The 144,179-nt window shown below is 39.4% G+C and overlaps 3 protein-coding genes and 1 long non-coding RNA gene across 5 annotated transcripts; 2 read left to right on the forward strand and 2 right to left on the reverse strand.

Moving 5' to 3' along the window:
* Positions 1-4,489: 4,489 nt before the first annotated feature.
* On the reverse strand, positions 4,490-71,821 carry PPAT (phosphoribosyl pyrophosphate amidotransferase). Of its 2 annotated transcripts, none has more exons than XM_070948815.1 (11): positions 71,550-71,821; positions 23,714-23,780; positions 21,667-21,873; positions 15,729-15,841; positions 15,449-15,594; positions 14,167-14,239; positions 13,203-13,354; positions 11,794-11,921; positions 11,229-11,450; positions 10,290-10,410; positions 4,490-8,262 (listed from the first exon to the last, which is right to left on the reverse strand). In XM_070948815.1, exons 1-11 carry the CDS (start codon positions 71,675-71,677, stop codon positions 8,087-8,089), a joined length of 1,533 nt encoding a protein of 510 aa, XP_070804916.1. In that variant the 5' UTR covers positions 71,678-71,821; the 3' UTR covers positions 4,490-8,086. The 2 variants fall into 2 exon arrangements, with proteins under 2 accessions (XP_070804916.1, XP_070804917.1); XM_070948816.1 differs by lacking the exon at positions 71,550-71,821 and adding an exon at positions 49,593-49,618.
* On the forward strand, positions 44,449-57,572 carry LOC139320474 (uncharacterized). The gene is made up of 3 exons (XR_011600693.1): positions 44,449-44,533; positions 54,192-54,263; positions 57,405-57,572. It is a non-coding gene; the product is annotated as an uncharacterized lncRNA (long non-coding RNA).
* Positions 71,822-72,637: 816 nt separating the features above from the next.
* On the forward strand, positions 72,638-85,970 carry PAICS (phosphoribosylaminoimidazole carboxylase and phosphoribosylaminoimidazolesuccinocarboxamide synthase). Its single transcript, XM_070948817.1, has 9 exons — positions 72,638-72,897; positions 77,227-77,424; positions 80,080-80,258; positions 81,943-82,122; positions 82,223-82,336; positions 83,328-83,411; positions 83,504-83,687; positions 83,847-84,005; positions 85,457-85,970. Exons 1-9 carry the CDS (start codon positions 72,879-72,881, stop codon positions 85,621-85,623), a joined length of 1,284 nt encoding a protein of 427 aa, XP_070804918.1. The 5' UTR covers positions 72,638-72,878; the 3' UTR covers positions 85,624-85,970.
* Positions 85,971-88,854: 2,884 nt separating this feature from the next.
* LONRF1 (LON peptidase N-terminal domain and ring finger 1) lies at positions 88,855-107,586 on the reverse strand. The gene is made up of 12 exons (XM_070948311.1): positions 107,120-107,586; positions 102,810-102,928; positions 99,655-99,777; positions 98,976-99,128; positions 98,562-98,715; positions 98,325-98,421; positions 97,199-97,313; positions 94,472-94,593; positions 93,765-93,923; positions 93,517-93,679; positions 89,693-89,845; positions 88,855-89,251 (listed from the first exon to the last, which is right to left on the reverse strand). The coding sequence occupies exons 1-12, from the start codon at positions 107,481-107,483 to the stop codon at positions 89,093-89,095; spliced, it is 1,881 nt and encodes a 626-aa protein (XP_070804412.1). The 5' UTR covers positions 107,484-107,586; the 3' UTR covers positions 88,855-89,092.
* Positions 107,587-144,179: the final 36,593 nt, after the last annotated feature.

Here is a 144,179-nt window from a genome sequence, read left to right on the forward strand (position 1 = left end):
AACTCCCAGAATTCCTCAGCCAGCAAAGCTTGTGGACTTCAACTCCTCAGAATTCTGGGAGTTGAAGTCCACAAGTCTTCCAAGTGGCCAAGGTTGGAGACCCCGGGCTTCTAAGGCAGGATTTGCCTTGCCCGCTGCATTTTTTGTTTTTGAAGAAATTTTTTATTTATTTTTATTTTTAAACATAGATAAAATACATCTTTTTAGAGCAAGGGTTTGCTCCGGTATAAAATTAGGTACAATTGCTCACACTCCCTTCCAAATTTCATCCATTAACATCTTAAAAAGAAAAAAATAAAAAGACACAAGGAAATCCAAACCCAAATTTTATCACTCAATCTAACATCTTATTCTAAATATTTGGCATTCTACTATATCACCCTAAATCTAAGGCAGGATCGGCCTTGCCCGCTGCATTTTGGAAGAGGGTAATAATAGGGATGCAGGATGCAATTTCCGCCTGCGTTTCCTTGCATGGGATGAGAAGAGCACCTCTTTCTATTTGAAGGGCTGCCACAAAGAAGAGGTGGGGGTGGGTGGATGGATGGGTCAAATTATTTTTTTCCCAAAGCACCAGGGGGGAAAGGCGGGGGGGGGGGGGCAGGACAAGAAACAAGGGGTTGGAAACAAACCAAAGAGAGAAGCACCACCTGGAATTAAGGAGGAATTTCCTAACAGTGAGGACAATTAAGCCGTGGAACCAGCTTGCCTTCAGAAATCATGGGCGCTCCATCACTGGAGGTTTTTTTAAAAGGAGACTGGACAGCCACTTGCCTGAAATGGTATAGGGTCTCCTGCTTGAACGGGGTTGGACTAGAAGAACTCCAAGGTCCCTTCCAGCTCCTATTCCTGTTCCTGTTCCTGTTCCTGTTCCTATTCTATTCTATTCTATTCTATTCTATTCTATTCTATTCTATTCTATTCTATTCTATTCTATTCTATTCTATTCTATTCTATTCTATTATTCTATTCTATTCAGTGGTGGGTTGTTACCAGTTCTGGCGAACTGGTAGCAGCGGCGGCAGGAGGCTCCGCCCACCTGTCCGGACGCTTCTGCGCATGTGCAGAAGCGTTGCACAAGCGTGTGAGCACCCACGAGTGAATCGGTAGCAATGGGTTTTGAAACCCGCCCCTGATTCTATTATTCTATTCTTCCCTATCCCTATCCCTATCCCTATCCCTATCCCTATCCCTATCCCTATCCCTATCCCTATCCCTATCCCTATCCCTATTCTATTCCTATTCTCTCTACTCTACTCTACCCTAGCCTAGCCACTTTTTACAGAGGCATGATTGAGAGCGTTTTAACAAACTGCATCATTATTTGGTTTGGTGGCAGCAGTGCCTCTGATAGAAAGTCCATACAGAGAGTGGTAAGGACAGCCGAGAAGATTATAGGAAGCTTGCTTCCCGTTGTTCAGGATACTACTTATAAGTGCTATGTACTTAGAACTCAAAGCATCACTAGAGACCCCATACACCCACTTCACAGTCTGTTTCTGATGCTCCCCTCTGGGAGGAGGTTTCAAATTATTTCTAGCAGGACTACCAGATTCTGTAACAGTTTTGTTCCTTTATGCCATCTGGTAAACTTGCAAGATTTGTTTTTCTCTCCATGTGCATGTATACATCCAAACTAGACTGTATTGTTTCTCCGTGTCATATATGTGGGTATATGCATAATTTTGTATTTATTTATTTAGTGTTTACGTAGTGTATATTGGAGGGGGTGACCTTTTGAGAGCTGTATGGAACAAAATTTCATTTTAATGTATTTATTTTATTTATTTATTACTTCGATTTATATGCCGCCCTTCTCCAGAGACTCAGGTCGGCTTACAATGCATTAAGCAATAGCCTTTATACTTTTGTATATACCTGCTTAGTAGGGCTTTTTTGCCCCCCCCCCCCCGGCGGTGTTCTATTTTTATACAAAATCAGCTTATTGCCCCCACAAACCGGGTCCTCATTTTACCTACCTCAGAAGGATGGAAGGCTGAGTCAACCTTCAGCCTGGTGAGAATTGAACTCGCAGTAATTGCAGGCAGCTGGTAGCTAAATGCTACTTTAACAGCAGTTTAGTCCACTGCGCCACCAAGGCTCATTATTGTATGCCGATTAGTGTACTTTTAAAAGGATCTCAGGAGCGTGGCCGTGGCTGACCGGCTCCATCATTCTCTATGGAGAAGCATCTCAACAGTTCTCCCTCTTGTCTTGGCGCAGTCTGTGATTCTCTTCCTTCACTCTGGACCTAGTAAGAAACGGATTAAGGAACCCCGGGGATGTTAAATGATTTCATGGGTTAAATGACTTGTGGGCTGATCAAAAGTGAACCCGCTGGAGAGTAAAGCAGAGAGATTGCGGCATTGCAAAGTGCAATAAAGGAAACACTGATGAACCCCTTCTATTCTACACCCCAATTAAACAATTTGGCAAGTTTGGCTTATAGGAGGTCCCTTCTCACTGCAGGTCTCGTGCGTTGCTTAAGAGTGCTGGAGTAGCATTAGGAAGGCCAAGATCAAAATTTAAGACAAAAGTGCTTTTGGAAAAAATACTATCCCATCTAAGGATATTTGTATGTGCAGATAGGGGATTCTAGCACAGCTGAGAGCTTGAAGAAGGATAAAGAGTTTCTTCAATTGCTAATTTAGTGTCAAATAGAAATCCAGGATAACAAACTGATGAGTGGGATTATCAGTTTTTATGGGATACTGCTTATCTTACTGCCGACACAGCAAAGAAAACTCGAGACGAGCTGCTTTATGTTGGATGAACAATGCTGTACGAGGCCGGATGTTTCAAGCAATACCCAAAGGTATTGGATGCTTGCATACTTTCTTTGTAGATCGACTTCAGACTGCTTTTCGTATCATAATTTTTTCTTTTTCCTTCCTTCCTTCTTTCCCTCCCTCAGTTCACATAGAGAAGAGCATAGGATAGAAAAAATAAGCCAAGTCCACGAAGGAGTGTGTCAAAGCAAGATGCATTTAATTAAGGTGACCAACTTTTTTACAATGAGGACACAAATAAATTGAAGAAAAAAAAAAAGAAGTGAGTCTAATGCCTGCGTGTGTGCCGTGTCTTGTTTTGGTAAGAAGTAAGCACAGCCACCTGTGCAGAGCGCACTCTCTCAAAACAATCCTCCTGTGCGGAGCGCATGCGTTTCATAATCGCGTCTTGCCACACTGTACTGAGGCTTGACGAATCGTCATGTCAAATACAAATTCGTCACATCACACGCAACGGATCGGATCGGCATCGATCGAATACGGAGATTTACAGTCTTCAAATATCAAAAAGGAGGACATGTAGGACACTTTTCAAGAGAGGACAGAACTTACAAAAGAAGGACTGTCCTCCCTAAAGGAGGACGATTGGTCACCTTAATTTAATTAAATGTGTTATTTAATATTTCTGTCGTGGCTGTTTGCTAAGAACTGATTAATGGTTTCATGTAGTCCTCCATTTGTTTAGTGACTGTTTGAAGTTACAGCAGCAATAAAAAATGACTTTGGATGGCTTTTCACACAACAGTTGTAGCATTCCCATGGTCATGTGATCAAAATTCAGACTTTGGAAATTGGCTCATATTTATGATGGTTGCATTGTCCTGGGGTCATATAATTTTTTGCAACTTTCTGACAAAATCAATGGGGAAGCCAGATTCAATTAACAAACCATGTTAGTAACTTAACAACTGCAGTGATTAACTTAACAACTGTGGCAAGAAAGGTCATGAAATGGGGCAAAATTCACTTAACAACTGTCTTGCTACCAATAGAAAATTTGGGCTCAATTGTGGTCCTAAATTGAGGAGTAACTGTATTAGCATGTAACGCAGAAAATCTAAATTGGAGAATTAGTTTCATGTCAGACTTCTAGTTATGGAATCTCGGAAGCTTAGAAATAAATCTCTGCAGTGCTCCACAGTTTACCATATGACTTTCAATAGAAACTTTTTTGTGAGTAAAAATAAACAAAAAGCTTTGTTTTATTCTTTATTAAAACTAATCCTCAATTTCTTAAGGGGTGATGGAAGCAAGTCAGATATAAGCCCTGTAAAATTAAATAATCTCTTATTACATTAAAAGCCGATAAAAGAATAATTTTCTCAAGTATTTGGATTTCATTTTACCCTTCAAGTCACTTTACTTTTTTCTAAAAGATACGATAAACCAAACCGATCTTTAGCTGAATACTATTGGAAAGCCAAAGTAAACATGTTGCATTCTTGTTACTAATACTTATATGGTTATTTGCATGAGTTAATTTATTAATTCGGCACTTAAGCATTTCTTAAGGAACCATGGGCATTTTTCAGAAGGATAAAAATAGGTAAAACAATATTGCTAATATTATATTGCTAATACTGCTTTGGTACAATCAGTACCGAGTAGGAATCACAAATAGACTTAACGCATTCAAATACTGTAATCCATATGGCTTAAAAGTATTTGTTAAAAAACAACAACACACAGTTATACTGAGAGATTTTTAAAAATTCATTTATTTTTTTTAAAGATAACACATTTAAATGGATAGCATTTGAAGTGCACTTCCCTTGTTGTTGATGGCAGTCTTATAATTTAAAAGGTAGCAGTTATAGAATGTAAGATCTTTTGTGCTTTTGCTGCCTCTTTTCTTCATGAATACCCATATCTTTACCACTTACATAAATGTTTGAAAATCAAATAAAAGTGAAAGCAAAGCTTCCCAGCTCAAACCGTTATTGCACTAAAAACCATTCATAAGCACATTGTGGAAAAAAGTTGGTGTCTTTTTCCTCACAATCATCTCCTGTACAGACTTGGGAAAGAAATTAATTGCTAAAATACATCATGTATATTTGCATTTCATCATCATATATATATATAGCACTGCAACATCCAATAAGTTTCTCTGTGCCCTTTTCCATATAGGAACTAAGGGTTTGTTTTTTAAAAAAGAAAAATTAGATCTTCCAACCATTCTTAGCTCTTCTCATTTCTTTCCCCTGTTCGTATATTTTAAATGGTTGCATTTAAAATTGGAAAAAAAAAATTTAACAATACCTTCCTCTGCCTTGATTGGGTGTTTCATATTAAGGCATACTATTTTTATACGTAACTTCTAATAATTGCACCAATAGTTGTCTTAATGCACACCATTCCTGATTATGCATACTGACTCTCTCTAGCCAATAAAGGACCTTCTCTATATATTGAAGAAGGCAAATACTGTGGTATTAAAAATCTGCAGGGTCGTAGAAGCTGTGATATTATTACATAATATTACAGCCTTATGAAGCTGTAATATTCCAGAAGGAGCAGACAGAAACACACAGGCAGTAAAGCTTGATCCTACAATACTAAATTATACATCACATTCATCAAAAGAGGTTGACAACAGAAATGAAGTTTGTTGCATCTCCCCCACTGCTTCAGAATTAACTGACTGGAATCCCCAGAGGGAGAATGTTTTGGCATATGACCATCTCTGAATTTTTTTTAAAAAAGGTTAGCTACAAGTATTAGGTATGTTTTTTTGATAGCGTGACCTTAAGGGTTTGCCCCTAGTATTTATTTTCTATATGTAATCTCCGCAAACTAGCGTCATGTTATGATCTACCCCTAACCATTATCGCCTGTATTTTTATTTAATTTATATGGCTGTTCAGATCAGACATTGTGTTATACAATATATAAAAAAAGAAAACAGTTTAAGGCATTTATATTTAAATTGTTTTTCAATGGGAGATATTTTCAAGTCATGTTATTGGAATGGCTTTCTATTTTTTGTCTTCCTTGCCACTAAATTTTTTTAAATGTAAACTACAGAAAGCCAAAAAGGTATTTTTGCAGTTTTTTTTTCCTTCCTTAATTTTATTTATCATTTGTGAAATTGATCCACCTCCCAAAGCGAAAAACAAGAAAGTCATTTGTTAGAAAAGCAATAGAGATTGTTGGAGCCTGCCCCCCCCATATCCAATCAAATTAGAGGAAAGATGCTTTAAAGGTAAAGTGTCCCATACAGGTGGTAACAAGAGTAGCCATGTTTAAATACCAAAGCAGTAGGCAGAGATCAGGTATGTAGATTCAGGTCCATGCGCTGGATAATGTTACCCTGGCTTGGTAATGACACATCTGCAGAAGCAACGCACAGGGTATGCCAAGAACCCAACCAAGATTCACAAAAATTTGGGGAGAGGAGTTTTGAGACTTCCGATGTGTTACCCAATCATCTCAGCCACAATGAGAAAAGTTCTCTATATCCTAAATCAGCAATCTGACCTGACTGTATGACAGTCCTACAGAATAGTTGTTAAGTCTTTCGTCAATTACACAGGAAACACTTGGAGTTAGTTTTTGTGCTGACAAACATTATCCAAAATGTGTGGAAATTAATATTTGGAAATGATGGCTGTTTTATTCCCATGACTGTTCAGATGTTAGTGACTCTACAAGCAGGGTGATAAGAGGATAGCCCAACATTTGCTACTGGGCGTGGGTATCTTCTCTAGATGTGGAAATGAAATACAGAATGAACAGGAAGGGTAAACATAGTTTATGTTTTCAAGAGACTAAGCACAACAAGAAATCCTTCATGTCATTTCTCCAGCAATTAAAAAAAGAACAGTAGCCTGGTGTGAATCATATCTCTGGTAGCTGGACCTTGAGTGTCAGACTGAGTTTTCTCCTAACAAAAAAAAACTTTTGGAAAGAAACTTTATCAGTTTGGAAAGTTATAACTACCTGTCCCTTTGTTAGATTATTTAGAGGTTAGAACTTTGGAGTAGGAACAAATTTATTTTCTACTTGAAATCAGAAGTGTCATCTGAATTATATAAATGAATTGGCTTTCATTCCAAATACCACTCTCCCAACTATTGTTAAATAGAATAATAATTTGAATGAATACAATGAATTTTTAAATTTAAAATGAAAATGATTAAAACAGCAATATATATTAAATTATTATCATTAAATTGGTTCTAATTGAAATAAAGTTGTATGTTAATTTTTCAGTGAAGGCTACTGTGTTTCCCCGAAAATAAGACCCTGTTTTATATTTTTTTTGAACCCTGAAATAAGCGCTTAGCCTTATTTTCAGGGAGGTCTTATTATTTTGGGGCGCGGGTAGCAAGATGGGGTTCGTCTTGCCGTCTTACCTGATTTCCAGCTCTGTCTCCCTAACCCTAACTGGAAATGATGGGGACCAGCTGCACATGTGGTTAAATATTTTTGGGGGAGGGTTTATTTTAGTGCTCAAAAGCCCAACTGGGTTTATTATCTGGGGAGGTCTTATTTTCAGGGAAACAGGGTAGTTGCAGCAAGAGAAGTCAACATTTAAGTATTGAATCTGAAAGAAGATACTGAGGAAAATAAGCCCTTATATTTAGTGATGATCAACCGATGATTTTTTTCCTGGCACACCTCTTTAATAAGCAACTTTTATAAGGTAAATTTTCCAGACTTTAAAAAAAAAAATTAAGGCTGAAGGTATTAGTTGCTATTTGTTTAGCAGTTCCCTGAGGCTCCTTGTCTCAGCCAAGCACTATATAAAAATAATATTCAGTCTTTGGCGGCAGATTACAGCTCAAAGTTGCAGCTTTAAAAAAGTACACTCCGTCTATACAGACGAGGGATCCCATGTTGCCGGATAAAACCAGTGACAAAAATAGTGAAATTTAAAAGATCTGTTTGTTGCTTTAAGATCAAATTCACAGTTTTTAAAAAGTGATTGAACACAGCTTAAAATGTGAGATGGCTTAATGGCTCACAACCTCTCACAACGTAATTGTTAAGAAACATACATTATTGTGAGTGAAAGCCTTAGAAGATCTCCTTCAAAGTTTCTTGGCAAGATTAGTCCAACAATGGAATCAAGATATTTTTGCCAGGTCTTTTACTCATTTACACTCCCCTCCTACCATTTCCCCCATTATAGCATTATTGCATGATTGTTTTAAAATTTATTCTTTTTTTGCTCCTTTTTTACCCTCTCCAAATAAGGTTTAAGCAAATGTGAGTGGTTTGATTACTTGCTTAGCAGCAACACATTTCATCAGTTCCAAACTTTAAGCCTTTGGTGATAACATTCACAAAATTCACCACTCTAGCTCTACTGGATATACTCCAACCAGGCAAGCTGTACAATGGCCGATTTTCCCGCTTTTGAACTTGTTCGTTTTTAGGTTATTTTCATGGTCTTGTCTTGCTTTTATGCTTTCTTGAACAGACGAAACCAATCCTTCTACTGAGAGGTAAACAACGCTGTCAGCTCCTGAAGAGAAGGAAAAACGTATCATTGAAAATTGTACTATCTTACGCTGCCTAAATTGCTTAACTCGAAGATTTTCTATAGTTGGATCTTTAATAAAATATAGTGATTGGTAATTGCACCATTAGAACTACTGACTTAACATGTCGGGTAAATTTGTACAGGTACAAAACCTTCATTTACATTGTAGATTTCAATTTTTTATATATTTTTAGTATCTTTATTTTAGATACCAAAGATCTCTGCATCTTGGGTTTCTGTTAATTTAGTTACTTGATAATGCTTGTTAATCATAGTTCAATCAAAAGAATGAAAAATGTGTTAAAATGTGTTAAAATATGATATTAATGTTTTATTTTCCAATGACATTCCAACTGTAAAAAGTCCTGTTTTCAGGAAGAGAAATTCCAAATATAGAACTAGCAAGGACCTGACATTTTAATTAGATGAATCAATTAACGTTAGCTAATCTTGATTCTTCGGATTTAAAAACTTGTTGAGCATTGTTTAGACCTACCTAAGGCAAAGATTTTGGTTTTATATATATCAGCTGTCAGATTGTATTTCCAATTATATAAGGCAAAATATGCTGTTCCTTTTATTTAGATGAATGAAATATTGACCAAATATATGTTAATTCTAATCTAATCTTGCACATTATTTAATGATGTAAATCTGCAGCACATTAATACATGCTTATTTCATTAAGCAAAGGCATTAATATATGCAGAAAAATCAATGCATTAAATGGATAGTAGAAACAAATTCATGTAAACAATCCTCCTTTAACTAACTACAAACATCTCTGTCTGTGTGTGGAGATAAAACATAGAAAAACAGGGACTTCCAAACCCCTGCTCAGGAGACCCTGTACCAGAGGTGGTATTCTGCCGGTCTGCACTGCTTCGGGTGAACCAATAGTGGCGATTGCTGGTGAGCCCGCTCATCCAACCTGGCTCAAGTCGTGCTATTTAGAGGCACGTTTTCGAGGCCGGGCGCATGAACAGAAGGTGCGGGAGTAAGCAAAGCGAAGAGAATGTGCGCATGGCGAACCGGTGGTAAAGGTAAGTGAAACCCACCAGGGATGGGTTCTACTTACCTTTACTACCGGTTCGCAATGGGAGCACACGCTTTTCTGTGCATGCTCAGATCACTGGTGATAACGTCGTGGCAGGTGGGCGGAGCCTACTGCCAATTTTACTACCGGTTCTATAGAACCGGACTGAACCAGGGGCAACTCACCACTGAAACCCACTTCTGCCCTATACCATTCCGGACAAATGATGGTCCAGTGTTTCTTTAAAATCTTCAGTGATGCAGCACCCACAAATTTTGGAGGCAAACCGTTCCACTGATTGTTCTCACTATATCAGGAAATTTCTCCTTAGATCTAGGTTGGATGTTTCTTTAATGATCTTCCACCCATTACTTCTTCTCCTGCCTTCAGGTACTTTTTGGAAAAGTCGAACCCTCATATCTGTGACAGCTTCTCAAGTATTGGAAGACTGCTAGAAGAGTTCACTTTAAACTTCCATGTCCCCAGACACTGCCTCTTTTATACAAAATAAAGTATCTTTTGCACATTCCAGTACTTGAGGAAATTATGAGGAAAAAAATAAACCCCATTCCCACATAGATCCTGAATATGCAAGACTCTGTACATGCAAAGGTCTTTGGTTATATCATAGTTTTTCTCCATTCAAGAAATAACACTGTCTATTCAAAATTAAGCAACTGATTCCTATTGGGCTCGTTCTAATTCCAATAAATGAGAAGAGTATTGAAGTTCAATACGTCTGGAAAATTTAACCCATCATTTCAAAAGAGGATCATGTCAGCTTTTACATGATATAAAGAGACACAGGTGAAAGGCTAATATTCTATGAATTTCTGCAATGCTATAACCACCAACACAACCTTATTAATTATAACTGTAACAATCTCTGCTGTAATAACTCAATTTGCCTTCAAGATTAACCTGGCTACTCTTCTAAAACTTTTGCTTGAATGAAAAATAAAATATTTTTTACCTATGTACCCCGCTAGGTCTTTAAATTCAGGCCTGTTTGCAATAAGTTCTTCTTTTGTTGGAATGTTTATTCCCATGTAACATGGAAATTTTATTGGAGGTGAAGCCACACGGATGTGCACCTGTGAGAGGAAATGCTATTATGATATTGGCAGGGTTTTAATTACGTCATAATTTGCAACGGGCAACTTGAGTCAACTTCAGATGCTACCATGTTTCCCCGAAAATAAGACCCTGTCTTCAGGGGTGAAATCCAGCAGGTTATGGAGAGCCGGTAGCGGAAACTTTGAGCAGTTTGGAGAATTGGTAGCGGAAATTTTGAGTAGTTCAGAGAACCGGCAAATACCACCTCTGGCTGGCCCCTGAATGGGGTGAGAATGGAGATTTTGCAATATGCTTCCCCCAGGAGTGGGGAGGGAATGGGGATTTTGCAGTATCCTTCCCCTGGAGTGGGGAGGGAATGGGGATTTTGCGGTATCCTTCCCCTGCCACGCCCACCAAGCCACACCCACAGAACCGGTAGTAAAAGAATTTGGATTTCACCACTGCCTGTCTTATATTTTTTTGAACCCCGAAATAAGCGGTTGGCCTTATTTTCGGGGAGGTCTTATTATTTTGGGGTGCGTGGAGCAAGACGGGGATCCTCTTGCCGTCTTACCTGATTTCCAGCTCTGTCTCCCTAACCCTAACCAGAGGAAATGGCTGTGCATGCGTTTAAACATTTTCGGGGAGGGCTTATTTTCAGGGGAGGTCTTATTTTCAGGGAAACACGGTACAAGGATAAGGGTAAGAACAGAAGACACTGTTGAAGAATTGACTGGGTTTGTCTTAGTAGCAAGAAGAGTAGTAGTTAGAAGCAGAAGAGCATTGAAAGAGAAACAAGTTAGTCATGAAACATCTCTTCCCCTTCGTTTCCCTCTACTCTGATATGCACACTTACCTCCTTAGCACCAGATTCTCTCAATAGTTTAATTATTGGGGAAATAGTGTTGCCTCGCACAATCGAATCATCAATAAGGACAACTCGCTTTCCCTTGAAGTTGTCCGACAAGACTCCAAATTTTTTGGCCACTCCCAGCTGTCTTAACCTCATGTTTGGCTGGATGAAAGTTCTTCCTACATATCTGTTTTTGCAAAGCACTTCAATGTACGGTAAGCCACACTGAAAACAAGCAAAACAACAAAGATCTAGTACATTTTTGGTGCAGTGATTAAAACAATTTCCATTATCAAATTGGTTTGCAATGAACTGACTTTTTAATTCATCGCTTTGAACTGCACAAAGGAAAGGCCAAATGATCAAAATCTGTATTAGTACAATTCCCTCTTTTTCTTTGTAACACGATTTATTCATTTGGTATTCTAATTCAGAGTAAAAGTAACAGACATACAAAGTATTTTTTTTTTAATCAGTGTTTTCCTGATGTTTTGTTTTGTATCGGGCTCAAGTGGATTATAAATTATAATTTAAAAAAATAATTAAAAACGAGGGTATAAAGAGGTACCTTCTGTGCATAGCCAAGGGCTGCAGGAGTTGCAGATTCTGGGACTGTGCTAACCAAATCTGCTTCCACTGGGGCCTCAATAGCAAGCTGTTGACCACATCTCCTTCTTACAGAATATACCATTTGACCTATGTGAAGAATGAAAACGTTGGGTGTGTTTTTGTGCCGAATTGGCCATAAATCTCTCTTCTGATTTTAAAATTACACATCTAATAGAAGTGCCACTTTAATTTAGCTTTCTGAGAAGCACCTAAGTTTCAACTATGATGGTCAGGTCTCATGAAAACTTGACCTAATAAATTCAGATTCTTTTAAATTTACATAGCAATTTCCATATTATGCATCCAAGAGCCTGTAATATCAATAATACTTAAGACTTATAGACTGCTTCACAGTGCTTTTACAGCCCTCTGTAAGGGGTTTACAGGGTCAGCATATAGCCCCCAACAATCTGGGTCCTCATTTTATCCACCTCGGAAGGATGGAAAGCTGAGTCAACCTTGAGCCTGGTGAGATTCGAACTGCCAAACTGCAGGCAGCTGACAGTCAGCAGAAGTAGCCTGCAGAACTTCATTCTAACTATTGTGCCACCACGGATTTGCTGTAAGAGCCAATCCAGGAAGCCAGAACTATACAAGTAGTCCTTGAATTACAACCATTCGTTTAGTGACCATTCAAAGTTACAACGGGACTGAGAAAAGTGATTGTTTTTCACCATTGCAGCATCCCCAAGATCACATGATCAAAATTGGGACACTTGGCAACTGGTTCATATTTTATGACCGTTGCAGTGTCCCGGGATCATGTGATTACCTTTTGCAACTGTCTGACGAGCAAAGTCAACGGGGAAGCCAGATCCACTTAACAACTGTGTTACTAACTTAACAATTGCAGTGATTCACTTAACAGCTGTGGCAAAATTATGTTGAGCTTCATGGAAGAGTTTGAAATGCTGCTTCTCCAAATATTTCCCCCACCTGTGCTAAATTGAGCCTTACAAGATAAGCTGTTAACTGATCTGCCTGCTATTGCTTACTTGTTTATGTCTGTTTTTTTCTATTTCTTTCTGAAGCCACCTCCCAATTTCTATTAATTCTTCACAATACAATTTTTCACCCATCAATACTATAATCCCCACCCCTTATGAAAAGAAAGCAATGGAATTTATAAAGAACTGAAATGCCTTTCATGCTAACAATGTCCTATTGTTAAATAATCCTATCTAATTCTGCACACATAATGGAAACCTTCCTCTTGATTCTACAACAGGATCAATACTGATAAAATTTGTTTTGTAACATTTCTCTAAAGCACCCAGTAAAATGTTAAGATTTGTTTAGAATAACTTTGTAATTTTTAAAATCTAAAATAATGTATCCCAAGTCAAAGATGATTTGGGGATAGGTTACCTTCAAAGATGCTATCTGGCCTCGCAAAGTATACATATTCAAAAATGCAGAATGCTGCTGGATCTCCTTGAGGTCTCGGTACAATATCTAAAGTTTGGACATCATATCTGGATATTTTCACAATCTCTCCAGGCATGACTTCCCGATAGTATCTTGAAAATATAGTTGTACATGTTAAACACCCCAGCAGCTTTCCTTAGAAACACTGGTATTTAGTTATAAAGAAATATTGTTTTCAGATTAGAAAGACAATAACATGTTTTTTCTAAAGAGCAAGGGTATCAACAGAAATCTATATTTATTCTTTATTTTGTCAGATGTTTTTGATCATTATTCTGCACTTATTATTTATTCAATTTATACCTTCTTATCGAGAAGGCAGTTTTTTAAAAAAATTATCTTCTCAACTTCTAAAAGAACTTACTTCTTCCTTGAAAGTGAAAAATGGAACGAGTTAAAAAGAAAAAAAAATCAATTTTTCTTTGAGGATGCAAATGAAGCAGTCAATTTCAAGACCAAATAAAATATTTTCTTATTCTATATGCATAAACAAAAGCACGATGCTTAGAGCTTAATAGTTTATTCATAATTAGTTTTCACAGATGAATTATTTCATTATTTAACTTTTAAGACAGGAGCGTCAAACTGGCGGCCCGCGGGCCAGATGCGTCACACACAAGTTATGTCTACGCCTGCTCGGCGAAGGAAAAAACTGTTGGGATACGTCACGTGATATCAATGTGACGTGGTGAGTTTGACACCTGTGTTTTAGGAAGTGCCCTAATTCCAACATTGCAAAATGATTCAGTGCAATATTGACTTTCAGGTCAAATGCTTTATTGTTTTAAAACTAAATATTGTTGTACTCCAATATGGTAGAAGCAGTACCCAGTTCTTGCTTAAACAGTGAAGAAATTATTGATTTGATTTTGATTGCTTTTAAATAAATGAATGATGGACTTACTCTGCACCAATAGATAAAAAGCTACAGGATTCTGAAGATACTACCCAGCCTTCAGTTGCAGCATTATTTTTCCCTGTAATAAATTCAACAATAATTAAAGAAATGTCTTAACAATTCTAAGAACCTCATTTCTGTCCGTTTAACTTTACATACTACATTTGCTGTGGCTGCAATTGCTGTTTTCTACAATAACATTGAAGAGGGATGAAGACACCTACTTAACAGGCAATAGTCACTTGCAGGATGTAATAAGTACACTGGAATTTTTCAATACACAACAAAATGCCAGTTCACTAACAAAATACATTATTTATGCTTTGCTGTGATAGCAGTATGAAAAATTTATCTCTCTACAGCAAATATACAGTGAAAAGTGTGAAAATAACTAATGTCACATTAGTTAGTCTAGATGCCAAAGATTCTTTTCCAAAATTTAAATCTAGTTCAAATAATTCTAAAAATATTTCTGGAAATCGATTGATGTATTTAAATTAAAATTTACATTGATACATTTGAACATGTTCTTATTCTCTGTCATGATTACCAAAAATAGTTAAGTTTCAAATATTATAGATGTCACAGACTAATCATAAACATACCCACTGCATGTTTTACTTTACAGTTTAATTTAATATAGCACATAAGTGCACGTTCACTGGAGAATAGGTCAGAAACTTAAAGATAGGTGATCTTCCCTTAACAATGTGCAGCAATTACATTTTCAAGGTGAAAGGTAAGTGGTTCACTGATTTAAAAAAAAAAGAATTTGAGAAAGGTAACAGTATTTTTTAAATAACGTACTTTCAACCGTAGTTCTCAAAGGAGTGTATTCAGGGGTGGGCTTCAGATCCTTTAGCAACAGGTTGGCTGCCCTGTTGCTGGGTGGGCGTGGCCATGGTGGGTGTGGCCTAGTCAGCCGCTTGCACCACGGCGGGTGTGTGTGTCTTTTTTGCCCTCCCTAGGCTCCAGAGGCTTTCGAGCCTCTGGGAGGGCGAAAACAGCTTCCCCCGGGATCCGGAGCCCCTCCAGAGGCTAGAAACAGGCCTGTTTCCAGACTTCCAGAACCTCCGGTAGGCCCGGCTTTTGTCCTCTCAGACCCTCCATGCGGCCCCTGCACTTACCTGGAATGATGAACGGGCCGTGTGGAGACTCCTGGGTGGGGCGGAGTGGGCGCGGCCAGCCAGGGGTGGCGTTTGGGGGTTCATTGAACCCCGGTGATCCTTGGCTAGAGGATCAGCCAAACCCTGCCGAACTCCCAGGAGCTCACATAGGGAAATCATACCTTTTCCATTGATATCACCTACTGGAACAAGGCGGCCAATACAGAGAGGACGGTTCCCATAGGGATCACGAACTGCATAAATAATGTCTTTATGCATCATCAGAAGTGAATATGAAGTGGGTGTTTCATTCATCAAATTTTTAATCCTGAAATAGAAAAGCTAGTTTAATACACTTCTTATTACAAGAATTCCAACAAGGGGGGTGGGGACGTTGGCCTTGCATAAATGAAGATCTCTTTTATTGATTTTAATTCTTTTCTCATGAGGCAAAAGATTTACCTTGCCACCCAGTCTGGTGTATCATCTTGCTCTAAAGGAGGGGTGAATGCCAACAATTGAGTGATCAGTTCGCTATCAGAACTGGTAGACAGTCCCACTCCATGACGCATTAGCTGCATAACAAAAGACAAAGGATTATTATAGATCAGTGACGGCTAACCCTTTGCTCTTCCAGTGCCAAAAGCACGTGTGTGTGGTGGCATCCATAATGCAATGTGTGCCCCTCGCACATGTGCACACGACCGCCCCACCCCACCGCGCATGCGCACATGACCCCCCCATGCCTACTTGGCCTCCTGCACCATGGTGGTGGTGGGTGTTTTCGGTCCCCCAGGCTCCGGAGACTTTCCTTGAGCCTTTGGGAAAAAATGGCCTCCCCCGGGTTCTGGATGCCCTCCGGAGGCCAGAAACGGGCCTGTTTCCGGACTTCCGGAGGGCCCGTTTTTCTCCCTTCTCAGGCTCTGCGCGGGTCCTGCACTTACCTGGCATCCAAAATGGGCAGTGTGGAGCCTCCTGGGCCCAAATATGGGCTGTGGGGAGGGGTGCATTGCTCCCTCCCACACTCTGCCCCCCGCGGATGTGCACGCGAACCCCGGCATGTGCACGCATCTCCCACATGTGCCTCGTTCCTTGCGCATCCTGAAAATCAGCTGGCCGGCAGGAGGCATGCGTGCGTATGCGCAGTGGAGCTGAGCTGAGCTGGACAATGGCTCGCATGCCCGCAGAAAAGGCTCTGCATGCCAGCTGTGGCACATGTGCCATAGGTTCGCCATCACGGTTATAGATAATTATAGTGCGTGCTCTCTCTCCCCCCCCTCCGTGGGTGTGTGTGTGGGTGAAGTTGGCAGAGTGCCAATGGGGACAGCTAAATGAATACAGTTGACCATGCAATTAATTTAGCACTCTGTGCGGATGGTAAATTTTTTATTCAGCATGCAAAAACGATGCAAAAGTTGACGTTATGGTTACATTGATTGTTACCAATATAACAGATTAACCACATAGCATAGCACTGTGTTAAGTCATATACTGCATTCTAACGCGCACTGAAACATTTCTTTCTATGCATAATAATAAATATGCTTTGATCAAAGATACAGAGATTAAATTAGGAAGCAGCTGCCTTTTCCAGTCGTAACTAAGATCCCCCCCCCCAAAAAAAAAAAAACTTAAAACATTTTGACTGTGAAGCCTGCATTACTGGGGAAACAACACAGAGGGTTTTGGCAACTTTAACAAAAGAAAGGAGACTTCCATTTTTCAGAGAATGGGTAAGCAGCCTGAGCTGCCCAGATATACTCAGCACGTCAGCTGTCTCACTAGAGGCATCGGCGTATTGGATCACTGCTACGTCACCTTAAAAGGTGCTTGCCGCTCTCTCCCAAGAGCAGGTGTCTTTCTGATCATTTGTATGATCCATCTCCTTCCTCCCTACAGGCAGAAACTTAAAACTGCAAAGCCTATGGCCAAAAACAGCGAAGTCTTGCATTGAGGAATCAAAGTTAGAGCTTCAGGCTTCCTTTAAGTACGCAAACTGAAGTTGTTTTTGAAGCTGTTTCAGAGGGCTCGGATAAATTCACGGATACTGTGACATACGACTTGCTTCTGTGAGGACATGTGTGCGCCTACCAAGAGCTTGCGTATACATACATACATACATACATACATATACACACACACACACACACACACACACACACACACACACACACACACACACATATATATATATATTCTTACTTCTTCGTAGGGTTTATGTGTGTCTTTCCTCTAGCCAGGTTTTCCCTACGTAACCAAGGTTTTTCTGCAGCCCCAGCTCAGAAGAAGAGTGGATGTGATTCTACTGAGCTGGGGCTGCAGAAAAACCTTGGTTACATAGGGAAAACCTGGCTAGAGGAAAACACACACACACACACACACACACACACACACACACACACACACACACAATAACAAGCCTTGGTTCACAGCTACGTTTAAGCAGCTACGTTGTGCCAAAAAGGAGGCCTACACAGGAAAGGAAGACAGGATTTTTTACAATCAGGCCAGGAACGTAGCAAAGTGGCAAAGCAGAGTGGCAAAGAGAATCTACTCCGAAAAGGGGAATGGGAAAACTCGCCACAGCCGACTCGCTGCAAGACAACCCGTTGCGGGACAATTTAACAATTCTATTTAATTATTTAAAATAAGTAAAAACGATTTTAATTTTTGCCGTTCACAATGCATTCTGTCCCTCCTTTAATGATTCTGTTCCACCCTTCCTTTGAGATTAGTGTAACTCTTGTCCTGCAGTGAGTTGTCCCATGGCAAAATGGCCGTGGCAAGTTGTCCTGCAGTGAGTTGTCCGTGGCAAGTTGTCATAGACCCTCCAAAAAAATTGAGAAACCAGTTCTCAGCTATTGAACCAGCAACTGTGAGGAGAAACCTGAAGAATATCATTGTAAGGGACCTTCCTTCCTTTACTGAGGAGAATTGGCAACTGGCAGATGACCTGAATGCATTCCACTGTAGGTTTGAGAAGATGTCAGTGTAATCTATCGCTATCTTCCCCATCTCAGATACGTATAACAAAGAGATACATACAACAGCCGCCAAATTTAGGGGGTGTGCATAAGCGCACCAGCGTTGTCTACCGTCCCTGTCCTACTGTCCCCATTTATATGTAATCATTCTATGTGTTTATGGCTATGTTTTGCCTATTTATATCCTTTTATTTGTGCCAATTTTTTTAATGTGTCCATGTCTATGTCTATACTGTTACTTGTTTCCTTGTACTTGTTGACAAATAAATCAATCAATAAATCAATAAATCTCCTACACCTATCTCATGACCAGGCCCAGGTGGAATAACTCCTTGCTTGAAAGCTCATGCTGAACAACAGGCCCCATATTCACCCACATCATTAATAAGTCACTGGAGATGTGTCATGTCCCTTCTTGCTTCAAATGCCCTATTATCATCTCGGTTCCTAAGAAACCCTCCATCAGTAAGCTAAATGACGACAGACTGGTTGCTCTGACATTTGTAGTTATAAAGACCTTTGAGAGGTTAGTGCTAACTCCAAATCCCTTGGACTGCAAGGCGATCAAATCGGTCAATCCTAGAGATCATCAACCCTGACTGCTCTTTAGAAGGCCAGATCCTGAAGATGAAACTCAAATACTTTGGCCACCTAATGAGAAGGAAGGACTCGCTGGAGAAGAGCCTAATGCTGGGAATGATGGAGGGCAAAAGAAGAAGGGGACGGCAGAGTCAAAATGTTTTAAGTGGGGGGGGCATCTTAGTTACGACTGGAAAAGGCTGTTACTACTGCTACTGCTGTTCTGTTCTATCCTAATGCAATTGACCGAAATAAACCAGTGTGCTTGAATGGAACAAGGGGAAAAAAAAAACTTGGATCAAAAGATAGAACCAAATAGATTTTGTATTCCACATTTCTCATTCACAGAATGTCTACAAAAAAACCCTTGTGAGTCTGTAAGGGTAGGATTTCTCATTTTAAATTTAATATCACTGTCTTACTTAGTATAGTGCAGCAGTTGAAGGCATCGGACTAAGACAGAGATAATCAGGTTTGAAAGTCTCTTTAGGTATGGGAATCAATTTGGTTATTTTGGGTTAGGCAGTTTCCCCCAGCCCTAGACTGGGAAGTTGAAAAACATCTATCTACCAACTAGCACTGGATCAGCATAGTAAATAATGATATCTAGCCTTCAACGTATTGATTTATTTTTAATACGTTAACCCAATTCAGAACAAACCAATGAAGAAATCTTCACACTGCAGTGGATTGATTCAGGTTGTTGGTAATTATATACTAATTATAGAAGAATAGCCACAGTTGATTAATAGTCACCACTTTTGTGTGCAAATTCTCTCATTTCTACCAATGGGATGTTAAATGTACCTCTTCTCAGTCATATTCAGAAGCTGCACAGAGTAAATTTCCAGAAGTAATTTACTTCTTTGGCAATTTGTTTCATTCACAACTACAGATATGGTAGTGAACTGAACTGCACTCAAAACAATCAATTATCAGATTTACGTTGTGTGTGGTAGAGAATGAATTAAAGGTGAACATGATGCTGATTGGCACTCTTCTCTTCTCACCAGACTTCCTGCTTGTGAGAGAACAAGAGGCCAGAGAATAAGCAGACCATATCTATAGGCCTTAAACCTATGGGGCTGTTAACCATCACCTAGGCCTGTGGTCGGCAAATCACGGCTTGCGAGCCACATGCGGCTCTTTGGCCCCTTGAGTGTGGTTCTTCCACACTCGTGATGCCCTGGCCGGCTGTGGCTGAGCCGGGAGCGGGCGCACGCACAGGGAGACCCTCCTCAAGCGAGCGCCGAAGCTCAGGAAAGGTGCGCGCAGGGTGGGCAGCGGCTTGCTTAAGGAGGGTCTCCCCACGTGTGCGCATGCTCCCGGCTCAGCCACAGCCGGCCAGGGCATCACGAGAGTGGGAGGAGGAGGAGAGTGCAGGAGAGAAGCTACCCTGTACCTACCTTCGCGCCACATTTGCACGTAAGGCAGCCTTTGCTTCCTGCCGCTTCAGGCTGGAGTTCGCACCCTCCGCACTCAGCCGAAGAGCTGCTGGGGGTGGGGGATGAAACAGCAAGGCGATGGCCAGAGCATTAGTGCAGGAAAGAAGCCCCATCCTGTTAAGACCCTCCTAATTGAGCAGCTGCTCATCCCGCGGGTGCCTTTGCTGTGCTTTGGTGCTCGTTTGGGGAGGGTCTCCCCGCCCATACACACGCTCCTGGCTCAGCCACAGCCGTCCAGGACATCACAAAAGGAGGGGGAGGAGGAGGACGGTCACCCGAAGGGAGGGGGAGAGACAGCGACATAGAGACACATACAGAGTGATACATAGAGAGGGGTTAGAGAGGGGAAGAAAGGGAGAGATACAGAGGGAGAGAGACATGGGGGAAGAGAGGGGGACATAGGAAGAGGGGGAGAGAGACAGAATGGTTTTGTGGCTGGGTAGGCATGGCTGGGGGGGGTTCATGTGACTGGGTGAGTGAGTGACATCGAGTTGGCCACGCCCACCCAGGTTTTGTGGCTCCGGTGTGTTTTTTTTCTATGGGAAACGGGTCCAAGTAGCTCTTTGAGTGTTTAAGTTTGCCGATCCCTGACCTAGGCAGATGTGGTACGCCTAAAGAGCACGCATTTCAGGCATCCATATGGAAGAGTCTTCTGAGGGAGAATGACTGAATGTTGAATGCATGAGTGATTATAAACTGATTTAGAGGGGACAGGATGGAAAAGATTTCAGAATAACAGAAGCCCTATAGTATTTCAGACAAACTCTCTTCTTAAAAATGTCCAGTGATGAAGCATTCACAACTTCTGGAGGTAAGTTGTTCCACTGATCAATTGTTCTGTCAGGAAATTTCTCCTTAGTTCTAGGTTGCTTCTCTCCTTGATTAGTTTCCACCCACTGCTTCTTGTCTCGCTTTCAGGTGCTTTGGAGAATAAGAAGACTCACTCTTTTTTGTGGCAACCACTTAAATATTGGAACACTGCTACCATGTCACCCCTAGTCCTTCTTTTCATTAAACTAGACATACTCAATTCCAGCAGACATTCTTTATATCTTTTAGCCTCCAGGCCCCTTTATTGCTCTTCTCTGCACTCTTTCTAGAGTCTCAGTATCTTTTTTTTACATTGTGGTGGCCAAAGTTGCATGCAGTATTCCAAGATGAGCTTCATACAAGCTCAGATTGCTGCTGTGCATTAGGGCTGGGTTTAGGATTTAGGTTTCCTTCCATCTGACCTCAATTGCTACAACCTATACATACAGTCTAATGAATTTGGACCGTACTCTTAAAATGATCTTTGCATCCTATTATTACTAAATGGATATAAACCTTCTCTATTATGAGTGAATTTACTATCCTTTTCCGCTTTCTCATCTTAGGAAAACAGATCCCTACCTTTCTTCTCAGCCGCATTGCATTTGTTAGCTCTCCGTTGTGGGCAACTGCAATCTTCCCATGCAAAGTTTCCACCACGAATGGTTGACAATTATCAAGGACAGACACCCCAGAGGTAGAGTATCTTGTATGGCCGATTCCAAGATTTGAAACGTAGAGCTTCTTCAGGCTATCTTCGCTGAACACGTGATTGACAAGACCCATTCCCTGCGAAGAAAAAGGAAATGGGATGGATGAACTAAAACAGAGTTTCCAGGATTGCTTACAGAGGAAAGCAGTGTAAAACTAATGAGCTAATTCAGAAGCTCTACTTATTTGACATTTATTTACAAAACTTATAAGACTGCCTGTCTCATACAATGAGTCTAGACCAGAGATCTCCAACCTTGGCAACTTTAAGACTTGTGGACTTCAGCTCCCATAATTCCTCAGCCAGCTGAGGTGAGGAATTCTGGGAGTTGAAGTCCACAAGTCTTAAAAGTTGCCAAGGTTGGAGACCCCTGGTCTAGACAACTCAAACAATCCAAAAAACCATGGTTAAAAACAAAAGTGCCATTCCTCCTCCTCCTAGATCAAATATCTGCCCAGCTCAACCCCCATCCTAGCCCAATGGCTGGATGAAAAGGCAGGTCTTTGTAGCTCTATGGAAGAATAAAAAGGTAGGAATCCCTCAGATCTAAGGTGGGACAAAGTTCTAAAGAGCTTGCCTCCCAAGACCTATCAGATGGCAACATTTAAGGAAGGACACCTTGAGCCCACCAACCCTATCTAGCTTAGTATGATGGGAAGATACCCTGGGGGAGACTGCCTGCAAGTAACCTAGAGCAGGGGTCAGCAATCTGCGGCTCTGGAGCCGCATGTGGCTCTTTCATCCCTCTGCTGCAGCTCCCTGTCGCCAGTCCGCTCCACAATTGATAGGGCTTTCGGTTAGGACAGGTAGAGGAAAAAGGATGTCACACTAGGAGGAGACTCTATGGTGTGGGAACCGGACTTCCGGTTGGCTCCAGAATTAAACAGGGGGCTTCCGGTTAGGACCTTTGTGGCTCTTTGAGTGTTTAAGGTTGCCGACCCCCGACCTAGACCTTTGCCATTTGGTGTTTTAACCAGCACCTTGAATTGCACTGGGAAAGCAACTGGAAGTCAATGTAGCCCACACAGCACTGGTTTACTCAAGTGAACCAGAAGGCAAGCAATCCATGACACTGTATTCTGAAGCTATTCAGTTGTAGGTTCCAGATGGTTTCAAGGGCAGCCCCATGGCGCGTAATCCACCAGGGAGGTGATTAAGACATCCCTTAACTAAATCCATTAAATCAATTTACAACACACGCAAATACTACATTATCCTTTTCTAAATATTTTTTCACCTTCCTCTTGTGACAAAGTTACATTCATTACTTTATAATGCTCTTTATAAGATTTTGATGGTTAGATTTATGAGTGTTATAAATTACAAGTTTGAGTGCCAAAATCCTGCACAGACGACCGTCTTCTTTACGTCATTCATACATATGTACATACATACATACACACACACACAGTATGTTACAGAAGTGAGTACACCCCCTCACATTTTATAAATATTTAAGTATATCTTTTCATGTGACAACACTGAAGAAATAACAATGTAAAGTAGTGAGTATACAGCTTGTATAACAGTGTAAATGTGCTGTCCCCTCAAAATAACGCAAGAGAGAGAAAGAGAGAGAGAGAGAGAGAGAGAGAGAGAGAGAGAGAGAGAGAGAGAGAGAGAGACGGGGGGAAGAGAGAGAGAGAGACGGAGACGGAGAGGGAGACGGGACAGAGAGGGAGAGGGAGATATGGAGAGGGAAATATCTTGAGTTCTTCCAGCATTCATATTTAAAGAGAGAGAACAAATTAGAGTAATCTCCACATCTTCTTCTTTTACCCCAAGGCTGGGCACAGCTCCTTCTAGAGAAAATCTATTTATGAGGCAGCTAAAGTTAACACCAGTTTAATGGCTCATCAACATAATCTAAATCATCTTCTCCTCCCTTCCCTCCTCAGGAATGCCAGATAATATTACCTTGTGCACTTTGAAAGAATGGGCTGATTCTCCATCACTTGTCACAATCCCCGCACTCTCTTGGCCTCTACGAGAAAAGGAAGAGTAGGTAAGGAATCTGTATTTCTGAGACTGGATCTTTATGTCACCCAAAAGGTGCCATTCATGGTTGAGGGATTTTTACAGGTGTTGTGAAGACCCCAAGATCTGCAAAACGTTTTCTAAACTGTAAGAAAATAATTCTTCCTCCTAAAGCAAAAACCACACGCAGAAGAAGAACAATAAATAAAAACAATTGTGGGTATGGGAAACATTCTGTAAAAAGAGACGGTTGATTGAAATTTTAAAGAAAAGTTCTCACACTGCAATATTTAATTGGGGAGATCATTTTTCCTGGTAAGTTCTAACGCTGAATTGTGAAAATGGTGTTCAATGATCTGAAAAGCGGATCCTGTACCTGCAATAATAACCTAGGAAGAAAAAGAAGTTCTAATGCTGAATATATGATCTCGGTCCACACAAACCCTTTAACTTTGATTCTGCAGACCTCATAGTTATTAGACAAGGATAGGTTTTCATGAGAAGAAAATATATTCCAGAATCCCAAGATCTGAACATACTAGAGTCATAACTAAAAACGAAAGCATTTTCTCATGGGAAGGATTCTTATAATTAATTCCAAAACCTTATTAATTCCAAAACCATCTGGACATGTAACTTCCCAAACCCAAACTTCTAATTACCTTTTTGCCGCTTATCCCCCACCCCATTTTTTAAAAAAATCCTTAAAAATTGTATTTCAAACTACTTTTATTAAGGTTTGAAAGAAACTCAACCATCTTTTTAAAATTTGTTGCTCCAAAGATTCCTAAAACCTAAAAAGTTAACACGCATTTTCTGAAAGTGATTTGAAAAGAAAGTATGTGTACCCAAGTTTATTTTATTTTGACTGTGGTTTGTGCAAAAAGAATATTCCCTTGGGTCCCAAAGCTCTAATTCTGGAGACTGCTGTCTTGCTGTATTCTCATGAGGAGCAACCGTCTGGAGCACTTCTGGGCAATCTCAAGTCTTTTTGTTGTCCAGAGAGCAATTAAAAAAGAGGTGATTTATTTACTGACTCTTCATTCCAGCATGGTTGTTGGCTCTGCTTTTAGTAGAGTCAGTCTTCAGTTGTCATTTTCCACCACCACCACCAGAAATCGCTTTCTCTACTATATTAGAGGTATGGCTTGCAATAGTACATAAGAGTGCTTACAGCACCATTTCCCAGTTTGATGCCTTCCATATCAAACTGGACCACAATTCCCAGAATTCCATTAAGCATTGCCGTAGTTCCCATTATATTTGAAGAACCTCAGGTTCGCTGGGATGCCAGGCTCAAAGCATCCCATCAAAAAACCTAGATTAAAGAATCTTTAGTGGGGGAAGAGGGAAAATAAAGGCATTCCCTTTCCCCTTTTCCTTCTTAGAATCCTTCTGTAATATGAACCTGTTGGCTAGTTATTTAGCTGCCATGGCAACATCTTCCAAGTATTATGGAATACCAAAGGTCCTTTGTCGGCAAGTATGGCATTACTCAGGGGGACCTCAATTAGCACCTGAGTTAGTTGCAGAACCCAGATTTGAGGGGAGGGGAGACACTTAAAAAGAAACATTTATATAGAAGAAATATATCTACACAATATATGTGATTCTTTCCAAAATATCTTCCAAATTCAAATAATGTTTTATTTGAGTATATAAAACAGAAAATGCAAATTTAATTGAAATAATTTGCCAACCAACTGAATTAGTATTGCAGTGTTTCATCTCATTTTCTATTAAGATGAATCTTGCATTTGTAAAGGATGTCATGGATTTGCTCTAGACAATACAAAAAGAATATAGACGTGTTTTCCACACAATCTTGAACTTAATTTCCTTGGTTTGCTTTTAGCATATTATACTTGATTCACTCAGAAGACTACTGAACTGGAACTATTACTGAACATCACTGAATTTGCTCAGAATTCAAATTACAGTGACTCCATTAGTTAAGAGTCACAAAAGGCTCTGCGAATGCAAATCAAGCATTTAGGAAAAGGATAAGTATGTGTATGTGTGAAATTATGATTTACAGTTTTGAGAGGGATTCTAAACCATGTGAACAAACAAGTATTTTACAAAACCGAAGGCATTATTTGCTAGCGAATCTGAAGAGAATCAAGATGCAAATGTTTTCATTCCAAACAAAATCATAACCTATAGTAGTGTATGTGTGAGAGTGTGTGTGTGTGTGTGTGTGTTTGTGTATAGAATAGAATAGAATAGAATAGAATAGAATAGAATAGAATAGAATAGAATAGAATAGAATAGAATAGAATTCTTTATTGGCCAAGTGTGATTGGACACACAAGGAATTTGTCGTTGGTGCATATGCTCCCAGTGTACATAAAGAAAAATAAAATGCATCCATCAAGAATCATAAGATACAATACTTGGTGATAGTCATAGGTTACTAATAAGCAATCAAATGATACTAGGAAACAAACAGAACAATATAAATCGTAAAAATACAAGCAATATGGTTATAGTCATGAGTGGGAGGAGATAGGTAATCATAAGATACAACACTTAGGTTACTAATAAGCAATCAAATCATACTAGGAAACAAACAGAACGATATAAATCTGACACATAAGTCAGATTTATATGCTGACATAGACGTTGGACAACAGCTCCCATCATCCTCAGCTACCAGCTAGGCTTGTGATCCAATGCCTCTGGAGGGGGCCAGATGGAGGGAAGCTTATTTACAGCTCTCATGTACATTAAGAGCAGAGATTATATTTAAAGCCCATTGCATAACAAAGGTTACAGAATGCATTCCATCTCTGGAATTGTGCTTCATTTTTATTTTTATTTTTTTTGCAAAGCAGAAAACAGCTTATTTGGGGGGTGCCAATGATTAACAGACTTTGCAATCATTTCTGCCCGAGCTGCTTTATTTTCCTGCCTCTTAAGACGGAACCTGCTTATTTGGCAGTTTCTCAAGTTACTCCCCTCAGGCAGCTTGAGCCAGTAAAACTGGATCCTTTCATCTCTGTGGAGCTTACTGACAATCAGCCGTCTGGTTTCCTAGGAAACGCAATCTTGGCTAGAAATAGTGAATCATTTCCAGGTCACTTTCAACATGGAGAGTGGAGCAGGAAGGCATTGGACTGAGGAGGAGGTTAAAGCCTTGCTAAGCGTCTGGTCAGAAAAAAATATCAGAAAGCAACTCCATGGGACCTTACGGAATAAAGGGATATTTATTTACATTGCAAAAAGGCTTCAGGAGTTGGGGATCTGCAGAGACTGGAAACAGTGTCGGGCAAAGTATAAAAACCTGAAATATGAATATAGGACAGTTAAATATGCCCACAACTCAGGAGATGCTACCAAGACTATGAAGTTCTTTCATGAGCTGGATGCCATATTGCAACATAAACCTGTCACCCAGTTAACAGAGGAGGAGAACGGCAGGTGTTCATCCAATGACATCATAAATGCCACCAAGGAGAACAATGAAGGTAAAAAAACAACCACCCCAAACTCTTCTTTTCTCTCTCTCTCTCTCTCTCTCTTTTATTGTTGCTATCTAAAATACATACAAGGCTTGTAAAACTCAGACCCATGCAAGGCACTGCAGATTGACATAGTTGGTAGAACAAACCGGCTTAATGCGCTCCCTTATCTGTTGGGGAAGGGAGGGGGTGGAAGAGGAGGAGGAGGAGGGTGTCCGCTGCTGAATGTTTCTATAAATACATAAACTTAAGTTAAACCAGCTGCTGGAGCTAGCTAGTTTCCTAAGCCGAATTCCTCTAGAGAAAAACAAAATCAAAACAAAGAAAAAAGAAGAAGAAAAAAAAGACTAAGGGCCTGCAAACTTCTGCTGGTTTTATTGCTGCTTTATCTGTGTAACATTTTGTGCTGTTTTATAGTTGTGTTGCTAGGTTTGAAGAAAAAATGCTGGGCCACAAGCAATATATATAAATTTCTGTAACTCCCAGTGATATGTTTATGCCCTGCTAGAATTTAAGCAAAAGGACCAAAAAATGTAAATCACCTGCTAAGCAGTGATGGAAACATGTTGTTCCTTTTGAAATTTTGTTTTTCCAAGAGATTTATCTCTGGGCTATACGTTATAAACATTTAAAACACATTGAAGTTCTTTTAAATGGTGAATCAACTGCTGAGATGGCAACCTTCTAAAAACTATATTCACAGGAGTTTTTGCATATTTGTAGGTGATGTATTTTGCTTGCCTGCCGGAAATCGGAAAATATATTATTTGAGAAAGCAAAAAAACAACAACAACAAAACCCATATACAAAATCAAGCCACTTGACGAAAGTATTTCTTGATAATAAATAAGAGCATGTGTAAATTATTATTCCATGAAGCTTTCAAGTATCAATTTATAATCACAGGAAGAATTTTTTCTTTAAAACATAATCAGGGAAGTAATTGAAAATGTTTCATTTTCTTTAGAGAACTCTCGGTTAAATATCCGATTGTAACAAGAAGAAAGAAAAAAGTCTGCAGAAACCTTGCAATGCATATTAATTTGTTTAAAATTAATAACATAAGCCACTGGATTTTTTTTTTTAAAAAATAACCATCTTTAAATAAGGCAAAACAATGCAGCAAAAGAGAGGAAAAACCCAAAAGTTGAATCCTCTGTCTAGATAAACGGTCTAGCTGTTTGGTCCAGGTTTTGAGGATGAGGATGATTTTCTGGTTCTGTTTTCACAGTTTATCAATTCCAATTTACATATACAAATTATATTTATTCATTTATTTAGGGATCTACAAAGAAAAGCTAAACCTTTCCCCTTTCTATAAGGACTTTATGCATGTGGATCATATCTATAGATGTTTGCTGGAAAAATAGCAATGTACCAAGAATACTACACACCTATTATTCTTAAAAATCTCTAAAAGATATTAATTATGTTACAGCAGCCTAGAGGGAATTTTTCCCTAATCCAAATCAAAGAGTTGAATCTAATTGCTTGCAACTAAGTGAAGGAAAGCATTTTTCCCTCCCACACCCCTTCCCTAAAGTACTGTCTAGTGGTACATAAAGGAGTGAAGGACTCTGTTTGAGGAAGTAGACTGCTAGACAGAAGGAAAGGTGGCATTTGCAAAAATCAGTACTGTAATGGCACTTTCAGATGATCTCCAGAAATGGTTCCTCCCTCGTTGTTAATAACTCTGTGGTAAAAATGACCCACACTTTCATGAGGTAAAGGAGCAGATGGAAGCTATCCATCGCCCACACTTTGGAACAACTTCCATGGAGTAATTGAACCCAATCTTCCATAAACTATTAAGAATGCCGAGTCCTTTCTTACACCCTTCAGATGGATGAACTGGAGCCATCAGACTGATTATATGATGATGATGATTTCTCTGTCTTTATATTCTAAAACCTAGAGAGGTTTTATTGTACTGTTATTTCTATTGATGTAGAAGACGTACAAGCTTTGTAACATTGATAGAATAGTAATCATATCAAATCAATCCCATCCATGAATCAGTCATGTGTTTTGAAAATAGAAAGCCTCATGAAATGTGGTGCTTCCTAAGCAGTCCAGGGCTGCTGAGTAAAATGAATTCTGTGCAAATGCTTATGCAATTAATTTACTAGCTATTGTTTCACAGATTATTATCAGCCCATGGGGAGAGTGTTAGTGCTCAAATTGATTAGCCTTGTTTAACCAGTCTGGCCAGACACAATTCCTTTCAAGATGCAAGCTACAGGCCCTGTTTAGGTTCTCCATATCTCATAAAATGTTGGTTTACAGAATAAATAAAAACTATTACGGTTTATCATGAAACTAGCTATTATGCAGCCATGGGGTTAACTATTTAGCCAAAGTGTTTCTTGATTGGGGAAAAACTCAACAACTGTAGAGAAGAATCAGAATTCTCCTTGCTTTGCTCCTTCCTTTGGATAGTGAAATGGGCAGCAAATAAATTTAATGAAAAAATAATATGGTATTTGTAAATAAAAAAGAATTGTAGTTTGGATTTGGATTCAGAGAATATTCAGAGCTCCAAGTTTGGAGTTGATAAGAGTCTTAAATGGTTGTGGTAGAGTTCTTAGATGGAAAAATATCAATATTGGTGATGGAAGCACTCAGGTTTCCAGTTTTCTTCTGTCTATACATTTGTAAATAAATGGAATTGAATAGGAACCCAAAAGGTATGGCAGTAGCACTGCTGGGACATCCTGTAATTCAGAGAAGTCAGATCTGCTTAGAATAACCAGTTTATAGTTTAAATCAAGGATGAGAAATATTTTTTTGGCTATGCAGCATGTGGGAACCATCACCCCAAAGTAATTGGATGATGTCATAAAAGCTAGGCTTTACTTCATCACATTTCTGTTTAATTAAAAGCTGAAATAATAGGATTTCTCCTCAGACATGAATTGAATGATTTCTCACCTTGTAACATATAACAAATATAACGTTATTACAAGTCCGATCTGAAGAAAGAGCTAGTGGGTATATCTATTCTAATGACAGTTCCTTGGATATAATCCTTACCTGAGGCTAACTTTAAGCAATTTTAAAATGTTTATAGACTGGGAACTAAATGCTGTAGTTCCAAATCACTTCAATTAAAAGCTGGACCTATTCAAGCAATTAATTTAAAACTTAATTTGTTTATAGTGCAGAAGGATAGTTAAGTAAGGAGATGCTATCTTTTATTTAGAGCAACTTGTCTGGCAATGTCTCTCTAACAGTCTGTTGTATGAGTAGAGTTTTGTTCATGCTTCCATCTTATTTTCGCACTGTACGCACAAATGTACATAAATAATGTACTTCTCTTTTATTTTCAATTCTGAGTGGCTTAAACATGATTTATTCTGGCTGAGTTTATCGAATGTACTCCTTGACATTATGAGAGACATTTTATGGCTACGTTCAATTTCGTGACTTTATCAAGCCTTTTGCATTCCCAAGATGGATATGTACTAGCATAGATTCATGTGTTTTGCAATATAATACTCTATATCCTCCCTACCTACACATATTTTCTTCTTTATAATTCCAGGTGAAGTCTCAGTTACATTGGAAGAAGAAGAAGAAGAAGAGGAGGTTTCTACCAATCCATTGCTTTTTATCTCCCATTGCAGACCTATTGAACTAGGTAATGAAAGGCAGCGTATGAGAGGGATGAAATGGATTGTTTTCCTTTTTACTATTTTAGTGGCATGTATTCTTAGGTTGGAGGTTGTTGGAAGGAGCAAGTAGAGGACTCAAACACCCCCCCCCATATGACAGATTTGAGTGCATGGTTGTGCATACCATTTGTCATAACCTTCTCCACAAATAAACTTGTATAGGTCATATCAGGGGTGAAATGCTCCCGGTTCGGATCGGATTGCCCGATCCAGTAGCAATGATGGCGGGTGGTTCGGAGAACCGGTAGCAAAAATCCCTGCCCCCCCATGCCCAGCTGAAAAAATGCTTTTAAAAGTAAAAAAAAAAAAGGCTCTGATGATCGCGCGGCTCAGCTGGGATCGTCAGAGCCTTTTAAAAGGGTTGTAGAAGAGGTTGTAGAAAAAATGCTTTTAAAAGTTAAAGAAAAAGAAAGTTAAAAAAAAAAAAAGAAAGTTGGCCACGTCCACCCAGTCACATTACCCCACCACCACCAAGCCACGCCTACAGAACCAGCAGTAACAAATTTTACATTTCACCACTGGGTCACATGCATACTGCAAAGGTTTGTTAGGAAATATAAAATGCAAGATTATTAGCACCTATTTCTTAATTATTGCCTTCAGAGAAAATACATTGGAAAATGTTTTGTGCGTCCCTGCCCAACTGAGAAGCCCAAGTTTAGAGACAACAGAGCAAAATCCAATCAAGTTCAATCCTTAAAATTGCTTACACTTAATGGACAGGATCTTGCCGAATTAAAGCTATCAACTTCTGACCTGCTGAACATAGTCTGAGAGGTTAGGTGTGTGGCTATCCTGAACCTCTTCTCCCTCCCCCCATCCTGGAACGTCCAGTCTCTTAATCTGGGCCTCTCTCTTGGAAAACTGTGTTGCAAAACTGTCCCCCACTGCTTCTCCAGTTGCGTGTTCCATCACACCAACATGTGGCTGAATATACCAATAGAGGAGAATATTTGTAGCTCAGGATTGAAATGAGAGATCTTTGGTGCTCTCTAAACTTGTTTTCTTGCAGAGATTTCATTACCCAAACTAGGCAACATGATCAGTGCTAGTAAGGAGTGTGGTTTGCTTTCAGTTTATATTCTAGTGCCGTGATGGCGAACCTATGGCACACGTACCCGAGATGGCACGTAGAGCCATCTTCCCAGGCACGCGGGCTGTCGCCCAATTCACCTGCAGCTGTGCATGCGCGCATGCACCAGCTAGTGTTCGGGTCTCCGGTGCGCATGCATGCAATCCAGGGGACCCAGCTGGTCTTTGCAGTTCTCCTGTGCATGTGCACATGCTTCTGCATGCATGTGAGAGTACTTGCGTGCAGCGCGTGCATGGCGTTCTAGCACATGCATTCCACGAAACCCACGTTCATATGGTGTGACTGCAGCGCATGGGGGAGCCACGCTAAGTCTGTGCGCATGCGCAGATGGTGCGACTGTGTGTACAACGCATGGGAGCCGCGTGAAAGCCGTCCGCATGTGCAGATGGTACGGTAGTGTGCACAGTGCAAGGGGAGGAGCCGCGCATTAACATGGATGGCACTCACATGCACAAAGCGCATACCTGTTTGGCACTCGGTGAGTAAAAGGTTCGCCACACTGTTCTACTGGTTTGCCCCGTCAGTATTAGTGGGGCTGGTCTTAAAAGATATGGTTGGGCTGTTTACTGTTGGCTTCTTTGGCAGCTTCGATTGGGGTATTGTTTACTCCAATATTGATTGTTGGCCTGATATTAATTTTGGAGTTAATCTATGCTGATCTTGGTCCTGATTGCTGGTGGAATGGTGATTGGGTCTTTTTGTTCCTTTTTGGGCTGGGTGATACTCTCTTTTGCATAGTCTATAGAGGTGGATGAATAAAAGCTGATATAACACTGTGGTAATCAAAAATGGAGGAATCAAGAAACTTAAGTTGAGACAATTCAGGCACTTGAGGCTATGAAAACTGATGTCACTGGCTAAGATATTGATTGGCTTAAGTGTGCATGGTACCGGTATAACTAGCAGCCCTTGTTAATACTTCAGATTTATAGGGGAAAAACATGTATAATACAGAAGTAGAATTACTTTGTTGTCCTGAGATGGGTAACAACATTACAGATTTAAGGAGGTCACTCAGGGAGATGTGAGACTTGCTCTCTGCCCCGAGACACCGGCCTGGCCCGGCCTGGCCGACACTGCTGCTGTTGCCACCTCCATACCCTACCCGCTGCTCTTGCAGCACCTTGTGTAGCGGTTAAATTTAGCGTGCTTCAGAATGGGGGAAACAGCATCCCCTCCTCCTCCTGGAGCCCATTACGATGCAGAGCATTGGCAGCAGCCGGGTCAGGCCAATGTCTCAGGGCGGAGAGCAAGTTGCACGTCTCCCTGAGCGACTGAGGTACGCACAGCACCAACAAGGGCCAGGAGAAGCATCTGCAAAAGGAGGCAAGTACAGGGGCACTTTGCTCCCGCTCTGGAATATAGAGCGAGTCTCCATCCCCTGCCATCCCCCTTACCTTCTCAGGCCAGGCGAGGAGTGATTGGGAGGGGGGGCAAGGCCAGCCTGTGGTGGATTCAGCCAACAGGGAGCCACAGCAGGGGGATGAAAGAGCCGCACGCTCTAGAGCCACGGGCTGCCGACACCCATCCCATCCCATTCCAGTTTAGAAATAAGAGTCGCTCAATATACCTCTAGTTGACATTCACAAAAGAACTGCTTATATGCAAGTGTGAGTCTACTCATATGAGAAGTAAAATACTGAAGTGGGGAGACGCAGCAAAATTAATTTTTGAAAAATGCTGAAGTTGGTTAGCTCCTAGCAAATTTCCCTATCAACAAGGACAAAGTAGGATGAGTTAACAGTTCTGAGACTCTACACAAGAAAATAAGGCCCACATGCAAGATTTTAATTTTAATAACAAAAGTCAGTTGTTAATGCATTTTTGGAACCAACTCGAGCAAAAAGCTGATTCCAAAAGAATCAGATTCCATCTAAGGCAAAGTGAGTATAATTTCTCTATTTAAAGATCATTGTACCTGTAACATGTGAAGTGGATATGTCTATATATCACCTATGAAATTATGGACAGCCCATTCATAACAGTAATTTCAAGAAAATGTTTCAGAGTGTCACAATTATGATTTCAGTGATTTTAGCAGCGTTGAAATGCTACCGGTTCGCACCGGTTCAGGCAAACCGGTAGTGATAAAAACTACCGATTCAGGTGAACCGGTAGTAAAAAAAAGCTATTGGTTCTTCCAAACCGGTATTTCTGACGATTAGCTGTGCCGTGCAATTTAAAATCGCTAGAAAGCAGGAAATCCTACTTTCTAGTGAATCTAAATAGCGCGGCACAGTTGTTTCCCCCCAACTCTATTCTACTTACCTTCCCAAGCCTCTTTTTTCCGTGCGAAGTGCGGGCAGCGAACCGGTGGCAAACAGGGGAGGATTTCACCACTGGATTTTAGACACTAATTAATTATACATTTTAATGGTATTACAATAAATAATGGCCCAGAAAAGCCATTGCAATGACATCACAAAAGGGAGCAAGTTCCCCCCCTCCTTTTTGGATAGAGAGTTTTTTCCCCCTTTCATTCAATAGTGTCTGATTTTTCAGAGACTGCCAGAAGAAATCCCTGCAGTTTTTGGGCGAGGTTTTTCAAAAGTGGTTTTGTATTGTATCCTTTCTTGGGCTGAAAGTGACATGGTCACCCAGCTGGTTTTGTGCCCAAGCTGGGACTAGAACTTATGGTCTCCCAATTTTTAGTAGGGGTGCCTTAACCACTACAGCAAGCTTGTTTCCTGTTGGGTTTTAGGTTGATTTAAAAAAAAAAATAGAATCCCCAAACTTAAGAGAGACTGAACACAACTATTTTGGTTGCTGTTATAATTTTAAATTTCCAGAAAAAAATGCCCAGCCAAACTTTTGCCATTTTCCATTGAATTGTGCTGTATGGCTTTGGAGAAAAGCAAATAAAGGCTGAGAGGCTTAAAACAGTGTTTTCTGTGGATTGGCCAGTCTAATATACAATTCTGACCCATGAATCATCCAGAAGAATTAATGCAATAGTGATAATTGGATCTCAATATTATGGATTCTCTTTCAGATTTCTCCCCTCCCTCCCCCCAAATTGTTGCCTGACATAATAACTTTCCAAGAGAACCAGGGGTGCTATTCAGCAGATTCTGACAGGTTCTGGAAAACTGGTAGCGGAAATTTTGAGCAGTTCAGAGAACCGGCAAATACCACCTCTGGCTGGCCCCAGAGTGGGGTGGGAATGGAGATTTTGCAATATCCTTCCCCCAGGAGTGGGGATTTTGCAGTATCCTTCCCCTGGAGTGGGGTGGGAATGGAGATTTTGCAGTATCCTTCCCCTGCCATGCCCACCAAGCCACGGCCACAGAATCAGTAGTAAAAAAAAAAATTGAATTCCACCACTGAAGAGAACGTATAAAAGCAATTTTATATTTTACTGGTACTATCCAGCTTGAATTAATTTCGATATTTTCCTAGATGTTCCTGGAGAAGAAAAATAGTTAACCACACATTCTCTCTCTTACTATCTCTACCTGATCCTGACCCCCACCCTACCCAATGCAGGTAATACATATCTGTGTCTTTCTCCTATCCTACCTGATGCAGGTAATCCAGCCACAGTATTAGATGCTTCCAAAAATCTCCCCTTCATTCCTTCTGTAGCAAACGAAGGAGGAAAGCATTGGACTGTTAATGAAGTAAGAGCTCTAATACGAATCTGGTCAGAGAAGAGCATTCAGCAACAACTGGAAGGAACAGTCAGAAACAAAAGGATATTTGAACACGTTGCTGCTAGACTACAAAAATTTGGAATTGACCGGGACTGGAAGCAATGCAGAACGAAATATAAAAATCTAAAGCATGAATACAAGAGTGTTAAAGATGCCCAGCACTCGGGCAACACAAGCAAAACTATGAAGTTTTTCAGAGAATTGGATGCTATTTTGGGACACAATGCAGATAAACCAAGCAGATGCCATAATGGCTATGGCGAGAAACCAACAGAATGGATAAAGACCACAATAGAAAAAAAATTAAGAGGTAAAATTTTTGTTACCTTTTAAAGTCAATTTTGCAGCAAAATTCGCATATAAAGATTTTCAGTAAAATGTTACAAACTCTGCTTAATTCGAACTATCAAAAGGGGAGAAAGAAAACTAGAAAAATAATTCATGTAGAAAGATTGATATGGGATCCGGTTGGTCAGGCGCTTTAATTAAGATGACATTCAGTGAATAAAGTCAAGTGTTTGAAAGGGTTGAAAATAATAGCTGCCATAAAATACCGTGAGGTAGTGAGGAAATCAGGGATATCTGTGGGTGTTTAAAAACAAACCAAACCAAAATGGAAGCCACAGCTTTATGATCAAAGATCGTCCCTTACTATGATGCAAGGTAAAAGGGGTAGGGCTCTGAAAGCGCAGCTACAACTCCTTGTATTTAGGAGTAATTAGGAGCTGTGGTGACACAGTAGTTAGAATGCAGTATTGCAGACTGTCTGCAGCCTGGAGTTCGATCCCGACTGGCTCAAGGTTGACTCATCCTTCCGAGGTCAGTAAAATGAGGACACACATCATTGGGGATCAATATATTGATTCTGCTTAGAGAGGTCTGTAAAGCACTACGAAGCAGTCTAAGTGCTATTGCTACCCTGTTTCCCCAAAAATAAGATCCAACCGGAAAATAAGTCCTAGCATGATTTTTCAGGATGCTTGTAATAAAAGCCCTACCCCCAAAATAAGCCCCAGTTAAGATTGTCAGCCAGATGGATGCATTTAGTACCATATTTTCCCCAAAATAAGACCTAACCAGAAAATAAGCCCTAGTGAGTCTTTTGGAGCAAAAAATAATATAAGACCCGGTCTTATTTTTGGGGAAACATGGTATTATTCAGCATTTCCTAACTGGATGCCCTGCAGACCATATCATCTCTAGCCAGCACAGCTGCTGATTTGCTGCCCAAGGATGATATGAGCTGTCCACACTGCTAGGAAGACACTTACATAGGATTCTAAAAAGGCTAAGCTATCTCTATTACATTGCCACTTAAGATTTGCAAAGATATTCGCTGTAGTAAATGCAATCCACAGAATATTATGGACTTCTGGGTCATATGATTAATGTATTATGTTTGTTCCCTGTCTGGAATTGTTTAAACGGCAAAATACAATTTAAGGCTGATGGACTGAGTTTGGCTTCGCTGGTTAAGGACTGAGCATCATTTACAGGAAACAGAATTTTACAGCTGTAAGACTGTAATCCGTAACATTTTATGCAGAATTGCTTTGAATTACAGGTGAAGAGGACTTTATTCGTAACACATCCGGAGACGTTAATACAAGGAAAATGCCAAATGCAGGTGACTATGAGAAAATTGGTGGTAAATTTTTTGACTAAACTATTAAAATTCCAAACACTACAATATGATTCCAGCATTTACATAATGTTGCTTTTTGTTCTTTTAGTGATACGCAGCACAGCAGAGAGAGATAACTCTGGGCACTTGGGAAAACCAAATTCCACACTCAGGAGGGAGCATATAAAAGAAGAAATTATTGATTCAGGTAAATTTCATTTTATCCTTTTGTACATTATTATGTGTATAAGGCCTCATGCAAAAATCCAAACAAAAGCATATAGCTTTCCAGTAAAAGGGTATTTTTCTGGAAAACTGGATTTGATGTTGAACTGCTATTATTACTATTATTATTATTATTATCATCATCATCATCTTTATTCATTAAATATGAAACTCAGTCGACTGAACATTCAAAAATGCATCACAAATACCATTGACTGGTGCTAATGGTTGATACGGATTGCTACCAGCGTCCTAGGTATCAACCAAGTACCTTCTTAAGATGTATGATGTTCCAAGTAGCACAGTTTTTTGCAGTTCCGCTGGTGTTATTGCAGGAAGCTGCAATTTGCTGATGTATGTTATAAAATTCTTCGACATGGTACCAAGTGCCCCGATGACAATGAGTATCACTATTACATGTTATTATGGAATAATTTTTTAACATTAAACTGCAATCTTCTTCCCTGAAATGTAAACCCATTATTCAGTGTATTAAGATTATACTGTTTTCCCGAAAATAAGACCTAACCAGAAAACAAGCCATAATGCGTCTTTTGGAGCAAAAATTAATATCAGACCCAGTCTTATTTTGGGGGAAACATGGCAGAAAACGGGTCCTCCTCTTCTGTGACATTCTTTCAAGTACCTAAGAATTCATATTATGTTCAGCGTCTGTTCTGATTAAGACTATGAGGCAAACAATAAAATGAGAAAATCAGGAGCTTTAATGAATGCATTAACTAGGAAATATACAACTTAAATGTGAAGAGAGTCCAAAGTCATAGTTTCAGTAAATCCAATAACCCAAGAATTTAGGGGTGAGAAACTGTCCAGATGAATTATTATTACCCAAAAGTCTGTTAATTTATCTTAAATGTAATTCTAACTCCTGCTACTTTTCTGCTAACGAAACTTAAAACCACATTTACGTTTTCTTTAGCTGCATCTCACTGCTGGATGATAATTCAGTTTATAATCAGGCAGGACCTAATCTTGGGGCATCCAGGTACATATTAGAGGAAGATGAGAAACAGACAGAGTATAGTACTTTCAAACCAGCAGCAGTTCCTTGCAACAAGCATGTCATTTACTCCATACTTTGAAATCAAGATCAATTATCCTTGTAGCATTTCCCAGTCTACTAAGGATGTAAAAGCAAGGCAAGGTTAGCCCAGCAAATTCCACCTTTAACAATTACACTCTGGGCTCTAATGATTGTATTGCATTGTTTAATGATCTGCCCCAGAATCTTTTCAAGAATTGATGCTAAAGTGCTTAGTGTAGTTCTCTGGATCTTTATTACTTTTTGAAATTGGGGGCAACACTAGCTCTCCATTATCCACCTAGCAATTCACCAGTTCTCAAGGATTTATTAAAGGTAATGAACTGTGTTTCAGACAGATTATCATCAAATTGTTTTCAATATCATAGGATGCAACATCATCCAAAGCTAGAGACGTATATTCAGCTTATAGTAAATAGATTTTTCCGAACATATCCATCAGTCTCAACCTTCCACTTGGCTTCATTTTGTTCTTCACAACCATCTTGTGCCATGATGGCAAACCTATGGCACGCATGCCACAGGTGGCACGCAAAGACATATTGGTGGGCACGCGAGTGTTTCCCTAGCTCAGCTCCGGCACACGCATCTGATTTTCAGGCCTTCCGGGCCCCCTGGAAATTGGCAAATGGGCCATTTCTGGCCTCTAGAGGCTTTCTTGGAGCCTGGGGTGGGCGAAAAACAGGCTTACTGGGCCCACCGTGTGCCAAAAGCAGGGGGAGTCATGCACACATGCGTGGGGCGCATTGAATTATGGGGCACATGCACACACGACCCCCCCATGCTCCTCCGCTTTTGGCACGCAATGGCAAAAAGGTTAGCCATCTCTGACCTAGTGGAACAGATATCCACACACCAGAAAAGGCTGAGCCAAAACAGACACAGATCATCCTCGACTTACCACATTTTGGCTGCTGTTCGAAGTTATGACGCTGAAAAAAAAGTAAATTACAAACGATCCTGGCACTTATGATCACTTCAGCATTACCATGGTCATGTAATCAAAATTTGGGTGCTTGGCAACTGGTATTTACAATGACATCCCAGGTCATGTGTGACCTTCTCAGCTGGCCTCTAACATGGAAAGTCAATGGGGAAGCCAGATTCCTTAATGACTATGTGATTCACTTAAGAACTACAGTGATTTGTTTAACAACCATGGCAAAAAGGTTGTAAAATTCTGGTCCCAATTGTGCTCTTAAGTTGAGGACTAACCTGTTTGAGGTAATTCTGCCTTCCCTCCATTACCAATGAGAATTTTGCCATCTTTATTGTGTAATCAGTATAATAATTTTTTTCTGAGGAAACTTCAGTTCGTTGTAATCTTTGACGCCTTTTCTACATCTCTAGGTTCTCTCTGTGTACTTGTTTAATTTGATAAATAAAGTACAAGTCTTTCACAACAAATAATCATAGTGGTAATGGATAAAGACCTTGACAAATGATATCAAGTGACAAATGTTTGCGAAAAGTCTTCTCTGTCTGTGACAGAAACTCATTTTACAATTTTGCTGAGGTCTGGTGTTAAAAAAACTGGCAGTGCAGCATTTTGTGCATGAAGTGATAATCAACAGTTTTACAACAATCATTCATTGAACCTGTCTCCAATTTTAGTGCCTGGTTTATTCTGCTCAACATGGAGATGCATCTATTTTATTATGTAATAAATAAAATATCATAAAGTGAAGCCACCTTCACTCCCAAAACCTAAATAAGAGAGGAAGGAGGGAGATGTTGGAATATAGGTAATGCTCACATTAGCCTAATACAGATAGTCCTTGACTTTTGACCGGTTGCCTAATAACCAAAATTTCAACAGACCATGAAAATGCGACGTATGACCTGGATTTCAAGTTTGTTGATTTCAGGACTGTTTACAGCACCTTGTGCTCATGTCACCGTAATTTATGTTTTTGCTGGAAATGCTTCCTAAAGAATAGATTTGCTTAATAATTGTGAAGCTCATTTAATGTAAAAAAGATAGTAAAATTAGGTGCGGTTGCTTGCTTTGTGACCATCATAACTTACGACCAAAATTGTGGTCTCAACTATGGCCATATGTCGAGGACTACTTATATTCCTTTTTCCACTTTGATATGATGAATTCTAGACATTACTAAGTCATTACTAAGACATTAATTCATATATGAATCCATTGGTTACAACAGGGCTATCAAACTTCCGGCCCGTGGGCAGGGTGCGTCACGTGCTGGACACGCCCATGCCCGGTTTAGCGAAGGGGGAAAAAGTCCTGATATGTCACATGATGCCGCCATGTGTTTGACACCCCTGGGTTAAGAGGCTTTCTCACTCTATTGAAAACCAAAGTAATATTTCAAAATTAAGAAAATCCTGTATCAGTGATGGCAAACCTTTTAGCCACTGAGTGCCTGAAGTGTGTGTGCGTGCCCAAACTGCAAGCCCCACGCATGCGTCCGCGCCCACTCACGGCAGGGGCCCGAAATAGAGCTCTGGCAATGGCACACGTGCCCACAGAGAGAGCGCTGCGTGCCACCTCTGGCATGCATGTCAAAGGTTCGCCACCACTGTCCTATATGAACATCAACTCCTAACATCTGCCGTATGCTACCACCACATGCTATTACCATAGCTTGGCCAGTAGAGGGCGCCAAATTATTACAGAGAATTTTCTAGAAACTTATTCCTCCAACACTCATGAAGCATGAGCTTCATAGTTTGTTCTGTCTGAATGGTCATTTAATTGATAACAGCAAACAGGGGCTAAAATTTCAAAAGCTGAAAAAGCATGTACAGTACACAATCAGTATTACTTTCCTAAGATAAGAAAATAACCTAAGGGATGCCTTTTAAACAGATATGAAAATCAGCATGAATAAAAATCAATAAACCAATATTGAATGTTGACTGGAATGTTACCATTAGATTTTCTTGCTTAATATTTGCCAATTATCCAACAGCTTAGAACGCAGTTGCAGTCAGATAACAAAGTCACTGACCCCCCAGGATAAACTTGGACTTTCACTCTTTGGTTGGATCTGTATTGGATTCTTCTGTAATTGATTGTATTATCAATCACAAGGATCCACATCGCCAAACAGCAAGAAACCAATTATATTAAAGGTCAGACCTCCTCCCCACTTTGTTGGGATAAAACTCAGTAGTGTGCAAAGTAAAATGAATAATTACATTATTTTGTAGAAAAAAGGGAGACTCTTCACTTCCTTGACTTCAGTTCTTAAGAGAATTCTTAATGCCATCATAATGACAAAAAAACAAAACAAAACCCAAATGTGGTTATGGGAGATAAGAGGAACAATGCATTCACTGTTCTTTATGTTAATGCCTGCAAACTTGCTTGAGTTAGTAACCTCAAAATAAATGTCAGGATACGAATCCGTAAACCAATCCTATTGTGTGGGCACATTTTAATATGCATACGAATATCGCACAATGCAGGTTGCCCTCAACTTACAACCATTTGCTGGTGGTTCAAAATAACAGCCTCAGAAAGGATGTTTTATGGTTGGTAAAGGTAAAGGTTCCCCTTGCACATATGTGCTAGTTGTTCCCGACTCTAGGGGGCGGTGCTCATCTTCATTTCAAAGCCGAAGAGCCAGCGCTGTCCGAAGACATCTCTGTGGTCATGTGGCCAGCATGACTAAACACTAAAGGTGCACGGAGTGCTGTTACCTTCCCACCAAAGGTGGTCCCTATTTTTTTACTTGCATTTTTTATGTGCTTTTGAATTGCTAGGTTGGCAGAAGCTGGGACAAGTAATGGAAGCTCACCCCATTACTAGGGATTCGAACCGCTGAACTGCCAACCTTTCGATCGACAAGCTCAGCATCTTAGCCACTGAGCCACTGTGTCCCGCAAGCCACCATGTATAGTTTGTAAAGTACTTTCAAATGTTGCACATGTGCTCCCTACCCAAGTGATGTGATCTGGGTGCTCGGCAACCTGTTTGCATTTAGGATTGTTGCTGAGCTCCCTGAGGATCGGGAGATCACCATTTGCAATCTTCTCTGCTGGCAAACCCAGAAAGTCAATGGCAAAATGGGCAGGGAAAGTTGCAAGCTGCTTACCGCCTGCTGGGAGGAGTCCCTCTCGTGTCTGGGTGAAAGAGCTGCCTGCTGAAGGAGTTCAGCTCCCCACAGGCTGCTCCCTCCCCTGGGGGTTGTTGGGTGAGGGGCAGACCCTGGCCACCCAGGCATGGCTGGTGTCCACATGCCAATGGGCCATATAGCCTGCACTGAGCTTCCCCTGCCTTCGCTCTACTTAATGTCCTGTAAAATTGCTTAACAACCACAACTGGCAATGCTGGGATTGAGGTCGCTGAGCAAAGCAGTCATGTAGATGTGGATGTCTCATTTAAGAGACACTTCACTCAATGACCGAGATTCAAGTCCCAACTGTGGTTCTAAGTCAAGGACTACCCGTTTCAGAAAGCAACATTTTCCACATCCTCTGATAAAATTTCTTCAGCCAATACACCAGACTGTTAAATCTAATTATGCATATTTCCTACATATTTAAAGGACAGAAATGGAATGTGGGAAACAAGCAAGACTTTATGTGCTTTTTAGCAATATGGGATTCATAATTGTGGCAGCATCTAAGTGATCTTGAACTTAAAAAAAAACCTAAAGACAGTCAATCTGGCTAGCACAGGAATGGGTAACTATCAAGGATATAGACTGGAAAGGATAAAAAAATCTCAGAAGAAAACAACGACAGACCATTTCTATATTATTGCCAAGATGATCAGGTGCATATGTAAATGTTGTTAGCAGGAATCTTATAACCTCAGAAATGTTTTTACCTTATTAATCATGTGACACACCATGCTTACCCGCAGTAGCAATAGCACTTAAGACTTATATACCGCTTCATAGTGCTTTTACAGCCCTCTCTAAGCGGTTTACAGAGTCGGCCTATTGCCCCCAACAATCTGGGCCCTCATTTTACCGACCTCGGAAGGATGGAAGGCTGAGTCAACCTTGAGCCTGGTGGGATCTGAACTGCCAAACTGCAGGCAGCCAGTGATCAGAATTAGCCTGCAGTACTGCACTCTAACCACTGCGCCACCACAATGTCTACAAAAAAGTAAAATAGGCATTAAGAAGTCACACCTGAACCATTTAGTTTTGATGCACAAATAATTGTTATCTTGCAGTCTAAAATAACAAATGGTTAGGAGAGTTTTATTTGTAAAACATAAGTTGCATGGATAACAGTAGGGTTAATCCTGTAGAAAGAAATCTTGGAAGTCTCAAACCTCCTAACTATGCTTCCCATTTCGGTATAGCATCTTTGTAGTTAATGCTGCCTATTATTCTTCACTACAGAATATAACATTCAGCATATAAATATAAAGAACTAATTCCCACAACACTGTCAAACTATCTAGTAAGGTTGCATTACTATTATTCTTCTCATCTTTCCTATTACCTATCTCCTTATCTTCTTATGACTATAGCTTTGTTGCTTGTATCTTATGATTTATAATTTTATTTAGTATGCTAGTATGATTTATGTTGATTGCTTATTAATATCCTATAACTATCACTAAGTGTTGTATTCTATGATTTAGGATTAATGTATTTTTATGAGGACTATAAACATGATTTATCACTTTGTTGTTTGTATGCACATGAGAATTTATGCCCCAGAGACAAATTCCTTGTGTGTCCAATCACACTTGGCCAATAAAGCTATTCAATTCCATTCCATTCTATTCGTTCATAATAAAAATCTTTGAATACAATTGTTTAGAACAATATCAGGAAACTACTAGAGAATATTTTAGCTCCAAACTAACTTTTTAAATTGAAATATGTGTATTAAACATGAAATTCAGTCATATGTCAATTATGTTTTCTAAAAAAATACTTTAAATTTTTACAGTAATTCAGGAAGACAACAATTCCATCAATATGATTCCAGAGTTCTCACACATAAAGCAAGAACCAATTGATATAGGTAAGTCAATCAATGAGGGTACGTGTATATAACAATTTTTTAAAAGAAAATATTTTAAAAAATATTCTTTGTTTACCTCTATGTCTGTTCTTTCGTTAAAATCTTGGAATAGTCAAAATTAATTTCAAACAAAAGCTATGGAAATTTAATTGTAGCCTAGAGACACATATCTTAATTGACAATATATGAGCTTCATAAATTTAAAGCTTTGGGGGAGGATAAGCTTTTTAAGACATAGCACTAGTGACAGGTATATATTGCACAAAAAATTATGGTTGAGATTATTATCTAAACTGATAAGAGAATTCAGAGATTCCTCTAAATTTCAATACCAATATTTCAAGATGTTATCCTTTGTGGCAACTGCAGTCATGATAACAGATAATTTGAAAAGCCATTTTCCACACTGGCCATATCTGACGCTTTTATCTTCATTTTAAACACTCTTGTTTGGTGTAAGCTTCACCCAGATAAAGCATGGGTGAAATATAAGCAGAGAATTATGTGCTAATTCATTGCAAACAATATGGGTTTTCATTACCTGTGGTTAAAGTCTCTTTTGCTTTTTAAACCTGTGGTCTGGAGAAAGCTGAAAGAACACGAAAGGCTGTATTTTCTCCTGGAGAATAGCATTATTTTTTCCCCCTTAATTTTATCGGCCAAATTCAGAAAGAATGGCAAATCAATGCAATCTAGAAAAGTCTGTTAGTTTTAAATTCCATTTGATCCTGGCATCACATTCCTTTATTCTAATCCATCCCTTGTTTTGCTCGATCTGCACATTGAGCCTAGTGAGGAATCTCCTCTAAAGGCCATTGAGAAAGGGGTTTAGCTTAGAACAGGTTTTTCCAAACTTGGCAAGTATAAGACTTGTGGACTTCAACTCCCAGAATTCTTCAGCTAACCATGTTGGCTGGGGAATTCTGGGAGTTGAAGTCCAGAGGTCTTATACTTGCCAAGTTTGGAGACTCCTATCTTAGAGGGAAGGAAATGCAAAAAGGACCCTATTTCCAGACTCGGGGCTTCATGTAATGGTTTGTAGGCAGTGGTGGTATTCAGCTGGCCTGGTGCTATGCCGTCCTATTTAGCCATGTTTTCTAAGGCGCACGCATGCATGGAAGGCTGCACACATGCATGGAAGGCCACACGCATGTGCAGAAGGCGCGCACACACGCTCACATTTTCAGTTTATGGCGAAACGGTTGTAAAATTATGTTAAACCCACCTCTGTTTGTATGATCTTTTCATCACAATGGTTTTAGACACCAGTATTAACCTACACAGTATTTCAGCAGCCCTGTTGATTAAAAATCCTTGAGTGAATTAATGTCCTTTACCTTAGTCCTCCACATGTACAAAATGAGAGTCACAATCACTTGTCATGGGGGATTGATGAGATTTATTTATTTTTTAGCTAATGAAGCTCTTTGATGTAACAGAGACTGAATGCACTAAGCTTAACCATTTTCCATACTTGCACAGTTCTCTCTCTCTCTCCCTTCCTTCCTTTCTTTGGTGGAAAAAACCGTGGAAGCTTCTGATTCCAAAGTGTATATGAAACAAGTCATAAGACACATTAATCAGCTTTACAAGTGCTGAATAACAGCAAATGATGGTTAATCAAAAGCAAACGCTTCTAAACTTGGGAAGCATGGAAGAAAAGGGAAGAATGGAAGCATGGAAGAAAAGCCTTTTCATGTCTCCATACACCAAGCAATTATCATTGCAGAAAAATCATAATCTCAGCACTTATGAACGGGTCCACTTTTTAGGGACAAGAATCTAAGCACTCCAAATAATTCATATTAAGTATGACAAAAAGCTCTATAAAGAGTAGGTAGATTTGCTTCCGTAGATGGAATACAGAGCAGAGAGTCCGTGAAAGATCAAAGATATGGGTATTCGTTAATATGATTTATTGGGTTAGGGATTTTCTGTTTCCACTGTGAGTTGTATTGTGTTGGGGGGGGTGCACTGAGGGAGCTCCACCAATCTTTTTGGACGTATGTTGTGCAGTGACAATAAAGGTTATTATTATTATCACCATCAGATCACATGGATGGAATGAAATATTCTGATACAAGATACCACGAATAGTAAAGTATCACGTTAATGTTGCAATTGAATCTCTTTCTGTAAAATGGCGGTATTATTCGTGGAATATAAAATTTATCTGAAAACTGACTAATTGCATAAAAAAGCAATTTAACACATTCCGTTTGCTTGAAAAGAGCTTAAGAAGCATTTCAGGAAAAAAGGGAACAAGAAAGTGGAAAAATTACTGAAATACCAACAATTTTAGGCCAAGCCTATTATATCTTCCTTATTAGAGCAATGCTGGATAAAGCCCATGGATCTGAAAAGTTATCTTACATGAATAGCTTTTATCCTTCAAAAAAAAGGTTGAATTGGGAAGTTCCTCTTTGTCTAATACAGGTAGTCCTCAAATTACGACCACAACTGAGCCCAACATTTATGTTGTTAAGTGAGACATTTATTGAGTTTTGTCCCATTTGACAAGCTTTCTGGCCACAGTTGTTAAGTGAACAATTTAGCAGTTGTTCAGTTAGCAATGCAGCTGTTAAGTGAATCTGGCTTCCCCATTGATTTTGCTCATCAGGTCTCAAAAGGACATGATCCCCAGACACTGCACTCATCATAAATATGAGTCACTTGCCAAGCATATGAAATTTATTTATTTATTTATTTATTTATTTATTTATTTATTTATTTATTTATTTATTTATTTATTTATTTATTTATTATATTTCTATACTGCCTTTCTCCTGTAGGACTCAAGGCGGTGTACAGTCAAGAAAAATATAGATACACAAACATCATAAAATTGCTAATTAAAATTATTATTATAACATAGTTTGGCCCAATTAAATAGAACCTAAAATTAGATAACATTTTAAAAACATTCACATGTTCATATGTTTAGCCCCGCCTGTTGGAACATCAGGGTCTTGAGGGCACGGCGGAAAGCACGGAGATCAGGGATATTTCATATCTCAGGGGGCAGTTCATTCCAAAGGGTTGGAGCTCTCACAGAAAAGGCCCTCCCCCTGGGAGTCACCAGTCGGCATAATTTGACTGACGGTACCCTGAGTAGTCCCTCCCTGTGAGAACGAACTGGTCGGTGGGAGGCTATTGGTGGCAAAAGACTGTCTCGTAGGTACCCAGGTCCTAAGCCATGGAGCGCTTTAAAGGTGATAACTAACACCTTGAATTTTAATCATGTGACCATGGGGACTATGGCTGCAATGGTTGAAAGTGTGAAAAATGGTCATAAGTTGGCTTTTTTCAGTGCTGTTGTAACTTTGAATGGTCACTATGTGAATTGTTGTTAAGTTGAGGACTACCTGTATAATAATGTCGCTGAGTCAGAGTCAAAATTCTGGCATAAAAGCTTATGTCACAGCATTGCTGATATCGAAAGAACTGTAACCCAAAGTAGGGTGAAAGCACTTGAGAACTCTTATCTCAAATTTCATCATGGAAAAAGAATAGGATCGAGCATGTAGCAAAAATTTAATACGCATTACACAAGAATGAGAAATGCCAGGGACTGGACTATTCCTCTTCTGACGCGAGTCCACTGCGCCCTTTGGAACATTTAAGTTGCATCATTGGCAAGGGATGAAGGAGGTCAGGAGGAGATCACATCAGAACTTTAGTTTGATTTTTTTACTTATTACTGTTTCCCCTTTAAAAATAAAATAAAATAAAATATCTGGAAGTAAAATGCTGACCCAAGAGGGGTTCGCAAAGCACTTTCTACCTATAGCAGTGATGGCTAACCATTTTTTCTTCGGGTGCCAAAAACGAATGCACATACGCAATATTGCACGCGTGCGTGCCCGCACCCATAATGAAATGCCCCCATGTATGCCCTGCCCCAGCACAGGCGTGCACGACCCCCCCGCATGTGTGCGCCCCCCCACGATCCGTTTTGGGCCTAGCAAGCCTCCCTGAACTCTCCGGAGGCCGGAAACATTTCCAGACTTCTGGTAGGCCCATTTTTTACCCTCCACAGGCTCCGGAGGCTTTCTTAGAGCCTCCAGGAGGGCGAAAATGGCCTCCCCCAGCCCTCCCGAGGCAGGAAACAGCCTGTTTCCGGACTTCCGGTACTTCCTGTGGCACACATGCCATAGATTCGCCATCACAGACCTACAGCATACTGTATGCTAGTTTTAAACTCCATTAATCTTCAAGCCTGGATAGATAAACAGCTCACCTGAATTCACAAACCCAATTGACTGGTTTATGCATTAATGCACCTGAATCTGATTCGGTGTGGCCCTGGAGTCTGCAGAGATGTATCAGTTGGCCTGCTGGAGTCTTTTCCTGTTCACTGGCTAGACCCTGTTTAACACCTAAGCCTCCACCCACCTCTTTGTAGTCAATGATAGTTAGCTGGATGAACGAGAAACATTGATCTGTTGATCTGAAAAATAGTACACTGAATGGCACAAGTGATAATTTAAGCAGCCATATGGCTAACCATTCAAGAAAAATGACAACAACGTAATCCCCTGCTGATGTCTACTTAGGTAATCATGTCTTCACACCGCATACTGTCTGACATCTCAACGAAATGTTTATTCCAAAATTCTGAAAGCTCTAATATGTGCGTGCTACAATTCTTCACAAGCTGCGGCTTGGGAAGGGGAAATTATGTATTTAGTGGTCCACAACAGCTGAAAGTGACATCTAGAATTAAAGGTGGATAACAAAAGACTCTTTTATTGGAAGTTCACTGCCCAGCATTCGTAGCCATACTGGCAGTGAGTGGTTTAGCAATCTTTGGAGAGTCCTAGGTTAGCCCTCCCCTCTCTCTCTAGACCAGGGGTGTCAAAAGTTGCAGCCCGTGGGCCAGATGCGTCATGCACTGGTCACGCCCACCCTGTTTTAGCAAAGGGGGGAAAGTTGCGATATGTCATGTGACAACGGGACGCTGCGAGATTTACACCCCTGCTCTAGGCAGAAGGAAGCATTGGCCACATAGAATGATATCCTAAACTGATCCTCCTATCCAGGGGTGGATTGTACTTACCTTTACTCCCGGTTCACAACTGGGCCGCTTGCCTTTCTACGCATGCGCAGAAGCTTCCTGATGACGTCGGGGTTGGTGGGCAGCTTCCCGCCGGTTATACTACCGGTTCTTGCGAACCGGTCTGAACCGGGGGCAACCCACCACTGCTCCTATCTATACCATGACTACATCAAGCACTGACACAACCACCAGGCTTCGTATTATTCAAGGAGATCTGATGTGTTATAAAAGAACAATATTAAGTGGTGTATCCCAGGTCAAAAACATCTGAAATCAATTATGCAATGTGGAAGGCTGTTTACATAAGTGTTGTGCAACTTGGAATAGTTTGTTCCAGCTGTAATGTTTGCAATTTGGCAACATTTGGAAATTTTGCATGGAAAAGGAATGATAGCAAGGAAAGTTAAGCCACTGTCAAGAAAGAACAAGAGAACTGTGTCTTCCAAAGACAAGTGATATTTTTTTCCCATGGGCATTTTCTACTCTGAGGCTCAGACGCACATTGCCCTTGAGTTTTCAACTACAGTATCAATATAGTCTGGGGGGGGAGGGGGAAGCCAAATCAAGTATCAGCCTTCAAGCCTCTACATGATCTATTTGAAACTGCAGGCTTCAGCCTAGTTGCTAGATACTAGAGAACCTGCCAAGATAAATTTACTGTTGCTAAGACATTTCCACTTGTTGGCACAACTCCCATTTCTTCTACAGCCAACTTGCATTCCTTGCCTTCCATCGCCAACAATGGAATTTACTTCCACAAGATCAGTTTCTAAAATATACTAACTGCTTATAATTCTCATTACAACCTTCGTTTTATTGACAATTCCATGGACCTCAGTATCCTGTTCTGTGGATGATTTTGGAGAAAAGAATTAAATGTACAATATCAAATAAATAAAAAACCAGAATTGTTTATTTGAAAAAAAAGGGGAGGTATTGGATAGCATATATAAAAACAGGTAAATTATTTCCAGGTGCTGACCGCTTGCAAATTTACTAAATTTGCAAGTATAACACTATAATAAACACTCCCCACCAGCTGAAATAAATAAGTTTTGTTGGATGCCCTTGACAATGACTCTCAAGTTGTATTTAAGAATTGTAGTTAGTGTGAGATAAACATCAACAGCAGATCTGGGGACATAACATTAGAAAGTGTCTGCCTTTCCTGCATATCATGTTGCCAGTTGCGGAAACAGGATGTTAACTGATTTTTCTTTTGTCTGATCTGGCTCTATAAAATAGTGTTTCCACTTACTCCACATATTTACAATCTGCAGATAGTTCTCAACTTACAACCGCAATAGAAACCAGAATATCGAATGAAAGCCATTTCAGTTGCAAATCAAGACACCAAATGACCAGATGAGATTATATGTCCATATTTATGATCACCTCTCAGTGAGTTACAGCAGTGGTTAAGCAAATCACGTGGCTATTAAATGAATCCAGCATATCCAATAGGCTGTTTTTTTGCTGGAAACCGGCAAAATAGTCAAATTGTAGTCATGTGACTATAAGACACTGCAAGTGGTTGCAAATGCAAGCTGGTTACCAAGATCCCAGAATGCAATCATGTGATTGGGGAGACAATAGCTGTAACTTTATGGAAGGGTTGTAAGTAGCTTTTTTGAAATCTGTGGTAACTTTAAATGGCCTTTAAATTACCGATCAATTTGCCCCAGTTGTTATTCTCCAGTTGCTATTTTCTTCTTTTTGTGTCCAAAATCCTTTCAAAATTAGAAAAAAGTTATAAAAATAAAGTATTATGCAATCCGTCTGAATTCAGCTGTAGACAAAAAAATGAGTTTGCTTTGATTTCCCCAAATGTAGTTTTTTTCTCCCCCTTCAGCTATTTTTGACTAGTAGCAGTTTCAAACAAAAGGCTTCCAACGCCTTATTTAAAAGCCATTTGAACAGCAGCACAAGTTTTCACCAATTTAATTGGCCAGAAGTGTCAAATTGAAAAGCAATTTTTATCCGTACCAACTTATACATTTCATTCCTCAAATGAAACTTCAGCCATTCTGTCCTTTTAAAAAAATAAACAGCAGCCTCAGTATATTTCAATTATAAAACAGAAGAACAGGGTTTGTGTGTGTGTAGAGACAGAGAAAGAGAGAGGGCTGTTTAACTATTTCCATTAAACCACCTTTTCCAGTTACAATCCTTCCTACAGGGTTTCATATGGAAAATATAAACCTGTCCCTGGTTAAAACAATTGAAGGCCACTGATTTAAGACAACGTTTTACACATGGACAGGCCCTGAAAGTGCAGAGGAAGGATTTGAAACTTCAATAGGTCCCAAGTCTCTTGATGTCAGTATGTGATCTGGGAACCTGCAAATGTGGAGCCCTGGCCTTAATGTAAGAACATGGTTAGGCAGTTCAGTGGTCCACAATAGCAATGGCAATAGCACTTAGATTTATATATCGCTTTACAGCCCTATCTAAGCGGTTTACAGAGTCAGCATATTGTCCCCAACAATTTGGGTCCTCATTTTACCCACCTTGGAAGGATGGAGGCAACCTTAAGCCTGGTGAGATTTGAACTGCCAAATTGCAGTCAGCAGAAGTAGCCTGCACTCTAACCACTGTGGCTCAAGCCACTATGGGTCCCCTAGACCAGTGTCCCCCCCCCATTTGGTTCCATGGAGGGTGGTTTTTCCACGGACAGGGGAACATGGTTTTGTATGCTGCCTGGATCTTGCACATGCTCAGATGGGGCTTCACTCGCTTGCGCAGCCCGTGCCGGACCGTGGCCTGGGGGTTGGGGACCCCTGCCCTAGACAACCCATCCCTCCAACCCAGGGGTGGGCAACTATGGCCATTTTATGTCCTGTGGACTTCAACTCCCAGAATTCCTGAGCTCAGGAATTCTGGGAGTTGAAGTCCATAAATCGTAAGGGGCCATTGTTGCCCACTTCTGCTCCAACCTCTCTGAATGTTAATACAAAACTATTCTACTGCCTTTTCAGAAGCAGCGTACTTTACCAAACTGCTTTCTAATTAGCAATTAGTAAGTGAACTTGTGGAACATTTACTCATTTAGAATGCCTGAAGAGACAAGAAAATCAGAACTGCAAATCTTCCTATACTTAACTAAGCAGACCTCCAAGTATATATCACAGGAACACAACATATAAATGACTTTGGATGCATCCTGGATTAGAAACTATAACAACAGGAGGAATAAATGAAAATATGTTAAACCATAAAATGGAATAGTTTTCACAATGTGGAACCTTTCAGCTGTGTTGGATCTGCAAACCCCAGAATTCCCAGTCAGCAGAACTAAAAGAAGATACCAAGTTCAGGAAAACAGTAAACAACTATTTTGTATTTATTACAAAATAATAAACCTCACTAACTATTGGGAGGGAAGTTAATTTTGCTTTCCAGAGAAGGAATAGTAAAGAAGATTCCTCTAGTGTTATGGACTATAGCCATGATAGCGGACCTATGGCACACATGCCCAAAGTGGCTCGTGGAGCCATGTCACCTGGCAAGAGTGGCGGCGCCTGTTCCTTTTCCGGGTTTATGGCATGCATGCGCACACAACAATCAGCTGGCCTTTGTGCTTGTCTTCCATTTTCTGGCGTGAGCATGTGCGCATGCGTGGCAGTAACCTGAAGACTTGCCGGCAGTAAAGAAGAAGAAACCTGAAGAAAGCACGAGTACATTCTCCGGCACGCGCACGCCCCTGGGCAACTCCTATTCCTGGTCTCGGCCCAGACGAACCCACGCACACGAAGTGCTTCCTTTTCAGCACTCAGTGCCGAAAAGGTTCACCATCAATGGACTATAGTCATACTATCAGTCTTTTTTTTAATAATATACCAGTATTCAGAGTGAGGCTTGCTGTTTCTCCCAATTTAAGGTTATAACTTTATTTGGCGACGTTGTGACATTTTAGGCAGTGGTGGAATTCAATTTTTTTTTACTACCGGTTCTGTGGGCGTGGCAGGGGAAGGATACTGCAAAATCCCCATTCCCTCCCGACTCCTGGGGGAAGGATACTGCAAAATCCCCATTCCCACCCCACTCTGGGGCCAGCCAGAGGTGGTATTTGCCGGTTCTCCGAACTGCTCAAAATTTTCGCTACTGCTTCTACAGAACCTGTCAGAACCTGCTGAATAGCACCCCTGATTTTAGGTATGAAAATGTTGTGAGGATGCAATAATTCATGTAAGCTGCCCAATGCAATCAAGCCTTTTAAGAATTTACTATTTACCAATGCTATAAAAATTGGAGAAAAGGGTATAGGTATAAGCATAACTAAAGCTTAGTATAACATATACTTGCTTGGATCTTCTATTTTGGTCAATTGTTGAAACAGGCAGAACAATCTTATAACAGGCAGACTCTTCTCAACTCTCTCAGGATAAATATTAATTTATTAGGGTTATTATTACCACCAAATTACAAAGGCCCAAGGCAGTTGAAGTCTGCATGCCAAGAAACACCTCATAAGAAGGTGCAGCATTAAAGAACATAGCAATGGGAGGAGCAGTTTTCTATATTGCTTTAATAAATTTAATTAGAGATAAATATATAAGACATACAACATCATAATGAACAACTGGGTTATTTTGACAGATGATGATTCAGTCAGCACAATCTCAGAGGATACATCTGGATTCTCAGTGTATAAACAGGCACCTGGGACAGGTAAGCTTTTTCTTTGCTTCTGGTCAACAATGGGAGAAGATATAGAAAAATATTTGATGAACTCTGGCTCTAGATGGAGCTGCCTAAATCTCTGCAGCAGGAGATTTAATATTTGATGGTCCTCTGAGACTTAGAGCTCCTGCTTGAATGGCAAATGAAAGCCACAGCTAGGAGGTAATAGGGATTCATGCTCTTATTACATCATATTCTAACTGTGACACGTGACATGTTCTACAGCAGTGATGGCAAACATTTTTGGCACCGAGTGCCCAAACCGGAACGCATGTGCGCGCTCTGGAGAACGGGAAACCCGAAGACCAACTGGTGCACGCATGCCTGTTTTTTGGCCATTTTCAGGCTGTTTTGGGGCCATTTTCAGGCTGTTTTTTGGCCATTTTCAGGGCCATTTTCCAGGCTCAAAAATGGCCCCAAAATGGCCTGAAAACGGCCCAAAAAAACAGCCTGAAAAATGGCCTGACTTTGGCCACTTTCTGGCGCTCTGGTGCCCACGAAAATCAGCTGACCCACGTGCATGTGTGCGCTGAAAACCAGAACAGCAGCTGGCGACGGCGCGCGTGTCCAGAGAGAGGGCTCTGTGTGCCACCTCTGGCACACGTTTCATAGGTCCACCATCACGGTTCTACAGTATACGGACCTGTCTTTTGAAGATGACTTGGAAACCACCATTGGTACATGTCAATGGAGATTCTCAGTCATCCAAGTCATGGTTCTCCCAAAGGTGCTTTTTCACGAGGCAACTGGACTTTCTGGTTTTTCTTTGAAGACGTTTCACTTCTTATCCAAGCGTTGTGGTCCACCAGCAACCTGCGGAGCTGGCAGCGGAGTCAGACAGTGATGAGGCTGAGGAAGAACATGGGCCAGTCCTGGAGGCTGGGGAAGGCCCAGATGAGGGCTCTGCGTCAGAGGCAGAGATGGGGCCAGGGCCATCGGGGAGTGATGTGTGGACTCCAGAGCCTCCAGAGACTGATAGGAGTGAGGCAGAGGAACAGGAGGAGCCTGTTCCTAATGCATGCATGAGAAGAGCTGCCAGAAGGCAAGAGCAGCTCAAGCAAAGAGGACAACTCGGGAGTAGAGCCAAGAGATGGTTGGTCCCTCCCATAAGGCTTAAAACAGACCAGCAATGGCGTTTGGGCTTTGCCGGAAAACAACGTTGGTAGCTTCGTCTTCTTCGTCTTGTATTTATTTTTGTATCTGTGACTTCTGAACGTTTGCCAAGAAAGGCCTTTGGCAGTTTGCCTAATTGGACCAAGGTTTGAGATAGGACTGAGGAATTTGTGTTGGGAGGAATTTGCTTTAATTTAGTTGAACGACGCTGGGAATGAAGTAATTCTCAGTTGTTTGAATGAAGTTTGTTTTTTCACTGACTGATTTTCCTACTACTTACTTGGGCCTGGGTCACAACATCTTGGATGAAAAATGAAACGTCTTCAAAGAAAAACCAGAAAGTCTAGTACCTCGTGAAAAAGCACCCTTGGGACATCATTGGTGCAAAATGAAGTTGTCATGAATTGAACACTATTGTCATTCTCTACTTGCTGCAAATGTAGGGTTTCAACAGGGAAAGGGTTAGGGATTTCCAGATATCAGAAGCACGCAGACAAAGTAGCCATCTTTCTCTGTAGCAGTCCCTGTTTTGGGAAACTTTTACCTTCAGGCTTTCCACAGAGCCATCAAACCTGTTTCAACAAGCCTTTGATGAACAAGGATTCACTCCTCTTACCTTCCAAATTTATTTTATTTTATTTATAAAATTTATAATAGCTATAAAATTGCAATTTTTCTTACATGAATATCAGATGAGACCAGAGATATTGACTTTTTCCATCTGCCTTAGGTTTGGTTAGTTGAGGCTTTTTAGTAAGAGTGTGTAGTAGATTGGGTTAATAACCTTAGTTATGATATTTTTCGGAGTATAAGACGCACCTTTTTCCCCCCTAAAAGGGGGTGAAAATTTAGGTGCGTCTTATACACTGAATGTAGCCCTGCCCACCCACTGGCCCCCACCCTTTGGCCTCTGCCTCCCAGCAATTTACTTCCTTGCAGCAAGCAGCAAGAAGAAACAGCCCATTTCAGCTTCAGCACAGCCTAATTAGCATAAATTGATTGTCCCTTTGGTCAGCCTCCCGACTCTCAGCTGTTTCAGGCTGCAGGGATTGCCTAAGGCTGTGTGGGCCTCTGCTGTTTGCTGCAAGGAGGTAAATTGCTGGGAGCAGATTTTTTTTTTTTCTTGTATTAATCAAACTATGCTGAAAATGAAAATGAAAGTAAAGCAGGCTATTTGCTGTTTGCTGCAACGAGGCAAAATTGCTGGGAGGCAGAGACAGATTTCTTTTTCTTGTTTTCCTCACCAAAAAAGGTAGGTGCGTCTTATAGTCCGGAGCATCTTATATTCCGAAAAATACGGTATATCAGTGCCACCTATAGCACCTTCTGCAGCAGTCACTTTCAGCACATTTTATTTACTGCATTTATACAATTTGGAAACTGGTCCTACTGAAAGGTCTACAAAACGAACTTCAATAATACTGTATCAATGCAAAGACCCTAACAGCACAATAAAAATTATCCATGAACATCAAATGATCTGTTGACAAAAAAAATTCCACCTTAAATGAGTCTCCCAAGGCTTTTCAAAAAAGCCAAATTTTAATCAGTTTTCAGAAGACCATGCAAGCCACAAATACAATGCTATCCTATGCAAAGCACAATCTCCAATTTAGATGCTTTCTCATAAGCTACCAAGTAGGAGGCATATGAAGTATGCTGGCCTACAGTCAGGACAGTGTGATGCATTAACATGACTTGAAATGTTTCCAAATCTATCACCAAAATATTACTAAATGAAAGTGTATCTAGTCTAATGTAAGTTATTAAACCCTGTAGTAGTTTTAAGAAGTTACAACTAAGAGCTACATACAGAACCATATGCAAATTTTGGAGACTGTTTCTGAAGTGGCACACAGCCCTAATTTCTTTATATAATGTTCCATTTTTTTTGTTCAGATCTTTTCCTAATTAAATACCCACTGAATCTTTTTATCTAATAGTTTTGAGGAGGGATGCAATAATCTGCTTTTATTTTGTGACACACTTTCAGTTCTTTTAATTTTGAATCTTCAGACAATCAGATGACCTTGGATGAAGCCCAAAATCACTTTAGAGTTATTACAGTCAATGACACAGGAGCAGGAAAGCATTGGTGTGACAATGAAGTCAGAGCTCTAATAAATATATGGTCAGATGAGGAAATACAACAAATGCTTGAAGGAGCAACGAGAAATAAAGAAATATTTGAGGAGATTGCCAGAAGGCTAATGAAAGTTGGAATAGACAGAGACTGGAAACAGTGTCGTACAAAATACAAGAACTTAAAATATGAGTATCGAGCGGTGCAGAAAGAAAACAATCAGCTTGGTAGCCCAAGCAGGAAGATGAGATTTTACGATGAAATTGACTGCATTTTGAGGAACCAGCCCTCAGGTATGTTTACATGCAGGGACAGAACCAATTTGATATTAAATACGAATAACATCACAGAAGCAAGAATAGTTTAAATATTAGAGGAAATGCCTTATCAAAGCTATGGTTATATCAGGATGGTAACAAGTTTCATCTAAGCCTTGGAATTCAGAGTTAATAATCCGTAGCCCAAAAGAAAATCAGAGGAAGGGTGTTGCACATGGAACAAGCAACTTATTTATGTGTTAGTAATCTGGAGTAGGTCACAAGATTATATTTCCTCCTGCTCTCTACCTCCTCTCTGCTGTGCATGACTCCCCATTAGACCCCACCCTTGTCCTAACAGAGACCTACAGATCAACATGGCTGATAAACTCCTAACTACAATTAACTTGATTGCAGTTGAAAATTAAGTTTGGATTTGATGTTATAAATAAGCCTACATAAAGTCTTGGCTCGCAGATTACTTTTTGTTCTTGTTGCCAGGCAGTTAAGACACATAACATCTATTCTTATGTAAAAGAGGCCCCATCTATGGAAGGCAGCTGGTTAAACCCTTGAGATTATCTTCTATTTATCAGATAATAACAGAGTTGGAAGGTATCTTGGAGATCTTCTAGTTCAACGCCCTGTACAAGCAGGAGACCCTATAGTATATCGTGTTTCCCTGAAAATAAGACCCTGACTTATATTTTTCTGAACCCCGAAATAAGCGCTTGGCCTTATTTTCGGGGAGGTTTTATTATTTTGGGGCGCATGGAGCAAGATGGGGCTCCTCTTGCCGTCTTTAAATATTTTCGGGGAGGGCTTATTTTAGCACATGCGCTCAAAAGCCCGATTGGGCTTATTACCAGGGGATGTCTTATTTTCGGGGAAACAGGGTACCATTCCAGACAAGTGGCTGTCCAGTCTCTTCCTAAAAGCCTCCAGTGATGGAGTGCCCATAACTTCTGAAGACAAGCCATTCCACTGGTTAATTGTTCTTACTGTTGGAAATTTCACCTTAGTTCTAGGTTGCTTCTCTCCTTGATTAGTTTCCACCCATTGCTTCTTGTCCTGCCCTCAGGTGCTTTAGAGAATAGGTTGATCCCCTCTTCTTTGTGGCAGCTCTTCAAATATTGGACCACTGCAGTCAGGTTACCTAGTCTGTCTTTTCACTAGACAAACCTAATTCCTGCAACCGTTCTTCGTGTGTTTTAGCCTCCAGCCCCCTAATCGTCTTTTTTGCTCTTTTCTGCACTATTCCCAGAGTATCTATATCTTTTTTTATAATATAGTGACTAAAACTGGATTCCGTATTCTAAGTGTCGTCTTATTAAGGCTTTATAAAGTGGTACTAATATTTCACATGATCTTGATTCTATCACTTTGTTAATGCAACCTAGAATTGCATTGGCTTTGTTGATTGCTGCCACACACTGCTAGCTCATATTTAAGTGACTGTCCACCAGGACTCCAAAATCCCTCTCTGTTACTGCTATTGAGCCAGGTTTCACCTAATCTATACCTGTACATTTGACTTTTCTTGCCTAATATAAAACTTTACTTTTTTCTACACTGAATTTCATTTTGTTAGATAGGGCCTATCTGGATCTTGAGCGTATCTTCTGGAATATTGGCTATTCCTGCCAGTTTAGTGTCTTTTGCAAATTTGATTTGAATTCCCCTTCAATTCCCTCATCTTTTTTTTTTTAATTTGATTTATATGCCGCCCTTCTCCGGAGTATCAGGGCGGCTTACAATGTGCTCAGCAATAGCCTTCATCCTTTTGTATATTTATACAAAGTCAGCTTATTGCCCCCACAAACTGGGTCCTTAATTTACCTACCTTAGAAAGGATGGAAGGCTGAGTCAACCTTGAGCCTTGGCGAGATTCGAACCTGCAGTAATTGCAGGCAGCTGGTCTTAATAACCAGCTTAATAACAGGGTGCCTTAGACCACTCTGCTACCAAGGCTCTTCTAAATTGTTTATGAAGATGTTGAAGAGTACTGGGTCTAAAACAAAACCTTGGGGTATCCCACAGCTTAGTTCCCTCCATGCAGATGTAATTCCATTAAGGACTACACTTTGAGTGCAGTTTGTCAGCCAGTTACAAATCCATCTGATGGTGATGCTGTGTATCCCACCTTCTTTTTTAGCTTACCAAGAAGTTGTGTCCACTTTGTCAAATGCTCTGCTGAAATCCAAGTATATATTGTGTCCACTGCATTTCACTAATCCACTAATTGTGACACTTTGTCAAAGAATGAAATAAGATTCGTTTGGCAGGATCTGATCCATGCCACTTTTTCATGAGCACTGTCTAGAATTGCCACGGATTGCACGCTGTCATCTTTTTGAGGGATGCAACATGCCCTTCGCAAGTTCCCTACACATTGTAAGGACATTGAGGTTTTTTTTTTCATGCCAAATGAAATTCCATATATGCCTCTTGAGCATATAATTCTAATTTTCAATTGCTCGGAGAAGCTGCTTAGAGAAACTCATGGAAACCCAATCACAGACTGAGAGGTTAAAAGATGAGAGCATTAATTCACCACTGAAATAGTGTTTACCACACATTGATGAATGAATATTGGGGTGGTGGTGGTGGTATTTTATTAGCAGGATCATTTGGAAAGGTATCCAGGCAGTGATGGGTTTCCAATATTCTTACCACCAGTTCGCTGTGCGTGTGCATCATTCGCGCATGTGCATTCCGCGAATGCACCCAGCCTCAAAAATGTCCCTAAATAGGACAGCATAGAGCCGGGGTGGGTGGGTGAGTGGGCCGACCCGCGATCTCCACTACCGGTTCACCTGAACTGGTACGAACCGGCTGAATACCATCTGTGTATCCAGGATATATTACATAAACTTTCATTGAAAGAAGAAAAGATTTAACCAATGGTATCTAAGTCTCTGCATGCAGCTCTGTATCTATATTGATGACCAGCAATTATTACTGAAGAAATTTAGAGAAATGTAAAACAAACAAACAAACAAAATGTAGCTGTGTTTCTGCTTATTTTAGTTCCAGAAGTGTAAATTAAGTCAGTTACCATATTTTTTGGAGTATGACATACTTTTTTCCCTCCTAAAAGAGGCTGAAAATTTGGGTGCGTCTTATACTCCGAATGTAACCCCGCCCACCCACCAGCCCCCACCCTTCGGCCTCCGTGGATCCTCTTCCTGGCTGCAGATATTGCCACCAACAATGGCTTGCATTTTCAGCTTCCAAATGCTGGGGATCGCCAAAGCACATCACTGCCGGTCGTCACCCGAATGTGATGGGTTTGGAGGCTGAAAATGCGATGCGCAGTGCCCAAAATGACTACCCGAAACAGCTGCTGCCTTTTCTTACCTCTTCTGCGCTTTGCCTGCTTTAGTCACTGGAGCTCCCTCTGACAATCAGCTGTACTTTTGAAGCTGTTTTTCAGCCCCAACACGAGCAAAGCGGTCTTCCGTGCTTTGCCTGCTTTTCTAATTGCTGCTCCCTCCGACAATCAGCTGTGCTTTAGAAGCACAGCCTCAACCTCAAAACCGACGAGTGAACTAATGTGCTGAAGCTGACGCCCCAACAAGCCCCAACCTCAAAACCAGCGAGCAAACTAATGTGCTGGGACTAGCCAGATGAACACCTGGTAAGCAGAATTTTCCTCCCCAAAAACTAAGGTGCATCTTATACTCCAAAAAATATGGTAAATTAACCTATGAACAAATTTATCCATCTTGCACCCCAATTTTTAATAGCACATTGCCAATAACTATTTACTGTCTTTTTTAAAGAGATGCTTACCGAAGTTATCACAGACCCAATACCACTGAGGGTCAAGAGGAAATTCTCTGAAGAAGGTAACGATTTTTCACCGTATCACTGAGTAGATGTACACGAGATATAAGATAATAACAAATTGCTGAGGCAATCCATTCATTTGTATTGTATTTGTTGTTTTGGAATTTATGGGAACTGAAAAGAGCCTCTGCATTCTGTGTGTGAAGGTTCCATGAAAGCTACTGTGAAGAGATAAGCAACCCAATGTGCATTTCAAAATACAAGTAATCCTTGACTTATGACCACAATTGAGAACAGAATTTCTGTTGCCAAGCAAGGTGGTCGTTAAGTGAGTTGTTCTTGATTTTATGACCTTTTTGGCCATGGTTGTTAAGTAAATTCCTGTGGTTGTTAAATGAATCTTGCAGACATTAAGTAAATTGGCATCTATCATTGACTTTGGAAGCTGTCTGAGAAGGTCATAAATGACAATCACGTGAGTCTTAGACGCTGTAACCATTGTTAACTACATACCGGTTGCCAAGTGTCCAAATTTTGACCTTGTGACCCTGGGGATGCTGCTGTGGCAGTCCTTAAGAGGACCATGTTTAAGTCATTTTTTTTTCAGTGGTGTTACAACTTTCACCATCGCTAAATGAATGGTTGTTAGCTCAAGGACTACCTGGAAGAAACTGTTGTGTGTTTACTTGCCCAAACTGCATAAAATAACACTAACGTCCACTACTTCTCTACAGAGATTATGGAGGCAGAACTCATGCAATTATATTTGGATGGATTCATGAGTATAAACAAGCATTTTTTTCAGGGATTATTCCTGGTTCACTAGCAGGGATCTGACTTAGTACCAGTAGGCAGGTCTTCCTTTCCTCCAGGAGGGAGGGAGGGAGGGAGGGAAGGAAGGAAGGAAGGAAGGAAGGAAGGAAGGAAGGAAGGAAGGAAGGAAAAAAGACTACTCCAGGGTACAATATCTCTTTGGGAATTCCACTAGTATCCGCCAGACACCTTGTATCTTTTTTAATGGATATTGTAATGAAAAAAAAACCCACTGGAATCCATGCAGCCTTTAGCAGTCTATATTTTTTTTAAAAAAAATATCTGAACCCAATAGTATTACCCTATAATCCAGTGAGCCTCCCTATTCAGTTAAAAGACATACACATAAATTGCAAGGAGAAACTTTAGCAGTTTGCCTTCTCCTGACTTGGTGCTTTCATCATGACAATTTACAATATGTTCCCAAAATTTTGAATGTGCTCCAGCTCTCTGTTGTTCAGAGAGATCACTTTTTGTTTGCAGAGATATAAAAATTTTCTTTAGGGCAAAAATTCCAAAGATTGGATAAATGCTCCAAGCAAATCAGTGCAGTCTGTATGGATGGATGGGTGGGTAGGTAGGTAGGTAGATAGAAAGAAAGAAGATACATAGCTAGATAGCAGGAGATGGAGACCGACAGACAGATAACAGAAGATGATAGATGATATATAGATAAATAATAGACATTAGAATAAATCAGTGTATTAATTTATTGACAAAGCTAAATAAATAATCTCTGAAACTACTTTTCTCCCACAGAACCGTTACCTATTCAATTTAAGAAAAGCATGTCAGAAAATACAACAGTGCAATCACAAATATGTGTACCTGAGGGCTTGGAGTCTGTTATCAAAAACCGAACAACATTTTTAGAGAGATTTTACAAGCAGGAAGAGATGCAGGATGTCAGAAGGAAACCACTGGACACTGCCCTTCCCCCTCTGCAACAGGTTTGTTTAATATTTTTACTTTATTAAAGATGTTGGGCAAAGAGGGCAAATAAATGAATTGCTGAAATGTCCAATAGAATAGAGTTAAGTTCAACTTTCAGTAACTTCAAAGACCTGCTATGAAACAGATAGTAAAATGTGCCCCAAGATATAAATATGTAATCTTATACTTACAGGGAAATAAAAACCCACTGACTCAAGGTGGCTTATGTGTTAAGTGGAAATATAATCAGACAAAGAAATGACGTATAAAAATATCCATTGCTCATTTAATTCTCCTAGAAATAGAACTGTTTTAGTCTGCTAAGCAAAAGAAACTAGCAAATAACTCAGTCACAGAGTCTATATGAATCAGGGACCACAAGACATGTGGTCTAATAAAAGAAGATGCTATGATAGCCCAGCCATTATTTTAGGAAAAAAAAACATAGGACTGAATTATGTAAGCTATTTTTCACTGGAGAAAATTTTTATTGTTTTCAAATCTGAAAATGTCCTCTCCTCTCAATTTTGCAGCAAGTTTTCATTTTAAAAGTTGTTTTTTAACTACAAAGCTATTTAACTACATTTTATTTGTTCTAAATGCTTTTTAAAAATGGATTTCATGAGTCCCTCTCCCAATGTTGTGCTTTAGTATTATTGGTTACAAAACAACATACTATTTTTTAAGAACAATGGATGTTGCTAATAAGAATTAGAGACATTTATCCAAGCAATTTAAGTACTGAATTGACAATGAATCTGCCGCTTTTTTTCCTCCTCAAATAAATTGTTTATTTAAAACAGGGGTGCCAAAAATGTGACATGGGACATCCCTTCAGATACTTAAAGTAGTCCTTGGTGCTCTCTGAGCTTCCTTGTTTTCTTGTGCACGTTTCATTACCCTAACTAGCACTGATGATTTACTTACTGGTAGTTAGGGTAATAAAATGTCTGCAAGAAAGCAGGGAAGATAGGAGTCTATGAGCTATGGTTAGCTCATGTTAGTATATGTTTGTTGAATGCTATACCCTGTATTTTGCTTTGGGAAGTTGGGGGGGGGGAGGGTTGGGGAGGGAGAGGGAAGGGGAAAATATTTGTAAAATTCTTTAAAACATTTTAATAAAAAAAAAATGTCTGCAAGAAAACAAGCAAGCTCAGAGAACATCAAGGATCCTGCGCCGAGGTGGCGCAGTGGTTAGGGTGCAGTGCTGCAGCTACTTCAGCTGACTGCTAGTTCAGCAGATCAGCGGGTCAAATCTCACCGGCTCTAGGTTGACTCAGCCTTCCATTTTTCCGAGGTGGGTAAAATGAGGACCCAGATTGTTGGGGGCAATATGCTATTTAGTATACTGTCTTTGGTGTAAGCCGCCCAGTCTTCGGAGAGTGGGCAGCATAGAAATATGAAAAATAAATAAATAAATAAATAAATTTCCACCTTGAGCTATAAATCTTTTTCTTTTTTTCTTTTTCTTTCTTTCTTTCTTTCTTTTTTCTTTCTTTCTTTCTTTTTTCTTTCTTTCCTTCCTTCCTTCCTTCCTTCTCTTTTCTTTCTTTTTCCTTCCTTCCTTCCTTCCTTCCTTCCTTCCTTCCTTCCTTCCTTCCTTCCTTCCTTTTCTTACTTATTTATTTGTCCAATTTATATGCTGCCCTTCTCCGTAGACTCAGGGCGGCTTACAATGCATTAGAGCAATAGTCTGCATACTTTTAGTATATACCTGCTTATTAGGGCTTGCGCCCCCCCCAATGGTGTTGTTCTATACAAAGCTGCCTTATTGCCCCCACAATCCGGGTCCTCAATTTACCTACCTCAAAAGGATGGAAGGCTGAGTCAACCTTGAGCCTGGTGAGATTTGAACTCGCACTAATTGCAGAGAGCTGGCAGCTAAGTGCTAGCACTTAACAGCACTTAGTCTGCTGCACCACGGAGGCTCTTAAAAGTACTCATTTTACCTGTTAACCTAGTTAACACACCCAGTTGGTTGGGATTGGGGGCTAGCTAAGCGTGGTTTTCTTCTTGGAAATGTCTCACAGCCAAACTAGGTAACATCACCAGTTTACCATATGTTTGGTAATGAAATACTTTCCAGGAAAAAAAAAAACACCCTCAGCAAACACCAAGATCTAACATTTCAAACCCTGAGCTATGCATGTTCTCCAGTGGTGGGTTGCTACCAGTTTGCGAACCGGTAGCAGTGGTGGCAGAAGGCTATGCCCACCTGCCCAGACGTCATCAAATAGGAAAGGTAAATGAAACCCACCACCAGGGTGGATTTGATTTAAATCAAGTTGATTTAAATCACAATTTAAATCATGATTTAAATCACTAGTAAAAAGGCTTGATGTTGACTCACCGATAGTCCCAGTGTTGCAGAATATACAGCCTCATGCTACATAACTGAGCTCCATTTCATGCTGAATAAACTAAATTATTTATGTATCTTAAACAGAAAACTATCTTACGATAGATTTTTACCCCAAAAGTTTTTTATTAAAATAAATTCGATAAAAAAATCTGATTTTTTTTTAAAAATCCGATTTAAATAAAAAAAATCCTATTTAAATCAAAAAAATCTGATTTTTTTTGATTTTTTTAAAAAAATCATTGATTTTTATCCACCCTGCCCACCACTGATGTTCTCCATTACTGACACCCCACTCAAAACAGGAAAAGACATGCATTAAGTTTGTTAAAAGAAGCATGATGTTGCTTATCAAATATGCTTTAAAACCTGAGGTTACTTTCGTTTAACATTATTTTCTGTGTACTCCATTTAAGCTTAATCTTCTCCTGCTGCATAAATTGAACTGCTAAGCGGTTAACTTAATGACAGGTATTCCAGATTTGACTTCCTATTCCAGATAAGAAGTCCTTATTCTATTAGTCTTGTAGAGGCTACTTCTGGTTAATTGATAAGCAGATCTTCATTGAGCAAACAAGAGACTTTGATCACCATAAGCAGCTTCAATTCATTAGATCAGTGGCCCCCAACCTTTTGGGCACCAGGGACCGGTTCTGTGGAGAGGATTTTCCGTGAACCAGAGGGCGCATGTTTTCGTGTGCTGCCTGCATTCTGTGGATGGGGCTTTGCTTCTTTGCGTGGCCCTGTTTCTGGCATGCCATGGACCGGTGCCGGTCCATGGACTGGGGGCTGGGGACTCGTAGGGTAGGGTAGGGTAGGGTAGGGTAGGGTAGGGTAGAGTAGAGATGGATACAGTTTACATTCTAAGTACCGTATCCTTAGCCTTTATTTGGTATTATAAAGAAACAAAACAATCTTATTCATTTTCCATTCCAAGGGAAACCAACTACTTATTTTGAAATAATGCTGATCCCAGTAGAAAATTAGGCCTACCAAAATCTTGCACTACTGTCCCAACAGATCCTTTACACAATGGACTTTTCTTAGTCACAATTTTCAGGGCTACAGTAGACTTAATAAGCTAAACAAATGCAAATCAGGCTTGGAAATTATCTTCCATTTCAAGACATTCACAAAGGTCAGATAGGATTACTTTAAATCAGTATTTTAAAATGTTAATGTTACTATTTTTTTTTCTTGTGGAGGTATAATAAACCATGTTGCAAATATTTTTTTTTTGAACGAACAAGTTGGGGAACAAATCTCTGTAAGTAACATTAACATTAAGAGCCTTGATAGTACAAGGGTTTAGTGCACCCTGTTATTAACACAGCTGCCTGCAATTTCTGCTGGTTCGAATCTCTCCAAGGCTCAAGGTTGACTCAGCCTTCCATCCTTTCTAAGGTAGGTGAAATGAGGACCCAGTTTGTGGGGGCAATAAGCTGACTTTGTATAAAAATATACAAAAGAATGAAGGCTATTGCTTAAAGCATTGTAAGCCGCCCTGAGTCTCCGGAGAAGGGCGGCATATAAATCAAATTAAAAAAAAAAAAAAAAAAAAAAAGTGAACAGAGGGAAAAAATGATTTTTCAAACAGACTAGATACATTTTGTAAAAACATGAGAAATCTTTTGAGAAGATGTTACTTTGTTATTTTTCAACAATGTGAGGAAAGTAAAAACATTTGAAGCCATAGCACTAAGGCCATGATTAAAAAAGTATGAACTTTCCCTTTTTTTCTTGTAAAAAAATATGTCCCGTTCCAAAGAAATCTTAACCATGCTGACTAACTGCTAAACTATTCTGATTGGGAAAATGTAAAATTACATTCAGAACCTCCCACAATCTGTGACCATCCTATTCTTGCCAAAATGCAGTATTTCTCAAAATGAAGTATCTTCTAGAAAAAGATTAACAAACCTAAAACTTGTTCCAAATGTTACAGAACAGTTTGGGTCAAGGACTTCCATGACGTTTTTTCATATATTGATTAACGCAGACTAATTGCCCGAACAAGATTAATAATAATATGGTCTTGCTTATACTTTATTGAGAATTCCAGTTTTAAAACTATTCAAGAGTAATTTGAATAACTATTCAGAGTAGTCCAGAATACCTAAGTGCATTAGAAGAGGAAAGATTCATGTGAAAGAAATCTCATGATTGTTAATTCAGCCTATAAAAGTTAGAAAAAGGGAAAAAAGTATAGTTCTCAAGAAATTAGTCTCATGACATAGATTTTAAATATATTTAGGGCATAATTTACATAGGGCACACATTTTATTTTTTTAGCATCATTCACATTGATGGGAGATTTTGAGGGTTAAAGCACCACATAAGTTAGAGCCATTTTAAATTACCTGAAAAGTACGCTTCAGATTGGGGTGGGCTGCTGGGGGTTCGGTAGGGTTTGGGTAATCTTCTAGTCAAGGATCACCGGGGTTCAAAGAACCCCCAAATGCCACCCCTGTCTGGCCACGCCAACCCCGCCCCTCCCAGGAGTCTCCACGCAGCCCACTCATCATTCCAAGTAAGTGCAGGGGCTGCACGGTCTGGGAGGGCAAAAAATGGGCCTACCGGAGCTTCCGGAAGTTCGGAAACAAGCCTGTTTCCGGCCTCCGGATCCCCGGGGAAGCTGTTTTCGCCCTCCTGGAAGCCTGAGAAAAGCCTCCAGAGCCTGGGGAGGGCAAAAAACGCTCCCCCGCCATGGTGCAGGCGGCTGACTAGACCACACCCACCCAGCAATGGGACAGCGAACCCGTTGCTAAAAGATCTGAAGCCCACCCCTGCTTCAGATAGAAAATTCCATATACATACACAGGAAGGAATTATTTTATGTATCTATGCAAAATATTCCCTAAGCTTTATCTCCAAATGAATCATATGAAATACTCCCAAATTCTGCTAATAGGCACAATATATATATAGTTAAAATAGTTCTGTGTTTATCTGTATCTCTGTCTGTCTGTCTGTCTATCTATTTTAGTGTTATTATCCTTCTCTTATAACATGCTATAATTCATGTCAATACGCTGTCAAAACTTAGAAATACTAAACATAGGCTTCATTTGTGCCTTGGCTTTTTTTGCCATATAATTTTATAAAGGTAGTTTTTGCTTAACAATGATAATTGGGACTGTAATTTCCATTGCTAAATGATGTGATCATAAAGTTCAATGTCATGTGACATATCCCTTAATAATGGTAGTTCCAGCAGTCCCCGGTTGCCGTCATTAAGTGAATCATCATGGGTTGTTAGTGAGGACCTCATTTGGTTGAGATTTCCAACTTCTTGCCAGCTGTTGCTGTTGCTATGTGACTGCAGGGAAGCTGCAAGGGCCAGGATTTCAGTCATAAATACCACTCATTTCATGCTAACGTAGGTTTAAATGTCTACTGAATCAGTGGTCATTAACCAAAAACTACCTGTAATGCCTCCATCAACTTTTACCAATCCTCTGTGTTCCATGTGTTGGGACAATGACTTTTCCAGCTGAATTTTTTTTGGGGGGGGGGCATATATCTTTAATTTAGATTAACAACCAAGTTTTATTGATATATTACATCCTGGTGTATTTTCCCACCTGCATTGTTACAAGAGGCGAAAGTGTTCAGAATTTATATAGTTCTATGTTCAAACTGACTCATCAGGGTGTTTCAAGAGTGATGAGAAAGAAGCCAGAATCATTGTTAAAATTACCTTACTTTCCTCAACCATAACTAAATATTACCTACTATGAATTTAGCTCTGTGTGTAGTAAGTCTTTACAGTTAGTTGAAAATGGAAAGTTAAAAACAGGAAACCAGTTGCTCTGCTGTCTGTGCCTGCATAGAGCTAAACGAACAATTTTAATGTTAACCCACCAATTTATGTATCATATGTACTATGAGCAGGGATAGCTACTCTGTATATAACCTGACAAGTTGATACTTTAAAGTGTTACTATCAAAGCAGGAGCAGAACTTTAAGAGTAAGTTAACATCGGGGATGGGAGGAAGAAAGTTTCCTGAGATGGAAAATCAGGTCTGTCACTAAGGTGATATGATTTCTTTAGAGTTGCAAATGTAGGGGTGTGATTGAAGAGTGAATGTTTTGTTACTGCAATGTAATATTATTATTTTTTTACCAAGAAGGTGACTGTTATGTCTTAAGTATCTCTGTCTGTGCAGTCTAGGGAGTTTTTAAAATATTTATTTAGCGTATGGCAAATACATGGACTTATAGTAGTTCAAATGTTAATGTCCAGTCCATTCAGCCATTAAAGGACAGGATGCTCTATGTTGAAAAAAAATCAGACATTGGGCCGGTGTAAGCTCTTGATGGACATTGGACACAATGTGGTGGATATTTTGTCAAGGAGCACCACAGTCATTGAGGGGTAGAGACAAGATCTCACTTAAACAATAAGTAAATCCTGGAGACATGTGCCACATAGTCCTTTGCATCATTATTCAAGAACCCAACTTAGCATGGCTACTTCCCAAGAAATAGCAATAGCACTTAGACTTATATATCTCTTCACCATGCTTTGCAGCCCTCTCTAAGCAGTTTACAGAGTCAGCCTATTGCCCCCAACAATCTGGGCCCTCATTTTACCCACCTCGGAAGGATAGAAGGCCGAGTCAACCTTCAACCTGGTGAGATTCAAACTGCCAAATTTGCAGGCGGACTGCAGTCAGCAGAAGTTAGCCTGCAGTACTGCATTCTAACCACTGGATGGGCACAAACTTAGAGAAAGCACATCCTTAGAGCACCTCCTGTTAAAAGGGTTGAGAATTGTGGTTTCTATTTGGCTCAGCAGCCCCAATCCTCTAAGTGAGGAGGAAGAGGTAACCAGAGAGCAAACTGATGCAAGATGAATCTAGAAATGTATCACTCCACGAAGAAACGCATACAGTCGAAGTTTTAGCAGGCAAGAGAAACAAGGATAAAGAGATGTAGACCAGCCTGATGATGCTCTCTACCTATGTTGGATTAAAATTATCAACATCCCCAGCCAGCAGTGTCAAGAAATTTGAAAAAGGCATTGGATTAGATAGATAAAGCCAATATAAAATAAAGCACAGATATGAAGTAAATAAGATGTGTTTGCAAACAAGGAACTTTCTACTGAGAGGATGGGCAAGTGAGGGTGAGGTTGTATCTTGTTGAAGGTTTCTGGGTAGAGTAGGCAAAACAAACATATTGCAGCAGGAAAGGATTATGGGCAGAGTCTGGAAGGGGTGGCTCTGTTGCCAAACAAACCCATGCAGTGCCTTTACCCAAATTTTGTTTTTACACTTTGCTACAGCTAAATGCAAGAGCAAAGCAGTTTACCAAGGCTGATTTGTGTCCAATACTCTACAGCGGGACTCTTCAGATAGCTAGACCCATAGCCAAGCCAAGGGAAGAGGACCATGGTGTTACTGGGCCATCCCAATTCAGGCACCGAGATACAGAGTTTCAAGCAAGTTTGAGGCTCTCCAAGAAGTAAACTTTGTAAACTTTGAACAGGATGACCTCTGGAAGTTTGAGGAAGGGTTAAGGATGTTTTGTAACAATCGGAGTTGCCCTTTAATCTTACCTACACGGCATGCTCATTTTTTATTTTTTTATTTTTTTTTTTGGAATCAGGGACAGAACTGCAGGAGCCAAACAGGAAGACCTCAGGGTGCCAATTCTACACAAGGATCTTATGCATGCGCAGAGTGCAAATATGTATATGGAGGGGAGGGGGGGATTTTACATGCATCCTAAGCACGTGCCTTAGTTGTTATCGGAGCAAGACCGCACCGAACCAACGCCGGCTTCACACTCGTAAATCCCACCGCATTCCTCCCAGTTTACTCCCCCTTCGCAAGGCCGGAGGGGCTCAGGGCCTTCCCGTCCAAGACGCCCTTCCCCTCGGGGGGGGAATCCCCCACCCCACTCCCCGGATTCCTACCTGTGCTGCAACCCCACCAGCCCCAGCGTGATCACATGGGGCACATCCAGCTCGGTGGGCCACAAGCCGGCGGCGAGGCAGCCGAAGACGCCGCATTCTTCCCCGATGCCCAGCTCCTCGAATTCCATGCTTCGCGAGGCCAACACGTGTGTGCGTGTGTGTATGTGTGTGTGCGCGCGCGCGCGGATGCTACCCGCAGAGCTGCTCCCGGTTGCTTGTACGCTTGAGGAGCCGCCGCCGCCTGAGTTTGTGGGAAAGGAGGAGGAGGAGGAGGAGGAGGCGGGCGGTTGCAACGCCAGCGCCCCTGATTCCCACCCGCTTTATTTACATACATACATACACACTCACTCACATGGGGAGGGGGGCGGGCGGCCCGGTTGTTTTCTGGGCGAAGGAAGCGCCGCCTGCGGGGGAGTCGCGCTCCCCGAGTCGGGGGTGGCGGAGGCGGGGTAGAAAGGGACGCAACAAGCGCCCTTCTGCCGACCGCTTTCTTTGCAACCTTTGGACGAAACTTCTAACTTGCAACTGAACTTTTCTCCTCCCTCATTCTTTTCATGTGCTCTCACCCGCGTATTAAAATTTGGTGTGTCGTTGTTGTTTTAAACTCTTTGCACTTTGGGGTCGGGTCTCGTGGGGGTGGATGGATAACAGTTCTGGGCTGAGGGCGGCCCTCTTTTTGAGGGAAGCGAAAAGTGGGGAGGGGGCTGAGCCTTTGGCGCCAAACAGCCTCGGGCCTGGGACGCAGAGGGAGCGAAAAATCCTGGGGAACGGCGCGAAGTTGAGGGAGCAACTTCGCTTCCCACGTTCCTGTGAACAGCGCTGCCCAGAGAGTGGAGTGGGTGGGGGGGGGGTTTGGTTAGGCGGAGGGGCGGAGGTGGAAGCGCCTCGCAGATTGGAAGGCCGAGGTAGCCGAACCACCTTCCTCCCTCTTCCTTTCCCGCCGCACTCTCCCCCCCCTCCCCTCCCCAGGTCGTTGGGAGGAAGAATGCGCCCGGGGTGGTGCGCTTTGGGGCGCCACCCTAGCGCGCCAGCCGCGGCCATTGGTGGGCTCGGCGGTTTATAATCTCCACCCTCCGCTTCGCCGGCCCCTTCCGCCGCTGCCCCTTCTTCTTCTTACGCGGCCCCGCCGCCAGTTCTTCGGCACCCCCGAGAGTGTTCTGCGTCTGTCTCCCCTCCACCATCCTCCCTCCTTCTTCTCGGAAAGCGCGCGGGGTTTTCCTGGCAGGTGGCGTCGCGCTGCGCTTTCTCCTCTTCACCTGTGTTGGGCTTTTTCTACTTTTTCTTTTTTTTTTCTTTTAGGCGTCCAGGACCTCCGCTCCCTTCGCTGCCATGCCTCCGATACATTCAGGTGAGTGGCTTCGGCTTCGGCTCCGCGGGAAAGGAGAAGCACCGCTGGCCGCTGTGCGCGCCAGGTGGGGCGCCTGAGGGAGCCGCCGCCGCCGCTTCTTCTTCTCCTCCTCCTCCTTCTCCGCCCTTGGAGAGTTTCGCCTTTGGAAGGCTGCCGGAGTTCGAAAGAAGTAACTCTTCTTTTTGTGTGTGTGTGTTTGTGTGGAAAAAGTGAACTCTGGAGGTTCCCCGTCCTGAGAATGGCGGACAGAGATTGCGTTGCACGCAACCATCTGCCTTCTTGTATGTGGAGTCCTAGATAAAGAGGCGCGGGTCAATAATAATAATAATAATTATAATTATAATATATATTATAATATATATTATATATATATATATATAATATTATTATATATAATATAATATTATTATTAATAATAATATTATATATAATATAATATTATTATTATTATTATTATTAATATTAATAATAATAATAATAATAATAATAATAATAATAATAATAATAATAATAATAATTAGGATTCCCTTCCTGCCCGTGGTGCAGAGATCTACCTTTATCTCTGCCAGGAAGGGGTAGAAGGGAATCCTTTTTTTAAAAAAAAAAATTTTGACCTGCATCTCTTATCTAGGACTCCATGAATGGTTCCAATGGGATAACCCTCCAGGTGGCCTCAGCAACTCTTTAAAACAGAGGTCTTCAAACTTGGCAGGTTTTAAGACTTGTGGACTTTAACTCCCAGAATTCTCCAGCCAGCTATGCTGGCTGGAGAGTTCTGGGAGTTGAAGTCCACAAGTCTTAAAGCTGGCTGGAGAATTCTAGGCATTGAAGTCCACAAGTCTTAAAGCTGCCAAGTTTGAAGACCTCTGCTCTAAAAGGATGCAAATGACCAGCTGAGTGCAGGGTACAAGAACATGGGGAAGTTAAGGGCTTGTTATCTCCTTTGGAAGGAGATATAAATCCTTCCATTCCCCACCATTCAGTCAGGGCTGAAGAAGCTTCTTGGATGAGACTGGAATGACCAAGAAAGAAAGAAAGGCAGGCCAGTTGCCTCCTGAAAAAAGCACCTTTGGGACTTCCAATATGATTGCATTGCAATGTGGGAGCTTCATTCAAGTGGGAACTTTATCACTTGAGACTTTCAAGAGAAGATTGGACTGCCATTTGTCAGAAATGGTGTAGGGGCTCCTGTTGGGGGTGGGGGTTGGACTAGATGACCTATAAGGTCCCTTCCAACTCTGTTATCTGTGTGCAATGCAGTCTCTGTCTGCCATTCTCAGGTTGGGATCCGTAGGCCTACGCTGCCTGGAGACGCTGGCAGTTACGGTCTCCTAATTTGGGAGTTTAAGCCATTCTGAAAATTTGGCTGTTGAACACAAAAGACATTTGTATTTTGCTTCAGCTGTTTACTTTCCTGTGTTTGGTCTCAGCTAGAAGGGGATATGAATTAAGCCATCCAAATATTTGAGATGGGAAAGATGTGCTGAATTCCTGATTTGGGTTCTGGATTGAATGTATTATGCAGATTGGAGGGAAACTGCCGTGTGCAGGTAGTCCTCGATTTACAACCATTCATTGAGTGACCAGAGTTACAACAGAACTGGAAAGTGACTTATGGCCATTTTTCACACTTATGACCGTTGCAGGATCCCCGCGGTCACGTGATTTACATTGGGATGCTTGACAACTGGTTCATATTTATGACGTTTGCAGTGTCCTGGTGTCACGTGATTGGGTTACTAATTTAACAACTGCAGTGATTCGCTTAACAGATGTGGAAAGAAAAGTCATAAAGTGGGGCAAAACTCACTTTACAATTTTTTCCCTTAGCAACATAAATTCTGGGCTCAACTGTGGATGTAAGTCGAGGACTACCTGTATTTTATATTCACTCAAGAGGTGATTGGTGCTTCTGCCTCTACTGTTCATTAGCTATCTAATTTGTTATACCATATTCAGGACCCAATAGGCAAAGTTTTTGTTGGACTTTTCCTTTGAAATTCTGAAAATTTTACAGCCTGATAGTCTCCCATTAGCAGTATAATTCGGATCACCTGCAATATATATGCGGGATCTATCAGAACAACCGAATTTGGTTCTCTTATGCATATTCTCCCAGTATCAGACTTCGTATGTATCACTTTAAGATTTGGATGGACAGCTTCTCAGAAGACTGGAGAAATCTTTGTGAAGATTTCCAACATCTACATTAAAGCAATATCTTAGTCAATTCAAAGTTCACAATATTTTGCAAATCTTTGAGATGTCTAGGTAATATTGTTAAGTAAGCTGCTAAAAAAAGATAAATGGAGTTAGGGAGGAAAGGTTGGATTGACAACATATCAGAAATCTGTCCAGAGATTTAAAATGTAATAAGGAAGGAAATGATGTTCAAGTTAGGTTTTTTTCCTTCGTACTCATAACTAGTTTTTTACATAAAATCTAGTTATTGCTCATAACTATCACAATCTTTAGTAAAACACATAGATATCTCTAAACCTGTTTATATTTGTTTTCCTAAAATTATCACTGGAAGATTCCATTATATATATAATTGCTATCGTTGCTTTTTAAACTTTTATTTTTACAGGAAACACTTAGTGGTTGCAGAAATGAGTGATCTATTAAGTATTCTAGATGTACTATCTGGATATAAATCCTCATATATAAAAAAATATATTTTTTTTTAATGAACCCATTGTTACCTAGCTCTATATGACTAAGGATAATTCTGTAGAAATCCTAAAGGGGACAATGAATGTAAACTTGCAATCAACTTTCACCAAAGCATCAATAATAAGTTCGCATTACAGAGTGGTGTTTTATTTATGAATTACTCTTTTCATCATTTTATGGGCAGTAATAATTTTATGTCTTTATTTTGGAAGGAAGAGTTTTGTTAAGTGTGGCTACTCAAGAAACTAGTTAAATTCAAGTTATCATGCAAAATATTACCCACTTCATCTTGAAATGTTTATATTGTTGCCCTCTTGGGCCTGTCTATTACAAATTATTTGTGCATTTAGAGCTCTATCTTACTGCTGTCTTGCTAGCAAATAATAGTCATTAAAGGAATAACATTTGAGTCAAGAGAAAAGGGCGAGGCAAAGATGCTTAAGTTCCCTACTACGCCATTCTCACTCCTTTACTCACAACTGGCAAATTTAGTGCTCCTTAGCATAGGGGGTTATTCTAAGACTCTGAGGGCTTTTTGTGATCCCCAGAACTATAGATGATTATGGCTCCTGAAAATTAGTAGCAGTTGCCCAGGACTTTGGGGTGATATTAAAAACTATAGTGTAAGCTCTAAACTAGATTTAACTCAGTTTAAGAACAAAACTGAGTTAAGCTTAAGCAAAGCTTAAGAACTCCCTTTTTTCAAGAACAGCTCTGTATAAACCCTGAAATGCGAAGAGAGGCCCCACATCAATAAAAGCTTATGGCAGTTCAACATCTTAAGACATGTGAGGTTGAATGTCTTCTTGCCTTAAATCAATCAAGGGTGGCCCCCTAAAATGCCCTTGCAAGAAGAGTACAACTTACAGTGATTACAGCCATGTTTGCTTGGTTCAAAGGAAAAAGAGTTGAGATTTCATGTTGAAGGAAAGAGATAACTGGTATACAGAAGTCACAGTTCAATGGGTGAAGTGCCCTTGTGTAAATAGAAGAAATTTAGCAGATATTCTCATTTTGCCCCGAACCAGGGCAAAAAGTTAAAGATTAATATAGACTTATTTTTCTTCATAAGTGTATGTGGAGAATTAACACAGCTTGGAAAGTGAACAGACAGCACAAGAAAAGTATAGAAGGGTTGCTCTGCATGGCTATCTGGATTATTTAGTAAATTGCATTCAGCAATCCATTTGTTACCATAGGAACTAAAAAGACTTCAACTCTTGTTTCCTTCTCAGCAGGCTTCTTTTAGTGCGCAATGGTTCTCTTTCTCTCTTTTCCCCCCTCTTATCAGTTAAAAGCAACACCAAAACAAGCTTACAACACTCACAGCTCATGCTAAGACATAGTGTGTCTTTTTTTGGGGGGGGAAATGGCTAAGTTTGACACAAGAACACATTCTGAGAATAAAGACATGACCAAACGAAACAAGGCATTTGGTGAACAAAATGAATGACTAGTGGTCTTTGATATTCAAACAAAGTGTTAAATTGCAGACAGAAGAATGCTCCCCAAATTTAAGATGCCCTAAATAAAGTAGAAATTTCTTAGTAAACATGCACAAGTTTGTTCTGTAAACTTTTTAAAATTCAGTGCCTTGTTTTCATTTATGTTCATGATGTAAAAATATCTCCCTTCCCCCAATTATTTCTCCAGAACTTAAACTGGGCAAAAAAGTAAATGAGGGAAAAACAAAAGAAGTTTACGAATTGCCAAATTACCCAGGATGTGTCCTGCTGCAATCAAAAGACCAAATAACTGCTGGAAATGCAGCTAGAAAGAACATCATGGAAGGGAAAGCTGCAATCTCAAATACAACAACATCTTGTGTGTTCCAATTGCTTCAAGAATCTGGTAGGTGGTGGAAAAATTAACCCTCGTGCAGGAGAGTAACCCTGTATATAAAGCAATAATGTCCTCATTATATGGAAACTTTTTGCTATAGGAAACTTGCATGGTATTTTTTCTTGGTTTTATTATAATTAAGAGATCTTGTGACTATATACTGAAGGAGCATAGAACTTTCAAGAACACAACAGTAATACTCTTTTCACATTAAAAAAAATACAAGTTAGTTTCTCCATAGATGAGTCATATTAAATATTTGTCCATTATATCATTAAGTAACATTGACAGCCATTGGAAGAAGATATTGGAGAGTTAAGCAGCGGAATTTAACATATACTTCCAAATGGATTGGTGAGGAAAACATGTTTTAAGTGCTTATTATTGGCTGTTTTAAACTTAAATTGGGTTTTCCAAATTTATAGCCCTAGTCAGGTAATAACATTTTGATGTAACACAAATTGGAAGGATCAGAGTATTTAGTAAAAGTGGAGATAATAATTCCTGGCTTGCTACTGCGTAGAGAAGACAATAGAGCATAACATATTCTATCAATTCAATTATTCCATCACTGCATGAACACAATCTCTGTTCAAGGGGATTTTTTTCTACTATCTACTGTAACAGCTGTTGGAAGGGCACTGAATCTGGCTAAAGAAGAGGCATTTTTGAATTTTGGGATCGTTACATGGCTGGTTGTAGAAGATGTTAGAGGTTTTTTCTGGGTAAGGCCGAGAAGTTGACTTGCAGCTCTAAATCACTGGCCCCTTTTTGAGATCACTTAGAGGACATTCATAGCCCATCAAGCCCATAATTCCTGAAAACAAGACCTGGTTATGTTCTATGTAAAAACTTTGAAAAAGTGTATTAGTACCACCTAATACTATTACATATGCATTTTCCTGACACTGCATCTATTTATTCATTTATTTATATCCCACCTTTGTTATTCTTACAAATAACTCAAGGTGGCAAACATCCAACATACCCTCCTACTCCTATTTTCCCCACAACAAAACTTTGTGAGGCAAATTGGACTGAGAGACAGAGAGACTGGCTTAAGGTCAACCAGCTGGTTTTCATGGCTAATCGAGGACTTGAATTCATGGTCTTTTGCTATGATTTCTTACGATCTATGCTGTGATTTTTTCCCCCTCCTATTTACTTTGCACAAGCTTTAATAACTTGGTTTAAAACCCTTAAGGGTGAGTTGTTAGAATTTTTACCTCTTCAGCCATGAAAGTTAACATTTGCTTGAAATTATAATCCTTGCATTGTGTGTCAAAAATTGCATATCAAAGTCTTGCAGGCTACTGATTACCAAAAACAGATTTGCATCAGTTTATTACGTTGTACTTCCAAACCTTGCCTCACATTAGTATGTTATGAAGAAATGTTCCTTTGAGTAAATTGAAGGATTAAAAATTAACACGATGGAATCCTTTCTTGTGTTCCAACTTTTTCCCCCATTGCAACATTTTATATTCTGTGGTAAACCTCTAGATTACTAGTGCCTTTCTGCCTCATTAACAAATAAAAGTGCAATTAGCACAAAAAGTGAAAAAAATATCTATGGCCACTGATTTTGGGTATCCATTCATGTCTATTCATTCATCTCTTTTTGTATGACTAATATAGTTTTGGTAATAGGACTGCATTTCCTTAAAAAAGTGAAGTTTCCTTTCAGGCATGCTTTCTGCTGATTTCATGAAGCTATTAAAATTGTTTCATTGCATCAGAATGGATGTTACTTGTTTTTAACTTTGTAGTCTAATCTGTACTCCTGTGGTTCTTTGAAGTTCTCTCACAGTCAAATGCCAACCAGACCTGACTCTGCTTAGTTTTGGAGCTTTGACAAGATCATAAAGATACTGCACGATTGGTAGTGAATGAGCAAATAATAGATTTCCCCACAGCATGAAATCAAATACTAACACATAAATAATAATAATATTTTTTTTAAAAAATAGATTAAAAAACCAGCAATTATCATATGGAGGAGGCAAATTGAAAAATATAATAGGCTGGATCATTTAAGACATAGAAAAAGTGAGATTTTTTCCCAGCTGGACATCTAGAAATTGTCAACACTGTTCTTGGCAAGTTGATTAACATTAGTGTTTATAATAATTGATTAAAATCATGTGGCTGAGGACTGACTTAAACCTTTTTAAAATCCAAGACTAGCTGTGCTATTAGATTGGAAAAACACTTTTTCCTTTCTTAAACCCACCTAAAGTTAGAAAAGTTCCTCTTTATAGTTTTAAGTTCAGGAAATCATGCCATTAGATCTTTATGGAAGTTTTTAAAATTAAATTATGCTCTACTATGTCTCTAAATCCAAGCTGATATATTTTTAAAAAGTTTTAGTCACCTTGCCACTCTTGGTTTATAAAATCTTCCCAGCCTGATCTAATAAAAGCAATTCCTATTATGTAAGTTTGAAATTAATAGATTGCTTAGATATAGGTGAAATATCCTGTTTAGGATTTTCATAAAAAGCAGTAAGTTTTTCTGATCTGGATGAAGATCCCAGATCTCTGTTTTCTGTTTTTGCCCTAAAATGGCTCACTCCTTGTTTCTGTTTTAGAATGTAGGTTGCATATTTTACTTATTAGCAATTGAGATACAGAAGTCTGTTTTGATTATAATTTTTTATTACAGGCATCAAAACTGCTTTTGTGAGAAAATGCAGCGAAACCGCATTTATGGCTGCTCACTGCGAAATGATTCCGATTGAATGGGTTTGTAGGAGAATCGCCACTGGTTCCTTTCTGAAGAGAAATCCTGGTGTTGAAGAGGGCTACAAATTTTATCCACCTAAAATTGAGATGTTTTATAAGGTAGGTTACATGAAATGGAGTTGACAGTTTTGCATAATTTAACAATTATCACCTCCTTGAAAGCTTGAACCTCAAGCTAATTATGTGCTTCAGTTAAACATCCTAATCCAAGCCTTCCAAAATCAATTCCTCTCCCCCCAAATACTGTCACTCAGTACTGATAGAATTTTGCAGTATGTACATGATCCAGTGGTGGGATTCAAATAATTTTAACAACTGGTTCTCTGCCCTAATAATTGGCTGGGTGGGTGTGGCCATGGTGGGCATGGCCAGGGTGTGTGACAGGCAGCACTCGGCCTCCTTGCACCCCCCTAGAAGCAAAAACAGGCCACTGGGAGGGCGCACCGCCCCCCTCCGTGCCCGGTTTTGGGCCTAGGAGGCCTCCCTGAAGCCTCCTGGGCACAAAAACAGGCTGCTGGGATGGTGCACTGTCCCCCGTCCCCCGTAAGTGGCTCCCAGGGCCTAGGACTTACCTGGGAGCCAAAATGGGGCGCGTGGGGACTCCTGGAAGGGGAGGGGTGGGGCCAGCCAGCAATTTTAACTACCGGTTCACCCGACCCGGCTGAATCCCACCACTGATGTGATCCTTAAAAGCAGTTTTGATTCTTAGACACTATTATATATTTTAAAAAACTATTTTTAATTGTTAAAAAAATCCTTTGTATTCATGCCCAAGATGATAATCATAGATATCATGTCAATTAGAAAAGTCTGTGTTTGGGTACAAGTAGTCCTCAACTTACAAACTATTCATTGAGCAACTGTTTGAAGTTACAACACCACTGAAAAAAAGGACTTGTAACTTGTGCTTATGACAGCATCCCCAAACCTGAGAGCTTGGCAATTGGCATGGAGTTACTATGGTTGCAATGTCCCAGAGTCATGTGAAGTCCATTTGCAAACTTCCTAGTCAGATTCTGACCAGCAAAGTCAAGGAGGAAAAAAACTGTGGCAAAAAAACCGGTAATATTGGGTGTAATTCACTTAACCGCCTTGTTTAGCAACAAAAATTCTGGTCCTAGTTGTGATCGTAAGTTGAGAACTGCCTGTAATAACTTCAAAAATGTTTGTTTGTGTTGAATGAAAACTCAAGATAGGCAACTTATTTTTCAGTCTGAGAGCATTTTCTCTTTAGACCTCTGGCAGGAATGACCTCTTTCTAGTCTGGCCATCTGCACTATCTGTCAGAGGAGGCCACAAGAGAGCAAGTAGCATCACACATCATCATATCATTCTGCAAACAATTCTCAGATTACATCATTTGAAACAGCGGCCTCTTGTACCCAAACCTTTTGGGCCCCAGGGACTGGTTCTGTGGAGAAATATTTTTCCGTGGGCCAGAGGGTTTTGCATACTGCCTGCATCACATGGACGGGGCTTTGCTTATTTCCATGGCCTGGTTCTGGCAATGCTGCAACCCGGTGACAGTCCACGGACAGGAGGTTGGGTCCCCCTGATTTTAAAGAAGTTATGCATAGCATTATAGTGGTGTCTACTGGTTATATAAAGCAGGAAAGAAGAGTTATCAGAAAGGCCCATCCACCCAAAACGATTACTTACAGAACTACCCTCAACTAAATGTGCAGTAAAAACTGTTGCTTGCTTCTGTGTGGAATGGAGAAGTTGAACTTTATCGCTAATGAAGATATCAATTATTCCAGCAAAATCTCACTTTTCATCACAGGATGATGCAGCAAATGATCCACAGTGGTCTGAAGAGCAAATTATTGAAGTTAAGTTTAAGCTTGCTGGCCTTGAAATTGGACAAACAGAAGTAGACATCATGGCTCAGTCCACCCGAGCTATTTTTGAAATACTTGAAAAAGCATGGCAGCCCCAGAATTGTACGCTGGTGGATTTGAAAGTACGTACATTTGTATTTTAGATCTTGGCTTTTAAAATAACGGATGAAGTTATTAAATTCAACTAAACTTTCCTTTCTTGTGTCATGTTTCCATTTTTAGGTTGAGTTTGGTGTTAATGTAGCCACGAAAGAAATTGTCCTTGCTGATGTCATTGATAATGATTCTTGGAGGCTGTGGCCATCTGGAGATAGAAAACAACAAAAGGACAAACAGGTAATTCTGTTTTCAGTGCACATTCTGAAAATAAGCCAATATTGCAATTTTACAAGGTGTATGTATCTGTACTGTGTGAAACCTGCTTCTGTTCTCCTTAGATTCTGGGTTTGTTTCTTCATGTGAAACAAGATGGGAAAGAAAATGGGGGAAAGCCAAATTCTACAGTTAAAATTGGAAAATTATTAAGTTATCTTTCCTTCTGCTGTTTGTCTTGTGATAGACATTTCAAGTATCCAAAAATAAAATCCCTAATTACATTTCAATTAAAATAGTGAAAGATATATAGAAAACATTATGCATGTTAACTTAGACTTTTCTATTTAATTATAGTTCTGGCAATGATAATGCACATTTTTAGATAATGGCTATTAATACCTATATATTCTAACTGTAAGAGGAAATGGGTGAATGCAAAATTCATATTCCAAAAATAGTTTACTTCATAATGAGCTATGAAAAGCCTCCTTCAGATATGCTGTTGAGTCTGGGGCTACTATGTGATGTAAACACATATTGATATTATATATTAAACATTACTTACAGCATAGTGAAGCATGATTTTATTAACCCTATAAGCATAAATTACTCTATCTGACTTGATATAGGAGATAAGCATATGGCCTTGCCTCTGAGTGATAGGTAAAACTTTGGAAGTTTCAAGAAACGAATTGGAAAGACATCAACAATTTATAAATCACTTTATTGGTTCTTACATTGGACTTCTGGGTTAAAGCCAGATTATAAATGTATGTATGGACTTGTCATTAATTATAGTATTGGTAGTTTACTTAGGTATGAGGTAGGTCAGGGATGTCAAATTGGTGGCCCGTAGGCCAAATGTGTCACGCGCAGGCCACACCCACCACAGCTCCGTGAAGGGAGAAACATCATGTGACGGCAACGTGACATGGCGAGTTTGACACCGGTGAGGTAAGTGAATCTTTTGCATTTTATATGTAATCTTTTGTTCTTTTGTGTGTGCTTTTAGTCTTACCGTGACCTCAAAGAAGTGACACCTGAAGCACTGCAAGTGGTGAAAAGAAACTTTGAATGGGTGGCTGAAAGAGTGGAGGTACTGAAATCATCTATGAGATACGGGTATGGATAATCCATATCATTGTTTTCCGTACTTCTAAATTGTCTTTTGATCTTCTTTTCTATTAGCTGTTATTGAAACCACAAACGACACAAGGCAGAGTAGTTGTCCTCATGGGTTCCACTTCTGATCTTAGTCACTGTGAAAAAATTAAAAAGGCATGTGGCAATTATGGTGTGCCTTGTGAATTACGAGTGACCTCTGCTCACAAAGGACCAGATGAAACACTGAGGATCAAAGCTGAATATGAAGGTACTTAACTCAAATTTGTCTAAATTGTCTATTTTAGTGAACTATTGTTTAAATTCAATCTCAAAATAATTCCCGTTTTAAAAAATGAAAATGAATATAGAATCTGGTTTAGGTGAGCATGTTTCTATCACATTGATAGGTTTTTGTTTGTGTTTTCAGGGGATGGGATTCCCACAGTGTTCGTTGCAGTGGCTGGGAGAAGCAATGGCTTGGGACCCGTGTTATCCGGAAACACTGCTTATCCAGTTGTCAATTGTCCTCCTCTCTCAGCTGATTGGGGTGCCCAGGATATATGGTCATCCCTGAGAATGCCTACTGGTAAGATTTATCATTTAACACTTTGAACCAATTATTTTTTGGGAGATAGTACATACTTGAAAATAAAGACATAATCTTACTACCGTGTTTCCCCGAAAATAAGCCCTGACTTATATTTTTTTGAACCCTGAAATAAGTGCTTGGCCTTATTGCCATGCGCTCAAAAGCTGATTGGGCTTATTATCAGGGGATGTCTTATTTGGAGAGAAACAGGGCATCAGCTGTAGTTCTGTTCAAAATAATGATAGTTAGAATAAATGAATGCCTTGATTCTAAATTTACTATTTCTATATACATATAGAAATAAACACACAGAGGTGTTTATGGTCAAAGGCAGTATTTCATAAGATTTGCAGTAGTGAGACACATACACCCCTTGTGAATAAAATGATTTCATTGCAGTTAAGGTTCTGTAAGACATGAATACACCCATTTACTGTATCTATTTAACCTCCTTCATACTTTCCTGGGTTATGCTTACCTTTGTCAGCATTATGGCTAGACTGGTTATTTTTAGCTTTTCTCTCATCACCCAACAAAGATGTTTGCATTAAAGATAAAAGATAGAAATGGTGATAACTCACCAACACCTACAGGTAGGATTCAGCTTACAACTACGGTTGAAACCAGACCTTACATCGCTGAGTGATGTGGTCATTCAGTGAGCCATGCCTGATTCTATCTTTTTTGCCCTGGTTGTTAAGCAAATCAGTAAGCAATTCCAGCTTCCCCCATTACACCTTGGATTGTTGGGAGCCTTCCTGTGATCACATGATCCTGGGATGCTGCAAACATAAATTCATGCCAGTTGGCAAGTCCTGAATGTTGATCATTTGACTACAGGCGCGCTGCAATGGGTTGTGATTGTGAGGACAGTCATAAGTTCAGTTTTTGTCATTTTGAATGGTCATTAAATAAATGGTTGTAAGTTGGGGACTACCTGTGTACTCTCAGACTGTCTGAAATGTTGAATCTCCCAGTTACCACACGATGGCAAGCAGGGGACTCCACGGGCTTAGTTATTTCTCGGCACTTGGTCCACTGAGGGGGATGCACAGATAAAGAAGTGTTTTGAGCACACTTGCTTGTGCAAGTTTCATGCAGCATGGGGCGGGTGGGGGGTGGGTGTTGCTGCCAAACTTTATCTGGGGTTTGTTCACACTTAGCTCGCACAACCCTGGTGCAGACTTGTCCAAAGAAGGAACATGCTCTGTTAAACCCTGTAAACATTAACTTTCAAAAAAGTTGTGCTTCTTCTGTAACTTGAACAAGTGTCAGTTCTGAAGAGAATTTTGGTATCTTGTCTTCCACATTCATCTGAAATGTTCTGTATGAATTGCTAAATATTCTGTATTACGTATCGGTTTTTCTTGGCTCACTAAAGATTATCTAGTGGTAATACTATTACAATCACACATTTTAAAAATTAAAATTGTCTTGCTTTTTAACAGGTCTTGGATGTTCCACAATTCTTTCACCTGAAGCTGCTGCCCAATTTGCTGCTCAGATTTTTGGGTTGAATGACCACTGTGTATGGGCCAAACTACGATCCAACATTCTGAATACATGGATCTCCCTAAAACAGGCTGACAAAAAGATGAGAGAATATACTTTATAGATGAATTCTTAAACCACCGTTTCATTTCACCTTCCAGAATTGGATGGCATATCATTCCTAGTATAAGTATTAATGGGAAACTGTTCCTAATCTATTTTATGATAAAGAGTGTACAGGTGCCCTCTTGTGTTCTAAGATATTGTAGACAACTAATCTTGTATTTTCTAGCACAGTGTAACTTGAAAGCAGAGTTATGTGCATTGAGGTAGAATATATCTTACTGACCCCATCATGACTGGTTATTAAAGAGAAATATTACCTGTGTTGACTTGTAACCCTGTACAGAATATGCCCATATGGTGATTCTCCTGAAATTTATATTAAAGCTTATCAGTGCCATTAATAAATGGACCAGTTTGTTTTTGTTCTAGAATGTGGCCCACCATGAAATCAAATATAGGACAAGTTATTCAAGATGTTAAAATATTTTTTTGTGTGGAATGTTCTTATAATTAGGAACGTTCTATAATTAACTTTAAATACTTTTTAAATGCTTTTTCTATAATTAACTTTAAATACTTTTTAAATGCTTTTTCTATAATTAACTTTAAATACAAAGCTGATAATATATAAAGCTAATTAACAGTTGCCCTTCAGGTAGCTTTGAGCAGGTCACCTTACCATTGCAGACCGTACAACTTACCTGGCACTCCAGTCAGCTGTTTGATGGCTAGTGGTGATGACAATGAACTTGGCAACTGTGAAGATTCGAGTTCGAAAAATGCCAGCATGCCACATAAGGCTACTTGGTGAACCGTACACAGCCTGGGGTCAATACCTTGTGCAGAACTGTTTTACCATGACCAGCATGTTGACAATGTATTTATCAATTACAAACTGAATACCATGTTATCACTTAAAAACAAATTGAGTTGAAAGTAAGACACACTAAAGGCAGCATTGAATTTTAAGGTTAATTTCAAGACCAGTATACTGAAACATGTACCTATTTGGTTTCTAACACAGCCACCTACCCTCATGCAGAGGCAATATCTATAGGGCTTCTGTCATCCGTTATTTTACTTTAGCTTTTCTAAGATTCACTTGTATCGCTATGTAAGATCGGAGTATTGAAATGAACATTGAAGGCTTTCCAGTCTAGTTGTCTGCGTGGTGCAGGTATTACACTATTCCAGGCAAATGGCTGCCTTGCTTGAAAAAGCCTGACTAGGTGGCTCAGTGGCTAAGACACTGAGCTTGCCGATCAGAAAGGTTGGCAGTTAGACTCCCTAGTACAGGTCTCCTGCATGAGCGGGGTTGGACTAGATGACCTCCAAGGTCCCTTCCAACTCTGTTACTGTTTAAAACATCTGGTGATGAAGCACCCATGACTTTCCAAGAGGCATGACTTCATTTTGCATAATAGCACACAGGAAAACTACTGAATGCTTGGCTTATAGCACTACTCATCATTTTTAGGTAGTTATATGCAGATTACCGTTTGGCCAAACTGAAGTTAGGCATATGACTTTTAAATTTCATTAAGCTTTACCTTATAATGGGAAGATGTATCTTCAAGAGAATACAAAACTTAGTGCAGTATTAGATATTTTATAGCCACATAGATATTTTATTCTTAGTAGAATTATATGCTGTTCCACCCATCAACTACACATTAAAAATGAGCATCTGTCAATTATTCATAAAAAAGCATTCCTTGTAAAGTTTCGATACAACAGTTGAGCCGCTGGGCTAAGACAGGGAAGATACTGCGATGTCAAGCCAGCCAAGCAACCTTACAATGTTGCTGTTCCATGTGTAAAAATGAAACTCCTGGTCAAAAAGTGGGAGATGTAGATATTGAGATGTATGTATCTATATAACTTGCCTCTTTTTCATTAGATTTCATCCAGTAATTTATTCTAAAACCATTCATTTTGATGGCATTTGTGGTGCTATTAGTGCGTTTAATGTTCAGTTTTAATAATTCCTAATCTGAAAGAGTTTCCAAAATACATAATTTAGTGTTAGTCAGAAAGTTATTTGAACAGAGCCAAACTAAACTGTTTTGTCACTGACATCAAAATAATTCAATGCCATGCTGACATAATTGAAAATCCCCAAAATATTTAGAATTCTGATCACAGTTAAAAATATAAATTTTAACTTTATTGAAAATTAAATATTAGCAAAAGCAAGATTTTTAACCATAACTTTATAAAATGAATCACAATTGAGACAGACATTTGAGAAACTACAAAATGAACCTATTGGCAAGCAGACTGCCATCTTGTGTGTTGCAGTACAATTTGATATGAATAAGGCATGGGAATCTGCATTTTCAAACTTCTGTGTTCCAGAAATTATTTTAAAAAGCATACTTCAGTAGTTCCCAAACATGAACATCTTACATTTAAGAGTACAGTGACACAGCAACAATTTTTTAAAAATTTGTGATTATTTTTCAGAATGCAGACGTACGTAGATTTGATGTGTGTAAATTTAAAAATGATCTTTGTTACTGCGAACCTAGGGTTTTAAGAGAAGACATATTCCAGAAAATATTGGATACACTAGATTTTTCCATCCAATGTTGGAGAAAAAGATCCAAACTGAGGAAGAAATCTGACTCTGAAAATGTCCTCCTGGTACCACCAACCTTAGTTCTTTCTAGCATTAGAAAATATTAAAACGGGGGTTAAGACAGCTCCCTTGACTGTCTCTCATATGCTCCAACTATGGAGGCTTCATCAGACATGAAACAGATGTAGATAAATTATTTCTTACAGAAGTGAGGTCAAGAGAGGTGACCTAGTTCCTCCTCTCAATGGGAGTCCATGAAACCTGTTAAAAGTTTCATCATCAGGGCCCAACAGTTGCTATGTCAGCTTTTTTTGTTATATACTGAATAGATCATTTAATCTTTTAATTAATTCCAAATAACATACACTAGTAGTCATCTATGTCTAATTTTAGTCACACCATACATATAACCCAGTCACAGTGGCAACAGCTTCTTGGAAGTATTTTTCAACTGTTCTTTAACATGGCTCCAAATTCATGTAATAATTTCACAAGAAAATTGTGCCAAATTTACAATTAAATACTTAAAACAATTTGTAGAACTCTGCTCTACAAATAGACAATACATTTAAATAATTGTGCAAATAGCAACAAGATGCTGCTGTAGCTGAGGCAACTTCTGATTTGCAAGATTTTGAGTTCATCTTTAATACTGTAAACTTGAACTGACAAATTTTGAATCTTGCACTTTCCACCATAGTAGTCAGTGGAAATTTTTGACAATAGTATGATACATTCCATTTGTATATAGTGCAAATAAATATTTTACTGCTAGATTAATTGTGTACATGCAATATTAATGGCATCCTTCTAATTGAACAACTATTGATATAGGAAAAATTTTCCTAATAGTTCTCAAATCAGGACTAATAGTGCAAATTCTGCAAGAAAAAAAAAATCAGCTGAAGTTACAGCCATACTGTTATATTAAGGTCCAGGTAATTAATTATTTGGACTGGTCTCTGGAAAAATAGGTCAATATAGCTTGAATTTTTATCAAACGTTCTCTCAAAGACCTCATAGAAAGCACTGAAAGCTGATATTTAGGATCCACAGGAAGAACAGCTAGAAGCCACCAACACCATGCAGGTCCATCAGCTGTTTCCTAAAAAAGAAACCAAATTAAAAGGAAAAAAACAATGTTAAAACTTAGAACATTTAGGACAAAAATAATATAATGATGTGGTTATGTAATTGAGTTTAAAATGAAAATATTTCCTAAATTTAAAAATACAGTCCTCTCGACTATTATTTTTCATAAAATGCAGAAGTAAACTACTTAGCACACTTAAAAAACAAATCTGTTTAAAATGCTAGGTTAAATGTAGTCAGCAAAATTCCAGATCTAATTTTTTAAAAATTAATTAGAATTAATCCAGACTGGATTTTTCCCCGTGCTTTTTCAGTTATGCAGCCTCTCTTTGCACTTCCTCTTTTTGTCTCACCTTCCCTAAATCTGTTAATTTAGTTATTGTATTACTCTCTTTACTAGAAAAACAAGTGAAGGTCACACTGACAATTGTCTAATACTATAGTCGCTAAGTACCTGCAAGTTTTCTTCCTTCTCTGGCATTGGACCAAAGTACTGAAGTATTTGGCTATGAAATTTATTTCTTAAGCTTTGAAACCAGCTACAAGCCTGGTTGTAAACAATATTATGGAGCTCTTGGAGTTTTCTCATCTCACCTTCATCTTTAACCTGCACATCAAGAAAGTATAGTGTAATCACTACATTAAAATTTAGCCATGAAACTGTATACAAATTACACAGCTAACATGGTATATAAAAAATAAAGAGAGTTCAATCTTTACAAATGGAAAGGGAGAGGGGAAATGAATTACAAGGCAGCTCACTTCAAAATATCAGCAAGTAGGATCACAAAGCAAGTTGGTATGGTCAATCATTCAAAGCTTTGAGAACTGAGAATGAGCTACTGGCTTAAGCAGTATTTTCCAACTATTCCTTTCTCAACTGGTTTCTGGATGCCTTTCCTGAATTCACTTAGCAACCTAGTCATTACTGGGCCATGGCTAACTCCTTATCCAGGTGTCAGTTTGATAAGACTTTAAATTCAGTGGAGCAGCTGAGATTCAATGTTTCCTCTGAACTAGGGTTACATTAAGAAAACATGTGAAAACTCACAATGTACAAGGAAATAAATGGGAAGGCATGAAAATGCCATAAAAAGAGATGTCTCCTCAACAAAGGAACTCTGCAGTGAATAATATGTACAACAGGTTTCCAAACACCTTTAGGGCAAACATACTTTAGAAATTTTGAAAACATGGCAGCTTCACTTATAAATTGATTCATGAGGATATAGCATGTGATAAAATGCATTTTACCAGAAAAAAAATTCCAAAATTGTTTGCCAATATCTCCATATAATTCTTAAAGCACCATCTACCACTTCTGCATACATCTGACTTTTTTTACACGCAGGTAAATAAGTTTCATGGCAAAACATCAGCCAGTAAAACTGGCCATTATTTTTATTTTCTAACAGTAGTGATGTGTCTGTGATGACTGGAAACAAAGAACCATCAAAATACCTCTCTCAGTTGGATTCCTGAGGTAAGTTGTACAGAGGAATCTAACTCTCCCATTAAAAGTAAGAACTGAAAGATTTGGGTGGAAGAACGTATCAAAATGACTCTCTTTTTATATCCATATATATCAGTCAGAATGTCTATTTTATGTAATAGTAACAGCTAATAATATAAGACCAATCTGGACCAGTTATTATTACTACAAAGAACTAGTTCAGCTAGAAGGTTGTTCTTTATATTGAACAAGTTACTTGACTCCCTAGTAACAAATGAGGAATATTGTCCAAAAATTAAGTTGAACCTTGAACAAATTTGTTTTTGAAGCATATTCAAAAAACAAAGCCTGATTATCCCCTACACAATAATCCGGTAAAGAGATTTCTAAAGTGAAAAAAGTGGTATTCAAGTTGAAACTTTGTCTCATCAACATAAAGTTTTATCCTTTAAATACAGAGAAATGCTAACCTCAAACTCCCCCCCCCCAAAAAATTAAATAGTTATTGAATTTTGAAGCACTATATCATTGGAAAAGGTTAAGTCCTAACCATTCATTTAGCTATGATGGTGCTGAACAAATGATCCTTTTGACTTGTTTTCAAAATCCTGGCTCTCCCAGCATCCCTGAAACCATGATCACAGCACTTGGGACCCAACTCACAATGTTGCAGTGAACTAGTTTCGCATTATTGTGATATCCAATGTTCTCTGTTGGCTTCCCACAAGCAGTCTATGAAGAAGCAGTCACAATCATGTGACATCCTTGCTTAAAACCCCAAGTGATCCTTGTTCAATGATGGCAACCAGGATTGTTGCAATTGTGGTAAAAAGTGTGGTTATGTGATATTACTATTTATGACATTTCTTAGTGATAGAAATTCCAGTTCCAATTGCCATCATACCTCAAGGACTGCACCTGTGTTTGTTTGTATAGCCTACATTAAGTTGTGTTACTAAAATTATCAATACAGATAGTCCTTGACGACCAAAGATACAATAGCACTGGAAAAAGTGGCTTATGACCATTTTTCACTTACAACTGTAGCAGCGCATGATCACATGATCAAAATTAAGATGCTTGGCAACTGGTGTATATTTATGACAGTTGCAGGGTCCCGGAGTCATGTGATCACCTTTTCTGACCTGACAAGCAAAGTCAATGGGGAAGTCAGATTCACTTAACAACCATTACTAACGTAACAACTGCAGTGATTCTCTTAACAACTGTAGCAAGACAGGCCATTAAATGGGACAAAACTCACTTAACAACTTAGCTTAGCAACAGAGATGTTGGGCTCAATTGTAGTCATGAGTTGAGGACTACCTGTATAGTTTCAAACTGGGAAAAGATCTGATTGTTGTAGCCAAGAAGGATCTTATAATTCCCTATAAAATCTATTTCCATGATTTCTTAAGGAACATCCAAATAATCTACTTGGTCCCAACAAAAATGAAGCAGCATTTTGAGAAATAAGAGCATGTCAGGCTGCTGCTTTAGTTTGCAGCGTGCTAATTCTCTTTATTACTTTTTTAAATGAAAAGAACCCTGGATTGTAAGGCCTTTCGCACAAGTTATTCATGGTTGAGTCACCTCCTGCTTGGACTATTGCAATGTGCATTAGATCAGGGGTCCCCAACCCCCAACCCCTGGGCCATGGACCAGTACTGATAGGAACCGGGCCGCACAGCTGGAGTTGAGCAGTGGGTGGGTGAGCGAGGGAGCAAGCAAAACTGAAATCTTCCCCACCCCATGCCAAAAAGTTTGGGGACTGCTCTTAAAGGTCATTCATAAGCTACTTGGCCAAAAAGTAGCTAATGAGTTAGTTGGGAAGTTCCTATGTTTGTTCATGGCACATCTCAGCTTTGTGAGCTGTCCTGGCTAGTGGTGGGTTTTCTGGTGTGATTGGTCCCTTTTGCCTGTTTACCTACATGTCTACCTTTCTGCTCTCATTGCCTATACTGTAAGACTTAGAGGTTGGTGCCCTTCAGCTCTATTTGATCTCCATAGCCAACCATGTCAATGAGTAACTCTGGGTGATGTACACCCTAAAGCATAAATACCAAAACAACTGACACCAGGTGTACAAGCATTGTCATCCAGTGACATCTAGGAGACATGTTTTCTCTGCAGCTGCACCTATCTATTCCCCCTGGGCTCCATATGGCTCCACCCTGCTGTAAAAACATGGCTCTTTTAGCAGGTTGATAACCCTGCTCAAGATATGCTCCGGGACAATGCTGTTCACTTTCATGGTTTTGACTAAGCTGGTTTATTCTTTCCTCAATTTTCTTTAGCTGAAATGTAGCTTTTAATTCAAAAATATATGTAGGCAACAAAATAAAGTATGGCCTTTAGATTCCAAAAATATTCAACAAATCTCACTATCAAAAATTATTATATCCTAAAAAAGGATACTATCTTGTTACTGGTTAATGAATTAATCAAGAAGCACATAATTACTATATTACATATTTGTTACTATTTTGATAACTGTATTTGAGCATAATTGGTTTCCTTTGCAATATGTTCTATATTTATGCATTTTATATTTATTTAAATACATGTTTCTGAGATGTCTGTATCTTTCACAAATCCTCATAGGGATCCATGGCCCAAAACATTTAAGAACTTCTGCCCTCTATAAACAAAAAATTAAATCAATAACTTACTAACATAGGATCTAAATGGAATTCTATATACTATCATTCACTGAAAGAATCCCTCCCTTCCTCCTGTAAAATTAAGGGAACGCTGCACATTGAACTAGGGCTGCAATAGTCAAGGTGTCTTCTTGTAGAGGCAAAAATAGATGTTTTATGTACCTTTATATCTTCTAAATCCTCAATGTCTGCAGTGCAATAACCATCCTTCATCCCTCTTCGAATAACTCGGAATCTCTTTAATCCAATTGTGTCGACAACCGATCGCCCATCTGGCAGATAGTCAAGATTTCTAATGTACAACATGCAGCCAAAATCTGCAAATCTACAAGAAAGGGATACTGTTGTCAACGGCCAGCTTAAAAATAGTTTTATACATTTTGGTTTTGTGATTGTGAATATAAACCTACCCATTTTGGGGGTCATGTACACACATCCCAAATTGTTTTGTTCCAGTTTCTACACTTCTTCGAATCATCAGTCTATATCTTGGCTCAAACACATGGAGGGGGCAAGGCACAGTTGGGTAGGCCAAAGTACAAACAAAGATAGGGACGTTCCTGGTCAAGCTTAAAACAGAACGCAGAAAAGAAAATGTTAAAATTAGAATTCTACCGTGCAGGAAGATTTAACTCAAGATATCTCATTCCTTGCTAATATCCTTTCCCCCAACATTATCTTATATCCTTGTGCATTCTCTTCAAAGTGAATGGACCACTAGTCCAAAGCACACTCTGCCAAATTGTGGCTTCGAATGGACTATCATTCAACTTGTAAAATTATAGATAGCACTATTTTTCCTTATATTAAATACGTAGTGATTATTTTCTCCATAGTCTGCTGCCTATTAATTCTTATATAATCATAAACCCTGTCAGTAACTTAACGAAAGCCTTACAATTAACATATTATTAACAAAGAATGTTAAAAATCTTATTCCACTTAACTCCATAAATGGATGTTTTCATTACTAAAATTTTTCAGTTTGGATTTGTAGTAAAAATTTACATATTATTCTGTATGATTACTAACCATGACTATTTATTCTTTGTTCTAAATGTCTGTTAACAAGCTTCATTGCACACAAAAGCATGTACACTCACACACATACACATACCTTGAGAGTTCAGCTATTTCTTCGTCATTAATTCTTTTTCTCTCAGATAATTCAGTAGGCAAATACTTCAATATTAGTTCTTCTAGCAACTGTGTAGTGCTGTATTCCCCACGTGCCAAAAACTAAATGAAAAATAAATTGTTAAGCCATTATAATTTCTTAAATAAAAACTGCAGGTTTTTTTCATATCATTTATTTTTCCTATCTTTCCAACTACCTATTCCTTTTAGTATCTTATGATTATCACTTTGTTGTGGTATCTTATGATTTATGTTGATTACTTTTATTTAGTATCCTATGACTATCACAGAGTATCCTTGTGTCCAATCACACTTGGCCAATAAAGAATTCTAATTCAGTTTCAAAGAATTAAGCAGAAAACAGCTGACCATACTGACCTTCATCTCTTGCTCTTTTTATACATTCAGAGAAATATATCATGTTAAATGAGAGTGTGAATGGATTTTTCACTGTGGGTGTGGGTATCTCCTAAGCATAAGTGTCCTTTCAACCAACACGGGTTTGCAAACAAGAAACTCATGGTCCAACACTTCCTTGCCCTGTTTTTAGAAATCCACAGAAATATCTGCTAGCATCTACTCTTTCACTTGCCAAAATTCTGGTACCCAAGGCTTGCATATATATGCAGCTCTTGGATGTAAGGGAAGAATAGCAGCAGTGATGGTCCATAACAAATGTGAAATGCTGTGTCAGAAACAGAATGGTACTGGCAGTCTGCATTCTGCCATCTCATCTCCATCTATCACCCCTTCTGACACAAATTAGCTGTGACTTGTGATCAGCTGCACTGGCTCCCGGTGGTCCTCCGGGTGCGATCCAAGGTGTTGACCTTTAGAGCGCTCCATGGTTTAGGGCCTGGATATTTACGAGACCGCCTTCTGCCACCAAGAGCCTCCCACCAACCAGTACGCTCCCACAGAGGGGCTCCTCCGGGTGCCGTCGGCCAAACAATGTCGACTGGCGGCCCCCGGGGGAGAGCTTTCTCTGTGGGAGCACTTGCCATCTGGAACGAGCTCCCCCCGGAGATATGGACGATTCCGGACTTACATACTTTCCATCGGGCCCCCAAACTTTTTTATTTCATCAAGCCGGGCTGGCCTAATCTCTCCATTGTGTAATTTTAATTTGAATTTTTAAATGGGGGATTTTAACTGTCGGGCCAAATTGTGTAATATATTTTTAAATTGTTTTTAAATTTTGTATTTGATGTTTTTTACTTCTGGCTGTTCACCGCCCTGAGTCCTTCGCGAGAAGGGCGGTATATAAATTTAAATATTAAATTAAATTAGATTTCTTTATGGATATGCATCCAAGTCCTGCAGCTGACCACTAATTTCTCTAATTCTTAGATTATCTGATTGTTCCAAGGCACTTGCTTCCACTTGTATGTTCCAAGGCACTTGCTTCCACTATACATATGTGACTGCATAGTAATATATAGTGCTCAAGCAAGGCCTGGATTAAGCAACAACACTGGCATTAGCTGGAAATAGAATATAATTTCTTTTAATGAAATGTCCTCATGCTGAGAAACTCTGTTCACTCTTGCTATTAATTCCCCAATTTTATGAAAAAGATGTAAAGGCGGTTCATAACTAAAAATCAATGATATTTTAGTATGTATTGTATTTTATTTTAATATGTAATGATAGTATTTAATATGCAGTACTCATTTTTACTTATTTAAAATAGTAAATGTGATAACATTCTTACATGTTAAAAGTGATTTTGGAGATTCTTAAAATACTATGAGATCTTGATAAAACTTGTCAGGAAAAAAGACATGTTTTATATTAATCTACAGTCTTTCTTACATTTTTAATAGGAAGATGTTGCAAATGGAAGCCATTTCTATTCACAGAATAAATGGTTATTACAATTCCACCAGTGTTTTTCAGCTTTTAATTAAAAATTTGCTTTATGATACTGTTTCCCCGAAAATAAGACCCAACTGAAAAATAAGTCCTAGCATGATTTTTCAGGATGCTCGTAATATAAGCCCTATCCCCCAAATAAGTCCCAGTTAAGATTGTCAGCCAGATAGATGCTTTTAGTACCGTATTTTCCCCAAAATAAGACCTAACCAAAAAATAAACCCTAGCGTGTCTTTCGGAGCAAAAATTAATATTAAGACTCGGTCTTATTTTCAGGGAAACACAGTATTGAAAATAAAATATCTTGTCCAGAAGACAAGACCCTATAGTGGATAAAAAATTGACTGCTATATATGCTTGAAGAAAGGTTCCTTCTTGGTTAGCACTCATGTAATTTGGAGGATCACCCAATGAAGAATATAGATTTAAGTATGTTTCACGTATGTTGACTTGGAGACTTTTCACCTCTCAGCATATGTTAAAAGAGGGCAGAACTGAGACAAAAAAGGGAACAATTTTTATTTGGGAAAAAAATAATTTGTATCCACACATCTTCATCTCTGACTTGTTTGTAGTCTTGTTACCTTTGGAACTGCAGAACAGAGTAAATAAATAATATGAAGCAAAGGTGAAGAAGGTTGTAGCCCTGTTATCTGAGATACTCTGAAGATCCATATTCTTCCTCCGATAGCTCACATTTTCCTTCAATAACGTGATAATGATAAAAATAAGCCCTAGTGCATCTTTTGGAACAAAAATTAATATAAGACCTGGTCTTATTTTCGGGGAAACACGGTAGATGCATCTTATAAATGTTCATAAAAAGCATTACCTCTTTTAAGTTTTCTTTACAGAGGGGACACTCTGGAGCATGGTCCAAACAGCGTTGTAAACATTTCTTGCAGAATGTATGGCCACAAGGTGTTGTCACAGGATGAAGGAAAAGCCTAAAAAAATGTTGCAAATTTTAGTGAATTATCATTAAGATGCAAATACAAATGAAGGATGCACACAAAAACTGTTACTAAAGATAATTCTCCACTTATGACTAGAATTGCTCCTGCTGTTAAGCAAGACATTTTTTTACGACCTTAATTGCCACAGTTAAGTGAATCATTACAGTTGTTAAGTCAGCCACACGGTGTTAAGTGAATCTGGATTCTTCATTGACTTTGCTTGTCAGAATATCACAAAAGGTGATCACATTAATCCAGGATATCACAACCAATGTGAGTCAATTGCCAAGCATCTGAATTTTAATCATGTGACCATTGAGATGCTGCAACAGTTGTAAGTGTGAAAACTGGTCATAAGACATTTTTTTCAGTGCCGTTGTAACTGTGAACAGTCACTAAATGAAGTATTGTAAGTCGAGGACTATCTGTATTTATTAGCAAGTTAGAGACAGGGAACATTTCAACTAGCAATTTTATTTTATTTTACTTTATTTGTGTCTTTGAATCAATCAGTGCTGATTCCTGGAGACTGTCTGTACAAGTCCCTCCAGTTTTCTTGTTAAGAATTCAGAAGTTATTGCCATTGCCCAATTTCAATTTAGCCTGATGCCTTAACCGCTATCCCAAACTGGTTCTCCAGCAAAGAAAGCCAGAAATCAGAAACTTTTATAGATGTATTAAGCCAATTTTCTTTCATTTCAAGCCGAAAATAGGTGGATAGTATGCTAATATTATTTATGAGTGTCATTCTGAGGACTTCTAATACTGCTAATAATTGCTAAGCAAACATTTTAAAGAAATCTAGCCAACTAAATATGGTTAGAACTTACTTCTGAAACTTCACCTTATTTTGCAATCTTATTAAGGGATTTTGAACAAATCATGAGAACATTTTCATAAAGAAATGATTTTAGTAGCTTCTGTGCACTGAGTTTAATATTAACACTTCCTACTATATACCATGATAAAAAGACCATAAATGTTGAATTCAGACTGTATTACCTCAAACACAATGAGCACTCAAAATCTGTTACATCAACCAAATTTTCTGGAACTATTCCACAGGTGATTGAAAAGGTAGCATTCCCTTTTGGAGTTTCTAAACAAATTAAAACATGAAATAGTGCATAACTCATAAAACAATACATGTGACTAAATATTTATTTTCTTGTATCCGTCTTCACAAATAGTAGCAAATAGTTTGTTCGGAAAAAGGCAACTTCCTCTCAAAATAAGTACCTTTCTCTTGGCCAGAAAGCAATGGTTCAGAAGATACTCTTTTTAATACATCGTCTTTGGCATCTTTTTCTACTGAATCAAGAGAATTTGCAGACTGGGCATGTTGCAAACTTCCTCCAACAGTGTCTAGTGTAACTTGTGGCTCTTCTAAGACCTATATGAAGAAACAAAAATTAACCTTATCTCTTTGATATTTGATAATGAAATGGCAACTAATATTCCATTACCAGATTCAGTTTTCAGTATTCTATCTTTATTTCTTGAACATATGTACTGACCATTTCAATTAACTAACATATTGAACTTTAGTTAAGCAGCATTAAAATATTTTCAAGACACAAACATACATGGAACACAAATCTAAAACCAGTTCCAGTGATCTTCATAATTATTTTGCATGAGAATATTACTTACTGACACTGGGGTGAGCTGAAAACAATCATATGAGTCTTCCATTTCAAATGCAGAGCTGTGTTTAAGTTGTTTACTTCGAATATATGAAATATTTAAAGCAGATTCTTTCAATGTCTCACTAATGTTTTCTGGTGACAGCAAATTACGCAATATCTATAAAATTGACATTAAGGAATAAAATATGACTACTACATTTAGTAAATAACACAAATAGATTTCTTCAATATTGTCCCAGTATTTAGACATTAAATAGTTCATAATTCTCCCACTGAATCTGAAAGAAGTCTGAGTAACCAACAATTATTTATCTTAATGTTACTCCATTGTGTAATGCTACTCCGCACATACTTTTAGTTACAATTTTCTGATGACATTTTGTTTGAATATTAGTTATCTATAACATTAATTCAAATGAAAGCAGTAGTTGCATAACAGTATATAACAGAGAATATAATTTCCAGATTTTGTCAGAGGGTTTTGATGACATACAGATTTTTGGTAGCCTAAATACATTTCTTGGACTCTTACAAAAATTTTCCCCTAAAACCATTCCCCATCTCAACAGCATGAAAATCTCTGTTTTATTATTATTTTCAGTCATGATCTGCCTCCTTTCCAAACTAATTTCTTAAAAAAAAATAACTGACCATAAAAGATATTTATAAGAATATGTAAGTACCTTTTTTGCTTCTACTTTTGCTAAAACAAATCCTTCATCAAGGGATAGGCATTGAAGAAAGACCTTTAAGGCGTCTTCTACTGAACCAGCATTATTAAGTATTGTTGCTCTTCTGAAATATACCTGCAAGATAATTTTATGTATTAATATAAGACACATTTATTGTGATTGAATTTGCTATACAAACCTAATCCTAAGCATGTTTTTTTCTGAAGCTACTAATACTTCCTGTTACTAGGTTTAAGTTTGTTTTTAAAAACATTTGCTAGATTCGCTGATGCTAAAACTAGAACTAAAATAAACCATACAGACATGAAGCTAATGGGAAACAATAATATACTTCATTACTTATAGAGGAAATATTTTGCTCCAATTTTAAAATATATAATTACATCTGCTTTATTTTATTAAGCATTTAAGAAAAGGTAAGAAGGAAAAATAAAGCATAAAGTGGATAAAGAGTGAATATACAAGAATAGTATTAAATTTTAAATATTTATTAGTTGATTAGTTTTTAATAACAGATTACACTGTTTTAAAAATTACAAATCACTGTAAGAATCCAAGTAACAGAAGTATCAATAGCAATAATTAATGCATATAAATTTAAAAATGAGATTAAGTATTAGTGTTTTCTATCCAAGTAACTGAAGACTTCATATTACGAAAAACCAAAATTTCAGATGTGATACAAGCTGTACATAAAGTTATAATACCAAAATGGTTTCCAATTTGGGATTAAATTCTGTATCAGATTTATATTTGAAATACAAAGTTATTGTGGATATTATAGTGCATACTCCCAGGGCTTAATTAGCAATTTTTCTGCAGAAATAACTGGGTTCCAACAAGAAACTTACAGTATCCTTACAATATTTACAATATATAAAGCTAATTTGGTATATTTTGTTTGCATATCAGGTTTAGTTATACCGTATTTATTTTAAAAAATATTATGTTGGGAAATTGAACTTCTTAAATTTGTTTCATTCTATTAAAAATAATTCCCAAAATTGTTGAGCTTTACTTCATTGCCAGCAGCTACAACAAAACAGTGCAACATAGCCATTATTTTCCAACAATTTTTGAAAATGAACTCTCCATTTTAGCAATTAGTACCAGAGATAAAACATCTTAGGTGCTGTCTAAGTATAACATTCAGTATAAATTTATTTTTTTTCTTCCACTGAAATTTCCATTGCTGTATATCAATTGCTATATTGAAATTCTGTATCCATTTAATCATGCAGTCTTTAACATATTTTGTTTCTGCTGTTGGTTTCATCCACAATTTATAAAGAAAACCCAGCAAATGATATGAATTTTGTCTTATGAAACTTATCATTAAATGCTGACCACATGGAATAATACTTTTCAGTACATCAACTAACAGTCATTTCAGAAACAGGAACTGAATAAATACAGTAGGTCTAAGGTTGTATATTTGGACTTATATATATTTCTTTTCAGTACAGAACAGTAAAACAAGTTTACTCTGTGATAGATAAAACTCTAGTTCTTCATATAGTGATATGTATAAATTTTGGATATATAATTTAAAAGTATATTCACATTAGATATAAAAATTCATGACCACATGTAACTGCCCTTTGTATGGCATTTCAGGCAGATGTCTCTGACGCATGAACTAAAATTCCTGTTTCTGCCATGAATTGAGCATATATAGCCTATAAACCAAAGAGAGGAACAGAATGTTTGCAAGTTTCCTGTCAAAGCATGACCTTTTGAACCTTCCTATATAATATACAAGTCATAATGCTTCTTTCATTGCTTTAGTAACTATCAGGGAGGTTAAGGAAACATCAGTCACAAATTACACAGCATTTTTCACCTTTGCAAATCTTTATATTCTTAATAATGCAAACTAAGCTACAGAATACAGTACTTGTAGTTTACACATTTAAACATCCTTTACTTCAGAATCTTCCAGAATCTTCTCTTGCACATTGACTTGACATTATATGTAGGTAGTTCTCAACTTATAACCATTCTTTTAGAAACTGTTCTAAGTTACAATGGTATTGAAAAAAAATGACTTAAGACCAGTCGTCACACTTAATGACTACCACAGCATCCCCATGGCCACATGATCAAAATTTGAGTGTTTGGTAACTGGCATGTGTTTACCATGGTTGCTGCACCCCAGGGTCATGGTGATTGCCAGCTGGCTTCTAACAAGGGAAGTCAATGCAAACAACCATATGATTCACTTAACTGCAGTGATTTGCTTAATAACTGTGGCAAAAAAGTCATAAAACTGGGTACGACTCACTTAACCACCTTGCTTAGCAACCAAAATTCTGGTTCCAATTGTGGTAAGTCAAGGACTACCTGTAATATGTCCAGACACTGGCCATTTCTTTTGTAGAATTAAGGATGAAGAACCATTGAGCCCAATTTCAGATACTTCAAGTTTAGGTCAAACATCCTTACAATTGCTTCCAGAACAAGAGGATTCTCTAATCTATGGGTTGGATATAGTCAAAAGGTTTTTTCTTACAGGGGAGCCTTCGCTGATCCTGTGTCTTTTCCCATTGCTGATTTGGTTTATTTGATTATCTGATTATATTTTTTGATTATCTACCCTGTAAAAGATTTGTGTCATTGCCATAATTCTGTAGGACCCAGAAAATGTTGCCAAGAGTATGGGTTTCAAACTGTTTGAGGCTGCAGGGACCTGTATATTAAACATACAAAAATCCTGGAGCCCTTGATGAAGAAGTTGAGGTAATTCCATGAGAGACTATAGGTTTTTAAAAATGATTTAAATACAGCCATTTTTATCACTAGAACTTTGATCAGAGGCTCTGGGATTCTTTTTTCCCTTTAACCTGCAGATCCGCGCAGCCTGAAAAAGCTTGAAACCCATATTGGGAAATGTTTTCTGCATCTTACAGAATGGCAGCAATGATACAGATATTTTCCAAGAAATATGCATTATACTTACTTTAAAAACAATTTTAAAAATCCCAAAACAAAACAAAACAAAACAAAACAAAACAAAACAAAACAAAACAAAACCAGAAGTACTTTTGGGCATAATTTATTATTTCTTATGTTGGCCTCTTAGATACATTATGGAAAAATACAGAACCCTATGCTAAGTAAGTAACTTCATTTGGGTTTATACTTACCTCAGGCCAATTTGGCATTTTAGCCGTAACAGCATTCAGTTCATCTAGTGCAGATTTATATTCTTGAAGACTAGCATAAGATTCAGCTCTGTAAATTCGTAACATTAAATCACCGGGATCTAAAAGAAATACACACATATTTAGAACACAGTTTACCGAACCCAATTGTAAAACTCTGTAATTTAAACAGCATATGTAATATAAACATAGAGAGCTAGTATGATCTAGTGATTCAGACAGTGAGTTCTAATCCCGCTTTAGGCTTAAAAGCCGGCTGAGTGACTTTAGGCCAATCACTCTCTCTCAGCCCATGATGTCAAGGCTTGGGTGACAATCCCTATCACACCCACTGGATCAACATTTGACTGATCTGAAAAGCAGCCTTGCACCTGTGAGGAAAAATAAGAAAAAAGTAATATAAACCTACAGAACAGATATTCAGATGGTAAAATAATCATGCAGGAAAAGGCCTCTATGATTGAAGAAGTAGATAGTAATTTTCATAAGATCATATGTAAATATATTTCTTAATGAATTAAAAAGCAGAGAGGGCATAATTCAATGCTTCCTGTTTTTTTTTTTCAGCAGTACATTTTGTAACTGATTGTTCCATAAAACTGTTACTTACAAATACAAAAAAAGAACAGCCAAAATCAATGCAACTTTTGATTAAAAGTTTACTAATCTTCATTTTAAAGGCGATTTGCTTATGGCAGGGATGTAAGTTAGGAAAGAACCATGCTATAATTGTATCGCCAATGTCATGGGAAGTTGTGACATTGTAAAGAAACAAAAGCACATAATTTTAAAAGAACCCTGAAGTGCTAATTGTAAGAAGCACAAGAGTTCTTTTTCTTTTTAAAAAAAATAGCAACTTAAATACATTTGCAAAGAATTTTTTTTAAAAACTCCTTTGTTCATTTCTCCAAACTGAACCTAGGCATAATCAATTACATTACCAGATTACATATTTTTGTCTTTCTTTTCTAATGTGTGAGTAATGATGAGGGGAAAATGAAATTACATTAATATTCAAACATTTTTCTAATAAGGTCACATCAAAATCTGCACTCAATGATTCTATATGAAGAAAGCAATGCAAAGGCAGCACAATTGCCGTCTTGGTGATACAACTTTAGTCAATAACTTGGAGCAATTTTTAAAACTGTCATAAGGCTTTATTACTCACACTTGGAATCTTATTGTGTTAATGCACAATAAGAAAAAGCATTTAGAATAGAGCTGAAGTCCTTTATAACTGACCTCTTAAGACTTGGTGTTTACAACTTCTGTTGATAAAGTCCGATGCTAGATTATGTAAACAAGGAGCATTTTTAAATTATTATATTCTATTGTATTAAACTTTTACAAATTAACTTATAGTATGCTTTTGCATTAGTTTACTGCTACTCTGCTCCATGCATATTAAGTCAGACTGCAGACTTTTACTGCAGTTATTTCTACATCTCTAGATCTACATCTCTAGATTATCTACTAATAACTGTACCTCAGACACTCAGAATCATCCTTTATAAGACATATAAATGCCCTGAATTGAGTGTTTTTAATGCCTTGGAATTCATATATATATTAACTGAGTTCCTTGACAAAACGATCAAGTGCAAAAGATCCCTCCGCAATATGAAGGAATCTAGTTTCAAATTTCAAGTTGAAACTATGCTAACCTGATTAAATTGTTTCTTTTCCTGCATGTTTTAATTTTAGAAAATTGCAATATGAAGCTCACAGAATCTTAAGTACAAAATAAAAACTGAAGAATGTTCATAAAGAATAAGTATGTTTTACACATGTGCACTTAGTCTGTAGTATGAAAAACTATCAGAAAAACAGACAAATTTAGTGTCATGATGGCTACCGGTCTGTATACATAAGGAAATAAAGCAATATAAATATAATTAAGTACCCTTAATATTTTTCACATTGCACTCTAAGTACTTACCATTTAAGAATGCACTAAATTGCTAACTGAATTACACTAATCTCTTGACCTTGGTGTATTCAAATCTTTGCCCAGCAATGTGTTGATGAAAGCCCTATCTGTCTATTTATGATATCACCAATATTATACAATATTTCCCCTTCCACACCCACATTTCCTTATGTAATCAGCACCAGCAGGTGAATTATCTAAACGCTGGAGGGAGGCTGCATATAATCTTCCTTTTCCTAAAATTACTAGGTCACGAGTGATTCATAATCCTCCAAACAGGTATATGAAAAGATTTTCAAGACACTTCCTAAAACATTTTAAATTGTCCATATAAAGATTTCCTTATTTTACAGTGCATACATTCTGGATGGCTTTTGAAATATGATGGCTGTTTCTAGACAATTACAGCACAAAGTAACCTGGCTCTTAGTTGCTACATAATAATGAACATTCTGAAGAAATGTATCTAAGTAAACTTTGCAGCCCATCTGTCCCTGTAAGGAAATAGGAGTGCCAACTTCTGTATCTTCTACAGAATTGTATACAGCCAAGTATAAAACAAATAGCTTTGCTGTGATATTGCTGACACAGCAAGCCGTTTTAGGACAACTACCCTTTCACATCTCACCGTAAATTATTTTATGATTAGCCTTTTTATCTTTGCATATACATTAAGAAAAAACCCGGTGTGTTTTATGCTTCCTGTCTAAAATCGCTATTTCATACAGCAGCCAGCAAAAATACAGGTAGTCCTCAGTTTACGACCATAATTGGCCCAGACTTGATGTTGCTAAGTGAGAAATTTGTTAAATGAGCTTTGCTCCATTTTTACAACTTTTCTTGTCACATTTGTTACGCGAGTCACTGCAGTTGTTAAATTAGTAACCCAGTTGTTAAGCGAATCTGGCTTTCCCCATTGACTTAGCTTGTCAAAAGGTCAAGAAAGACGATCCGCACAACGCGGAGGATGCTGCAACTGTCATAAATATGAACCGGCCGCTAGGCATCCGAATATGAATCACACGGAGATGCTGTTAACAGTTGTAAGTGTGAGAAATGGTCATAAGACACTTCTTCTAACTCTGAACGTTCACTCAAATGAACCGTTGTAAGTTGAGGACTACCTGCACTGGTATCCAAACCTCCTCGAATGGATTTATTGATTGATTGGTTGGTTTGATTTATATGCCGCCCTTCTCCAGAGACTCAGGGCGGCTTACAATGTGTTAAGCAATAGCCTTCATACTTTTCTATATACCTATTTAGTAGGGTTTTCGGGGGCCCCCTAAGCGGTGTTTTTTTTAATACAAAGCCAGTTTATTGCCACCACAATCCGGGTTCTCATTTTACCTACCTTGAAAGGATGGAAGGCTGAGTCAACCTTGAGCCTGGTGAGATTTGAACTTGCAGTAATTGCAGGCAGCTGGTGCTACTTAACAGCACTTTAGTCTGCTGCGCCACCAAGGCTCTTTTTAGATTGAAATTGAATTGATTTATAGATACTTTCACTGAAAAATTAGCTCGGACTTTCCAGCGCAAAAAAAGAAGCAAAAAGAAGGCATTTCATTATTATTACACAACATTAATCCGATGAACATTGCTTCGAGAAGCTCCCGACAACCCGGGGACCCTGCAACCGTCATAAATATGAACCGGTCGTCAGGCATCCGAATATAAATCACGCTACCACACAGATGCTGTTAACCGCCCTAAGTGTGAAAAATGGTCATAAAACACTTCTTGATTCTTGATGAACCTATCTTTTCTTTTATGTACACCGAGAGCATATGCACCAAAGACAAATTCCTTGTGTGTCCAATCCCACTCGGCCAATAAAAAATTCTATCCTATTGTAACTTTGACCGGTCACTCAAATGAACCGTTGTAGGTCGAGGACTACCTGCGCTGGTATCCGAGCCTCCTCGAATGGATTGAAATTGGGATTTATTGGTAGATAACTTTCACTGGAAAAACTTAGCTCGGGCTTTCCACCGCAAAAAAAACACACACACACACACACTAGAAAGGCATTTTCATTATTACACAACATTAATCCGATGAACCAATCTTTGAACTTCGAGAAGCTCCCGACAAGCCGGAGATCTGCAAAGTCCCCGGGGTCACGAAAGCATCCGAGGCTTTGCAAAAGCTCTTTAAATCCGCCCCCGGGGATCCCGGATCCTGTAACCTTCCTCCTCGGGCTCTTTTTCACGATCCACTAAACCCGGGATCGCAAAAACACTCCCCACCCCCCACCCCACTTCACAGCCACAGGATCTGACTCGCAATAGGGGTTATGTGTATGGGAGGGGGGGTTAATATAAAGTTGACGGAGGTGGGGGCTCTCTTATGTCCTTACCCTTTCGGAGCGCCTGGTCGGCGGCTTCCCGAGCCTCACGGGGCCGCCCCTGCCGGAGCAATTCGGCCAGCCGTCGCCACGTCCGAGCCCTGGCGCATTCCTCCGGGAACCACTTCTCCGCCAAGTGAGCCAGGACCACGGCGACCGTGGTGCCCCCCAGCGGGTCCCCGCAGTGCCGGCAACGGGCGTGAAGCCTCTCCCGGAGGCAGCGGCGGCAGTAGGTGTGCCCGCACGGCGCCGTCACCGGCTCGCCCAGGAAGCTGAAGCAACCCCAGCAACGGAAGAGCTCCGAGGGGATTTCCCGCTCGCCGCCAGCCGGGTCGAGAGCTGTCCCGGCGGACACCGCTACCGGCGAGGACGCCATGGCTTCCCTCTTGGGTTTCTTTCCGCCGGGAGGGGAGAGGCTACCTCAGCAGCCACCGCTCGCCGAGCTCTCTGGCCCGGGAATGGGACGGCCGTTGAGCTGGGGGCGTGTCTCTCTCTCTCTCTCTCTCTCTCTCTTTCGGCGCGCGCGCGAGCGCTTCCGGCAGTTCGTTCGTTATTAGCCGTTAGGCGCGCGCGCGCCCCCTCATAGTCTTCTCTTCCCCGCCCCTTCCTCTTTTCCTCCTCCTTTCCCCCCCCCACTTTTTTTTTTTATTTTAAAGCAAGCCGCCGTCTCTCTCTCTCTCTGTTCTCCGCATAATTGGGTACGCCTCCCTGCCCCGCCCTTCTCTTAAGCCAGCGCGAGACGAAACCCTCTCCACCCTCGCGTTTTTTTAAAAAAATAACCAACCAACCAACCAACCAACGGCGCGTCATCTGATTTTCCACGCAGGCTGGCTTTTCGATTGGCTCGCGGAGGGAAGGGGCGGGGGAGGGAGCGCGCGACCGGAGGAAAGGTGGGCGGGGGGAGGGGCAATTATAAAAGGCGGGCCACGTGCGTTGTCTTTTTCAGGACTTCGGCGGTTGGGGAGTAGGAGGGGGAGGGGCTAGGGGCGTGGGCGGAGCTTGCTTTCTGGATAGTTTTAACTCACTATTTCTTTTCTGCGATGAGAACGTTTTGGAGTTTTTTTTTTTCCTGTTTCTTCCGAGGGATGGTAGCTTCGCCATCAACTTTGGAAGCTTAATTTTTTTTAAAAAATTTTTTACCACAACCTTGCAGGGGAAAGCTCTCCGATGGGAGCTGTGCTAGAAAAAAGTGGCAGGTGCATTATAGTCTGGTTAACTTTCAAGGGAGAAGTCTGTAGAGATTCAGTAACAGAGTTGGAAGGGACCTTGGAGGTCATCTAGTCCAACCCCCTGCTAACACAGGAGACCTGTACTAGGGATTCGAACTGCCGACCTTTCTTTTTTTTATTTTTTTTTATTTTTTAAACATAACAAAACATAAAAACAACCATCATTCAATACGATCACAGAAAGTGTGTCCATCGGTTAAGATTCTTTTGTGCTTAATCCCAAATCCAAGATGACAAATCATTTAATATCTCTTTATTTGACAATTTTATATATCTCTTTATATTATTATTCTCATTTAGCAATTATTTAACAAAGGCTTATCTCCCGTAAGAAAACACTTAATATATTTTATCATTACCTTAATTTCATATTTCATACTTCATCTCCATGCTTTATTATTTAGCCATTGATAAAACAAATCCCATATCAACCAGTATTGTTTGTCTTCTTGTTCTCTAATTTCAAATGTCAATTTACTCATTTCAGCACATTCCATAATTTTCTGAATAACTTCATCTCAGTAGGTATTTTCTCTTTTTTCCAATTTTTAGCAAATACAATTCTAGAAAGAACTGCCGACCTTTCTGATGGACAAGCTCAGTGTCTTAGTCACTGAGCCACCTAGTCAGATAATTAGTAATTACCTAGTCAGGTAATTAAGTAAGGATGATTCTCAGTCATCCAGGTCATGGTTGTCCCAAAGGTGCTGTTTTTAAGGAGGCAACTGGACTTTCTTGTTTTTTCTTTTGAAGAGGTTTCACTTTTCATCCAAGAAGCTTCTTCAGCTTTGACAGGATCATGGGGAATGGAAGGATTTATATTTCCTTTCAAAGGAGAAAGGAGATAATAAGCCCTTCGCGATGTTCTTGTAGCCTGCTTATCCTAGACAACCGCCAACTCTGGCATAGACATTATGTTTCAGCATAGCAAATTACAATATTTTTTCTCATTACTGCGTCTTCTTTTCTCTTGGAAATGAAGCAACTGTGTGTTTAATAATCTAATTTAAGTGGTTTATCAGTTGCATCAGAACAGAATAACAGAGTTGGAAGGGACCTTGTAGGTCATCTAGTCCAACCCCCTGCTCAAGCAGGAGACCCTACACCATTTCTGACAGAGGTTAGCCCAGTCTCTTCTTGAAAGCTTCCAGTGATGAAGCTTCCATAACGTTGATTGTTCTCACTGTCAGAAAATTTCTCATTTTCAGGTTGGATCTCTCCTTGTTCAGTTTCCATCCATTATTCCTTGTCTGGCCTTCAGATGCTTTGGAAAATAGGTTGACCCCCTCTTTGTGACAGCCCCTCCAGGGGTGGATTCTACTTGCCTTTACTACTGGTTCATAACAGGGCCGCGCACACACGCACGCTCTTCTGTGCATGCGCAGAAGCATTTTGATGACATCAGAGTGGGTGGGCGGAGCCTCCCTCCGGTTTTATTACCGGTTCTATAGAACCGGTCCGAACTGAGCCCCTCAAATATTGGAACACTCCTATTATATCTCACCTGGTCTTTCTCTTCACTAGATTAGCCATACCTAGTTCATCATAATTTTTAGCCTTCAGTCCCCTAATCATTTTGGTTGCTCTTCTCTGCACTCTTTTTAGAGTCTCAACATCTTTTTTTATAATGTAGGGCCATACTCCCTGCTTTTATTTATACAACCACTTTTAGTAGTGATTGTAAGTATTTGAGGGGTAAGAATTGGGGTAGTTCATACATCGTTTTCCCTTAATTTCTCCCCCCCCCATTATTGTTATTCTCAGGTGGCTTCCATCCATCCATCCATCCATTCATCTTCTATCTATCTATCTATCTAAATGGCTGTGTGTGTGTGTGTGTGTGTGTGTGTGTGTGTGTGTGTGTATGTATGTATGTATGTTCCAGCATAACTCTGGAACGCCTTGAGCAATTTCAACCAAACTTGGTATACAGATGACTTACTCTCTGGAAAGAAATACTGTGAGGGTAAGACACCCCAACACCCCTCGGGGTATGTGTTCTGTTAAGATACAGCCTGTTGTGCCTTAAAATGGCTTCTACTGTACTGCCTTAAAATGGCCTTACTGTGCAGCACAGTGGAGTTGCCATGGTAACGGCTTCACAGTACGCCACAAGGGGGGTCCCTCTGGTAAGGGGGAAAATCCAACATTAGAAATTACGTTCGGTCCAGACATTTTCAACAAGGCTTTGATTATTCTTGGGGACAAATGTATGGCCACAATCAATAAAACATTACTGCCACTCAGCCTGCCTGCACCACTACGAGACTGACATTATGTACTTCATGTAGATTACATAGGAGAAAAGAATTACAACATTGAACAGCTTAGTGCATATTGTATATCACAGACAAGAAGCCACTTCTAAATCAAGATCAGAAAAAAACATACCAAATTATCATGGATCAGCTAGCAAAACAACAAGGTGGTATCGTTTTACTTGACACTTCTTGGGGCACAGGGAAAACATTTTTAATTAATTTAATTCTTGCCGAAATCAGGGCTCAGGGTGAAGTTGCTCTTCCTGTCTAATACAGGATTGAGATGAATAAATACTCGGGCAATGCCGGGTTATCAGCTAGTTTTAAAATAAGCAAACACAAAATGTATTTATCACATTTATGATCTGGAATCTGCAATCTTACTGTCAGCCTAGTTGGAAACCTGTTACCAGGTTGGTAAATCTGGCATTTTAGGGAGCTGTGGCTGGGCTGCTATTCAGATAGTCTTGACTTAAGGCCACAATGGAGCCTCAAATTTTGGTTGCTAAATGAGAAGGTTGTTAAGTGAATTTGCCCCGTGTTATTACTTTTCTTGCCACAGTTGTTTAGTGAATCACTATAACTTAACTATCACTGTTAAGTTAGTAAAATGGTTGTGAAGTGAATCTGACTTCCCCATTGACTTTGCTTGTCAGAAAGTCGCAAAAGGAGATTACATGACCCCGGGATACTGCAACCGTCATAAATATGAGTCAGTTGTTAAGCGTCTGAATTTTGATCATGTGACCATGGGGATACTACCGTGTTTCCCTGAAAATAAGACCCTGTCTTATATTTTTTTGAACCCTGAAATAAGCGCTTGGCCTTCTTGCCATGCACTCAAAAGCCCGATTGGTCTTATTATCAGGGAATATCTTATTTGGGGGGAAACGGGCTACCACAGTTGAAAAACGGTCATAAGTCACTTTTTCCAGTGTTGTAACTTTGAACAGTCACTACTGAATTGTTGTAAGTCGAGGGCTCTCTGTACTGGTATCTCTTCCATAATGCATAGCAAAATATTCGTGTCTGGGGCATCCTGGAGGACTGTTAAACTTTTCTAAACAGTAGAGTAATGAGTCATTTTTGTATCTCTATGAACTCAGCTGCAATGGGAACAGGTAACCTATAATTTGCATGTTTTCCGTTGACATGGATCAGTGGTACTGCATACTGGAGGGAAAAAATCTAAGCTGGGTTGAAACGAATGTCTGACTTTTAGTTAGCCCAATTTTGCTTTCCAAGGAGAGAGATGGCTTCCGTCATTTGAGTTTGATCCTAGAAGAATTGTCACTGCATCTTGTTCTAGAATACCTGCTGTCCTTACATATTGCCATTTAAAGCAATAGCCCTGTATCAGGGGTGAAATCCAGCAGGTTCTGGAGAACCGGTAGCGGAAATTTTGAATAGTTCGGAGAACCGGCAAATACCACCTCTGACTGGCCCCAAAGTGGGGTGGGAATGGAGATTTTGCAGTATCCTTCCCCCAGGAGTGGGGAGGAAATGGGGATTTTGCAGTATCCTTCCCCTGCCATGCCCACCAAGCCACACCACGCCCACCAAGCCATGCCCACAGAACCAGTAGTAAAAAAAAATTGGATTTCACCATTGCCCTGTATGGAATCTCCTAAACACCTATCTGCATAGCAAAAGTGGTCAGTCAGCAGATAGGTGAATGCTCTGTGAAACTTGAGTTTCTGACTACATTACAATTCTTCCGGAGAAGGTCTGGTCACAAGGGTATTTTTGGAGACCTACCAGGACCTGATGCTTGCACTGTGAACAGCTCCCTTTCATAAGAGCTAGTTCTTATAAAAACCGTTTCAATTAATAAGGGTTAGAAGTCCCCACCCACCGTATTCACTTCCCATTCCTTTCCTTTAATTGTGTAAGCTTGAGAACTAGCATTTCCTTACCCTAACTGACCTGTAGACTAGATGAGAGGTGGTTCATGTAAACAGCAAAATATAAATACTTCAAATAAAACGAAACTGTTCAGAAGCTGTAACTGCTTTAAAGTAGCCTCAGTTCTAGAAATCATGGCCAGCTAGATATGCAAGTAGTTTCTTTGTGTTGAAGCCTTAAATGTTTGAAGGGAAACTCGGTTTATAAACTGAGTTTAATCCCAAACACTGAATTTTCAGATTTACAGAACAAAATAACATTTGGGGGATATAGTCATATCCAAAACAATTTGTACAAATTGATTTTTATTTTTTTTAATTTTATTTTGTCAAGCATGTATTTTATGACAGATACAAGTGTAAACATAATTATAAATACATGAAAAGGATACAAATAAAAGAAAATATTAGGACGGTAGGCACACTGGTGTGTTTTTGCACGCCCCTTACAGACCTCTTAGGAATGGGGTGAGGTCAACAGTAGACAGTCTAAGGTTAAAGTTTTGGGGATTTGGGGAAGAAACCACAGAGTCAGGTAGTGCATTCCAGACGTTGACAACTCTGTTACTGAAATCATATTTTCTGCAGTCTAGTTTGGATCGGTTTACCATGAGTTTGTACCTATTGTGTGCTCTTGTATTGTTTTGGTTGAAGCTGAAGTATTCATATTCATTTTATTAGTTTTACATGAGCAAAAAGGAAGGTCTTAAAATCCTGTTTGGATTTGAGCCCATCCGCTATCCCCACTCAAGAATCAACTCCAGGCAAAAGGAATTCAAGGTATTAGGTCTTCTCTTCTACTCTTTTGGGGAATCTATTTTGGGAATGGGAGGCAAGAGATGATGTGCCTTCATCCCTGGTGGTTGGTAAAAGAAACAACAGTTATGGCAATTCAACATTGCACTTAAAAATGACTAATATCAGAAATCACATCAGACAAATTACAAAAACCATTTTCTTCTGGATAAATATTTTAGACTGCAGACCATACATGCAATCTGGCCTAGGGCTGTACGTATCTGTATACATACAGTAGAGCTTTTATCATTTCTCATTCCCAGTGAGCCTGTTCCCAATTTCTGGCATCTGTTGCTAACAATGGAGAAACAGTAATGGAGAATTTTTGAAAGGAGCAAGGATTCCCAGTGATCTTATTATAATTAGCAGAAAGGCTGAACTGTCTGGAAGTTAGAAAGTGGTTGGGACTTCTGGAATTTGTTGTTGTTAGTTGCGAAGTCATGTCCGACCCATCGCGACCCCATGGACAACATTCCTCCAGGCCTTCCTGTCCTCTACCATCCTCCGGAGTCCATTTAAGCTCACGCCGACTGCTTCAGTGACTCCATCCAGCCACATCGTTCTCTGTCGCCCCTTTCTTCTTTTGCCCTCAATCTTTCCCAGCATTAGGCTCTTCTCCAGTGAGTCCTTCCTTCTCATTAGGTGGCCAAAGTATTTGAGTTTTATCTTCAGGATCTGGCCTTCTAAAGAGCAGTCAGGGTTGATCATCTTGCAGTCCAAGGGACTCGCAGGAGTCTTCTCCAGCACCTTAGTTCAAAGTCTTCAATTCTTTGGCGTTCAGACTTTCTTATGGTCTTCATTGAGCTACTGGAATTGATGCACAATACTGGAACAGTTTCAGTAAACTCGGAGCTGGCTCTTTCTTGAAAAAGTACGTCCACTTATCAAGGGATGAATTGCCCTGCAGATGAACATAAACTTCTTCTAAGGCAGTAATCCATGAAGGGGACTTCTGGAATGGAAAGAAGTTATTTATTATAGAACATAGCTTAGTTCAGTCTGTTGCATCACAAATACAGTAAATACAGTGAGATATACGATGGATGGATGGATAGCCAAAAAGTGGCAGAAATGTATTTTTCCGAAGAAAATATCTATGCTACTACAGTATAAAATATTAACTATTGCTTCTCATGTGAAAACTATACTTTACATAACTTCTATGAGATAAATGTATATGACTAATATTTAGCTTCTATAGTATACTGTATAGGGAAAAAAATTCTTTAACATATTTGTCAGCCTGAAAACCACCCAATACCTAATTCAGCTAATAGCCCCGTGATGGCGAACCTATGGCACGTGTGCCACAGGTGGCACGCGGAGCCATATCTGTGGGCACGCAAGCGTTGCCCTAGCTTAGCTCCAGCGCACACGTGCACACCGGCCACCTGATTTTCGGGCCTTCTGGGCCCACCGGAAGTTGGGAAATGGGCTATTTCTGGCCTCCGGAGAGCCTCTAGAGGTGGAGAAGGCCGTTTTCACCTTCCTCAGACTCCAGGAAAGCCTCTGGAGCCTGGGGAGGGTGAAAAACGGGCCTACTGTGCCCACCATGCCATCGTGTGCCAAAAGCGTGGGAGCGTGGGGAGGTTGCATGTGGGGGAAGGGCGCATTGAATTTTAGGTGTGGGCATGTGTGCACACGAACCCCCGCGTTCCCCCCGCTTTTGGCACGCAATGGCAAAATGGTTAGCCATCACTGTAATAGCCTAACTATTCCTGCTAATCATTATTAAGATCCCTACTTTCTATCTAATCCAGTACTGTAAGGAAAACACCTTCTTTAAGAGCCACTTAAAGATAATCGGATTTGTTAGAAAGATTTATCGCACACAGACTCTCTCTCACTCTCCTATTGACCAGGACATCTGTCTTCTGACAAACTTATTAAGTAAATGAAAAATGAGAGAAGCAAAACATCTTCTTCCTCAAGGAAAAAAACACAATCCAGTTGTCTTTTGAAGAAGCACCTTTGAGACAACTATGACCTGGATGACTGAGAATCCCACAGACGTTTCCCAAGAAACCTTTATTTTTAAGAATATGGTGATAATAAAGACTTGATGACATAGTACTTTTTTGGATTTGACCATATGACAAGTCATATAATCTACAGACTACAGGGATAGTCGACTTGAGGGGGCCGGATTGATGCTGATTTCTGGAATCAAGAAATAAATAATGTAAATATAGGCTGTTATTTATTGATGGATGAGGGGGAAAAAAGGAAAGAAGCAATTTACAAAATCACAACACATGAAAATTTGAATCACTGCTGTTGGGAAAACTTTAAAAATATCCCAAGACACTCAAAATGTTGGACGGTATTTGATTTTAAGACAGTGCTGCTGCACAGCAAATGAAGAACAAAAAGGAAGACATCTTTTCACCTTTTACTAGATTTCTGGTAAGCCATGGGAGCAATTTTTGCACTCCCAAGCCAGGTGAGATTTTGCATTCTCAGCACCATCAGTTTTTTCTGCCAATTCCCCAACTCCATAATTATTTGAGAAAGTAGTGTAACTTTTTCTGATTGGTTTCTTCCTCATCTTTCTATTCTCTTGTTTGTACTTCAGTCCTTTTCTTATATCCATTCTCCCTCTTCAGCTTCCTCCATGTTGCTAAAAAATCTTTGACCAGAGCTCCTTTTCATATTTTAAGGTTATGCTTCTGTACCCAAAGTTGACCTATTCCGGATAGTCGTTAAACATTGTTTTGCTATCTGCTCAACCGCTGCTGCAATTGTAATTTGTTCTTTGATCTGTAGCCATTTACTTTCTAAACCAGCTAGCTTGCCTGTAGGTATGTCATACCTTCCTGGGCATTATAAGTGTAATCTCAAAGTTTTGTAATTTTATACTGATATTAGATCATGTATACAGTGGTGTAAATCCAAAAATACAAGAGACAGCTTTAAAAATGCAGCAGCTATTGGAATCTGAATCCAATAACCAGAAGGAAGTAGTATGAGGAAGCAGAGAGATTCTTAATTACCTTAATTTAGAAGGATACAGATCTACCTTAGTTCAGATTGGGTCGTGTTTCCCCCCCCCCCAAATATATAGTGTTATACCCAATCAAATGAAATCGTCACTTTATGGTTTTAGTATATGATGTCCTTGTTGGAATCCTTGTTCCACCACAATTGGATGGCATCCACTTGGAGAAGACTGGCTTGTATAGGCAGAAAGATATCTCGTAATAACCATTTCTTGAATTGAAGTGCATTATATATGTCCAATAATTGAATAGAACTAGAAATGGTCTTTCTTGACATAATTTGTCATTGTGAAGGCATTTCATTGTTCTCTTGAAGTACCTACTTTCTATTTGGATATAGCTTCTTAAAATACACCATAAATATTAATTAAGAAAAATATTTATAAAGTTATTAGGTTCAGCTTTGAAATGTTCAGCTTCACCGGATGAAATTTTTTTGTTAACTGTTAATATTAGTTTTGCAAATACGTCTGTTGAATCCAGCCTCATGCCTAGTTTCCAAACTTTCTTTCTTTTCTTTAAATTCCACTGGCTATTAAACTTCTTAAGATGTTTTCCTAACCAACCATCCACTTCCTGCTTTCACTGTCATCAGTAACATTCTGTTTTTTAACACTGTTTATTCCCTGTCCTCATAATACAGTCATAGGGCAGTCGTTAGCAGCTTAAATGTTTTTTAGCAGCTCAATCATATGTATGTTTACTAGCTGCATACCCGTGCTTCGCTACTTATGACCATTTTTCACACTTATGACCATTGTAGCACTCCCATGGTCTTGACAGACTCTCATTGTCATCATCACCCACAAAGTATATCTGGAGAAATGAAGGCTGCTGCTGTGGCCCCGCCATAATACTCCCTATCCTGTGGTAGACCTGCCCCTGCACTTTGAATGTTGGCATAAAATTTCCCTCCTTCACCTCTCTGGCTCCAAAAGATGTCATTTTGTAGTTCCGCGTAGCAGAAAGACAGTCTTTTCCCTTTAACTGGTGTTACAGTAGAAGGAACAGATTCGTCTGAACTGAGAAGGTCAGTGTAAGAAGTGAGTTGGGGCTGGGACACTATGCAGGAGAAATTTGGTTCGCAATCTGTTGGCTCAGTGATGGTCGGTGATTGAAACACATAAGGAAATATCTCTCCCGCCGCCCTGAGTCTGGAAGCAGTTCCATAGGTGGAAGGCATAGACATTTTGGTAAGGTAGCAACGTTTAGTACTGTAAGGAGCCCCAGACCACTCCTAAGTGAAGGAGTGGAACATCTGCAAGTTTGACCTGAGGTAATGGAATGTGAGGCAACAGGCAGTTGGAACATAGTTCTTTTCAGGTGGGGAGGGGCAGTAGAACGTCTAACTCCTTAGCATCGAGCATGTTAATATACTGTATATGAATATACTGTATATGAAATACTAATGATCTGATGGTCATTTCAAAAAATCCTTTCTTAGCGAGCACCTAGAAACCAAGAGGAGCATACATGCCAAATTTCAAGTTTGTAGGCTTTACCGTTCTGGAGATTTCGTGATGAGTGAGTGGACTTCGCTTTTATATATATAGATTAGGAAGTAAACCTATTGAGTTTAAGTTTGGAATTAGAATTTTACAGTGCTTATATTCTGCACTGAGAGCAGACCTAATTTATTTAATGATCCTTTTTCCTAATATATATTTTATGATGATAGCTTGACAGTGTGGTTCTGTATGGCTCTATTTGGAAATATCTCTTGAGTTCACTGAGATTAAATGGACAGATTAATTCATTTAGTGGGTTTCTAACTATTTTTTTCCTGGAAAAAATTGTACTTGTATTCTACAAAACATAACAATCATATGCAGGAATTTGAGATAGCAATTTACCATCATTATTATTTCCAAGAATGGCACTAGAACCTAAATAAAAGTTTATTTGAAAAGTAAAAAGTATATAATTATGAAGAGTAACCTAAAAAAGGACAAAATTGGGAATAGAGATGGCTGGGTCTATCCACTGGAAGGAGTGATGTAGAAGTATGACATATAGCACTGTCATTTTGCACGAATATCCATAATATGTACTCAGGATTTGGTATTCAGTTATTTTAATTTGTCATTCTCATGTATTAACTCATATATCATTTTTATGAATTATGATCCTTGTGTTCTACCTTCAGATAAGGAATAAAAGATTACCAAGCCTTTTGTTGAGTGGGCTATTGAGTTAGTTTCCATAGTGTCTAGAGCAGGAAAGTCAAACTCGATTTCATTGAGGGCCGCATCAGGGTTGTTTTGACCTCATGGGGGGACATGGTGGGTGTGGCCAGAGTGGGCGTGGCCAGCTTGACATCACTCGTGTCAGGGGGCACCTGTGGTTGTCTGAGTGCTCTGCCAATGAAAATGGACTCCTGAGCTCCGTTTTCGGCTGGGATGGCCTCCTGTAACCCTCTGCCAGCAAAAACGGAACTCAGTTTTCACTGACAGAGGTAGCACAGGCTGGTCCTTCACTGTTTTGAGGGTGGCCCCGCAGGCCAGATCTAAGCACCCCGTGGGAAAAATCAGGCCCACAGGCCTTGAGTTTGACACCCCTGGTCTAGGGCATCAGTACTTTTCATTCAAGGGAGAAAAACTATCCATTAAAATATAGTCCAAAATTTGGAGTTTCCTCATAAATTCTCATTTTCCAAATTACTAACCTCAAAGAACAAAATATGGTACATGGATTTAAACGGCATAGTATTTATAGCTCTTGTGTTTGATTGCCATAAACCATGTGAGAATCACATGGACAAAAAAGCAAGGTGTTAATAATAACAACAGCATTTCCAATTAGCAGACAGTTGCGTAACTCAAATAAATATTCTGTCTTTTGAACTTTCAGAGTTTAAAAAACTTGGTTGGTGGATGTTGGACTTTAGTCAAAAGACAGAAAAATGATTATTTGGTTTACAATGGGGGATTTCTGCTGAGGGCATTACAATACTTTTCAAAGTAAACTTTTATAAAAGGTTGCAGTTGAGTTGGGTCAGAATTGTAAATATAAAGCGATGCCTAAAACTGTTCAGAATGACAGTGCTAAATAGTCTTCCAGTAGGCATTGAGGTATAAGTCAAGGATATCTTTTTGGGCTCCATCACTATGCCTTTTACATGAATGCTAGCATCACTCATTTCATAAACAAATGCCCATTTCATAAACAAATGTTGATTTGTGTTTTGACTAAATATTTGTTAGCTCCAAGAGAACCGGGATTTAATTCTTGCCAGACTACCTGCCCTGTTCCCACTTTCCAGCTTGTTCAAATATACAGCCTTATATCTAGCTTACATAGTCCATTATTTATACATCAGCCTTTATCAGCTTTGTGGCTTCTGAATGTAATAGACTCAACAGTGTTTCACTTCAGCCATCCAGACTAATTAAGGGAAATGCTGCCTGCAAATGAGTTAAATCCAATTTTACCCGCAGGCATAAGGCGTGGGGTAAGGTGGAGTAGAATAGCAATGCTAACTATTTTCTGATTTATTTCTTCTGCATTTAATAACTAGTGTTCTCCTACTTGGCTCTTCTAGATGTCAAATCATTTCCAGTCATCGTGATCTCTCAAAAGTTGAAATTAGTCCAAACATTTTTTTTTTAATTTGATTTATATGCCGCCCTTCTCCGGAGACTCAGGGAGGCTTACAATGTGCTAAGCAATAGCCTTCATCCTTTTGTATATTTATATAAAGTCAGCTTATTGCCCCCACAACTGGGTCCTCAATTTACCTACCTTAGAAAGGATGGAAGGCTGAGTCAACCTTGAGCCTGGTGAGATTCGAACATGCAGTAATTGCAGGCAGCTGGTCTTAATAACAGGGTGCTTTAGACCACTGTACTACCAAGGCTCCTTTGAAGATTAGTGCTGTAGGCTGTGAGATGGCTCAATTGTGAGATGGCATTAGTTAAAGGTAGAGATACAAAATGAATGGGGTTTTTATTTGAAAGTATTACAAAATATAGACTTCTGTACAAAGAACATTTTTGTTTTTATTGCTAAGTTCTTATAATTTGAAGCTCTTTTGCTCAATTTAGTTTGAAATATCTATTGCCTATTTTAACTTGTGATCTATTCTGTCAGACAAAACCAGTGTTTACTTACTGGTTGTATAATCTACTATTTTGTATTCTACCATTTCAGATTTGTATATTCTTTGCTTTCTGTTCCTTTTATTTTGCTTTAATTCTCTTGAATGAGGCCTTTGGAATTTAGGATCTATCCCTGATTTTCCTTTGCCCAATTTTCCACACTACTTTCATGGCTTGGTTGGTGGATGTTGTAGTAGGATTGCTGAACTTCTAGCCAGCATCCAGATCAGGGGTGGGTTCTAAATTTTTTTACTACCGGTTCTGTGGGCGTGGCTTATTTTGTGGGCATGGCTTGATGGTCATGTGACAATTCTTTAGGATTTAGCAGAGGTAGTGGTCTACCAGGCTTTTAACTGCTTGCAGAGCTGTACCGGTCTACTCATTTATTTTTGCAGGCACTGGTCTACCCATTTATTTTTGCAGGCACTGGTCTACTCATGTATTTTTGCAGGCACCGGTCTAGTCATGTATTTTTGCAGGCACCGGTCTACTCATTTGTTTTTGGAGACACCGGTCTACCACCAAACTGCTTTTTACCACTGATCAGCTGTAGGGCGGCCCTTTGAAGCCCCGCGGCAAGAGTTTAAACAGTTTTTTTTCCTTATAGCCCATCAGCTGGGACTCAGGAGGCAGCAATAGATTGGGGGTGGGGCCAAATAAAAGGTAAGAATAACGTGGGGGGTGGGGAGGGCGGGGGGGCAGAACCGGTTTGGTGACATCAGATCGTCACCACTAGCGGCTCGGCGGAACCGGGAGGAACCCACCACTGATCCAGGTCCTCACTTCTTTATGGGTTCGTTGAGCTGCTATGCAATTATCTGACTTGTTCTGTCTTGGTCCAAGTTGCTGGAATCTAGGCTTCTATTTGCCAGCACTGTCAAACTTTGCCAGCCCCTGGGCTACTCAGAAAAGTTTGGCTGATATCTTCTGGGTTGTAGCTAATCTTGTCTTTCTTTCCGTTCTGCAAAGGTCCTGCTCTCCTATCTCTTCATGCCTTCTTTCATTGATCTTTGTTCTTCCGCCTCTTTAAAAGAAAGTGAGAAAGGAATGAAGGAACTCATTTGCTCTCTATCCTTCCTTTAGCAGTTGAGTTAAGACTACATTGGAAAAATTGCTTTCAAGACTAATTTTCTCTTCCTATCAGAGGCAATAAATTTAAAAAAGGAGTTGAAAGAATCAACCAGATGTAAATGTTACAAATAAAATATTTCAAGAGTGATTGTGATGCCCTTTTTCTTAAAAAAAAATCTGTCCTTTAGGAATATATTGTATTTATGCTGATTGTATACTGTTGATGTAACAGTAACATAAATTACTGCAATTACTGCAGGTTCGAATCTTGCCAAGGCTCAAGGTTGACTCAGCCTTCCATCCTTTCTAAGGTAGGTGAAATGAGGACCCAGTTTGTGGGGGCAATAAGATGACTTTGTATAAATATACAAAAGTATGAAGGCTATTGCTTAACGCATTGTAAGCCGCCCTGAGTCTCCGGAGAAGGGCGGCATATAAATCAAATTAAAAAAAAAAAAATTGCACAACTGTTGCAACTGCCTCAAGGCCTGTTTGAGTAGCTGTTGTCAAAGTGTCCCATGAAAGCTAAAAACAAATGAAAAATTAAAAGTGGTCATATCTTTTTCTTTGACAAACCTAAGAGTTATAAAACTTGAAAAAAATAATTTAATTAAAAAATAATAATTTCTATAGTTGCCCACCTCAACCCAGTGACTTTGGGTGTGGCATTACAATTTATAAATACCTTATAATTGAATGTTATATAATAAAGATAGAAGAAACTGTATAATTGGCTTTCCTATAGGTAAACTCAAAATGGTGGCTATTACATTATAATTTGAAGGGAAAAAAAATTAGGAGATGATGGTGTACCATAGACATTTAACATCTGATAAATTGTCAAAGATGAACAAGGGTATGTCAAATATATGTAGGAAATGTAAACAATCTGAAGACACTTTTTATGACCTCTGGTGGCCATGTAAGAAAGCTAAGACTTATTGGAATCAGATATGTATTTAAGAATTCAGAGAATTTTAAAATTGGAATGTACAACTGAAGCCAGAGCCTTTTTTTTTTTTTTTGGTTTGATGGACAGGTTGAATAAAAACCACGGGACATTGTTGTTATATATGACAACAGCAGCAAGGCTTCTCCATACTCAGAGATGGAAGAACTTCCATATATCCACAACGGAAGGATGGATGGTAAAATTAATGGAGTTGGTAGAAATGGCGAAATTGACTGCTTTGATTAAAAAAGAGACTGTCTAGCTTTGTTTTTAATCTGAAAACCACTCTTGGATATATTTTTTTACTTGAAACTGAAAGAAATGAAATTTTAACCTTGGGTTTTGATGACTTGTTTATGATGATAGAAGTATTGTTATGCCTGTTATGGTTTCTTTGCATTCAAAGAATTATTGATTTTTAGGCGTTTATCTGTACTGAAGAAAGTCTGAAGGTTTTTTCTATAGCTTTTTTCTCCTGTTTATTTGCACTCTCCAATTTTGCCTTTTCCGTATCCTGCCCTCATTCTTTTTAATTTGTTTTTTTATATTTTATATTTTTCTGACATTTAATAAAGTTTTGGAAAAATGATGGCTATTACACAAGACCCCAAAGTAAAATAAATTAAATTCATCAGATCAATCTGATGGGATCCTTCCATAAAACGATGCAGCATAAATTTGCAGTCTAATCCTAAAGATTTTTATTTAGAAGTAAGCCTTAGTTTAGATCATTAGATATAAACCTTAGGACTCAGGATTGCATCCAATTCTTTTGAGAGGAGCCATAATAGCACATTTGTAGAAAGAAAAATGTATCTATAGAAGGTACCAGCCTTGGCATCTCCTGTTAATAGCACCTAGAACATACTCCCTATTTGAGATATTAACGATATAATACCGGTTTAAATAGAGGAAAGTCCTCATTAAATTAGTTTCTTTTGGCAAGCATATTGGAAAGTGTTATGCTTGCAATAGCTTAACAATATGGGAAGAATGAAAGTCATAAGACATTTGAGTTCAATTTGGCAATTCCAGTAGAAAAAAATAGCATCTCTTGTATAATACTTATGTAATAGAGCAGAGACCTAAGACCTGGTTTATTGTTGCTGCTTCCAGCCCCATACAAAATGTTAGATGTTATATTATCACTCTCAGACTCAGTCGGCAGCTCTGGGCACTTCTCATCCTGTAATGGATTTAGAGATATCCCACTGAGGGTTTGCAAAGAGGGCGCTTAAAAAACAAAAAACCCAGAGAACAGAGAAATGAGAAAAAAGCTACAAGGATGTAATTTAGTTGGTGCATATATTAACCATTTGGCACAGTAGTAAAATCCAATTTTTTTTTACTACCAGTTCTGTGGGCATGGCTTGGTGGGTGTGGTGTGGCTTGGTGGGCGTGGCTTGGTGGGCATGGCTTGGTGGGCATGGTAGGGGAAAAATCTCCATTCCCACCCCATTCCAGGGGAAGGATACTGCAAAATCCCCATTTCCTCCCCACTCCTGGGAGAAGGATATTGCAAAATCTCCATTTCCACCCCACTTTGGGGCCAGCCTGAGGTGGTATTTGCAAGTTCTCTGAACTACTCAAAATTTCCACTACTGGTTCTCCAGAACCTGTCAGAACCTGCTGGATTTCACCCCTGATTTGGCATCCAAAGGCTTTATCTCAATTTATGAATTCAACATTCAACATTTCCCCAGGGTTTATTATTGAAATTGTTTGCTATCGCAAAGCGAAAACTGCAACCTATTATTTTCCTAGATGCAAGACCAGTGCAAAACTAGGCCAAGGGATCCAGTATAAATATTTATTTTTCCTGCCAAAACTTTTGCAGCCATCCATCTCATTTAAAGTAATAAGTGCTACAGAAGTGGGTGAAGAAAAATCCTTGTTTTGAGCCTCCACAAATACTTTGTATTTTGCAAAGCGGTCTATTTTTGCTGCTTGTAACACGGAGACTGTAAATGCTGTCTCACTGCAACAGGACAAACCAGACAATTTAATTTTGACAGCCTCATTCACACAATTTGGAAGACTAGTGTGGAGTTGGGAAGGGGGGAAAGAGGGGGGGGAACTGTCATCTCTAGTACCCAGTTTCCCCTGAAAATAAGACCCAACCGGAAAATAAGTCCTAGCATGATTTTTCAGGATGCTCGTAATATAAGCCCTACTCCCAAAATAAGCCCCAGTTAATATTGTCAGCCAGATAGATGCTTTTAGTACCATATTTTCCCCAAAATAAGACCTAAACAGAAAATAAGCCCTAGTGCATCTTTCGGAGCAAAAATTAATATAAGACCCGGTCTTATTTTCAGAGAAACACAGTACTGAAAATAAAATAACTTGTCCAGAAGACTGTGGATAAAAAATTGACTGCTATATGTGCTTGAAGAAAGGTTCCCTCTCGGTTAGCACTCATGTAGTTTGAAGGATCACCCAATGAAGAATATAGATTTGAGTATGTTTTATGTATGTTGACTTGGAGACTTTTCATCTCTCAGCATTTGTTAAAGGAAGGCAGAACTGAGACACATTTGTATTTGTATTTGTATTTATTGAATTTGTATACCGCCCTACTCCCGAAGGACTCAGGGCGGTGAACAGCCATAAAAATAAAACATGGAAATACAAAATTTAAAATAGAGATAAAACAAATTAAATAAATTTGGCTGAACCATATTTAAAACCCCAATAATTTAAAACCAAATTTAAAATTCCCATTTAAAAGCGGAGAAGTTTAGGTCAGACACAAAGGGAAAAATTTGTATTTGGAAAAAAAAATAATTTGTGTCCACACATCTTCATCTCCAACTTGTTTGTAGGCTCGTTACCTTTGGAACTGCAGAACAGAGTAAATAAATAATATGAAGCAAAGGTGAAGAAAGTTGTAGCCCTGTTATCTGAGATACTCTGAAGATCCATATTCTTCCTCCGATAGCTCACATTTTCCTTCAATAACGCGATAATGACATCATAATAGAAGTACACTAAATGTGAGTAAACTGGTATATATCTTCCTACAAGTACACACTTGTAAACGTAGTGTAGTGAGAGCTCCTTTTTGAAGATATTTTCTTTATTCGTTTCTAAAAATTGAGGCTGTCCAAGTAAAAAACAAAATTGCTTGGAGGGAGCAGAAAAACCCCCCTCACATCAGCCCAATTCACCCCATAAGACTGTTGTTGTGGGAAAAATAGGAGCAGAAAGATATGTTGGGCATGTTTGCCACCTGGAGTTATTTGTAAAAATAATAAAAGATGGAATACGAACAAATGAATAGGATAAAAAAAATAAAAATATCCTTATCCCCCAAGTTAAAGGGGTCCAACCAGACACTCTATAACTCAAGACCTCGGAGAAGAGCCAGGTTTTAAAGGCTTGTTTAAAAGGCCAGTAGCTGTTTTGAATTATGTTCTGGAGAAGGAAATGAAACATTATTTTAAGTGCATCCTGTAACTAATAACTGTGTATTTGTTACAGAAACATGTTGTACAATAGTTTTGGATATTCATTGTGCTCCCTTGTCTCTTGCGGGCATTTCTCCAAAATCTGTCTCACTGGCTGACCCTGTCAGCTGAGATCAGGCCCCTTCATAAATCCCCACAATCCTCACAATTGTCTTGTTTAACCCATGTCTTGTTTTTTTCTTCCATCATCTCATTTCACAGCTACTTTATCCCATAGGACCTGAAGTGCAGTGAAGTAAAGTAGCAATGTGCAGAGCAGTCTTGCAGCTTGGCTCCTAGAGCACATCTCCCTTGAGGCAGCCATAAAATAAATCAGTGTTTGTCAAACTTTTAAGATGACTAGGCTGACTGGGAAATCCTGCGAGTTGAAGTCCCCCTACCTTAAAAGTTGCCAAGTTTGAAAACCACTGAAATAAATGGAGACAAAAGAGAACTTTAACAAATATTACAGAATGGTGTTAATAAATTCTGTTACCTGCCCTGCTGGTAAGTGGATCTTACTTCTTTGAGGGAATGCAGTTCTCCATCTTGAAAGCAAGCATTAAGAGTGCTTTATTTATTTTTTATTTTTATTTTATTTATTTATTTGTCAACCATGTATAAAATAACAGATATAAGTATAAACATGATTATGAATACAGGAAATGGATACGAATAAAAGGGGACATTAGGACAGGGACGGTAGGCATGCTGGTGCGCTTATGCACGCCCCTTACAGACCTTTTAGGAATGGGGTGAGGTCAACAGTAGACAGTATTAGGTTAAAGTTATGGGGGTTTGGGGATGAAACCACAGAGTCAGGTAGTGCATTCCAGGCATTGACCACTCTGTTGTTGAAGTAGTATTTTCTGCAATCGAGTTTGGAGTGGTTTACCCTGAGTTTGTATCTATTGTGTGCTCGTGTATTGTTGCAGTTGAAGCTGAAGTAATCATCGACAGGTAGGACGTTATAGCAGATAATTTTGCGTACTATGTTTAGGTCAGACCGAAGGTGGCGTAATTCTAAGTTGTCTAAGCCCAAAATTTCAAGCCTGGTGGCATAAGGTATTCTGTTGTGAGCAGAGGAGTGGAGGACTCTTCTCGTGAAATATCTCTGGACTCGTTCAATTATATTAATGTCCAATATGCAGTGCGGGTTCCAGACAGATGAGCTGTATTCAAGAATTAGTCTAGCAAAAGTTTTGTATGCCCTACTTTGCAGTACAATATTATCGGAGAAGAAGCTTCGCAAGATTAGGTTAACAACTCTTAATGCCTTTTTGGCAATGCTGTTACAGTGAGCTCTGGCACTTAGATCATTAGAGATGAGTACTCCAAGGTCCTTGACAGAGTGATTACTTTGTTTTACACTGGATTGTATGTGAATCATGCTTTATGCGTATTTGTTGACTTTCACTTTTTAATGCTTCCTTTTGTTTGGTCCTCCTTCCTCACCCCATATTGCTACACTTCAGACTACAGTTTATTTTAGGACAAGGAGCACTCTTCAGAAACAGATCTGAAATTATGGATTATTCTTCAGCATCCATTACTCTCAACTATTGGCATTAGTGGCTAGGAGTTGATGGAATTTCTATTCCATACCCATTGAAAGGCATCTGGTGTTTCTCTTTTTGTTTATTGCAACTTCAGTGCATTTTGTTTTTTTGCATATGTTTATTTCAAAAGGTAGGTCTCCACTCCAGAATAATTTCGTCCACTTATTTGCAATGAGTTGCACTAGTTTTATGTGCCAGTGTCTTAATTTTATAAAGCAGTGTTAGTAATTATATAACTCTGAAAATGAATCCAGTTATTTTTCTGTTTAATACTGAATATCCATCTTTTAAAACAGCGTTTTCCCATCATATAAATGAATTGTTTGTCTCTTCAGCCAAGCCTGTCTTGTTTATTGAACTTGACTCTCATTTTTTTTGCCTTGGTTATAAAATATGCTTATGCAATTGAAACCACCAGACTGCTTGAATCCTGTTAAAACTTGTTGTGTTTGTGAAGCTCTTGCTGTTGTCATCTAATTTTCACTATGTTCCTGCCAAGTATTTCAAATATAGGACATGGGTCTTGTATCCTAACATTGCAAAATGCCTATTCTGCCACACATGTTGGCAGCATTATATCGCTCAAAACTTTTTACTTAGTGAAAATAGTTGAATTGACATGTTGTCCTTCTCTCAAAGTATCCACACAAATAAACAAATAAACCAGATATTTACAAGCTTGGGGTGGGATGGAAATACAGAAGAGCTATTCATCCCATTTTTTAGGTCATAAAAATGACAAAATTCCATTCTGGTTCTGATTTGACCATTTTGTTCAGAGGATTAAAAATAAGATGTTCTCTGTAGATATTGACAGAGAAAACAATGTACTTGGGAACTCACATCTTATATATAATCATGTACTGCTCTAGCGAATCTTCTGAACTTGGGATGAGCGTGTACAGTGCATTCAGAAAGTATTCAGAGCCCCTTCACTTTTGTCAATTTTGTCGTGCTGCAGCCTGATTCTACAGTTGTTGAAATTAAATTTTTTTTCTCATGAAAAAGTACCCCGTAATAACAAAGTGTAAACAGATTTTTTAAAAATATCTGTAAATTTATTAAAAATAAAAGACCTTGAAATATTACATTGGCATAAGGATTCAGACCCTTCGCTCAGTACTTTGTTGAAGGCCCTTCTCTCCCAATTGCTTAGTTTGACCGGGTGAGCAGCTCTTGGAAGAGTCCTGGTTGAAGAAAAAAACTGAAATATCACAGTGGCATAAATGTTCAAACCCTTTGCAACAACACTTGAAATTTGCCAGGATGAGAAAACCTTAAAAAGATTTGCTTTGCAGAGATTTATAAAAAGTATCCTCCTAAATTCTAGGATTTTGTGCATGTTTACCTAGAACTGAATTCCAATTTCTTTTGTGCGTTTAGTTCTCTAACCTAACACAGTCATACAGCTGTTGATTTGTTCTCTTCTGTTGCCAACATCAAAGCACCAATTGTAGCTGAGCCACCAGAAATTCGAACAAAGCTGGAACATTTGCCAACACATCAATGTCTCAGGACTATTTATGATGTCTTTCTAATCTTATAATTACTCACTACTGTAACTATATTAGCCTGTATGGAACAATAAACCTGGTGGCAGTTTAGAAATTAGAAAAGAGATTGATTACAGTGAGACAATGCCTAGCGATAGTTCCCTTCCCTAACTGGTTTTAAAGTCTGTTTTATTTGAAATGTTTTGAAGCATGTTTGATTTAAAAAAATAACTAAAGGAGTCTGGCAAACTGTAAAAATGAAACAGTAGCCCAGTGATGGCTAACCTTTTTGTCGCCGAGTGCCAAAAGCGCGCACGCGCACCCATAATGGCCCCCGCGTCCCTGCACATACATATGTGACCCACATGCGCCCTGCCCCCCACGCATGTGCGGTTGACACCCCTTGTGCACCCTGCCCTCTGCATGCACGTGCGTCTCCCGCATGCACCCTGCGCCCCCATGCATGCGCAGCAGAGACTGAAAACCAGCTGGCCAGCAGGAGGAGTACATGCATGTACAATAGAGCTGAGCTGGGCGACGGCTCGCATGCCCGCAGAGAGGACTCTGTGTCCCACAGGTTCGCCATCATGGCACTAGCCTCTAGAATCATCTTTGTTTTCCAGAATACATCTTGGTCCCATCTGAGGTGGGTTCCTCCTGGTTCCTCCCGGTTCAGCCGAGCCAGTAGCGGTGATGATATGACGTCACCGAACCAGTTCTTCCCCTCCCGCCCCTGCCCCCCCGCATTAGTCTTACCTTTTATTTGGCCCCACCCCCAATCTATTACTGCCTCCCGAGTCCCAGCTGATCGGCTAGAAGGAAAAAGCTGTTTAAACTCTTGCTGTGGGGCTTCAAAGGGCTGTCCTACAACTGATCAGTGTTAAAAGGCAGTGTGGTGGTAGACCGGTGCCTCCAAAAACAAATGAGTAGACCGGTGCCTGCAAAAATAAATGGGTAGACCGGTGCCTCCAAAAACAAATGAGTAGACCGGTACAGCTCTGCAAGCAGTTAAAAGCCTGATAGACCAGTACCTCTGCTAAATCCTAAAGAATTGTCACATGACCATCAAGCCACGCCCACAAAATAAGCCACGCCCACAGAACTGGTAGTAAAAAAATTTAGAACCCATCCCTGATCTAAGGCATAGAAGAATTGGAAAATAAACAGAGATGGGTAATTGCCACAATTGCTTTATTTGTACTTTATTAAAGAAAAAAAAAGGCAATAGTAAATTGGGGTCTTAGAAGGCCAGAGGTATAGCAGGGAACACTAATTTTTCTTCTGGTAAATGGATATTTTGTAATGAATACATATTAGTTTAAATCTGTAGTTGACAAGACATTGTCCAATCTGAATTGTTGGAAACTTAAGATAAACTCTCTTTGAGATAGGAAAGTCTTCTGGGAGCTTAATGGATAAATCTGTACAACAATACAGAAATGATTTGTGTTGCTTCTTCCTGGATAGCTTTTGACTTTTCAGTCTAGCCTAGCATGCTGGAAAATTCTGGGAGTTGAAGTCCACACATCTGAAAGTTTCGAAGTTTGAAAAACACTGATTTACCATAAGTCAAAAACTTCGCACTGATTATTGCTGGCTAGATATGGCTACTAGATGACAAAGGTCACTATAAAAAAACATTTTAGCTGTTCTTTAGTTCAGTTAATTGTTCGTGAAATTAAGCATGCTCTGTGGACTTTTTGTATGATATACTTTTACGGGTGACTTTCACTCACAGCAATCCTGACAAATCATTGCTTCCTCCTTAGCCCAAATCATTGTTTCATTCTTTGGATGACAAGGATTATGTAATATCCATAATTCTTCTACAGTAATCTGTTTGGATTACTTATTTACATTTTTCAAACTAAAGGCTTAAATTGTAATTCCTACCTGGAAATCAACTCTGCTCCAGCTTTCTACCATGCTTCCATAATATATATTTCTACCCATCTCTTAATCTTCATTATGAATTTAAATTTATTAATTAGAATATTTGGATTGTGCCTTGTGTCAGTGGATCTCCAAATAGGATAATCATGAATGAAACAGTGAAAAATAATCCACACACAATAACATAGTAAAGGATTGCACATCAAAATAAAATGGCAAGTTAATACTGAGCTACAGTCAAGAATAGGTAAATAGGTTTTTCACATAGCATTGAGATGAAATAAATGTTGGCTTGTGAGAAGAGAGCATTCCATAGTCAAGATGCCATCATACTAGCAGCAGTATTCTTAACTTCTATGGATTCATCATGCCAGTAGCCTAAGCTATTTTGATGATTAATGATTGTGTTAGACTGTATCACTCTCATGGGTTACAAAACCATGGATGAAGAGATTTTATTCATGAGGAAATAAGCAGTAAAATTACTTTGCCAGCTGTCTCATTTCCAATTTTTCCTGTGCTGTGACACATAATTAACTGTGAGCAGAACCCTGTTTACTGTTTCAAACACAGGGCATGGCTTGTGAAATCTAACAGAACCAAAAGGTTTAAAATGTGTTTCAGAGTCTCTGATGAGAAGGTGATGTGTGCTTAGGTCACATCTAATGTAACGTAATAAAAATACGTGGTCTCTTTCTCAGAAGACTTTAGCTTTAGCCATAGGCTAAATTCCTGTAAAATAATATAAGGATAGGAAACATTTCCTTCCAGGGGTGGGTTCTACTTACCTTTACTACCGGTTCACAGTGGGGCCGCACACGCGTGCTTCAGGGGTGGGTTCTAAATTTTTTTACTACTGGTTCTGTGGGCGTGGCTTATTTTGTGGGCGTGGCTTGATTGTCATGTGACAATTATTTAGGATTTAGCAGAGGTACTGGTCTACCAGGATTTTAACTGCTTGCAGAGCTGTACCGATCTACCCATTTATTTTTGCAGGCACTGGTCTACCCATTTATTTTTGCAGGCACCGGTCTACTCATGTATTTTTGCAGGCACTGATCTACCCATTTATTTTTGCAGGCACCAGTCTACCCATTTATTTTTTCAGGCACCGGTCTACTCATTTGTTTTCTTTTAACACTGATCAGCTCTAGGGCCCCGCGGCAAGAGTTTAAACAGTTTTTTTCCCTCTAGCCATCAGCTGGAACTCAGGAGGCAGTAATAGATTGGGGGTGGGGCCAAATAAAAAGTAAGAATAACGCAGGAGTGGGAGGGGCGGGGGGGCAGAACCAGTTCAGTGATGTCATATTGTCACCACTACCAGCGCGGCGGAATTGGGCGGAACCGGGAGGAATCCATCACTGGCGTGCTTGCTTCGCTCACGCATGCACTCTCTCTTCTGCACATGCACAGAAGTGTTTTGATGACATCATGGTTGGTGGGCGGAGCCTCCAGCTGGTTTTACTACCGGTTCTATAGAACCAGTGCGAACCGGGGGCAACCCACCACTGTTCCCTTCTCTCCCACAAATGGGGTAGATATGATGTGTGTGACTTTCTAATCCACTCAAAGCTTATAGAATCACTTCGCACATCCATTGTTACTGAAGAACATTGTTCTATGCACAGAGGGATATGAAGCAATCTGAAAACAAAAGGAAAATGGGTTCCTGATTTCCCCTACTTTTTCTGATATGAATTTTCTGAGAAGCCTGTAATTTCATGGGGAATAGTATAGAATCCTCCCTACTGACAACATATAGAAGGCAATTAGGTTATTAGGACAAGAAAAGTTTTCTACTACTGATGTTATCTGGCCTTAAGAGCTTCTATAGACTTTAAATCAGTCTAAACAACTGTATCTTCTATAGTGCTAGATAAGTGAAGTCATGTGTTTCTATTCCTTTGTAATCTATTGCAGGGGTTCCCATCCCCCAGTCTGTGGACCTGCATCGGTCCGTGACATGCAAGCAATTGGGCCACCCAAACAAGCAAAGCCTCATCTGTGGGACACAGGCAGTGATGGAATTCAAATAATTCAACAACCAGTTCTCTGCCCTAATGACTGACTGGGTGGGCGTGGCCATGGTGGGCATGGCCAGGGGGGGATGACAGGCAGCATTTGGCCTCCTGCACCCCCCTGGGAGCAAAAACAGGGCACCGGGGGGGTGTCGCACCACACCCCCCGTGCCCCATTTTGGGCCTAGTAGGCCTCCCTGCAGCCTTCTGGGAGCAAAATCAGACCACGGGGGGGAGGGGGTGGGGGGGCTGCACCGCACCCCCCCCCATGGCCCGTTTTGGGCCTAGTAGGCCTCGGTGCACTTATCTGGGAGCCAAAATGCAGTGCGTGGGGACTCCTGGAAGGGACAGGGAAGGGTGGGGCCAATCAGCAATTTAACAACTGGTTTACCTGAACCGGCTGAGTCACACCACTGGACACAGGCAGTATGTAAAACCATGCCCTCCTCCAGCCCATGGAAAAACTTTTCTCCATGGAACCGGTCCCTGGGGCCCAAAAGGTTGGGTGCCACTGATCTATTGTACATATTTTAAGTGGTCACTAATAATTCAATAAAAAAGCATTATCCAAGTGATACTAATGTTTCCATCCGCAAATTCTTTAATAATAAATTTAAAAATAACATTCCCCATCTTGCCTGATCATTGGAAATTTACCAGTATAAACCAGCACATTTAGAGGCATTTGATCAAAAGTTGATCAAAAGCATCTGGGGAAGCATGATTCAAATTAGTTATAAGTGATTATTCTCAGAACTTTGCCAGAGGGCCTTCAGGCAGAGGGTGTGGTATGACTGACAAGAAATTTCCCATCTATTGACAGTTGCTCTCATGCCTTAACTGTTTCCTCTATCATAAAAACCTTTTGCTCTTTCGACTGACAGATTGTGTAGTCACAATAGCCTCCCAGATTGGAGAAATTACTGGAGAAAATTAGACATCCTGGAGCATACCTAGAGGTCTTACATACATTAATTTCAATGGAGAAAATACGTTTTTTAAATATTTATATTGCATTTTTACTTTTTGATTAGAATGAATGTTCCATAGGCCACATGAGATCTCTGAATTACTTCTTCACCAAAACCTGTTTCAGTAAGCAATAGAAATCCATGTTTTAGGCTAAAAAAATAGATATTTTTTTTTAAAAAAATGGAATAAGTGAATGACAAGCCACTTCTGTATTATTGCAAAGAAAGCAGCCTAGATCAGGGGTCTCCAACCTTGGCAACTTTAAGACTTGTGGATTTCCACTCCCAGAGGTCCTCAAACTGGCTGAGGAATTCTGGGAGTTGAAGTTCCACAAGTCTTAAAGTAGCCAAGGTTGGAGACCTCTGGCCTAGATGTAACCATGAAGTCCACAGCTCAACTTGAGAGAAGCTTTGCCGTTTAAATCTCCTAAATCGCAACACTCTATATTGACAGGAACCTCCTTCCCAAAGAACTCAAAGCTTCTTTGCAAATGTTGCTGACTACTTATATAATGTAATAATGCCACCGTTGTGTTGTCAGCTAGTATGAAATGAAAATAATTTCCCAGGAATGACTAGTCCAAATTTAGAATAGAATAGAATAGAATAGAATAGAATAGAATAGAATAGAATAGAATAGAATAGAATAGAATAGAATAGAATAACAGAGTTGGAAGAGACCTTGGAGGTCTTCTAGTCCAACCCCCTGCTTAGGCAGGAAACCCTACACCACTTCTGACAAATGGTTATCCAACATCTTCTTAAAAACTTCCAGTGTTGGAGCATTCACAACTTCTGGAGGCAAGGTGTTCCACTGATTAATTGTTCTGTCAGGAAATTTCTCCTTAGTTCTAAGTTGCTTCTCTCCTTGATGAGTTTCCACCCATTGCTTCTTGTCCTACCCTCAGGTGCTTTGGAGAATAGTTTGACTCCCTCTTCTCTGTGGCAGCCCCTGAGATATTGGAACACTGCTATCGTGTCTCCCCTAGTCCTTCTTTTCATTAAGATTCTTTATTGTGTTTTTGTTGTTAACCACTAGGAATTGTGCTTGACATAAGGTGGCACAGAAGGAAAATAATAAATTTAAAAGCTTGCACAAAACATATGTAAAATATAATCTGCAGGCAATGGTTTCAGAGCCAATGGGGGGGGGGCAGAGTGAAGATCAAAGCAGTGTTGCAGCATTGGCACATGGCGGCATCGAAGGGGGTGGAGCTTACCTTATGTCTGTTGACACTCCGAAGAAAGCTTGAAGGATTCATTTCCGTGGAAAGCAGCCGTTGGATATAATAGGGTGGCTAATCTTTTGTCGCAGTAATAGCACTGTCAGAAAATGATTTCAGTATAATAAATAATGTTTGTTTTCTGTTGTTGTGGCTCCGTTATCTGAGCCTGTGTCATCGGCAGGAGAGGACTCCGAGAGTGAAGGAGAGGAGTTGGCAAGGCCTCCCTCTCCAGGACCCTCCTCTCTGGCAATGCCTTCAGTGTCCGCCGAAGGGCAAGAGATAGGGCCGGGGCCAAGCACGTCCACGCAGCCACAGATGGACAGTGATGAGGGTAATGAGTCTTGGCTGGATCCACGCCAGCGTCGCAGAGATAAGCGCGCGCAACAGAAGAAAAGGCGTGCCCGAGATTAGGCTGAGTCACTGGACCCCACCCCACAGGATATAAAAGGGAGCGTGGTGGCCAGTCAAACCTTGTGACGAAGAAAGCTGAAAGCTTCCACGCCATTCTGCATTGCCGGACTTTTGGCTATAGACTTTGCTGGATTATCTCTGGACTTGATTGACTCCGTAATTATTGAGCTGTTTCTTTTGATGTATCAGAAGCGGGGAGAAGTTATCTCTCCTCTTTGTAAATAATAAACTCTTGGCAGGCAGCCACTAGGTTGTTGCCAAGTTCCGTTATCATAAGGAAAAGGATTTTGCCGGCTGGTTTGGTCTTTAACTCTTGAATGTCTGTTGGTGTGTGTGCGTGTGGTTGGGGACAGAACATCTGTTTGCAAACCAACGAAGCATCAACTAGTTTTTTCCACTTTGTTCTTTTGTGCCACTTTCATTTCAGCTTATCTGTGGAAGTGCTGTCACCTAGTGGCAAATATCCTTTTAAAAAAGAAGCAACCCAGTAGTGAGAAAGCTGCTCTAAAATTCAGTAAATGCTGATGAATATAAGATGTAATTCCATTCTGTCGAAGCTGGAGGATGTTCTTGGAATTTACCCTCTTCCTGATCCCACAGAGGTAAATGGAAAGATAATTAAGTTATTGTTGGCTTTTAGCAACCACACATATAGATAATTATCCCATTGGTTTGTTTGATTTGCAGCCTTAATATGATTCTCACAGAAATTCAGAACGGGAAGTCCTCGACTCATGATCACTATTGAATCCAAAATTTCTGTAAGTGAGATATTTGTCAAGTGAGTTTTGCCCCATTTTACGACTCTTCTTGCTACAGTTGCTAAGTGAATCACTGCAATTCTTAGTTATATAATTGTTAAGTGAATCTGGCTTTCCCCATTGACTTTGCTTCTCAGAAGATTGAAAAAAGGGATCATATCAGGGGTGAACTCCAGCAGGTTCTGACAGGTTCTGGAGAACCGGTAGTGGAAATTTTGAGTAGTTTGGAGAACCGGCAAATACCACCTCTGGCTGGCCCCAGAGTGGGGTGGGAATGGAGATTTTGCAATGTCTTTCCCCCAGGAGTGGGGAGGGAATGGGGATTTTGCAGTATCCTTCCCCTGCCATGTCCACCACACCACGCCCACCAAGCCACGCCAACAGAACCAGTAGTAAAAAAATTTGAATTTCACCACTGGATCATATGATCCCAGGACACTGCAACGGTGTAAATATGAGTCAGTTGCTGAGGACTACCTGCATTTACAATTTATTAAACACTATTTGTAGATGGCTGTTACATAATTTGACCTTGTAAAATAACAATTTCTCTTTTAAAAAAAAATAAAATAAAACCTGAATAAATGCTGAACTGAAAGGAAGCTTCCATCAAATCTGAATGGTTAAATACACTAATATCCGCATTGTTAATATTTATAAAAGCTTGCTGAGTGTCTGGAAAAAAAAATCATACATATTTTATCTCTGCAATCTTTAAAATATTCATGAAAGCTTTGCCAATATTATTAATTCCGGGTTCAATGGAGGAAGCTGAGACATTATCTTCTGTTTAAGGTCACTGCTGAATTAATGACTGATGAGAAGTTTGAATCGGGGCCTTTCTGACTCATATTTTTTGTATTATTTATAAAGATACCCAATCCCATATCATGGTTTTCTAATTCTGTAAATGTCCTTGAGAAGAGTTAAACAAGTAGTGATACTTAAACTATGATCTGGGAATCATCAGATGATCCACTTTTGATGTTCATTGACTGTAACTGGCTGGCCAGAACCCACTTGCCAGATTCTTCTGTCCAAATGATAATAGCAAAAGCAATAGCACTTAGACTTATATACCGCTTCACAGTACTTTCCAGCCCTCTCTAAGCAGTTTACAGAGTCAGCATATTGCCCCCTCCCCCAACAATCTGGTTCCTCATTTTACCGGCCTCAGAAGGATGGAAAGCTGAGTCAACCTTGAGCCTGATGAGATTCGAACTGCCAAATTGTAGGCAGCCAGCAGAAGTAGCCTGAAGTACTGCATTCTAATCACTGTGCCACCACAGCGCCATAATACAAGAAGCGATATGAATATGAATATTTGGAAAACTGAGGATAGCAAACAGGCCTTGAGTCTACACTAAGTCTGCATGTGCTATGTGAAGGGAATTTGTGAACTCTTATTTGCACTCAAATGCAAATGGCAAATACTAAACAGATATTTAAAAATGGGACTTAATTCGATTGGAGATCCACTAGCTTCTTAGTACCGTAGCTTACTATTGAATAATATTCTTAATCAGCACAAGAGCGGTTATTATTATGTTGTTAAGATAATTTGAGACGTAAATAAATACTTAATTTTAGACTTTTTTAAAAAATTCAAACTAAATTTAATTTAGTTTTAAAAGACATTTAAAAATGGAGAAACACAGAGAAATGCAGTTATAATCATGTTCTTATTCTCCAAAACAATGGATAGAGGGATGTCTCATTGAATGGCTCTTTCCATTTTCTCATGGGTCCACAATGTAGAACTCTACACGAAGAGCCTTGGTGGCGCAGCAGACTAAAGTGCTGTTAATTAGCATCAGCTGCTTGCAATTACTGCAAGTTTGAATTTCACCAGGCTCAAGGTTGACTCAGCCTTCCATCCTTTCGAGGTAGGTAAAATGAGGACCCGGATTGTGGGGGCAATAAGCTGACTTTGTATAAAAAAGAACACCGCTTTGGGGGGGGGGGGCGAAAGCCCTACTAAGCAGGTATATACAAAAGTATGAAGGCTATTGCTTAACGCATTGTAAGCCGCCCTGAGTCTCTGGAGAAGGGCGGCATATAAATCGAATCCATCCATCCATCCATCCATCCATCCATACATACATACATACATACATACACAGGGCATCCTGAAGGGCCACATCCAACATTTCTAGATGCCTGGACATTTTGATGCATCATCCCCTGTCTAATAGCAGATTCTGCAACTGGTTACTAGTCATATTCAGTTGCATACAGGTAGTCATCAAATTATATCCGTAATTAAGCTGGAACTAGGGTTATAAATCCCTGCCACTTGTTAAGCAGAACACCATGTGATCAAGCTTGAGTTTATGACTTATTTTTTTTACAATGGTTGTTAAATGAATAACCATGGCTGTTAAGTGAATCCATGGTCTGCAATGACTGTTTTTTGCTGGAAACTGGATATAAATGCCAGTTTCTGGCAAAATAATAATAATAATCATAAGTCACATGATCACAGAATGCTGCAATTGGCCATAAATCAGTGGTGGGTTTCAAAAATTTTTACTACTGGTTCTGTGGGTGTGGCTTGGTGGGCGTGGCAGGGGGAGAATACTGTAAAATCTCCATTCCCTCCCCAATCCAGGGGAAGGTTACTGCAAAATCCCCATTTCCTCCCAATCAGCTGGGACTTGGGAAGCAGAGAATAGATGGGGGAGGGGCCAGTCAGAATTTTTACTATCGGTTCTCCAAACTACTCAAAAGTTCCACTACCGGTTCTCCAGAACTGGTCAGAAACTGCTGAAACCCAGCTCTGCCATAAATGTGGTCTGATTGCTGAGCACCCAAAATGTGAGCAGGTGAACCCAGAGGGCGGGGGCAGTGGCCATCTGAACTTCAAATCTGGGTTGTAAGTACCTTGAGGAGGTCTGCTTTAACTTTGGATAGTTAACTAAGCAACCAGCCATAAGTCAAAGACTACCTATACTGTAGTTACTTCTGAGTGATTGCAAACGAGGCCGCATATAGTTTATAGTTTTGGCTTCTATAAAATGTCTGCGATCATGACATTCACATAGAAAGATGAACATTTCATCTCCTATAGCAAGGAGGTATTTTTATCATTTATGAATTATATCAGGATGACATGTATCGTACCTTGAGTCAAAAATGTTTCTGTTTAATTTTGGCAGCTTTAAGACTCTGGATTGCAGGGTAAGAAGCAAGCCAGGTATCTGATAAGTGAAAAAGAAGGAAAAAAGAAAGAGAGAGAGAGAGAGAGAGAGAGGGAGAGGGAGAGAGAGAGGGAGAGAGAGGGGGGGAAAGAAAGAAAGAAAGAAAGAAAGAAAGAAAGAAAGAAAGAAAAAGAAAGAAAGAGGAAGGAAAGGAAGGAAAGGAAGGAAGGAAGAAAAAATGAAAGAAGAAAAAGAAACAGAAAAAGAAAGTGAAAGAAAGAAAGAAAGAGGAAAGGAAGGAAGGAAGGAAGAAAGGAAGGAAGAAGAAACAGAAAAAGAAAGAAAGAAAGAAAGAAAGAAAGAAAGAAAGAAAGAAAGAAAGAGAAAGAAAGAGCCAGAATATGGCCTGAAATGAGTGTGGGAAAAAGTGTTGAAGAATGGTGTTAAAATAATTCGGTGTTTCAACTTGTGCCAGGGTTATACAAGAATAAATAAAAATGAGATCCAGACATCTGTGAGGAAAGAAGAAATATTGATTCCTAAAAGCAAACAGTTTGCTTTTAGGAGCAGCTATATAGAAGTGGGGTACAGCACCAGACTTTTATAGGGGAGCTTGTCCTGGTGTGGAAGTGTCTATGTGCTGATTCTAGAGTGACCCTTGAGGGTTGTGTGTGTGTGTGTAGATATGTATTCTTGTGACCATGCAGTTCTGCTGGGTACCTAATTTAATTAACTCTATTTGTGTTTACAAGCCTTAACTTTTGATATGTAAATTAGATGTGAGTAACTTATTTGGGGTTTTGAAGACCTTTGAGAAACCTTTGCTATTTTTACTTTGCTAATTTAGTTTCAGCTTGACTGTCAATTATCTAGTGGAGACACAATTGTCAGTCCATTGTGGATTCTGATAATGATTTTTTAAGGGAAGAATGAAACAGTATAAAGAATAAAATATATTTTGATATAAAACTTCTCACAATGACCATGAGGCATCAGGTTTGTCTGAAGTTGATTGGGAGAAAAATTGTTATTTCTGAAAACCAACATGTTTCTGACAGGTTCTGACAGGTTCTGGAGAACCGGTAGCAGAAATTTTGAGCAGTTCAGAGAACCGGTATTGGAAACGTTGAGTAGTTCGGAGAACCGGTAAATACCACCTCTGGCTGATCCCAGAGTGGGGTGGGGATGGGGATTTTGCAGTATCCTTTCCCTTGAGTGGGGAGGGAATGGGGATTTTGCAGTATCCTTTCCCCTGCCACACCCACCAAGCCAAACCATGCCCACCAAGTCACTCCCACAGAACCGGTAGTAAAAAAAATTGGATTTCCCCACTGAATTGCTGTGGCAAAAATTGCAATTCACATAAAATTGGAAAAATTGTAATCGTTCCATTGCAACACACTAATTCATGAGTATGGTTAGGAAGGAAGTCCAAATACAAGTTTTTTTTTTTTTTAAATGAGCTCTTATCTCTTTTTTGCAGCCCTGAGTTGAGGGTGGATTTAAATAAGCAAAAGGAATCATCAAATAATCTTTGAGATGTCTTTTTCTTCATGAATAAGATGTGTTGTTGCCGCCTCTGCAATGTGACCCCATGTTTAAAAATGCTTGTTAGCCTTTCAAACAGTATTTTAAAACCACTTTATCCTTAACTGCTTGTATGATCTTTGAAAGTTGACTGAGAAAGAATGAATCAGTGAGCTTCACCGCTGGTGGTCTTGGAGATAAGCAGCAAAAGAAGGATGTCTACGTTGTGACATATACTCTAATCACGGGTGAAATGTAAAATTTGTTACTACCGGTTCTGTGGGCGTGGCTTGGTGGTGGAGGGTAATGTAACTGGGTGGGCGTGGCCAACTTTTTTTTTAATTTTAACTTTTCAAAGCATTTTTTCTGCAAATGCAAAAAAATGCTTTGAAAAGCCTCTGCCGATCAAGAACACAGCTGGGATCGTCAGAGCCTTTTCAAAGCATTTCTTTAACCACCTCTTCCACTGAAGAGGTTGCAGAAAGAAATGCTTTAAAAGTCTCTCTTTGAAAAGTCCCTCTGACGATCAGGCAACTCAGCTGGGATCGTCAGAGAGACTTTTAAAACATTTTTTTCTGCAACCTCTTCCGGGGAAGAGGTGGTTAAATAAATGCTTTGAAAAGCCTCTGAGATCCCAGCTGAGCCGCGCGATCATCAGAGCCTTTTTTTTTTTTACTTTTAAAAGCATTTTTTCGGCGGAAGGCATTGTAGAAAAAATGCTTTTAAAAGTAAAAAAAAGAAGCCTCTGATGATCACGCTCAGCTGGGCATGGTGGGGGGGGCTCAGGGATTTTTGTTACCAGTTCTCCGAACCACCCGCCACCATCGCTACCGGATCAGGTGATCCGGTCCGAACCGGGAGCATTTCACCCCTGACTCTAATGATTAGAGGCAGAATTAACAGAAAAAATGTTTTGACCATAAGTATTTGACATTATATGCATCATGCACTGCCGTCTGTGATTTAGAGATTTAATAATGGGGCGTGCAGGGGTACTGAGAATGAGAAGAGGACACTTAAGTCGTCTCTCTTGGTGAAGATTCTTCCTCCCAACATAACCATACAGGTAGTCCTTGACTTACAACAGTTTGTTTAGTAACCGTTCCAAGTTATAACGGCACTGACAAAAATGACTTATGATCAGTTTTCACACTTATGACCACTTGGACCAGTTCGCAAGAACTGGTAGTCAAACTGGTGGGAGGCTCCGCCCACTGACCCAGATGTCATCAGAAGTGATCTGCGCAGGCGCAGAAGAGCGTGCGAGCGAAGCAAGTGCGCATGTGGGCACAATGTGAACTGGTAGTAAAGGTAGGTAAAACCCACCCCTAACGTGATCCCTTTTTGCGACCTTCTGACAAGCATAGTCAAGAGGGAAGCCAGATGCACTTAACAACTGCGTTACTAACAATTGCAGCAATTCACTTAGCAACAGTGGCAACTGTTATAAAATGGGGCAAAACTCACTTAACAAATGTTTTACTTAGCAACAGAAATGTTGGCTTCAATATTTCTAGTTTTCAATTCCTATATTTGGAAAAAAAAAATCTTGCTGGTTCCAATAAGTTATTTCTGTTTTGTATTTTTATCCTCTTAAAAGTAATTTCCACGCTAGTAATAAATGTGAGGAATTTTCCCTAAAGATATAGCTTGGCAGGAAAGGATGACATGTCCCAAAAATATATATAGTATGACTTTTTAGAATGCATAATACAGATAATTCCTTATTTTCAGTTTTAAATGCATACTGGCTGTACAGCATCTTGCAAATTCTTACGCTTGATGTTATGATGATATTATGAATATTATTGTTTATTAACACAACAAAGATACAGCAACAATATAATAGCAACAGCAATAGCACTTAGACTTATATATTCTTCACAGTGCTTTACAGACCTCTCTAAGCAGTTTTACAGAGCCAGCATATTGCCCCCAACAATCTGGGTCCTCATTTTACTGATCTTGGAAGGATGAAAGGTTGAGTCAATCTTGAGCAATTCAGGATTGAACTCCTGGCAGTTGGCAGAATTAGCCTGTAATACCACATTCTAACTGCTGTGCCACCACGGCTCTAATAATCAATGTAAGACATTTGCAAGATATTTATTAATACATCATCATCAATATAAGCAGTTCCTGGCTCAATTTTTAGATAACTATGTTAAATAACATGAAAGCAGATGTTTCCGGCACCATAAATATCCTGCAAAAAGTAACCTTTCAATGAGATGGCAATTAGATCATAAGGAAAAACAAATTAATCATGGTTGCGTTATTGAGATGAGCAAAGGGGAGCGTGAATCATGTTTTTTATCTCATCAGGCATGTCTCATCAGTGCATATCCCTGAAGATCACCACCAACAATTTGAACTGACTAAATGCCCAAAATTTACTATAACAGATAGTGATACATCAAGAGATTAACCCATAATTGATTAGCTTCTTAACAAATTTAATCTTCCAACCAAATTGAATCTCAAAATACAAGGAATAAGGAACCATACTTCCATCTTAAAATGGATCCTGGCAGACAATCTACACTGAAGATTTGTTACCACTAAACACAAACTCACAAGCTATCCTACCATTAAAATTAACCAATGCTTTCCTGAAATCCAAATCTTAACCCTAACTCTTATTTTTTCCTATTACCAAAGGAAATTTTCTGCTTAAAAGTTCTCCTGACACAATATTATACTGTAAAATGAATGTAATACAACCAGTAATTAAAAGAAAAACTCATCCAAAACTAACTCTACAGCCAGGGGTGAAATTCACTTCCCTTCCCTACCAATTTGCAAATGTGCATGCACTATTGTCCGCGCATGGACAAAGCCTTCTGCACATGCACAGAGCAGTGGTGGGTTGCCCCCGGTTCGGACCGATTCTATAGAACCAGTAGTAAAACCGGCGGGAGGCTCTGCCTACCGACCCCAACATCATCAGGATGCTTCTGCACAGGCGCAGAAGAGCACATGCACACTTGCAAAGTGAGCACACGCACATGTGGCCCCATTGCGAACTGGTAGTAAAGGTAAGTAGAACCCACCCCTGGCGCAGAGGCTTAAAATTGTCACAAAAAAGTGACGTCATGACTTCCATGTGGGTGGGCGGAGCCTCCCGCAGCCACTGCTACTGGTTCGCCCGAGCCGGATAGAACCGGCTGAATTTCATCCCTGCCTACAGCTAAATTTCCCTATACGCTTCATGTAAAACTAACCCTAAATACAAATTCCTCAAGTACTAATGATTTACTTTATATCAACCTAAACAGTATTTCCAAAATATCCCAAATATATGACTATCGTT

The sequence above is a fragment of the Pituophis catenifer genome, unplaced genomic scaffold (genome assembly GCF_029215685.1).
Source record: "Pituophis catenifer annectens isolate HBS135680 unplaced genomic scaffold, rPitCat1.0.hap2 SCAF_8, whole genome shotgun sequence".
NCBI classification, from domain to species: Eukaryota; Metazoa; Chordata; class Lepidosauria; order Squamata; family Colubridae; genus Pituophis; species Pituophis catenifer.

What these genes read in the sequence shown, in the direction of transcription:
- PPAT (XM_070948815.1), bottom strand. Translation starts at nt 71,677, where the DNA reads ATGGAATTCGAGGAGCTGGGCATCGGGGAAGAATGCGGCGTCTTCGGC. An exon ending in AGGTGATATCAATGGAAAAG is followed by an intron (nt 14,240 to 15,448) that starts GTATGATTTCCC and finishes AATTTATTACAG; the next exon opens with GGAAAAATAATGCTGCAACT. An exon ending in GCCAGATAGCATCTTTGAAG is followed by an intron (nt 11,922 to 13,202) that starts GTAACCTATCCC and finishes TTCTTCACATAG; the next exon opens with GTCAAATGGTATATTCTGTA.
- PAICS (XM_070948817.1), top strand. An exon ending in CCAATTGCTTCAAGAATCTG is followed by an intron (nt 77,425 to 80,079) that starts GTAGGTGGTGGA and finishes TTTTTATTACAG; the next exon opens with GCATCAAAACTGCTTTTGTG. An exon ending in GGGTGGCTGAAAGAGTGGAG is followed by an intron (nt 83,412 to 83,503) that starts GTACTGAAATCA and finishes CTTTTCTATTAG; the next exon opens with CTGTTATTGAAACCACAAAC.
- LONRF1 (XM_070948311.1), bottom strand. Translation starts at nt 107,483, where the DNA reads ATGGCGTCCTCGCCGGTAGCGGTGTCCGCCGGGACAGCTCTCGACCCG. An exon ending in CGACCAGGCGCTCCGAAAGG is followed by an intron (nt 102,929 to 107,119) that starts GTAAGGACATAA and finishes TATTTCTTTTAG; the next exon opens with ATCCCGGTGATTTAATGTTA. An exon ending in GCTTTCTGGCCAAGAGAAAG is followed by an intron (nt 98,422 to 98,561) that starts GTACTTATTTTG and finishes TAATTTGTTTAG; the next exon opens with AAACTCCAAAAGGGAATGCT.